The sequence below is a fragment of the Saccoglossus kowalevskii genome, chromosome 17, assembly GCF_978046115.1.
Source record: "Saccoglossus kowalevskii chromosome 17, keSacKowa6.1, whole genome shotgun sequence".
NCBI lineage: Eukaryota > Metazoa > Hemichordata > Enteropneusta > Harrimaniidae > Saccoglossus > Saccoglossus kowalevskii.
In genome coordinates, this window is record NC_140657.1 from 3067891 (window position 1) to 3199720 (window position 131830).

General features: G+C 34.8%; 6 protein-coding genes and 2 long non-coding RNA genes across 15 annotated transcripts; all 8 read right to left on the minus strand.

Annotated features, from left to right (window-relative positions):
• Nucleotides 1-10127: 10127 nt before the first annotated feature.
• Nucleotides 10128-13743, minus strand: LOC144362072 (uncharacterized). Its single transcript, XR_013422535.1, has 3 exons — nt 13676-13743; nt 10359-10418; nt 10128-10209 (listed from the first exon to the last, which is right to left on the minus strand). It is a non-coding gene; the product is annotated as an uncharacterized LOC144362072 (long non-coding RNA).
• Nucleotides 13744-15415: 1672 nt separating this feature from the next.
• Nucleotides 15416-19593, minus strand: LOC100376051 (uncharacterized). The gene is made up of 5 exons (XM_085492370.1): nt 19498-19593; nt 18263-18370; nt 17835-17972; nt 16933-17601; nt 15416-16828 (listed from the first exon to the last, which is right to left on the minus strand). The coding sequence occupies exons 1-5, from the start codon at nt 19591-19593 to the stop codon at nt 15416-15418; spliced, it is 2424 nt and encodes an 807-aa protein (XP_085348496.1).
• A 726-nt stretch (nt 19594-20319) lies between these two features.
• On the minus strand, nt 20320-25350 carry LOC144362071 (uncharacterized). 2 transcript variants are annotated; one of them, XM_085492100.1, is made up of 6 exons: nt 25065-25350; nt 24771-24934; nt 21556-21616; nt 21270-21365; nt 21095-21168; nt 20320-20885 (listed from the first exon to the last, which is right to left on the minus strand). In XM_085492100.1, the coding sequence occupies exons 2-6, from the start codon at nt 24814-24816 to the stop codon at nt 20764-20766; spliced, it is 399 nt and encodes a 132-aa protein (XP_085348226.1). In that variant the 5' UTR covers nt 24817-24934; nt 25065-25350; the 3' UTR covers nt 20320-20763. The 2 variants fall into 2 exon arrangements, with proteins under 2 accessions (XP_085348226.1, XP_085348227.1); XM_085492101.1 differs by having other exon boundaries at nt 20799-20885; nt 24771-25350.
• A 5376-nt stretch (nt 25351-30726) lies between these two features.
• LOC102804389 (uncharacterized) lies at nt 30727-34179 on the minus strand. 3 transcript variants are annotated; one of them, XM_006823058.3, is made up of 7 exons: nt 33440-34179; nt 32925-33011; nt 32692-32790; nt 32042-32137; nt 31817-31915; nt 31460-31560; nt 30727-31065 (listed from the first exon to the last, which is right to left on the minus strand). In XM_006823058.3, the coding sequence occupies exons 2-7, from the start codon at nt 32949-32951 to the stop codon at nt 31062-31064; spliced, it is 426 nt and encodes a 141-aa protein (XP_006823121.2). In that variant the 5' UTR covers nt 32952-33011; nt 33440-34179; the 3' UTR covers nt 30727-31061. The 3 variants fall into 3 exon arrangements, with proteins under 3 accessions (XP_006823121.2, XP_085348683.1, XP_085348682.1); XM_085492557.1 differs by having other exon boundaries at nt 30727-31560; XM_085492556.1 differs by having other exon boundaries at nt 30727-31915.
• Nucleotides 34180-37764: 3585 nt separating this feature from the next.
• LOC100367899 (dipeptidyl peptidase 2-like) lies at nt 37765-51592 on the minus strand. 2 transcript variants are annotated; one of them, XM_085492108.1, is made up of 11 exons: nt 51422-51592; nt 47727-47866; nt 45328-45491; nt 44359-44494; nt 43873-43960; nt 42747-42910; nt 42385-42445; nt 41842-41963; nt 39303-39459; nt 38564-38699; nt 37765-38022 (listed from the first exon to the last, which is right to left on the minus strand). In XM_085492108.1, the coding sequence occupies exons 1-11, from the start codon at nt 51585-51587 to the stop codon at nt 37935-37937; spliced, it is 1422 nt and encodes a 473-aa protein (XP_085348234.1). In that variant the 5' UTR covers nt 51588-51592; the 3' UTR covers nt 37765-37934. The 2 variants fall into 2 exon arrangements, with proteins under 2 accessions (XP_085348234.1, XP_085348236.1); XM_085492110.1 differs by lacking the exon at nt 51422-51592 and adding an exon at nt 50382-50446.
• Nucleotides 51593-62244: 10652 nt separating this feature from the next.
• Nucleotides 62245-75697, minus strand: LOC144353298 (dipeptidyl peptidase 2-like). Of its 4 annotated transcripts, XM_085492081.1 has the most exons (11): nt 75573-75697; nt 73449-73588; nt 72495-72658; nt 71614-71749; nt 70441-70528; nt 67940-68103; nt 67578-67638; nt 67062-67183; nt 65381-65581; nt 62906-62992; nt 62245-62634 (listed from the first exon to the last, which is right to left on the minus strand). In XM_085492081.1, exons 2-9 carry the CDS (start codon nt 73497-73499, stop codon nt 65516-65518), a joined length of 852 nt encoding a protein of 283 aa, XP_085348207.1. In that variant the 5' UTR covers nt 73500-73588; nt 75573-75697; the 3' UTR covers nt 62245-62634; nt 62906-62992; nt 65381-65515. The 4 variants fall into 4 exon arrangements, with proteins under 4 accessions (XP_085348207.1, XP_085348205.1, XP_085348204.1 ...); XM_085492079.1 differs by lacking the exon at nt 75573-75697 and having other exon boundaries at nt 65516-65581; nt 73449-73765; XM_085492078.1 differs by lacking the exon at nt 75573-75697 and having other exon boundaries at nt 73449-73765.
• A 22127-nt stretch (nt 75698-97824) lies between these two features.
• On the minus strand, nt 97825-100456 carry LOC144353297 (uncharacterized). The gene is made up of 6 exons (XR_014926755.1): nt 99865-100456; nt 99190-99242; nt 98849-98944; nt 98555-98650; nt 98284-98379; nt 97825-97962 (listed from the first exon to the last, which is right to left on the minus strand). It is a non-coding gene; the product is annotated as an uncharacterized LOC144353297 (long non-coding RNA).
• An 8769-nt stretch (nt 100457-109225) lies between these two features.
• On the minus strand, nt 109226-123518 carry LOC102804416 (dipeptidyl peptidase 2-like). Its single transcript, XM_085492524.1, has 11 exons — nt 123391-123518; nt 121260-121399; nt 120336-120499; nt 119471-119606; nt 118297-118384; nt 117402-117565; nt 117041-117101; nt 113404-113525; nt 111033-111189; nt 110383-110518; nt 109226-109866 (listed from the first exon to the last, which is right to left on the minus strand). The coding sequence occupies exons 2-11, from the start codon at nt 121308-121310 to the stop codon at nt 109776-109778; spliced, it is 1170 nt and encodes a 389-aa protein (XP_085348650.1). The 5' UTR covers nt 121311-121399; nt 123391-123518; the 3' UTR covers nt 109226-109775.
• Between the last annotated feature and the right edge of the window lie 8312 nt (nt 123519-131830).

Consider the following 131830-nt stretch of genomic DNA (forward strand, 5'->3'; position numbering starts at 1 on the left):
TGCTTACAGTGTCCACATTTCGGCGATGAATATTTTAAATTGGTACTTAAGACGCAAACAAATGTTTTATTTTTGTTAGTAAAAAAATACCGATAAAATATAAGCTCGCATAAATCTAGCACCGAAAACAATAGAATTTGCTGTTCGTAAAAAAACTGTAATAGCATTATTCTAAAACATAAAAGCACTCATTTCAACGTTAGAAATTTTGCTCTGTCACCAACAATTCCGTCCATGGTTATTGACGTACGTCAAACTCAAAATTTTTTTTGAAGCACCATAGATCGCGAGCATTCGCTCAGCGCAAAAGACTTTTCGTTGTTATTTCATGTTATTATATGTCTGTCGCAAAATTTTAGTGTAAGCAGAAACCATGTAAGATAATACGGTTACCACGTATGACGAGAATACCTCAAAATATGCACTCATGTCGTACGCGTCGGTCAATACGATCACAGTGATGCCTCCGTGCATACTTTGCGGTATTCTCGTGATAACAATAAATATAAACGACTAAAATTCGGAAAAATTCAAATATGTCATATGAACATGGGCCTTGTATTTCATTTAGAAAGCGACAGACATTTAATGAGACACAAGGTGTGTGTAATTGCACATCCCACTTTACTTATTTCTTGAATGAAATTGGTATGTTAGCCATCTATCAGAGAAGCAATACACAGGAAGAAGACTTTCTTGTTACAACATTAACTTTGAATACGTTTGGTTGTTGTTAAATCCAGTAGCCAGGCGAAAGGTGTACAATTTGCAAGAAAATTACATTTTGGTATTTATGAATAACGTTGTGATATCTAGACTGTGTAGTCGTTTTTTGCAAATTCGATACGTCATATTAGAATGTGTGCTTGTATTTCTTACTCGTTATGATAGTCTTTTATAGTGATTGAAGTATCGGAGAAAAAAATTGTAATAAATGACCGTAATGTTTCTTTGAATGTTTATCGAATAGCATGAATGAGTCATGTGTCAAAATATTTGACAAATGAAAAATGTCACAAATCGTAGTTATCCATATTCATCAACTAAACGCGTTTGACGAACGAACGAATTCTCCGACTCGGTATATCATTACACATATAGCGCCCTCTATGCGAGAAACTATAACTCCCGGCCGCAGTGATTGGCGTTTTTGTTTGTCCAAAATTTGTGTTAGCAGTATCCCTGAATTTTACTTATTATTATCCCTTGAATTTGAATTATAAAAAAATATTTATATTGTATGTCACTACACAGAAGTATGTGGCCCTTTTTTGTCGTATTTTTTTATTCAGGATATATAATAAGTATGGACCATGAGTCTTAGTTATTGTTAGAATAGTAGCCCGATAATGATTCACCAATCAAGCTTTAGATTTAGATGGCAGAGACGATCATCAAAAGCGTTGCATTCTACTACAGTATAGACTTTCATGAGATTGTTAGATGTATTATAAACATCTTAAATTTACTGAATACTTATGTTGAAAGTTATTCATATATCTACATGTACTGTGAATATTAAAACTACCGTACAAACAGAATACTTTGTCGTTAGTTTATGTATTCCTGTCAATAGTTCACAGTTTTGGATATTTACACCGAACAATACTGTATATACTAATCCTTATCACAGGCTTGTAACTTTAACTATCTACAAGAAAAACTATACACAGCAAGAAATTATTTCATTAACAATTCAATTAGCCAATTTAATATCGGGTCCGTTTCAACGCTATTGGTAGAATGAAGTTTGAAAACGTATACAATTTTCAATTTTGCCCAGTCATGAATGATGTAATGGCACCTAGTTAGTTTAGTTGATTTACTCAAATTATTATTTCTTACTTTCCGGTCTATATTATATTAAAGGAGCATATTTTTGGCCGGGATGCACCAGTTTTATTTCGTCAAAAAATACGTAAAAAAGCAAATTAAATAAACATGCGACAATGAACCATTCCAACTTGACAACATGTCACGGTCATTGGGTTTGTGACATACTAGCTAAGTGTCTCAATGCACACACTGTGCTAACTGATGACTCTGAGTTTCAAATTTATTTTAAACATACTGTTGCTGAATTAGGCGAAATAAAAATGATTTTCGATTATAAGCTAGGTAAACTTATTTGAACAAAAATTAAACAGACTACTTTGACGGTTACAGACAATACCTGTTAGGGTTAGTTGATAGTATTGTGTGACAAATTTGTATATATTTCTCATTCAAACGGTAGTTTAGGACTTTAATAGTAGTTTGCGAACCTAATCTATTTTAACTGTTTTGCAACAGTCCGCTATTATTATACTGTAATTTGAATATTTTGGATATTTGGTTGACCTATTAATTATATACTGTTTGTCAACATATGCTGTAGTGTTTGGTTCAATCACAGTCCCTCTATCCCCGGTCTGGAAACGGTTATTTTCTAAAGTGTGAATTACCCCCCAATGCTCGGACAGCCCGGGGTATGTCTTTCTGTGAAGAATAATATCTTGATAGTAGAGGATTCAATTGAAACGATCGATTCATTTTTTGCTGCATATTTTAGTTTTTACAAACAAGGAAGACCATATATTTTGATACTTTATATAGATTCTCAACACAGTACAACAACACTCAACACAAATCTTTAGCCGGTGAGTCGTTCTATAGTGGCATATTGACATTATTATTCGTGAATATCGCACTTAAACTGTTAAGGTACTCTGTCAGGAATCGCAACTAGGAACACTTGGATGGAAAAAATGTGGTTCAGTGATTAAGTAGACGTGCGTTTAGTATGAGCGTAAACGTTGAGGGGGATAGTTTGTGCCACCAACCCGATTTCAGTATGTTAATTATTCTTTATAAGAAAGTTTCCTCTCAGCTATATGTGTAGTGTTTAGTGTACATGTTCAAATATGTATAATTTCGACCTCGTGAGTACCCGCTTGACAACTTTACAAATTAATTGTAACAGAACTATAAACCGCGCTATGGATATGTGACCGGAAAAATGAAAACGTCATATTTCAATGACAAATTGACCGTACCTTTAGTTGTTTTGTCTGAGACGATGTGAGTGAATAATAAAATGTGGCTTAGGCTTTAATACCGCTGTTACTATAGAAACGTAAATTTACATAACTAGGCATTGCCTAAACTGCACTATCAATAATCGTTGATAATGTCAATGCAGAGTATGCTTGTTTACAAATATAGTTTAGATCAATTATTTGTAGCATAAATTGAATGTGACAAATTATTCAGCCTCAATTCATTCGGAATATACTAAATAATAATAATTAATACTACAAATGTGAAGAAATAAACATTTGAAACAACGCATTAAATTATAAAAAAGGAAATGTAAACACTCAAAAATATAAATAAATTTTAACAGAGATAACTTACGACCGTAAATATATTCGTTGTGAAAACAACGTTTACGAAAACCCTTTAACTAAAACTGTTTGACGAAAAATATATATATTATTGAATGACGCAGTATTGTAAAGGTATGGCGTAAGAGTATGGTTCCCTCTCATATTTTGGCGTTTGGTGGCGCAATTGTTCCCGAGTGGGGGTGGCGGAAACAGTCGACTGCGTCAGGACAGGGGGCGTTGCTAAAACACAAGAAATATATCATTTTCTCAAAATTGTCACTTCCGGTTTCGGCAAAATCCAAGATAAATTTGGGCTCCTAAAATGAGAAAAATAAGAAAAGGTCTTCAAGCTTGAACTTGGAAATATACTTTTTATATATTCTTCTACCACGTAAGAAAGTAAGAAACAAACAAACAAACAGAAAGAAAGAAAGAAAGAAAGAAAGAAAGAAAGAAAGAAAGAAAGAAAGAAAGAAAGAAAGAAAGAAAGAAAGAAAGAAAGAAAGAAAGAAAGAAAGAAAGAAAGAAAGAAAGAAAGAAAGTAAGAAATAAAGAAAGAAAGAAAGAAAAATCATGGCGACCAAGGTCACTTGACATTCAAAGATTTCAATTGCGATTTTTTAGCATATGAGATTTGCGATCCTGGTCTACCACACAGCATCTACCACGGTCTTCTCTCAGGTAATATTAAACTGGTCTTTAATGAATTGTTTCATGCAAGGCTTCTCTGTCTCCTGTAAATTAGAATGTGCAATGTTGTTGAATTAAAAAATGAATGCAAATCTCGTGGTTATACATATTCGCATAAATGAACCATATGTACTGTTTATATGCTTGAAATATATATCTGTTTTTATATTTAGTTTTAGACGAAAATATACACACACCAAATTTATTTTGTGTCTGGAACCCATTTACACAATGAAATACACCTGTATTTGGCTGAAAAAAGGACCACAACTGGGTTACCGTACTTTGGATACCCCAGTTGTGGCCGGTTTATTCAAAAACCCTAACTATTTGGGTAAAGTGAACAAAATGCTTGAATAAGCGAAAAAGTTATTGAAAAATCTTGAATACAATGTAACATATCAAGTTAATTGAATAAACAAAGTTTTTCTAAAATCCCTAACTCTTGACTAAAAGTAGCAAGTCAAGTTTGTTGAACAAATTACAAAGTTAACGTCACTGAGTGTGGGGCCAAATCATGCCACCAGACACACCTTGTGTCAGCCCCACACCAAAAAATAAAAATTAAATTATATGCAAAAATGAGAAGATACCTAACACTCAGGGATGACATAAGGGCTGTCCATGCTAGCCCAATCAGAATATAGGAAAACAACTATTGCCCATGCTAGTTGCTTGACTAAAATTGTGCATGTTGACGGGTGTACAGTTTAAATGCATCCGATTTCCACCTTTCCAGACTTCTGATTTGTGCATCAGACAAGCCAGAACTTGCTGCCTCTGATGCAGCTCCTCTACGGAAACTATGACCCTTATAATATTGGGGGCTTAAGCCCCCAAAATGTAGACCTGCATTGAATTTAAGCATAAAGTAATCACGTTTTATAGGCTGTTGATCAGGCATACAGAACAGCGGCCCAGGTTTTTGCTCCCTAACCGCAACAAAAGTAGAGATTGCTGCAATTGGACAGTAGGGGACACGTTGACAACCAATAATAACGACCTGAGGGGCATAGCCATGCTTGTATTTGGTGAAAGTTACTTTCAAAGAGCTATCTGCAGAGCACCCCTGGTGCAAAATGGCAATGTCGTGTAATTGCAAGATATGTGAAACATTATTATTGGTGGTAAAAGTTACCTCCCCAATGCGTGTACATGCATAGAACATGAACAGGAAGAAAGCTTTAAATAATCGATGGTTATAGCCTGAATTGACAATGTATGGCAAATAGTCAACAAGGGTGTGCAAAATGGAGCGTGATATAGGTAAACGCCTATCTATAGTCGGTGTTTGTTTTCGCATGGCTGATAACAATTTTTTGACAACAAAAGAATCTGTCGGATTCTTATACCCCTGTAGCTTATGTAAGTAACTAATTGCTGATGCAGTTGTGGTGATTGTATTTGCCGCAAACCCGTTCATGTGCATGTCTGTTAAAAACATGGCTATCAAAGCCTCGCTGACTGGCAAAGTTAAAATTCCTGATTGACACGGCGATGATGATGAGGTTGAGTTAGACCCAAAGTCAAATCAATTAGGCGCCTTAAAAAGGCTCTCCTCGGGGTGACAACAGTACAAGCAAAATTAAGCGTTCCGACCAAGGACTGGATTTCTTTAAGAGTTGCCTTTTTGCGTCCCAGAAACTGCTGAACTAGAAATATGCAACGTTGTATTTTTTCAAGTGGGAGACGAGCTTGCATCAAAACAGTGTCTAATTCAATACCCGCACAACACAAAACAGTAGCAGGGCCCTCCGTTTTCTCCTTAACTAATGGTACTCCCAAATCATTACATAGACTAAAAGTAGCAGCCCTCACCAAATTATATAATTGCCTGAACCGCGTCATCCACTCGTGCATAATTAACTGTAGTTAGCTCAGGTGGAATGCCATCAATAATGGAGTTACCTTGTGGCCAAGACAAATGATGAATTAGTCTAAATTCACCTGGTACCTTCTTAGGAACAACACCCAATGGTGAACAATGAAAATTATTAAAGGTTTTTTTCGGAAATGGTCCAGCAATCCTGCCTGCAGATAATTCTTTCTGCAATTTTTTGTCAACAACCCCTGGTTGCTCAACAGCTGATCTAAGATTAGGCGAATCAAACGTTATGTTATTCCCAGAAAATCCAATAGAAAAACCACAACTAAAACCATCAATAAGGTATTGAGACAGAATAGGGTCATAGCCAGATAACCTTAGTTGTAACTGCTCAATATTTATTGCGGTGGGTAATAGACATATAGGGAAAACTGGGGTTGATTGAGCTATATCCAACGCCAGGTCCATTTTGCAAATCCTGTTTGCGGGTTTTGCATTACAAACCTGGGTGTGATCCAGAGCACCAACAACATGTGTGAGGGTAGTTGCATCTGGAACATGGCTTTCCCCTCTGGTACTTGTAACATGCTCCTCTTGGAAAGAAGCGCTGGGAACGAAAGGACTGAAAACTGTTTGGGAAAGACTGGCGAGGAGATTGTTTTGCTCTCAAATACAACTCAATGTGCAACTGACCCCAAGGTAAGGCTGCCTGTTGAAGTAATTTGCGAAAATTCGTGTCATAGTACTTCCAATCTCCTCCTCCAGTTGCTATTTCCCTGACAGTATCCATGTATTTCATAAAACCAGGTGTATCAGAATTAAACTTAGCTGAATAAATTGCTATGAAAATTTGAAAAGCAGATGACCATTTTGCAATTAAGTCAATTTCAGTAGGAATCAGGCGGAAAGATGGACTGTCACTCTGAGAAGGGTTCATAACTGATAATGTATACTGATCCTTGTCAAATTTTGACAACAAACTACCCAAATCAACAAACTCATTACACCAAATTTTGTTTTTAACTTTGTCTGGCACCCAAGCGCCTAACGGAACAGTTACACTTGTAAAATGACTAACTTTCCCTCCTTCCACCTGCTCCTGTACCAAATATTGTGGACAGGAACCTGTTATTACGTTAACTGTATTCAGAACAGCATTTTCAACCACTGTTGTAGTAGCTGGGATGCTCGTACAAGTTGTTGGTGTTGCAATAACCGATTACCCATGTGTGTTAGCTTGACTTGTTTGCATCGAGTTTGGTAGGTTGGTAAATGTCTCAATACCCTTGAGTAATGCTGAAGTAGACTGTTGAATAAGTGCTGCTGTTTCTGCTAATGCTTGTGATGTGCTTGGTTGACTCACTGGTACACTAGGAGAAGGCTGTGCTGGCACATCCTGTGTTGATACTGGTGTTGCACCAACATCATATATGGCTGTTGTTTCCATGGGAACAGGTTGCTTGGTTTTCCCTCTCCTGGTTGCCATGGTACGCTTCCGTGGTGGTGACACAACTTTTTTCAGTGTGTTACGCTTTCGCGCAGGTGCCATGATCTATGATAAAGATACTAAGCAGCATTACTGTTACAAAACATACTCTATGAATCTGTGCAGAGATGCACATAAACAGATGATACTATTTAGTGAACCATTATTTTGAAGAAGGCAGAAACTAGAGCAAGATGTTGAATCAACTGCCTACTTGTACTGAGCTAGGATCAAGCAAAACATTTTAATATTAAAGCACTCATGAAATAGAAATAGGATCAAAAGTCTGCAACATTTACAATATCAGTCTGTAAAATATAAAATAAAAGCAGAAACTCCCACGTGTGATCAAGATAGGATCAAAATTCAGCAAAAATTTAAAATAAAAGCAGAAACTCCACACTCATGTAATAGAGATAGGATCAAAAGTCTGCAACCTTTACAATAAAAGCAGAAACTCCACACTCATGTAATAGAGATAGGATCAACAGTCTGCAAAATATAAAATAAAGCAGAAACTCCACACTCATGTAATAAAGATAGGATCAAAAGTCTGCAACATTTACAATATCAGTCTGTAAAATATAAAATAAAAGCAGAAACTCCCACGTGTGATCAAGATAGGATCAAAATTCAGCAAAAATTTAAAATAAAGCAGAAAACTCCACACTCATGTAATAGAGATAGAATCAAAAGTCTGCAACCTTTACAATAAAAGCAGAAACTCCACACTCATGTAATAGAGATAGGAACAAAAGTCTGCAAAATATAAAATAAAGCAGAAACTCCACACTCATGTAATAAAGATAGGATCAAAAGTCTGCAACATTTACAATATCAGTCTGTAAAATATAAAATAAAAGCAGAAACTCCCACGTGTGATCAAGATAGGATCAAAATTCAGCAAAAATTTAAAATAAAGCAGAAAACTCCACACTCATGTAATAGAGATAGAATCAAAAGTCTGCAACCTTTACAATAAAAGCAGAAACTCCACACTCATGTAATAGAGATAGGATCAAAAGTCTGCAACCTTTACAATAAAAGCAGAAACTCCACACTCATGTAATAGAGATAGGATCAAAAGTCTGCAAAATATAAATAAAGCAGAAACTCCACACTCATGTAATAGAGATAGGATCAAAAGTCTGCAAAATATAAATAAAGCAGAAACTCCACACTCATGTAATAGAGATAGGATCAACAGTCTGCAAAATATTAAATAAACAGAAATTCCACACTCATGTAATAGAGATAGGATCAACAGTCTGCGAAATTTTAAATAAAAACAAAAACAAAAATCACACTCAAGTAATAGAGATAGTATCCACAGTCCAATAAATAAAAATAAAAACAGAAATTCAACCCTTAATTGCAATAGAGATAAGATCAACAGTCTGCAAAATTTAAAATAAAAGCAGAAACTCATTCATGTAACAGTCTGCATTTAGCAACTACCTAACCACCACCAGTTAAACCTGTGCTGCCTTTAAAAACCTCTATGCCTGCAAGAGTGCCCCACGAACACTTCGATAATATCCATAATTACCCAATTTGTTCAAGTGAATGCCATCTGGTAACATTATAGTTAGAGAAGAATTCCATAAGCCAATATGCTTCCAAAACATGGCAAATGAAAGTTCCTCTAAGGCAGACTTTAACGCGTGATTTAAAATATCTACCCTAGCATTGTAAATATGAAACTTATGAAATGGTCTCATCCTGTGCATGACTTGACTGACAATTATTTGTTTTACCCTGAATTCCCTATGCATTTGATGAACGAGGTCTACCATTTTGCATGTGATTTGCAATGGCTCCACGCAAAAGTCACACAGATCATTGGACCCTAACTCTAAGACCATAATATCCGGCGAAACCCGGCTCACCACACCAAGGTCAAAGTTTACCAGCGACGATACCGTTCGTCCACCAACACCATGGAAATAAATAATCATTTGACTCAAATCGAAAGTTGGTGACACATTATATTGCTGTTGGTCCTCATGCACAAAAGTTTTGAGTCGCCTTACAAACGAGTGTCCTAAAATAAGAACCGTTGGTTTTTTTTTGGGTTTTTTTTTTTTTGCCGCACACATCCTTCACCTTACACGTAATAAAATGGCGGTCGAATTAAGCAAAAGAAACCGCCGCAGACTACAAATTCAAAACGCTTCTAGGAATGAAATTCAAATGATATACTACACCAAACCACCTTCATTCAAATCTTGGATGTATTAAGGTTGATAAATATACCAAGTGAAGCGGAGATCAATATAAAATGAATATTATTTCCACAATTTACCACACTAAGAAAGACCACTTACATTTCTGTTGTGACGCCTTGAAGATGGAGTGACGTCACACCTCGCGCAACAAGAAGTGACATCACATTACGCACATCAGCTCCGTTGATGGCGCACTATCGCTTGCGTTCCAGACACAAAGCCTATTGCTTCCGCAATACGTTATTTGTTACTGTACCTCTATAGAGTAACTCAACTTTACTTCTTGTTGCAGAGCTAGGCACTGGTAGTGTGGTTAACTACCCATGAATCCTTCAAATGTTAAAATACAAAGAATTAGTTGAGTATTAGTTGAGCCAAAGTTATTAAATAATACTGGAACACTGATTATTAGTGAACAGTTATACTAGTTCCAGCTCGCACGTAATAGTGTGTATATAATCTTGATCACAATATTCATTTCAGGCGTGAATGTCCAGCGAAAGCATTATTTTTGATTCGTTATTTTACCTCTATAGAATAATTTTCCTTTTTTTCTCGCAATTCACTAAGTCGATCTGCCATTTATCTACTGTAGTCTGGTACGCCTGTATCCTTTGAGAACGAACAGATACAAGTTATTTTGAACATTGGATGAGTCAAGCAAAGTGATCAAATATTACTGGGATATTGACAAATTATATGATTAAAAAGACACTTAGATGTTCGCTGGAAAGGAACATGCGTGCTTATTGTAACAGTACCTTTCTTGCTTGCGCCATCTTGTATTTAGTGATTTATGAAGGAGGAAGCCAAGCATAAATCTGCAAAAGAACAATATTGTCACACAATTAGCTGGCTGTTAGACGCAAAAGCCGTGCGCAAAATGAAGGTAAAAGAATTTGGTACTCGGATATATGTACGGCGGAGATACAGATCATTATCGACAATTTAAATTTAACTTTGGCAGAGAAATGTACCTAAATCTTTTAGTCGACACAAATATGCTCGTTTAAGGTGTTCAGATCACCCCCTAGCTGTATAAGTCGGCAGACACAGAGGAATCGCCAGAGAGTATAGAAATTGCGATCTATGTTTGTCTGAAATTACAGACGAGTTCCATTTTCTTCTAAAATGCCCAAAACTCAACACATTAAGGCAAACATTCCTTTCCCAGTCTCTCCAGGACACCTTGCAGGATTTTTACAAGATAATGGCATCAGACAACCCGACTGATATTAAAAGTGTTGCTTATTTTGTTTTCATGTATTTAAAATTAAAGAGAAATTGTAATTTAAGTCTTTATTCTTTATTTTCAAAGCTATGACAGTAATGTAATGATTTATTATTATTTGCGTACATGGGCCAGAGGCCTAAATACGAATAAAGAAAGCTATTATTATTATTATTATTATTATTATTATTATTATTATTATTATTATTATTATTATTATTATTATTATTATTATTATTATTATTATTATGGTATTGGAGAGTTGCTAGTTGCTTGTATGTTATCACACTTTTTTAACATGTCCTGAAATAAACGTTTCGTATTTGACCTTGTCAAAGATAATACAGATTGGAATATACACTGGTGCTGCTAACAAATAACTTCGTGATGGCCTTTTTGCAAGCATATGAGATTAGTTGTGCCACCTTCAAGGGTTCAATAACAATATCATGAAGCATTCAAAGCTAACAAGTTGAACACATTCAGAAAGTAAAGTGAAAACAAGTGGGAAGGCAATCATCCTTAAAGAAGGCAGGTCTCTGTATGGTCACATCATTGTAATGGCACAAAGATACGATCTCTCATCTCTTTGAACGAGTATCATAAGCCCTGTCCACACCAAACTATTGTGAAAGTCGACCAGCAATCTTTAACTACAACATTGCAGAATAATATGACAACTACAGAATAGATGTTGTGTTTTACGCATGTGAGTGAGAGATCAATGTGAAATGTTTTGACCATATTCAACAATAAAAAGTATTACTTTCATGGCGATGAATTGAGAAAGACAGAATAATCAAAAAGGCTGCAAGAGAGAGTTATGTTTGTGACTGTTATAAATATAACATAATAATATTGGGGCAGTGAGAAGTTGAAAGCTCTCCAATGTCAGCAGAAAGATGCAGGTGGTCGCCTAATTCTTCTTGCTGCTAGGGGGGGGGGATATCAGACTGTGGTAGACTGTTCAGAGAGCACATGTCTGCATTTCTATAACACGATAGACATAACAATGTTTCCAAAATGTGACATTGGATATTGGATATCTGTTAGTCTTTGCATAGACGCAAAAAGGTCACTTATTTGTCATACACTGGTTGCAATACTGTTAGTGCATTTGTAGGTCAAGGGAAGGCAAGTGCTCTGAAAGGAGTGCTGACATTGAATCAGGAAAGTTTCCCAACAACAAATGAACAAGCTAGAGGCAACACATGCCTTTTAATTTCAATGATCTCAAGTACCTCTTTTTCTGAGCCAACAATAAGTAAATAGAGAGTCAGCAGATTCTGCGATGAAAAGATTGCTGAGATGAAGATGCGAAATAAAGCAACTACCATACTGCATTATGGAGAAGATGTTTGGACCAGGTCCTAAAGATTTTAGTCCTGTTGGCCCTGTTAGAAGCTCGAGTGAGATGAACAATTGGCTGTATAGCTGGTAGTGCACTGTATGGATGATCGACCATCACCTTAGGCCATCCTGGATCTACACTCCCGCAACTTTCCAAGGAAGTGTGTACTGAAATGTGCACACTGTGAGAATCAAGACTCCATCTCAGACAACGAAGAAAACACCAATGAGAACGAGCTGGATTATTAGTCCGTCAGACAAATAATATAAGATATGTTTATTCTAGCACCTGAATGCATATTCAAACACAAATATTTTCGTTTTCATTCAAGTATTATTCATGGTGGACAGCTATGTGGGAATACAGGATAATTGGAACACTAATACACCGCTTTCGAGTAATTAATTTAGTTGAGGTATTGCCTCATGACAGAAACAATAATGTGCAAAATTAAATTTAGGAACAAGGCATATATTATGTGCTGATAATTATTTAAAAATAACAGAACTGACCGGTCACTGGTAGCATAGTGGTTGTCGCATCAGACTCATGATCGGTAGACCCAAGTTCAAATCTTACCTTAGGCTGAACATCAAAAGGTTCGACCCCCCTACCCCAGTGACATTCAATGTCTGGAACTGTCGCCTGCCACAAAAACATTTTTGTGAAAAAAATAACAGAATTCACGAGTGGCTTCACTCAAACTACACCATTCCACAACGTTCGGTACATCTTTCGCAATTAAAAAGTGGCGTACTGTAAACCCGTGCAACTACCGTTTCCTACGACACAGGTGTCAGTAAAATATGCAAATTTGAGTCTTTTTGAAATGCCCATAAAATCCTAATACAGCAAAAATCAGAAATATGTTCATAAATATTAGTTGACCCTGATTTAAATAATGACGTATTCTAAAACGTGCTGTTCTGATTGAAATAACAACACATAGTATATAGCTACACGCGTGTAAAACAATATATTCATTGTTATATATAACACAACTTAATAAAGATTACAAATACAGGCAAACGAGCACACTTGACTCACAACTTGGATCAAACTAGACTATCTTCATAACAGATTAAACTTGCGTGAGATGATATAAAGAAGGCGACGCACAGACACATAAACACAGGGTGCGTTTGAAACCCGGGGTTTGAAAAAGGCTTGCAGATTGGATGAACATACAAAATATATAACGATTTTTCTGATTGGATGTTCTACTATCGCGTTTTTATCGTACAGCCATTAATCCCAAATGTTTCGACACACAGTTCTTTATACCAATCCCGCCATGACATATAGGTTATTATAATACATTGTATTTTTAAAAATAATAATTTATAACGGCTATAATTTTATGACACGATACCCACAAACGAAATCAACAGATTCTGGTGCTTTTCTCAGTTATAACAAAGAGTCATAAACGGCCTGAATTTGTCCTAAAATTTTATCGATAACTTCTAAATATTGAACTGCTAAACAAGGCTTACCTGATTCGCGGTTTTGTCATACAGGACACCAATATTCTTTCGATGAACATACCCATAGCCAGTCTGATGGAGTTGCGTAATATAGCTGGCCGTTTTAGTAATTGCAACGTACGTCTTTGTTTTACGGAGTAAATTCCCCACATACCACCATAGTGGCATTCAGAAACCAGAAACAAAGTTGGCGTCTTAAGATACGGCGCAGTACATGAACAAGTTACTTTTCACATCTCTGTAGTAATCAGACGAAATCGACTTGTCAACTGTAACATGTACTGTATTGAACTATAGTCGTTAACTTTATGTGAGATTGACACCAACAGAAACTGGAATGTTTATTGTTTAGGAGCATTAATAACTATTGTCAGCAACGTAGGTATGCGATATTTATCTACAACATATTGTTTCTACTTAATGCGGCCTTACAAAGCAAAATTCAAGATATAATCTAAAAATCGTCATTTTGACCCCAAATTGCAACAAAAATAATGATTGTGTCAAAAGTTTGATATATTGTTCAAATAATACAGATACTGGAAATTATTTATTGCTAATTAGTTGCTGTGTATTGTGGTAGGGGAAATACGTCGGTCGGGAAAGACGATATCACGGAGAGACGTTCGATTGATGGTTGAAAGAACTCTGATTTATTCTGGAAATGGTCACGCATTATATAGCGCACATGAAAGGTGCCGCCAAAACAACACATTGCGCTGACCAGGTGTCAGGGATTAATTAAATCAATTAACAGGATTACAATAATTAAGATCAAACATAAAGAGAGTATAAAATAAGTATGAACATAAACATACAGAGTGACGCTGTCCACCCGACGGGAAAAATAAACAAAAACAGTTTCCCACATTTCTCCGGGCGGCCAAAGGTAATTCAAACGATATCGAAATAAATAGTATACTTGACGAGTTAAATTCTGATCAAATAATTATCAAGTAAACACATTCAAAATAATCAAGAAGGTAAACGATAATTATAAGCAAACACTCAAAGCTCAATACACAATAAATTGTTTCTAATTTAAAAAGATAAAAACGATGTGAGGTAATAATGTCGCATAGTTTCACGATGCGATAGGATCATTGTGCGAGATCTTGAATTCGTAGTCTGGTGATAGGAGCAGCAGTTCTACGCGAGCGCGATGCTATGTTATCAGCGACACGCTGTGGCGATGTTCCGAAATCGGCGATATTTTCCGGGCCGGCGAATCGATATGGTGTTCAGCGGTTGATAATTCTAGCGAATATAGTTTCGAAATAGAGCGACTAGTTCTGCCTGATTTAAGACGAACGTCCGCTGATTTAACTAATCCGTCGTTAGCAAAGTTGAGCTTTTCCATAACAATGTTGTTGGCATCGGATATTTCTTGGCGTATCTTTTGCCATTCTGTGATGAGGTGTTGTGGAATTGGTGAATCCCATGGTCGTTCTGCTTTCCATAATTGTTGGATGAAGGCCTTGGCGTGGATATGCACTGGTGACAAATGCCCTAATGGATCAAATATACTTGACGTGTACCGTACGATTTCACGTTTAGTTACAGTGTTGCCAAGGTGACGTTTATTGCTGATATTGTCCGAGTAGTGCAAAGTATCATGGGAAGTATTCCATCGTAATCCGAGTACGTTGACTAGCGTTGATTTGTCAGCAGCGTTGTCGTTATTCAATAAATTACGAAGTGTTGTGTTCTTTGTTGCCCATGATCGTAGATTAAAACCGGCGTTCTTCATTATTTCTTTAGAGTCGTGGTAGTACTTATTTGCGATGACTGTGCTTCGAGGTGTGTTTTAATAACCGCATTCAACATGAATGGCGAACTAGTTGAACCAAATACAACTGATTTAAACTGGTAAACTTCGAAGTCGCTTTCAGGATCATCGGCGTTTTGCAGCCAGAAGAACTTCGTATATTGGCGGTCTTCATCGGCAAGGTTGACATTCAAAAACGCTTTTTCAATGTCACTAGTCAGTCCAATTTGATGTGTCCGGAAACGAAGCAATATGTTTAGCATATCGTTGGTGATAGCAGGACCGGATTCTAAACAGTCATTGAGGCTGGGTTGATCACGGTATTTAGCGCTGCAGTTGTAAACTACTCTAACTGGAGTTGTTGACGACTGTTTTTCAACGGGGTGATGCGGGATAAAATGGCCACGTGAGATATCGTCATCAATTACCTTTTCAATAAATCCTCGGCGTAGTTGCTCTGTTATGACTGAATTGTAGACTTTCCGTAATTCGGGTTTAAGACGTTTTACCATTGCTCTTGTTCTGTTTTTCGCCAGTACATAATTTGTTGGTAGAATGTCACAATTTTCTTTCCATGGTAGGCCGGCTGTGTATTTATTACCATCTCGTTGAATTTTTGTGTCCCGATACTCTTCAAACGTTGTGGATTTCAACTTAGAATCTTCGTTGGCAGTTATTCCCATTGTCTCTAAGTCCCAGTGCTGTGATATGATGGATTGTTCATGGTCGATGTCAGCTAATGCTTTCATCATAGTTGTGTTCATTGTAGTCACGTTGTTTAAGTGAGAAGGACCAGATAGCAAGTAACCAAGTTTAGAGGATATCGCTGTGGGCCCCTCACCTCGAACGACGTGATTTTCAACAATTTGCCAATAATGGTCAGCTCCGAGAAGTAGGTCAATGTCAAAACAACCAGATTCGACTAAGGGCGCGATTTTCACTTTTTGCAGATATTTATGCAGTTGTAGTGTTGGCGCGACGACATTCTGTATTGGTGAACTGATCTTGGGTACTATTAAACATTGTAGTGCAATGTTACCAGAGTTGGTTTTTAGTGTTATCTCAGTTCTTTTGATAGCGCGTACATCTGATTTGTCACGTCCAAAGGCGCCAAGTGTGATGTGTTCTATGCTGCAATCTTCGCTGTTAATCTGAAGTTTGCGAGCAAGGTCTTCTGTGATGAAGGTTCGTTGTGCGCCTTCGTCGAGCAGTATATTTGCGGTTGCACTTGCGTTACTTGTAGATACAGTCGCTGTAGTTGCTTTAAGCAGGACTGGTCCGGAGGTTGGAGTCAATTTCACGTGTGTTACGTCTTCTTTTGTTGACTTGACTGCCCGCTCACTAGCTTTGGGGTGACTGGTAGATGATGAACCGCAAATCGATGTAGGGTGTTTCTTACTGCATATTCGACATGAAAATTTACTCCAACATTCATTACTGCGATGATTTGGTCCGAAACAATTGAGACAGAGTTTGTTTCGGAAGACAATGTCCTTACGTTGTTGGGGATCAGTAACTGTTGTACACTTGTTGGGTGTGTGATTTTCCTTAGAAAATACGCAGGCTGGTCTCCGTCTTGGCTTCGCATTGATGTGAAAATTGATGCGCTGGAAAGCGGTGTATCTTCACAGGTGTTGAACTGTTCAAACGTATTAGCGGCTTGGTTCGCATGAATTTCTCGCTGGAAGGATTCTCTAAGTTCTTGTATTGTCCATGCCTTGTTACCATGGTCCCTAGATATCTGTGTTTTCAAATTTGTTGGCAATTTTTCGAACACTATCGGCACAAGTAGATCACCGTAATTCTCTTCAGATTTCCCAAGTGATTTAAGACCGCGTATATGCTTTTCGAGCGAGTCATAAAAGGACCGGATACTGTCAGTATTGTTACGTGGGCTTGGTAGGTTCAAAAGGGCGCTCATATGGCATGATACAATTTTATGATTTTGACCATACCTGGATTCCAAGAGTTGGAGAGCTTCTTTGTAGTTCGCGTTGGTGAGTTGAAGACTGTCAATGGTACGATGAGCTTCATCGACGAGTTGGCTTTTCAAGTATTGAAATTTTTGCCCGTCTTCAAGCGATGGGTTCTTGTCAACAGTGGCGTTGAAAGCCTCGTAAAATGTCGTCCATTTCAAGAAATCTCCGTCGAATTTCGGTAGTTCGAGCTTGGGAAGATTTACTTGACGATGTATTCAGACGACGATGATGAATTTGACGATGTTTCTGTGGCGGCAGTTGGATTTGGTTGAGACGATATCTTCTCTGCTTTGTTCAAAACCCGCTGGTATCGATAGAGGCGGAGTTTTACTTGAATATAGTAATCGTCGGCTTCAGTGAATAGTCTTTCGTAGTTTTCTTCCTAGACGAGATCAAGTATTTGTTCGTCTAGGTCACGTACCAGTTTCATTCGCTCTTCAATGTATTCGATGGTTGACTGAAGCACTTCGATGTCAGTTTCTTCTAGTTTGTCTTTTTTCGATGTATCGTCCGCTTTCTGTAACTGTCTGGTTAGCTGCGCTTTGTTAGCACCTCGCTTCTTCGTAAGTTGTTGCAGATTCGTTCTTCAGTTGGTTCTGTCATCTTGACTTCTTGATATACTAGTGACAAAAACAGTTTCCCACATGTATCGATTTTCAAACTGTGGTTGTGAATTCAGGAGTTATGTTAGCGTGTTTTGTAAATTTGATCTAAAATCGTCATTTTAACCCCAAATAATTATTTTAATAGTTTCCACAGCCGTATGAACCATCGATTATAAATGGAGGTAGCATTTTTATTTTGTATTAACAAATAAGATTTTTGACTGGCGGATGTACTGGCGGATACTCTGACAGCCGGATACTCTGACTGCCGGATACTCTGACTGCCGGATGGCGACTGGCGGATGACTTCACTCCGGCCAATACTGATTCCTATTTCCCCGTAGTTAGCACACTATGATAAGAAACCAGCCATGATAACCAAGTATTATTGCCAGAACTTACAAGCGTATATACTGATGATACGATATTGCAATTACAAACACTTTGTATATCTTTTTTTAACTGCTTTCAGTGACAAGTACACGGCTTCCTAATGTTTGCATTTCATTGTATTTTGTGTAGATATTCAATTCATGCATTAGCTATGCAATAATAAAACAACTTAGTCAATATTGAAACAGCATAGCGCCATCTACGTCTCATAAATACATCAACACAAACTATTACTGTACGTACAGGTGACCAATGCCAGGAGAGGAAGGGGGCTTATCGACAAGAAATAGAGCATTGTACGGCCATTACTCACCGATAAGAAGGAAAGGGCATATTTTTTATTGATTGTGTTTTCTATACTCCTGTCATAGACGATACTTTTTTTTCGACCATTGCGCAAAGTTCGGGAATTGTAAATTCGGGACAGTCTATTTGAGTAGGCTTACATATGGCGTGACTGTGTATTATCTATAACATTAATGTGTCCAAAGTTTAAGTATTTTCGCTACATGCATTGCAATGTAGTTATACATTGTATATCTTATCATAAACAAAGATCTGACACAGTAATTGGGGTGGATTTGGATATGAAGAATTATTCGTTTTCTAGACTTTTTTCTTTACAATAACAGAAACATCTAGGGGTGCTCAAATTATGTGGTAGAAACAGTGAATTTAAAACAATTAAAATATTTAAACTAAAGCCGCTTTCCGAGTTCAGTGCGAAACGATATACGTCGTAAACTAAAGTATACCGTCAGAGAACTCAACAGGAACTACATACCTTCACGCCATAGATTGAACAAGTTCAAACATGTTTAACACCCGTTAAAATTACTAAACACAAGGATTTCTGCTCAAACAATGCCAGTGACATGCTAGAATTTCAGAAAATTAAAAAAATAATGACAAAAGTTATTCATAAATGACGTGATGATACCAGTTTAGTTTATTTTTTTATACTTCATTGTACCGCTGTGATTTTGGCAACTAGCCATTATACTAAAAGCAGAGAATGTATTCCGTCAGGAGTGTAAGCAACAAACACGTACACAATAGCACAAACAAATTGTTGAATACAATTACGGGCATGATTTTAGATGGCTTGCGCTTGTGGCCAACGTTGTGTAGCTCTTGGAACACAGCCATATCACTGGGTATATGCTTGTCCAACTTTGCCATCTATGTTTGGAACCCAAAATTCCCTGTTGTCCACTGTAAACCTAGTGTTATTATTGCCTAATTGTTTATATCACTACATACTAATAACAAGCTAAATATGTTATTATTATTATAATCAATACAAATGTTTTATTATTTTGTCGTGACCAATTCTAAATCGTGACTGGTGCAGCAAACAGTGTCTTGACAACTCAACACGTCAATCAGCTCAGTGTTAATAATTTTCAAATTAATACACCGTAATCAAGATCATGCGTGATGGAGACTAACCATATAGACGGCAGAACAGTACTGCAAATTCCAAACTCGACTAACAATATGCGGTTTGGTGACGTCAAAGCACACTGACATCTGTCAAACAATGTTGTTAGTTGAAGCCCTTCCAATGGCTGACTTCTAAATAGACTTCGTCTCGTCCAAATTGATTCTTGCTCTAACATACAATACTAAGTAGGCGTGGCTTATTAGCCAATATGGAGAAACCATTTATCGTCGCCTGTCAATCGTATTTCCGTCAACTCGGTTGGGTGGGATTAATCTAGGTTTATTTCATTCACGTCAAATACCTCAAAAGGGCGGGAAATTCAGTCACCTTATAAAAGTAAACATGTACTAACTGATCGGTGATCATGCCCGTAGATGTTATATATCATTTTCAAACTGACTGGAACAAATTAAACAAATGTAATGACAACAGAAATGCGTTCATTGGAGAAATATTCCAAATTATGTTGGCCAAAATATGATTTAATATTATTGAATTAAATAAAAAAATAAGACCATGGTGTAAAGAATTGAACAATGGCCGTACAATGCTCTATTTCCTGTCGATATCATATATTTAAAAAAAATACTTGTTTATTCTATGTGCACATTGTAAACCGTTATACTAGTGATATCCTCCGATGGCCGCCTTGAATCATGAATTATGTGATTTAAAACATCATTGATAACAAGTACCAGAAGATGGTCCATTATTATTTCCTAGCATGTATGTTATCACACACAATTTTGATAATGACAAACATTAAGATCAATCACTTTAAAATTGCTTTAATATATGTCTTCTACATTGGGCCTTGGATATCAACTAATATCGACAGAAGAAAAAGTCCATTCCGTATTATATGTTGCCAAAAAAATAGTTGCTACATTATCCTAACCCTCACCCTAAAATGACGCTACTGTAAAACACACACTAGCAATAATAATTGGACATTTAAATTCTTCGGCAGATATGATGATGGCAGTGTTCACATTTTTTTGGCAACTGTATACAATGAATCGGCTCTCTGTGAATAAAAAAATATACATGTGTACAGGTAGGGTTCTTATTTTGTTGATTTTTACCTGTGATATAGAGGTTGAGTATTGAGTCTGGTGGTATGGTAAAAATAATATCACGATTCTGTGCATTATGTATATGATTATTGTTTGTAAATTTGCGATTCTGTTGTTATTAAATAATATCACATATCATATAATATCATATCATTTCTACCTGGATATATTTCTCTCATAATACTACATTGCTTGCTCTGCCAATTGAAGAACAATGCTTGATTGTGAGGTTTCCTTAAATCAAAACAAGTATGGAAGGGTGTCAGTATTTCATACAGTGTACATTTATTGTAACAATTACATTACTGTATCAAAAAATTAATAACATTATATACCTGTACTGCTTTTGAGACCTCTTCCGATTGGAATCTTTCACGAGCCAGGGCGAACTCTTGTAATTTATACTGAACAGCACTGGGACATCTGGTTTCCTGCAAAACATAGAAAATGGTGACTTAGTAGATGTGTATATTGTGTGTGATGTTACATAGTAAGTTTATAGTATGTTCATATAATAACGAATTTGGCAAAACTACTTACACTTAACAACGCTAATTCTGGGATAGAACTTATTTGACATAACGTGATTATGTGTTGACACTGAATTTGTAGCGCACTTACCATGGTGTTGTGTGTACCCATGATAGGTGTAATCTCACAGTAACTTGCTTCCACGCCCATGCTATAAATAGAATATATGCAACGAATAAAACAACAACTGTTCATTTTAAGTGATTATTATGAATATCTGATTTTTTATACATCTACATTTCAAGGGTCAATTAGTAAAGAAATTAATGATATGGGCATAATATGTACTTTGAGTCCAAGTGACTCTTCCCAGTGTGTTATTCACCTCCTTGATTTAGTGACCATTTCACACCACTTGACCACTTTGAGTTGGTCTTGGCGAGTACACCACGATAGACGCAGTCGAGAGTCCAGTCCTGGAGAGTCCAGTCCTAGAGAGTCTTGGGCTAGTTTTGGGCCAGCCTTGCGATAGTCTTGGGAATTTTTCCCCAGGGCGCTGTGTCTTATAGAGTGCACGACTGACCGACTAAGACGACAGTTGAAACGTATTTTGTTGTGTGCGTCTATTTGACTGTAAGGCTTAAGAGACTTCCCCGATCCCGTACCTCGAGGGGACGCGATATAGAGACGAGACGAGATTTTCCCCTGACACGTGTGGAGAACCCGAGAGGAGAAGAATTACCCCCTGATAATAGTATTGGCTGTACTGAATGACACACTGCGTAATATGCCCAGCCAAACCCGAATGCTGAAAAATGTGGTATATTATATTCCATCATCAAGCTTAAATATTAAAAAGCCATCAATGAACATCATATTATTTTAATATATACCTACAAGAGATGTGAACCTACGAGATGGCAATGGAATGCTTGAAGAAATGGATATAATCCCAATCTGGATTTGAATATGTTGACATTTGGTGCTGTACGAATGTCATTTGGTAGATGATTCCATAGTGAAGGAGTTGAATGAGAGAATGATTGTTTGCCATATGATTTAAGTCTGGTTTTTGGTACCTCAGTAATTGCTTGTTGCTAGAGCGAAGAGTTCTACCAGGATTACTTTGTTGTATGAGATCCGAAATGTATGGTGGTGTCAACTGTAAAGTTTTGTGAGTAATGAGGTGTATTTTGAATTAGATTCTGTAAGTGACTGGAAGCCAGTGCAAAAGTTGGAGTATTGGTGTTATATGATCAAGCCTTTTTGTGCGAGTAATAAGACGAGCAGCAATATTCTGTACTCTTTGTAACAGATTTAGTTGTGCAGCTGGTAAGTCATACAGCAGAGCATTGCAGTAGTTCAGTCTAGGTGAATGAATTAGCTTGTGGCAAGTTTCTGTAGATAAGTACTGTCTTAATTTGTACTATACATCTAATGTTGAATTAAATAATAAAGTGCTGATAATAAGTTTTTTATTGTTTTAATTGGGGAGTGTCACAGTATAAGACTTGCTGGGTAGACAAGACAATATTACTAGAAATGAAATACACAAACATCAAATTAGCTTAAATACCTCTCAAAATAATTACAAGAAATAAAACATAGCAAAAAACAATAAATAAATTAACTAAAATTGGGGATTGCTTAGAGAAGTCCGTAGAGTCAGTAGATCGTAAGCAGCTTTTGTTATGTTAATCACAAGCACACGACAAGGCATACCATTCCTTTCCATCATTCCATGCACACTTCTATTTGCAGAATTTGAAATAATATTACAAAAACAGAGAATATTATTAAATATAAATCAAAGGTTTCGTGCAGCTGTGACTGACTCAATGACTGTGAAATTAACATGAATACTGCTGACAGGACTAGGAGAATGGTCAAATTTGAATCAAATGAGCAGAACTTCCGTTTTTCCATTATTGAGCTGCAGCTTGTTCAGTGTCACCCACATTTGATGTGATGTAGACAATGTTTCATTTGTGTAACTTCAGTTGAAGTGTAGGCTCTGGTTAATTATTATTGGTTAATAATTATTAATAATTATAATTATTAATAATTATTGGTTAATAATTACGGTTAATTATTATTGGTATATTGGTAAAATTCAAGAATGATCTGACCAAGTGGAACTATGTATAGTGAGTTAATAGTGGTCCGAGCACTGACCCTTGGGGTACGTCACAGTGAAGACGAGTTCCATATTAGTAGTGCTCATTCATGGTGCAGGGCATTGCAGGGCCAAAAGTGGATAGACGGTCAAAAAGAATAGTGTGGTATATAGTGTCAAAAGCGGCTGATAAATCGAAACGGAAAAGAGGGATGACATAGTGCATTAAGTGATGTTAAAATACCATTGTGAACTATGAAAAGTGCTGTTTCTGTGACGTGGAACTGTCTATAAGCAGACATTTTCAAGTATTTTTGAAATAGAAAGAAGGATTTAAAATTGGTCTGTAATTCCTGAAAATATCAGGCTCAAGCGCAGGTTTCTTCATTAGAGGTGTCACTATAGCAGATTTGAAGGAAGTTGAAACAGTTTTATTGAAAAGCGAGAGTTTGGTAATGGTGGAGATTAGAGGAAAAATTGTGCTTTGAAACTTCTTGATAAGATGTGTTGGAATTTAGTCTAGACAAGAAGGTGCTTTTTTGACTATGTTATGGATTTTATCTGACGAGGGGGGGGGGGGCTGGAAAAATGGGATGGTTGATGAATTGATATTTGACATAGTGGCGAGTAGCAGGTTAATCTCAGAAGTATCGGCATTCAGGTTGTTACACATATTGTCATTTTTTTTGAAATGGTTGCTGGAGGTTTCATTAAGCTGAATAACAGTGGAATTAGTTGACAGTTGTGAATTATTACGAGTGAGACTGGATACAAACTCAAACACATCCTTCTAATCATTAAATTTATCTTCCAGATAAGTAGTATTTAGTGGTGTAATATTTAGTTTTGGTATCATGAATGAGACTGTTGACAATTCTGCACCTTTAAATAAATTTGTCTGTGGATTTTAATTTTGTTTGAGCGCCAGTCAAGTACTCTTTCAGCTGCTGCATTTCAGGAGAATACCAATTAGCGTCTTGGTGTATAGTAATGAGATGTATTTTGAGTGGTGCATGTTTATCCAGTAGCTCTGTGATACATGAAATATAACGTGAAACGTCCAGAAAATTGCTTTGATGTTACTGTACCTAATTGTGCTTTGAAAATAAAATGAGGTTTTGGTGAAACAAGCTGCACACGAATAGGAAAAATTATTTGAAATGTAGAGATTGTCTACGTTTAATAAACGCACAATGGAGTCTGTATTAGTGAATACAAAATCAAGGATGTTACCCATTACTTGACTTACCCCTCCGTGGCCGCCATTTTGTCTGTTGAGCGTAGAATGACGTCATGTTTCTTGGCTGGTCTTATGACATGCGCAATAAACACACTAACACGTCCAATGTTCACTTTATAGTCGACATCAAAGTGTCTGAACTAATCCATTTATAGTTTTTCATGATAACATTCCTGATTATGAAAACATAAAAAACTGAAGAAGGTACAATATTTCGAACTCAAATCGTTATAGAAATTGACCGAACGGCAAAACAGTAGGTCGTAAATGACCAATTATTTGGTAGTCTCTATGAAAACGTACGCAGAATTGTCATACACAGTCCGTTTCCTGAAAGAACAACATTTTCCCACTAATACAGCACTAGCGCACAAGGTTTTGGCGACAAATTACTCCACGTCTCACTCTGTCCCCAGTATGGTCCAATCGCGTTAGTAATGACAAAAAACGATCATATAAGAATAGGTAATTCTCCCGTAGATGATCAAGTTCAATGAATTAAGTAACACGTATTAACTGCCAAAATGTGTCGCTACACAGACCAAATAAGAAAGCGTCCTGTAAATCTGGTCCACCTGTAGATATGGGGTTGGGTAAAATGAAGATTTCTACGTGTAGGGCGGAGCTAATGCAAAACAATCGATATTCAATCAGCAGAAATGTGGAAAAGGTCAGGGTCGAAACCTATTGATACGCTGATAAGTGTGTTATAATTGGCACAAAGCCAAAGTAACGTGAGTCATTTAGATGTAGTAGCTTTGAGAACGAGATGTGGTCATGTGATCTGCGAAATTTGGTCACTGTAGGTTAAAAGTCACAACAAATAATAGTTATTGTAAATAACAATACCACTGTTGTTTCTGAATAAATACATGCCAGCTGTACTATGCGGTGTCATACGAGCCTGGTCTATTCTATATGTGACTAGGAAAGGTGGTTACGTAAAACGTCATCTCTCATTGCGTCATATCTAAGCTAATTTATTCTAAACATAAATTAATTGTGTGGCAAGTACTTACAGATAATGTCTTCCCAAAGCAAGGTTAGTTAACCGATGAAGGACACAACAGCGTATTTACACTCGTTGTATACGTTGTATGGGTCCTCATATCGAACATGGTATGATGCAATGACTGTTATGATGGTATGTGTGACAACGTAAATATGCCTTGATATTTAGCAGTTTCTAAAGTAAACTTAGAACTGTTATAAATGTAGCATCAAGAAAGAGAGCACAGTCGGAGCACAAACAATGACTTTCAAACTAAACAAAGATTTACATTTTACTAACAATATCCTCTTTAGTGTGAAACATTAGTTAATCTTACAATTTTAATAGCAAAAATACCTAGTCTACAATAAACTATTTAGTGTATTTTCAGCAAGATGTCCTGATGAAATATGAAATTAACTCCCAAACCCGTGCTTTAGATACTTTTTAACATTATCATACCAAATTTGGTTGTTTCAAATAGTGTATAGTTGTGCATAATTTGTTCAACTCCATCATATAAATGATGTTTATTGTGTAAACAATAAATGATCACAAAAATCGCCACCATAAATTTATTTGAAAGAAAACTAAACTACCTAAATTTCAACTGAAAACATTTCTACGAGTTTAGTAACATAAGGGAATACTCACATAATTGGTGTCATTGTGAACATTATTCTTTTTCGCGTACTTTCTGTATGCTCTATGCGAGCTGAAATAAACAATATTACTGTGTGATCAGCGTGCATCCAATTGCGAACTCTTCCACAGTCTCATTGTAAACTCATTATACAATCACGGTGTGGTCGTCGTGTATACACTGCGCACATCCATCTTTGTAAACATTTGTGAAAAAGAATGGCTGACTTTAAAAAGTGCATATGCAAAGCAGAATATATGTAATATATTTATCAATTTCATTAACATAGATTATACATGGATATGATTCTGTTTTTAATACTACATCATTCTATTCTGTATATCTCAATTTCATTTCCACATGGAATAAGTCTGAAACACTATAAAACAAGTCTTCACAGCCAATAAACACATTGTATTTGCACAAGCATTTTATCTAATGATCAATTGCAATGTGCAAGAATCTGATCACAACTTTATAATTTTTTATATCTGTAAGAACACATTTTCTAGTGTTTCTAACACGTACATTTATTATTATTTTCATTTTTAGAGTAGAAAATGCTTCGGATCCAAATTAGGTGATTAAACCTCGCCGGCAAGAAGTCAAGCACTTTAATAGATGAATTTAACAGTTGTAATAACTATAAACCGCAATTTATAATCTACTCTTTTTAGATATGCATTCATCTGTGACGAAATAATGCCATTATCACTCACATGTGCATTTTCCATTTTAAGAGATGTGTTTCTTAGACAGCATGCAAGATATTCGAATACTTGTTAATGGCTTATAAGGCACATACGTTTTACGAGCACGTTGTGCATGTTTCCCTCAGTAGAGAATCTCATGTCACATGCCACTTTATGCTTAAGGCTTATTATTTGACTACTGTCCAAGCGTACTACATGTCGATGTCATCGCACAACCCACACAATATATTCCAACTTGATTTGAAATCAACAACATCGATGAATCTCAGTTTGTTGTCAGGTAATTCTAGATCCTAACCAAGATCACTAAAGGAATATTTTTAGCTTAAAAGCTCTGACTAAAAATCTCTTTCTGGTTGCCATACACCTGAATTACAATTTGCTCAGATCAGCATTAATATTAAGCCTTGTCTGCAATGACAGTGAGTAAAATCAAGACAGCCTTTAACACTTTATTATTTATATTTGACATATGGAACTTTGATCCTTAGCTTACAAAATTGTTCCATTGCAAGGTTTAGTTATAAACTGCATATGTTTTTTTATTTCTATTGGGAATCTTATCACCTGGGTATTCAAACTATACTCTCTCCACTATTAAGGGCGCTAGTCACAAGCTTTGGTTATTTAATTTCGATGGAGGCGATTATATGGTCATAATAATAGTTATCAATACGCATAAATCATAGGCAGGCACACGCAACCGGTGCTATATAAAAGTCATCAGACAAGGAATGTGACTTATACTCAGATGCCAATTTTGGTCATGGGATTGTTATGCATAGCTAAAAGGCTTGAACTTCACAAGGACAACAAGACAATTACTCATTAATTTTGCCTTGGTGCTCTTCAATATTCCCTATATTAATGTTAGCCTACAAAATGTATGACCTGTATATCTTAGGCATTATTAATTATCATATTCACAGAAATCTACTGTGAAACAAACTGGTAATTTTTGGCATTACAAATATTTTATGTATAACACATACATGACCACAGATATCTTAGTAACCACTCGTCCGATTTTTATGAAAATTGATTGATAGGGGCTCTGTTGTAACTCATGGAATTGATCAGTTTCCTTTAACTGCTTAATAAAAATTAATACAATGTGATGCAGGATTATTTTATAAAATGTATTCATCTTTTGCAAACAGCTCTGTACTACAGAGTGGTATATTGAATGGACGGACTTCCAAGTCAGTAATAGTGTTTCTATCTATATCAACATTATATTTAGTGCGCGCAACAGTTGTTTTTATAATGCAATATATCCACATGTGCTTTGCAATGTTTCTTTTTCATTTTATTTTTTATTCAAATTTATTGGCGAATTTCAACTACAACAAATAAACATTTGTACAGAATAAAACAATATTTTACACTAGTTTTCATACTCAGGTTTAAAGGTTACATGCAAGCACATGGATGTGTGTAAATGTTACGAATTATTTATCAGAAAGGGCAAATATACTTCTCCTAACATCAATATAATACTTTCAAAGTCTGTTTGGGAAATATACGGACGCAAACCGTCACAACACGACGCCCTCAATCGACAAAAACTGGTAGCATGCGCAGACCAAGCTCCGAACCCAAATAATAAAAATTAATTACACGTTTAGATTAATAAAGTCGTCTTTTTATTCTGAAAACATCAACATGCAGTGGACATTCTAACCACTGCTTGTAATTTATTGCGTTACTGCCATTCACTCAAAATGTGATAGACTTTTCCAGAAATCTCAAATTAATAGTCAATTGACTGGCCAGATGTAACAGGTATACACGTCTGAAACAGTAGTCTCCATACCCTGACGGCGTATTATATTGTATCTGGGTATTGTGCACCTTCATTAACATTACAATAATGGCGTTAACATGTATTATAATTCAATATATATAACCCGCACCCACACCGGCAGAATACAATGTGGGTATAGGGATTTGAATAGCTTATCGGTAACAACGAACAGTAGCATAGTTGCTAGGTTTCAAGCATAATTGTTGGTCAACAAACCACATTACGAATCGTCACCCACAATTGACCTCTATAAACACTCCATAAATAGTAAGAACTACATATTATCTGAAATATATTAAAATCACTGGCAAACAAAGAGATACGTTTTAGCCCCCAAACCAAGTAAGTCAGTGTCAGAGTGAAATTTAGGAAAGAAAAACTACGAAAAGTGTAATTAAAAAATGACGCGGTGAACCAGAATAAATCTTTTAATGTCTCATTCTTTGGTTGTTTGCCATTATGTTTATATTGTCTTGCTGGTTATGGCTAGACAGTCATGCCTATTCTAATGAAATGCTCAGTTTTACTGAACCACCCCTATTCGATCTCTATCAAATACCAGGGGAATGGCTTACACATGCACGAACATGTACTCAGATATTGCGGTCATGACAGGGGTCAACAGGTAGTAAGATTTGTGTCACCTGACCTAGAAGACTTGTCCATGTCTCTGGTCTGTGTCAGTCCCATTTCCTGAATCAATGCTCACTGCCATGGTGTCGCTGCTGACCTATGGCTGGCGATATTGTCTCATCAACGAATTGAAAACTTCATATCAGTAAAAGCCAATCAGCAGATCTGTTCTATCTTAATAGTACATTCAATACGATTGGTTGCTGAAACGATGGTATTCACTGTGGTTAAGAATCGTCCGTGAACAGCAACGCATTGTAAAACATTGACCTTTGTACTAAAGTCTGTCAATCACGTATATTTGCAGAGGCGTCGTTGTTACAGTCATCTCGATTGGCTGAAACGCTGATATTCAATATAAATAACATGATTCCAGAAGCCAATAACTAACATTATATCAGAAGGCAGTAGTCTAGATTTAATATGTGCCCAGTCAACGGCGTCATAATAAGGCGGGAAATTAAGAAAAAAAAAATATTATAAGCATGGCAGTGAATACGCAAATATTATAATCTGGATATTTTATCACCGGACATTATCCTACATGGACTACGAATTTTTAGAAATCGATAATTACGACGCTTTATTACTGTTGTTTATTGGTAATGGAAACTACGTACTACAGAATGCTTAGTTAATTTTTTAGACAAAGTCACAAATACAATTTAAAAAAAAACACCAACCCACTAGCTGTTTGAATTACAAATTATAGCAAGTAGCCATTAGTTTAAGTCGTACTATAGGGACCACATGAGGGCGCTGTTCATACTCGGATGCGATGACGTCATACAGGGTGAGTTGACGTCACAATTGGAACCGTGCATAGATTAGCATAAATAATGACGTCACAATGGGAATTCGTGCATAAATTAGCATAAATGAGCGACCATGGCCGTAAAGGGTTAATTCCAATGAGGATGACGTCACAATGGGATATTGTAAATACATTTGCATACATAAAATGAATGTGAATACGAGATCGTGTCGAGGTCATCGTGAATACATTTGCATAAATTACCATCATTTTTTTTTTTAATTTTTTTTTTTTTAATTATTTTTTTTTAATTGAATGTTTTTTTAATTTTTAATTGGACGGGCGTGGACGTCACGCAAAATTTTTCAGAATATATCGTAGAGGGCGCTCACACACACGCACACACGCTAATCAATACACGTCATTTTGAAAACTAACGGAGTTTATTACACAAAGAAGGGTAAAACTACTAATGAATAAATAATCAAAAAGAATGGATTAAAAACTGGGTAATTGAAATATAGAGTATATATAAAGTATACATTTTGTTTTTGTTTTGTTTTTGTTTTGTTTTTTGTTTGAGTAAATAATAAAAAAGAATGGATTAAAAACAGAGTAATATAAGAATAAAAAAAGACATTTTGAATATATAAAGTATACATTTTCAAATGCGGATAAGTATTCGATTATAATAAAAAATAAGAAAAAACGAGTAACATCGAAAAGTCAATACACACTTTTTTTTCTAATCAGAATCGCTCATCTGTGATAAAAAAAAAAGAGAAATAATATGAAATCGATAATTATATAAAGAGGGTATAAGTTATATAAAAAGTCAAATATATCACTTTTTATCAAAAATGAGAAGAAAATTAGTGTACTTTTTATTAAATAAACAGTTTAATAAAGGTGGACTAGAACCATACAGGTGAAAAAAATAAGCTTGGCTATCAAAAACAGAATTTCCTACAAAAATCTATGTGGCATATTTTGGGAGTTGTGATAATTTCCTCTGCCTCAATCACATTAGCTCACACACTAGACTAATTATAATATAACAAGAAATTGGGCAAAAATACGCATTAATTACACATATTACACTTTATTGAAGAGATTCACTACATCACATATGCTAGTCCTTATATATGTACACATACATTTCAGATTGAATATTTATCAGTAGTGTGTTATCTTGCATTCTCTGGCAGCTTTGGTCATTGGTGGCAGTGTTTGGTGAATGAACCTCATATTCATCTTCCTGTAAATAGAAAAAAACACATGCATGTAATTACAGTGCAATAACTTTACTATTGTATACATGGTTATAATATGATAATAAGATACAATGTATAGGCTGTATATAATTGTATTGGTGCATTTGTTTATCATCTGGATATTGTAAGAAATATGTTCGTTTCAGCTTTCATTTGTATCATATCATAGAACAATGCATGGCATGTTTGAATGTCAGTACAATACCTGTGATGTAATTTAATGTTGTTAAGTGCTCCTACCTCAAAATATGTTCTGCAATTATGAGCAGCTACAGTTCTTCTGTGGTAGATATTAAATAAGTCGATTCTTTGCTGATCAATGTTGGGTCGTTCTGTTTCCTTGAAATTAGAGGGGTAACGTTTGTTTTTCAGTGATTCAAACAGTGTTTATTATGTCACCGAAATGTAATTTAGGAACACATTAATGAATTCATATTGATACCTATTTCAATGACAAATACATACTTGTGATGCGTTTGCAGTGCCTCTTTCTTGAAATATTTCGCGAGCAAGGCAGAACTGCTGCTGCATATATTGACCAGTGTTAGGGCTTCTTGTTTCCTGCAAAAAGTGTAAAAGCGAAAGAGGGTCACATTCGAGAACATTGTAGAATTCCAAGATTATTATGACATGTCTAGATTGCATATGATAAGACTCATGCAACACACACCTACAGCACTATATTTAGATTCAAATGTTCAATGAATGAATACTCTAGAAGTTAACATATATATTTCCCGCCAATTCAAGACAGGTGTTCTAGTGTTGCCAATTGCATAAATTAAGAAATGCATATGATTAACCTGCAATTATACACCAGTGGTTTGGCAGTTAAATAATGTATAGAAACATGTGGACTATTGTTAGAAAGTCATTTCCTGAAACGTCTCGCTATTTTGAATAGTTACTTAGGACAATGATTACCAAATATTTTCAATGAGACATAATTTTTCGGTTATATTTCTGCTTTGGTGCACTTTCTTAACGTCTTAATATTGTGAGAAATTTCTCTGTTTCAGCTTTCATTTGTATCATATCATAGCACAATGCATTGCATCTTTGAAAGTCAGTACAGGATACCTGTGATGTAATCTAATGTTGTTAAGTGCTCCTACCTCAGAAGATGTTCTGGTATCATGATGAGTTACAGTTCTTCTATGGTATATATTAAATAAGGTCCTTCTTTGCTGATCGGGGATAGGTTGTTCTGTTTCCTTGAAACAGAAATTTGAATTGATAGCATGCGTTTTTCAGTGATTCAAACAGTGTTTATTATGTTACCCGAGAGGTAAATATGGAACACATTATAATGATATTTATTTCAATGACAAGTAAATACTTGGGATACCTGTGTGGTTGCTCCTGTGTTAAACATCTTGCGAGCAAGATAGAATTGTTACTGCATATATCGACCAGTGCTAAAGCTTCTTGTTCCCTGCAAAAATTGTAAAAGATCAAGAAAAGAGTCAAATCCAAGGACATAAAGCAACATACAAACAACTTATAAACTCATTTAATAAAGTACAAGGTCAAATCAAGAAAGTAAAGTTTTGTGTTTATCAAAAGCTAGACATGTTTATTCTGTATTAGAGATTACGCATGCAACCCACCCACAAAGCTATACTGAAATTCCGATTTTAAATCAAGAAATAAATAAGCAATGTATCATTAAAATATGTATACATTACCGCCGAACATATATTTTCAAAAACAAATAGTGGATGGTTTTAATTCAGATTTTATAGTTTCTTTAATTGTAGCATTTTCAACGAATATAAGAATGATTCTGTCTTTAAAAAAAACATTGATATTTATTCGGTGTGATATATTTCAGGCTCGTTAACATTTCATGTAAATACTTACGGTCAGGTTAGATTTTCTGATGTTAAAAGATATAATAATTCGTTCAATTAAAGAGTTATTCGATATTCTGTTTTCAAAAGTCTAGTAAATCCAAGTTATATCCAATATGGCGGACTGTATTTATCACGTGATTTTTTGTATACTGCCACCTACGGTGAAAAATGCACTCTACAACCAGGAATCCATTCTTTGACTGTATGGATTCAATCAAGTTATACTAGATAACCAGAATTCCCAGCTGATGAACATGTCTTTGTCATAGTTATCCATTGTCTTCGCTCTAGTATGCTATTAAAAAGAACAACGGGTTCAGTACAGTTCATAATCTGTTATGGTAATAAGTTATCCACAGTCACTGCAATCATGGTAATATTTGTAACGGAAGCTGGTCAATTCGTAAAAAGTAGTTAAACTCGTAGAACAAATGAAAATATCTCGGCTCGTAGACATACAACGCTTTTCATTAACGATATCCATCACGACGTAAGCCACCATCCGTCAGTCTCTAACCAGTAAAGGAGTTGGACAACAAATGAGTGCCAAATCGTTCAACGGTGTCTTCCATATAGATCCTCGCTGCTTTATATAATAATTCAGTCAGTCGATAATTCCTGCTGCGGGAAAAAAAAGTACCGATCTCAGTTTCTAAATTACACCAGAACGGTACTTTCTGAGATAGATAGGTTTTTATTCCGTAGCACAGTTCGCACTGTTTCTAGTGGGTGGTATGCGTGGTCAGGTGGTCTGTGTTGGCATTTAGCCATACGAGATAAATAAATCGAACAATAGGTTCAACGATCAATTGTTTGTACTTTGGCTGAATTGTCGGGGAGTGTAGGCTTGGTTATAAGTGGTGCGTCATACTGCACCACAAGAATGTATTTAGACATTTATTTTCTTATATCTTAATTCTAGTGTCCTTAAAAACTTAAAGATTATGATACTCTTATCAAACCACTTCCCCGGCCTTTAGTACCAGTGATCAACGCTGATTAAGCTCCTTACAGTCTTTGTTTTCTAGATGTGAGAATATTATATTACAACACGAAGATGCGTTCAATTTCAAGTTAAAGGAAGTCATATTCCATCTCGTTGATTTAAATTTGTATTATAGAAGCCCTTGCTAATGACGGAACCACTCGCCTGACTCTTATTTACACTAACCAGAATGCAATATATTGCTCTGTACAAATGAGCAGTATTGTTTACAGTGACGCAAATGTTGTGACATGTTTCTGCTTTATATTATATTCAGCCACATAACTTGGGTTATTTACTCTTGAGTTGTTTGTTGTCAGGGAGAACCGTTAGTGTTGTATTTGTACGCCGTTTCAGCTTTGTGATTAATTAGATAATTTTGTTTGTATATTGGGAAATTATTTAGGGGATCAAATTAAATATAGTAATGTTTACTCCTCCGTAAATCACTTGTCGAAGCACAAACTATAAACGTTACCCAGGGCAAACTAACAACATTGTGTATTATTCGTTTTTGGCACAATGCCATGAGAAAACGCACCACTTATTAAATCCGCTCAACTGATGTGTATGAGTGCCTTGTGTAGGTTTGGACTAATCTAACAAAATTGGTTCCACCTTTCTCGAATAAAAGTCCAGAGGCCATCTCCATATAATGTCTACTGATAGCAAAATGTGTGTGCGTTGCTTCTTTACTCCATGAGTAACTAGCTCGATTGAAAAATATTCAATTAGAACATGCGCATATGCAAGGTATAATGGTAGTTGGGAGAATATGGACTATACAATACACTATGTTCAACAATTTGTTTCACAATTCCAGCGGTAATTGTCTTGGAAATTAACCATTTTGTACCTGGGCACGACTAATCAGCAACGGAGTGTGTTCATCGTGTGCGCCCTCTTTCGAAAATATTGTTTAAATATCTTATTGGATAACTGTAGTGCGTAGTAAACTGTGCTTCAACATAAAACTGTTACAGCTGTTCAAATACACCACACAATTCGACTGACTTACATGTAACATATAAGAGTGTGTAACAGTGCATTGTTAATTGAGAGTTGTATATACTACATACAGATTATACCATATTTCGTCAACTGAACATGAGTAAATTGGTCAACCTAGGATAACCCAGGTAGATGGAGACAACTACAGCACAACATACTACCAGACATGACTTAGACGTGTTTTTTGATCAATAAATAGATACGTTATTCGCTGAATAAAATAAAGTAAAAAAGGAAAACAGCCACCATGCCAAACATATCTGGTTAATATACACGTATTAGCAGACTGTAAACCAATGTAAAACTAAATTATGGGTGCCAAAAATTATGATAATAACAAATAATGCCACGTTTATATCCTATATATCAAGCTTTATAATATTCAGAACTAACCTAAATTCAAAATTTTAAATAGATCTACAATGTTTTGTTGCAGGGATGTATTATTATATTTCTATAAATATATGTATAGTGAATATATTGTTCCAACTCAGAGAACATGGTGGGTAAAAAATTGCATTTAAAAAGCAAAATATGAAACTCATGTCGATTGTATATAGTAAGATGTTCGTATAGTGTAAGATGTTCGAGAGTGTGGGAGGCGTTATCTCAGAGAAGATAGAATGTTGCGCAAGATGTGTGGAAAGTCCAAAAGTAGTTTCGAGAAGAGAGAAGAAATATTTGTCGCTCGAAAGTTGTTCATAGTATAGAAAAAGAATAGAAAAATGTTCGAGTTAGCGTAATGAAGTACAATTGTGAGTATTTTAAATTAACAAGAAATTTAAGATTAGCATTTTAAACAGAAAACCACCGGGCTTGTGTAGCTCCTGTATCTGAAATCATAATCTTAAAGCAATTTGATGCACATTATATAAGTTTATGATACAAGAAATATATTATACAAAGACAAAGATTGCACCCTCTCTGGTTCCATTGTAACTAGTTCACAATACTTGATTTTGAATGGCAAATAAACATGGCTACAACAAACAAAACCAATCAGCCTCAATGTGAAAGGAAAAAACTAGTCTCTGTGCTTGTCTAGTAAGAGGGAGAGAATTGATTTCTCATATTGGTATTCCCAAGGACGTCAACTTTTTCCAGACAACCAAGATACGTACCATTAAAATTAAAGTTTGGGCTAAAATTGTGATGGCCCGACCCATGTGTTTATCCAATATTGGTAACAGTTGAATAGTGTAAAAATAAACTTGGATAATATGTCTGAATAGTAAAATTTACTATGCCAAAAACGTTTTATTGAAAGCATGGCCACAATATTTGTTATCAATATTGAATACCATATCTGCAAAGATTGAAAGAAACACCGCTGGAATGATAATGAAAATATGAATAGAGAATTGTCAATTTGCAAGATAGAATAAAGAACAAGACCATATTCTAAAGTAAATTATTGCATTTATTTCCATACATATGAAAGCAAATCTACATGTACATGTAAATATAGAAACATAAAGCAACAGAAATGTTTCACGTCCATTTCCCAGAAAACAAATTAATAATTAACAGTTTTCAGAAGCTAAAAACTTTTTTACCACACTTCTTAGTAGTTGACTTACATTCTTGTAATACTGTTAATATGTTTTTGATATAATCATGAAGCAATCATGAATCATGAATCATGAAGCAATCGAAATGAACATTTTTTGTATTCAATAGAGTATGATGTATCCTGCACTGTAAATCTGTCATGGACAATGAAATGGTGATTAGATTTACATTGACATGTCAATCAATACATTTTATTTTATACATTTTAATTGATTTTATACGTGTAATAATTTTGCATATCTACATACTACGTAATACAAATCATCTTAGTCTCATTGGTCTATGCAAGCAGATTGACCCTCAACATGGTGACCGACTAATAAAAACTACGTCTCTGAATGGATAAATCGGATTCCTTGCACTACAATATCAGATTAAACCAGTATATTAATTTCCATTTGTTCAAAGAATGTGGCTGAGTCACTCGTGGGTTGTTTTTTATTTACACTGTTAGGATATCACAAAATTACTTTTGGTTTAGGGCACATGCACCTGTTAACATCTATGTAGATAGCCGGGTCTGAAGAATATACTGGAGATGCTTTGTTTGTTAGTTAATTCGACACTATTCACAATTTTAATGGGGATTTATAAGAAATATAGTTAATTTCACCCCCAAAAATGATATAGAAACTCCAACTTCAAACTATTGTGAACATACTCATACCATAGTGGTTGTTGCATCAAACACATGATAAGGTAGAACTGAGTTCACATTCTACCTTTGACTGAACATAAAAAAGGAGTCACAAAGTCAATGAGAATTCTAAATCCACTTGAGTTTCATTTATTAACAAATGCAACTTTGAGGGGAAATCTTCTTTAAGGTCTGCAGATCCTTGTGTTCAACTATGGCTATATAGAGGTCTAAACTATGATGGATTCCTTACTATGTTGACATATGTGCTTAATTTTAGTGCAGCATAAACTATTATTAGAACTGCTCAATCCATTTCTGTATGTATTTTACTTCTTCTTGTCGTGCATTTAGTACAGATTGAGGATCTAAAGGATTAGCTCCTCTGAAAGAAATAGGAAAACAAAATATATAATACTATTAATTATAATTAGGGAAATAGGGAAAGCCATCTAACAATATGTGCAATAATAATTTGTTGACCATTCTATATGAGATCATGTACATTCAATATTGCATGATGTGCATTTCACATCAATACTTAATAATGTATATCATGTAATGTAAAGAAACATGTAATGGCATAGTATCGGATAAAACATTATTTGGTTTTATTAACAGCAATTTCATTCATGAAATTCTGTTAGTATATTACATGCAAATCAAAATAGTTGCCTAAATTATATTTATAAACAAGATCTGGCATAATCTCTGAACTGTATATAAGCAGACATTCTAATATTGGTATTGGATGAACGAATTCAATATGAAAATCAACATTTTAAGATAATAATTAGCCTGTATATTTTAATGAGCACATAACTACTATGTTTTGGGGGATAAACATATGTGTGAACGACCTGACACACCTGTCATCTGTGCAACAGACACAATCAATCATATCAATAGCCATAAAAGGTTAATACCTCAGATCTAAATGATGGGCACCACCATCAATTAGAACAGCAATCAATGAGTCAGATAGTGAAGACAGTACACCACCTCTCCTCCAGGGATCCAAACTACCATTAGCAAACACAATATTACTTGCAGTTAGTATATCTACAGAAAGAGAAAATATATACAGACAGAATAGATGATAAAACATACATTACATGTACAGCAATCTGAGGTACATAATGTAAGTGTAATTTCACAAACATAAAATCAGTCAATCATGTGGCTGTAAATCAACATTAATTTGATTGAAACATGGTGCTATCTGACTGCAAACATTATGGTAGTGTTACCATTACCCATAATATAATTAAATATTATAATGACTTTAAGGTTACACTGCTGTTAAGCAAGTATTCAATATTGGGACAGAACCTGATTACATAAGTTGTCAAGGTAATGTAATTTGTTGTGACTGTGTAAAAGTTGATCGATCAGTTAATATACTATTTGAGGCATAAAAAACAATCAATTTTCAAATAGCTGATATAGAGGATGATTTAAAACAAGACACTGATATATATCTTAAATAATTTGCCCAATCATTTTGTTATCTATGGTATGACCTTTCCTTAAAGGTGGACATTTTACTAAACATTACATGACATATATGATATATCTTAATTAATTAATATTTCTCCAAACGTGGATATTCAACCAATCATTATATCATTGATATACATGGTATAATATTTCATAAACAATTACCTTTTCCCCAAAGGTGGACATTTAACCAATCATTCCGTGGTACAATATTCCATTTCTTTTCACAGTATTCATCTCTCATTTTTAAAGTGAATGGCAAATCAGGAAACATATCAGTTTTCCCATTACTGCCAGCAGGCATCATGCTCTCTGTACACGCCTAGAAACAAAGTATCAGTATATTACAATTATGATGTCTGTAACATTTTTTTACAAAACATTTTAAATTTTCAGTGAAAGTTGTTCAAACCTTCATGAGCTACCCTGATCGAAACTTGACAAATTTGGTATGTCATTATTTTCTCCACAACAACAATAGTCATGTAGTTTCAGATTATGCTTTGGATGAAAATGTATGAAGTACTCACAGCTCAAGGTTCACCTGTATGCAGTTTTAACAAGAGAAAAAGATTAAATCATCCTATACATTCTGCACAAGGATCAAGTGTTTGTAGTGTATCACTCGCCTGTATCTAATTATTATTTTTACCACCAAAGTGTATTTTCTGATCAACACCGCACCAATGACTGTGATAAGACGTGTAGTAAACAAATCTCAAATTAGTGAAATAGCACTTGCTTCCAGATAAACAAAATACTGCTTGTCATGTAAGATTTAATAACTATTCACAAATTCTTAAATAATCTGGGGCATAAAGTCAAGGTGTTGCAGAATAACTTGATGCCTAGTGATTCATGTTGAAATTTATGGCACAAATATGGTTAGAGAAATTCCCTCTCAAAAATAAAGACATATCCTAAACATTATAATATTGGTACATGTATATGATTTTATCATGATCTTCATAAAAACTGCTTTACTCTTCTTTTTTGATTTGTATAGAACATAGATGCATGATCATGACACACAATTATTAACTATGCAAATTAAAATGTTCTGACTAATTCGGTATATTTTTTACATATTACCACAACATTTAACTTGTATTTAGCTAGAACACGACAGGCGCCAATCAGGTGGTCATCAGTAATCGTAACGTGTCCATGCCATATTTTTACTTGCTTCATCTGGTAACAATGGGCCATTCCAGTTTATATCTGCACCCCCCTGTTGATGAGCTTGTGTGTTTACTTCATACAGGGTATAATTTCCATGGGTGTATAAGTCATACAAAGTTTTATTTCCAAATCACCATTCACCATACAGTAATGGAAATCCAAAACTATAGTTCCTACTTATGGTGTTGATGAGTTCCATTGTGCCACCATACAGAGTAGGATTTCCAAATATAACTCTCATCATAGGCTAATTTACCAAGTTCAAAATTTTATATTTGATAATGGAAATCCAAACTAGTCCTGTTTCACGGTGTTGATGAGCTCATTCGGCCCACCATCCTTATCTAATTTCAGTAATAACTATTTCATACTAGCCCAATTTGTTTACCATATACAGTCAGAATTCCAAGTTTTTTTAGTCATACTGTTGGAAATCCAACCTCATCAACCGGTATGTGGCAAGATAAACTAGGCCATATTTTATTTAGTAGCCATAACTGCCTGGATTTCCAGGAATTTTTTTTCCCTACTCGTCTGGATTTCCAGATTCTGTTTCTTCATATACAGTTGGAATTCCGGGGTATTTTCCCCATCATACAGTGCTGGAAATCTGACCACATCAACAGGGGGTGCAGATATAAACTGGAATGGCCCAATGCCAGGTTAATACTGTATAATAGAGCTTAATTCACACCTTGTCATCAGGGAAATCACATACCATGCTATCAGATCCTAATCTACACCCTGTACTCATCTCATAATCCCATGAAATGCTATCAGAGTCTACTTCAAAACCTGTAGTCACCTGGTAATCCCTTGCCATGCTATCATAGCCCACTCCCCACCTTGTGCTCAACTGGAAATCCCATGCCAAACTATCAGAACCTACTCCCACCCTGTACTCACCTGATAAACCCATGCTATGCTATCATAACCTACTCCATACTCTGTACTCATCTCGTAATCCCATCAAATGCGATCAGAATCTACTCCCACCCTGTACTCACCTGGTAAACCCATGCTATGCTATCATAGCCCACTCCACACCCAGTGATAACCTAGAAATCCCATGCCAAACTATGAGAACCTACTCCCACCCTGTGCTCACCTAGTAATCACATACCATGCTATGCTATCATAACCTACTCCACACACTGAACTCACCTGGTAATCCCATAAAATGCTATCAGAGTCTACTTCACAACCTGTACTCTGCTGGTATTACCATGGCATACTATCAGAGCCTACTCAACAACCTGTACTCTCCCTGGTAATACCATGCCAAACTATCAGAACCTATTCCACACCCTGTACTCCCCTGGTAATCCCATGTTATGCTATCAAAACCTACTCCACACTATGTACTCATCTCGTAATCCCATAAAATGCTATCAGAATCTACTTCACAACATGTACTCTCCTGGTAATACCATGCCAAACTATCAAAACCTACTCCACACCCTGTACTCCCCTGGTAATCCCATGCCATGTAATCAAAATCTAATCTTCATCCTGTACTCACCTGGTAATCCCATGCCATGCTATCAGGGCCTACTCCACACCCAGTAGGATCAGCACATTCTACAAATTCGGTGTCAACATCAAAACATTTTAAGGAACCTTTAGTGCCATTGTAATACAGACCTATATAACAGAGGAACACATTGAACAGACAATAAATATATTGCAAATCCGCAAGACTTAAATTCCATCACATTTGACCACTGTATAGCTATATTCTGACTCGGCCACAATATGCTATACAGCAGACATGTTCATAAAAATTCATGTAGTTATCAGATTGTTTGATTTATTAACAAGTTGAGTGTCAATCATACGTTTGTGCATTTGAAATGAAGTAAACGATTTTACTGCTGTCTTTGATAGAATCGCACTGAGCTGAATGTTGTCAATATATTTACTTTAATACAGTATAAGTCTTGTAAGATGAAAAGTATAATGAATTTCAAGCTGGTGTGTGTGTGTGGAGGGGGGGGGGGGTTTATATCAATAAAGATGGCCGAGTATCTCACAGAAAAGACACTCAATATACTGTGACTTATACCTGCTGCCTGGACAAGTCCTACAAGTGGGTCAGAACTATTCATTATGTAACTGCAAGCAACCTGAAATAAAATAAAATACATGTTAATAGTATAGCCTTCCCATTATATAACATAGGTACATTTACACTTATAGACAAAAGGTAGATGTCTCCTCATTATTCTTATTGCCTTTTCTCATTGGTTGAGGCCAGTGTATTAAAATGTCATCAAAGGATATATGAAATATCAGAGACTAGCTAAAACACCAATCAGTGACCATAGTCATCAAATCACATGATCCAAGATATCAAACAATGAGTTTTTCTTTTCACTTATTTTTCACTTATTATTCTTACCAGTGTCTATAAATAGGAATTCTTACCTTGACTGGGTAGGCTGGAACAGGAACCAAAAAAGTAGTGGGATATGGGTAATCAAACATAGCTAGATTTGTGAGGGAGTTGCGTATCCATCCATTTACATGGTTCAATCTGTCCTTTGTCATTGGTTTACACAGACGCAGTATCTTGGTCAGTTTCTGTAAACCTGACAAACACAAAGATTTAATAGTGTTTATTAAGGATGAATTTAGTGGTCTTAAACCAATCAGATTAAAATAAAATCCTGGTTTGCGCTTTTTTAAAAATGTTTTTTTTTTGTATGTATTTATTTCCCTTTTTTCATATATAATATTTGACTTTAGTTGAATTTATATGCTGGTAGATTTTTTAGGTTGGTAATTGCAAAGTAACAATAATACAATATCCACCAGTATATAAATAATAAATTAAAACAAAATAAATTAATTGAAAGATAAGAATTAAATGCATATAATTGAAAAAAAAAATCAGATTTTTTAATCCTAACATGTTTTACATACGATGGTGCTATCATGAGATCATTATATACAACAATTTATTTAGCTCAAAAGTTTTGATAAGTTATTTTTCCAAAGTCAGTTGTTTTTAGAACACACCTTAAGCCAAATTTGTAACAGAAATGCATGATGGAGTTTATGGTAGTGAGAAGTGAGTTGAAATATTGGTGCAGTTTTCACCTGGTTTTTGGTGTTCTTGTAATGCCTGGAAATGTTTGGATTTCATACATTTAGCGATTTATTGCACGGAACCTACTCTAGCTAACCACATTGCAAGCATTTCTGTCACCATGGCAATTAAATTTAATAAATGGTGATTAAATAAATATTTAGTTTGCCATTTAGCGACTTAAAGAAAATCATACTGGCAACAAAACTTTCTGTGATATTAAAGAGACTATAAAGCACTTCTACCCACAATTCAACACATTTTGTTATCTGCCATATTTTACAACATATGTGTTTGTTTAAACATACAAGACTATAACATAATTAATATGCTGACATCACTAAAGTTGAATATCAGTGTGATGCAAATGGTATATTATGATTTATTCAACACCATGTGACCATCTTTCAGCCAATCAGCATGACGGTTTTGAATATGAGAGATGAAAACAAGTCAGTATACCGGAAGGACCAGAGTTAACTAGATCTTCAATTCTTTGGAATCCTTGTTTTACACCAGATGGACACTGCTTATCTGCAAGAGAAAAATCCTGGAAAATAGAAAGAATAAGATTCTGCTCAGTTTTTATTAGTGTGATTCACCTTCTAACAGAGCAAATTTTTGTTGTGACCAATGTCATACAAATTTGGAAACATACATGTAAGACAACACTGTCTAGTATTTTATAATTCATGCATTAAAAACTTCTGACAACAAATATTTATTTGATAGTGATTATTGATTATTAAATTTATTATCAGTCTGTTGTTACAGCTGGGGACTGATATCTCTGATTTCAGATAGGTACGTCCTAATTTCTTGCTATAACCTTCATCATCAATGACTGTTCTTCTTAACCATCAGACTATATGGCTATTCATGCTGTAAAAATCTTATGGCTCTCCTCACTGCTAGAAACAGACACCCATGTAATTATTGCCTACTCACCTTTGTAACATCTTGGAAGAAAAAGTCTCTAGAAGACTGGTTGGATACAAGGTAGATAGGTGCACTGGAAGCAATGGCACCATTAACAAGATTAGGATATTTAAATCTCATATACGCACTTAACATGCCACCATAACTGTAGAGTAGAATATAAAACATTGCCTCGTTGAGAAATTGAGCCTTTCATAATGAATTGGTATCTTATTGTATGCAGTATATATTCAGAGACTTTAAAACGACATCTTTTTCTAAGATCACTGTTTATAATTAGTATAACTGATTGTCCCTCACATTTCTAAAACACTTTAAATAAATAAATAAATAAATAAATAAATAAATGAATGAATGAATGAATGAATGAATGAATGAATGAATGAATGAATAAATGAATAAATAAATAAATAAATAAATAAATAAATAAATAAATAAATAAATAAATAAATAAATAAATAAATGAATGAATGAATGAATGAATGAATGAATGAATGAATAAATAAATAAATGAGTAAGTATTCAAGTTGGCTATGTTATAAAAGGTTATCCTTGGGGGAAACATATGGACATTTTCACCGCCTGGCTACCATAACAGTAAAAACAAAGTCTGAAAACTCACAGAAAACTGAACTTTGGGACAGTTGTTGTGACTCTACAAGATTACCCCCTACGTGTGCAACATATATAAATTCTGTTGCTCAGGATTACTTCAAAGTTGAGTTTGTGCCATTTCCTTAACTTTTGCATCGCCAGCTCTTTGACTGGCGTTCTACAGCAGCTCGCGCAGAGCCAATGGAAATACATGGTACAGTGGTGCGCGTCTTAGCAACATAGAACATTCTGTATAGACAGCTCCACCCCAGGGACACTTTAGGTGTCACAGACGACATTTCAGATATCTTCAGTTCGTGGGTAAAACATACACAGTTCTACAAACATATGAAACTATAATATTTTTACTAAACTATTATATACCTGCCTCCAAATGCAATAACCGGACACTTTGCTGCATTTAATTTAATTTTTAGATAATGTATCAGCACAGCATAGTCAGCCATGGCTTGTTCAATAGATAAGAATCCAATGTTACCCAATATAAAGGATGAGTCTCCAAACGGCAAAGATTTACCATAGTATCTCTAGAAAACACATATACATAAAATGTCATCTCTATTATGTTCGAATTGTACATTGACTGTTATATTTCAACACCATATTAAACACTGATATGTATGCCAACATCATATTGAACACTGACTTATATTTCAACACCATATTAAACACTGACTTATATTTCAACACCATAATAAACACTGACTTATATTTCAACACCATATTAAACACTGACTTATATTTCAACACCATAATAAACACTGACTTATATTTCAACACCATATTAAACACTGACTTATATGCCAACACCATATTAAACACTGACTTATATGCCAACACCATATTAAACACTGACTTATATGCCAACACCATATTAAACACTGACTTATATTTCAACACCATATTAAACACTGACTTATATGCCAACACCATATTAAACACTGACTTATATTTCAACACCATATTAAACACTGAATTATATGCCAACACCATATTAAACACTGACTTTAATGGTAATACCATATTAAACACTGACTTATATGCCAACACCGTATTAAACACTGACTTATATGCCAACACCATATTAAACACTGACTTATATTTAAACACCATATTAAACAGTGACTTATATGTCAACACCATATTAAACAGTGACTTATATGCCAACACCATATTAAACACTGACTAATATGCCAACACCATATTAAACACTGACTTATATGCCAACACCATATTAAACACTGACCTAAATGTTAACACCATATTAAACACTGACTTATATGCCAACACCATATTAAACACTGACTTATATGCCAACACCATATTAAACACTGACTTATATTTCAACACCATAATAAACACTGACTTATATTTCAACACCATATTAAACACTGACTTATATTTCAACACCATAATAAACACTGACTTATATTTCAACACCATATTAAACACTGACTTATATGTCAACACCATATTAAACACTGACTTATATGCCAACACCATATTAAACTCCACTGACTTATATGTCAACACCATATTAAACACTGATTTATATTTCAACACCATATTAAACACTGACTTATATGCTAACACCATATTAAACACTGACTTATATGCTAACACCATATTAAACACTGACGTATATGCCAACACCATATTAAACACTGACTTTAATGTTAACACCATATTAAACACTGACTTATATGCCAACACCGTATTAAACACTGACTTATATGCCAACACCATATTAAACACTGACTTATATTTCAACATCATATTAAACACTGACTTATATGCCAACACCATATTAAAAACTGACTTATATGCCAACACCATATTAAACACTGACTTATATTTAAACACCATATTAAACAGTGACTTATATGTCAACACCATATTAAACACTGACTTATATGCCAACACCATATTAAACACTGACTTATATGCCAACACCATATTAAACACTGACTTATATGCCAACACCATATTAAACACTGACCTAAATGTTAACACCATATTAAACACTGACTTATATGCCAACACCATATTAAACACTGACTTATATGCCAACACCATATTAAACACTGACTTATATTTAAACACCATATTAATAAACACTGACTTATATGCCAACACCATATTAAACACTGACTTATATGTCAACACCATATTAAACACTGACTTATATGCCAACACCATATTAAACACTGACTTATATGCCAACACCATATTAAACACTGACCTAAATGTTAACACCATATTAAACACTGACTTATATGCCAACACCATATTAAACACTGACTTATATGTCAACACCATATTAAACACTGACTTATATGCCAACACCATATTAAACACTGACTTATATGCCAACACCATATTAAACACTGACTTATATGCCAACACCATATTAAACACTGACTTATATGCCAACACCATATTAAACACTGACTTATATGCCAACACCATATTAAACACTGACTTATATGTCAACACCATAGTAAACACTGACTTATATGCCAACACCATATTAAACACTGACTTATATGTCAACACCATATTAAACACTGACCTAAATGTTAACACTATATTAAACACTGACTTATATGCCAACACCATATTAAACACTGACTTATATGTAAACACCATATTAAACACTGACTTATATGCCAACACCATATTAAACACTGACTTATATGTCAACACCATATTAAACACTGATTTGCTATGCATGTTACAACTTATATCAATTCATTGCTTACATGTTCTGCAAAGATCAGTAATGCCTTGAACTGTGGTGCGATATCAAACATAAGCCCGGTGTTGTCAGCAAATGCTGTGATTGGTCCTTCATTTCCAGTGTAGAAAAATATGGGTCCCACTCCAGGTGACCAGTATGTATCTGTAATATCATAAAAGAAAGACATTTCAACTCTTAAGTTGTTTATTTGATAATAATGTCTATTCAAAAGCAATATGATGACAAACATAATGAAGTTATGAAGACATTTGCAACTCCACATTCACTTGCACGATGTGTCAGAAGGCTACATTATAAGCCATGTACAGTGAATGACAACACAAGAGATCACCAGGTTTGATGTACAAAGCAGCCAGTAATGGTCATGCAACTATTAACCAACAATGCAGTAAGTTTGGGGCGAGTGAGACAACTTTATTTATTGACATATGTGAATTTTGCTCTATCCTCATGGGTGAACATTCGTACATTTTCACTGCCTGGCAACCATCATGGTGAAAACAAAGGCCGAAAACTGTACTTTGGGATAGATGTTGAGAAGTACTGAGCAGTATAACAAGATTACCCCTATATTTGCATATATACATTTGGTTGCTCAGGATTACTTCAAAGTTGAGTTTGTGTTGTGTTAGTGTTGACTTTAGCCTTTTTCACCAGACCTTCAATCAGCATTCTACAGCATATCTTGCGCAGAGCCCATGGAAATACATGGTACAGTGGTGAAAGCCTTAGCAATATTGAATATTCTGTTACGTAGTCCACACACAAGGATATGAACTTTTAAAGAATTGTGAAATGTAAAACTGCATAGTTTCAAAGAAAAAAACATTTAGTAACACTGTCAGTATAGTATTCGCACAACATGTAATTATATTCACAAAACACATCCATTGCATGAGGGTTTCACATTTATAGTTTTCACATCCCCCTCTATTCAGTACACAGATTTTTTTAAACAAGAGAACAGGGGCACAGCGCCCTCATGCCATGGCCATGCGCCCCCTTTACCCATGGGAGCAGATCCTCTGGCAACCATAAAATTCTGATTGACCAGGGATCACATGTGTTCACAGTCTTCAACTGTGACCTGTCTGATAGTAATTTTGTCCTCAAGGAAGCCATAGAATGCTCCATTTTAACTTAGAATTATCAAAAACTCCACACCCTGGTAGGGAGAACCCTATCTCCTCCACTTGGTGGCAACGCTGAATTGTAGTGCTCTCTCTTGCAGTTTTTTTCTAGAAAAACCCTTGCTGATCACATAGATAGATTGCCCATTCATCATGTATGTATTGCCCATTCATCACAGTGGCGATCGGTCTACAAGATGATTTTAAAATTTTTTTGGTGTAAAATTATTAAATGAGAAATAAGTCTCAAAATAAGTCTTAAATATTTGTCCAGACATTTATTCTCTCAATTTAACAACTTGTAATTGTGGGAATTAATCAAACGAGAGCTGTCTACACCAAAATAAGTCTAAAATATTGTCCGCACACTTATTCTCTCAATTTAACAACTTGTAATGGTGTAAAATAATTAAACGAGAGCTGTCTACACAAAAATAAGTCTAAAATATTTGTCCGCACATTTATTCTCTGAATTTAACAACCTGTACATGTAATTGTGGGAATTAATCAAATGTGAGTTGTTTACACCAAACTAAGTATTAAATATTTGTTGAGACATTTATTCTCTCAATTTAACAACTTGTAATGGTGTAAAATAATTAAACGAGAGTTGTCTACACCAAAATAAATCTCAAATATTTGTCCACACATTTATTGTCACAATTTAACCACTTGTTAATAGTGGAAATTACTTAAACGCGACTTGTTCAATCAGTTGACATCAATGCAACTTACCCGCAGACAGAGTATCATTATTGAGCAATTATAAACAGGAACGTGTCTTGGCATTAGGGTTAGGGTCGGGTCAGGTATGGGCAACAGAATTATTAACAGGAACGTGTCTTGGCATTAGGGTTAGGGTCGGATCAGGTATGAGCAACGCAAATGGCAAACACCCAATTGGCAACATGTACACTAACAGGTTATGGCATGCATATAGTTTACACAAGTAAAAACTTAAAATTGGCAATTTTTTGGACAATTGTAACTCAATAATAAAAATATGTTGTATTTCTATATATATACACACTACTAGTATATAGTCTTATCAAATGCAAACACATCCAGTTAATCAATTGTGGTCTTGTGGTTCAGTTGTCTCCACAGTGATCAGGAGGACCCGGGTTCAATTCCCATGCCTGCCAGTCTTTTCTCGCAAACACTAATTTGCAATAAAGCTAAATATGAAAACAAATCATTCATTTGCATGACTACCCATATGGTTCAGTGGATATGTACAATGTATGCAATGTGAGAGATCGCTGGTTCGAATCCAGTACGGTTAGTACGATTTTTGAATGCTAGTGAAAACATTGCTCCTATAAGTAGGACTTAAATCCTATCACTTGTGTGAAGACACTCATGGTACAGTGGACAAGACAGTGCGCTGAGAACTCAAAGATTGCAAGTTCAAATCACGGAAAGGACACTCATACAAGACAAGACATGAAAGACGTTAAAAACATAAACAGCAACTTCTGTATATCAAGAACTCAAGTCAGAAAAACAGAACACAAGAATACTACCTCACATGGAAGTCGTCGAAGTACGAACACAGTTGACAGCTGCAGGTAACGTGCAACAACAGAAGTCCCTTCTTTTGTATTGACCCCACTAAGGATTGCTAATCCCCCTTTCTAACTCTTCCCCCAAAAATAATATATCACCCCTTTTAAAATGTATTGACCCACAAATTAATGAATATTCATGAGCACAGAAACTGGTACATCATGAATTAATTAGCATAATTTAAAAAAAAATGCATAAAGTGTAGGTACGTCTTCTGGAGTCTTGCCAATGTGTGTGTTCGGCAAAAGTGAGAGTGTGGAACAGTTAACTTAAAAACAACTATAGTGCATTATTGTATTGCACTTGTGATTAGAATTACTGCTGGCAATAAGATCAAGACGGATAAATCTCCAGTCAGGCTTGAAATGCCTGGTAACATTTTGTTTTCTTCAATAACAGTTTTGAATATGAAAGTTTACTAAATAATATTTTCAGATGAAGTTGAATGTTATTCTCTATTGATTAATGGTGAAACGAAGAATGCAAGTATCACTACATATCATTTATGACAGCAGAAATTCATTCTCTCGAATGCAGATCGTCTCATTTATGTCTGTGGTTTGTGAAGGTGTGTGGTAACTGAAGTACGCCCTCAATGTTGAAGCTCTCTGAAATAAACGTTGATGTTGAATTTAGACACAGTTCAACAATTGACTGAATTTGGTTTAGACAAGGACACTGACATCCATTATATTACCAAGCGATATTGATTTGCCTGAAATATTCCCGTGAAATATTTTCTGCATTTTACCAACAAATAGGTTTAAATTTCAACTAAGTCTGATAAAGTGTTAGTAGGTTTATGGAAATGTGCCGACAATAAGATGGTGATATCTTCTGCATTCAAGTGATCACATCTACACTAACCACACTAACACTTTCAACATCCTGTCTTGTTACAGCTCGAGTAGGGGGAGGTGTCTCCAACACACGTGCCACTAAAAGTGCATCGATGATTTCACTGTATTATAATTCACAGTTGAAAAATAAAACTCACCGTTTATCAAATATCGTTGTTTAAAAGTCTGATTACGATTGCTCGCATAGTTGAAGTGGTCAATATACTGGTCGTGATATCTTTCTTCGTAAATTGACTTGCTCGTGACGAGAGTTAACAACAAAATGACGGTGAAAATGTAAACACTGCTCGAAACAGCCGCCATCTTGTATAGTGACTGAAAGTAGTGTGATATTATGTGTTATGTATTTCATTTGAGTTTTTTGTTGTTTATGTTTAAGAAAATAAAATAATAGACAAATCTGAAATATGTCAACAATATCAACAAAAGCAAAGCCAGTCACTGTTTCACGCTTTTGTTTTATTTAATTAATACTGTCCGATCGGCCAAATCTATGCAGTAATAAAAACAAATACTAGCATACAACGTAACGCTGGTGGCGTTCTGCATTAAACAGAACTTTGTTTACAACTATTGATATATGTGAAAGCAACAAACTGAGTGATGCGAAGACGGCGACCGTGCCGCAAATTCCAAACAAGACGAAACAACCCGAGTAGTCCAGTGGGAATATACACATTGATTACATCGCAATGGAAACGAGACGAGAAGCGAGGTAGACTCCTGATTTTACTTGTAATTTATGCCGTTCAGAAAAAATCTTGGTCGAACGCAACTCTTGTCAAGTGGCGGATTTAGAGAGGGTGCCCCTTATGTATGTCCTACAATGCAATACGGCATTTACGTCTTTGTAAGTTTGTAAAGTTATATTAGAAGGCAGAAAATGTATTTGTGGAAACGTTGAGTGCAATGTCGTAAAATGTTCACTGCATTGTATACTTAGTTTGCAAAGCGGTTTGAAAATACAAAACAAGTCATCTGCAATCTCGATAATGTTACAATATGAAACAAGAAAGGTAATTAAGTTAAAGGCTCGAAAAGTAGTTTGAGACGCTAGAAAGTTTAACTGAAAATTCACGAATGTTGCCCAAGCAAGTCGGAAAAGTTGATATGGGAGACAGGAAAGCTGAGCAAATAGTTCACATGGCAGTTTGAAATGAAAAAAAAATCCGCTGCAAAGCAAAAAAAATGTGTATATGAAAGTTTATACTAGTGATGAGCCTCTGTAAGATCTCGTCTGATATTGCAATTGACAACTGTGATTACAGTGCTTGTGAAGTTCTAACTTTATATTTAATAAATACACGGTGACTGGGGGAAGGGGGGGGGGGCTGAATAAGAAGACCCGAATCACCTGACGTATTTGGACTGTATTATCTACTATTATTGGTTCATTCATCCATAATAATCCATTTAAAGTCTATTCTGAGTTTCTTTATGTCACAGTGACAACTCATCACGTGATAAACACGTTTGGTTGTCAATGGTAACAATAAATTGATTTAGAATCTAATGTTATTTTAATCCCATCCGATAACATCTGCTGCTCATATCGCCTCATTTTCTGTTTTGAAAACATACACCAACATATTCATGTAGTTGCAGTCATAACCATGTCCTCCGTTTTTAAACTTAACTAATTTGTTCGCAGTAGGCATCCTTCTGAGGTTAATGGCATGAGCATCAATATCACACAAACTCCTGGAAAGCAATCATATTTCAATTATTTCAGTTGCGACCCTACATGAAGAAGTTATTACGAGGATACCTCAAAGTATGCACTCACAGCTGCGAATTGGTCGACACTCTCGCTACACTGTCTTCGTGCATACTTTGCGGTATCTTCGTAACAACCTCATAGTAACTCATGATGTTGCTTGGTCAATGAAATATGGTAACAAAATTATATAGAGTTTTATATTGCACATGTCCAAAGGTATTACACTCCATGCTAAACATGTTCAATTTTCCAAAAAATGTCACTATCTGGCGATTATTTTATTTCAAGATTTTAAAGACGAAATGTGTCTGTATTGTCGCATATGAAAACTATGATAAATTGTGACAACATGCACATTGTTTGGCAGTTCCTCCTAAAAATAACAGTGAATTGAAATTATCCACAAACTGTTTTATTTTATGTACAGATTGTGACATGACATATTGTCACTGTCATATACACTCAAATATGCGTACATGTAACAAACACATGAGTAGCATTTCTCCTAATCATCTGGTGATGGTGGTAATAATTATGTATACATTTAGAGTCAGAATATTTTACATAGCGAAATCTACAAACAAGTTATGATTCAGTTGTCACCAGTCTGAGATACCCCTGAAAGTATATAAAAATATTCCCTTGGCTATATGAATAATCACAGTGGTGATTGCTGCCAAAATTGTATTAAACTCTGCGGGCGCACTCCATTTTGCATGATTGCGCAAGAGAACGTAGTGAGCTCGCGGTAACACGATACATCCCACAATGCAACTTTACGAGGTATACAGTTCAGTTCTCACACTGGTAGACGGTTAGAGCACGGTTACTAAAATCGAATAAAAATGAAAAGAATGTGGTTCGTTTCCTAACCGTCTTTTTAGTAACGGCAGAGTCAGAGCGGAGACCACGAGATATTAGCGACGGTTAGAGTTGGGTCGAGACATGCCGGTTCAGTGCGGCTCGGCAATCTGCGTTGATGTACAATTAGGCCTTGGAACGTGCAACACTGGGTGTGTGTTATATTATAAATGATGAAAACAACATGCAGTGACTTGTGTAATTATTGTTGGGCAGTTAAAATATCACCTATGTGATTACCAAACGGTACTCTCGAAGCCAAACAACTACCCCAAATTCAAAAAAAATGCAAATGCAAACAAAAAAATGCAAAAGCAAAAAGTAGTTCTCGAACTACTTTATTCATTTGCATTTTTTGTTTGTTTATTTAAGAAGTTAAAACATGTTTGAAAACCGTTAAAATCACTCACAAACAACAGGTAAACTTTGCCCCAAACCAAGTCAGCCTAAAGTTTCAAAAAATACATATAAAAGTATTGTTATCAAAACTTGTTGACACTACTGTATTGTTATCTGACCAATATTTTTGTACATCGTAATATTAATAATCTATGTTTGTTTTGATGCTATACTTATTATATTGTAATGAAACCTTTATTTTACTACACCACTGTGTCCATTTTAACCAGACGTTGTTTACATAAAACAGTGTCATATTCGTGTATGAACATGTAATAGAGACGTTAGTAATGATGTAAAAGTCAAAGGTTTTGCGTTTATAGTTCACTGGCAGGCAACCACATCTTAGCTTAGAGTCGTCACAGAACATGATTGTTTTACATAATGTTTTCTGCCGCTTTCAACAGGCCCCTATCGCGCGTCTACAACTAGCTATGTCGCTGTATTGTGGTTGTACTGCGGGGGTGTGTTTGAGTCACCTTTCATAACGTCAAAATGGCGGTGACTGGCTAAATGACATAGTTCGGTTATTTTTTTATTACTGGGCATTATCTTACATGATCAACCATTATAAAATTGATTAATATTTTAGTGTTACTCTTAATCTGAGCTAAGGAGGCTCAACGTCGACGATTTGCTCCTTAACTAAAATGCGGCATATGGGTTCTATACCCTTCAAAATTAAAGGAACTCGTTAGGCAATGAATGTAACAGTGTAAGGCCTGCTTATTGCAATTGAGAGGGCCACCCACAGAACTCACACTGGTCAGAGGGTTCTCTCATTGTTAGAATGGGGCGGACAAGACAATAGTACTGGAAATGAAATACACATACACCAAAATATCGAGTTAAAGCTCTTGGCTTTAATACATGTCAAAATAATTACAAGAACAAAGCACACAATAATACAATTAATAAATTCACTAAAATAGAGGATTGCTTAGGGAAGTGTGCATTGGTGATAACTCACAGTTCCAGGATGTATAATGGATTGCAGTCTATGACAATGATATATCAGTATTTTAAGGTGTTTTGAATAAATTACGCCAGCCTAATCGTCATAAAGTGGCAGTGTATGCTAAATAGTAAAGATAATTACGTTGTTATTAGGACGACATGGTTTCCAATAAAGTTTTATACAACATGATCAGTTCATATATTGTTTTTGAAATAAATTACAAAGATGAAATGAGTTTATTCACATTCTGATGCTTACATGTAAAGAAGAATATGGCAGTATTCAACGAAAATGCACATAGAAAGCAGTTAAACAACATTTTGATATAGCTGTAACGAAATTGTTGTGATGCGATGTGAAATATAATAATACATAACTATAAAATGTTGAAAGACATGAAGTTATAATATATATAATATAGTTATATATATATATATATATATATATATATATATATATATATATATATATATATATATATATATATATATATATATATATATATATATATATATTAATGTAGAGTTGCTGGCAAAGCTAAAAAATACTGTATACAAACACTTGTGTATCTATTTTGGGTTTGGTCATTCATTTGTTGTGTATAAATAAATTTGTTGTCCAATAACTATGGCTGGAATATTGTATTGATGAGGAAATGGATTTAACTATTGTTTGCTATTATGGCTTTCCTAATTTTCATAAACAATATTCAACCTTGGTGACAGTGCATAACACCCAAAACTGATGCAAAAGTGTTTGCATTAAATTACAGCTAAAGTTGCAGTTTTGTAGCACATTTATCAATGAACAGTGTAGAAGACACATTGAGCTACAAGTGAGTCTTCACCACACAATATAAGCAATACACGAATACAAAACATGTTTAAATTCTCGCTTCAGCAAACTGGAAAAAAAGCTAAACAATCTTGAGCTAAACTTGGACAATTCTAGACACCATTTCCACACACTATTAAAGATATTCTATATTCCGCTCATCTCAAGAATTTTACATTAATGAATTGCCCAACACTACTTTCACTTGTATGACTTAAAACATTTGTTGTATGTGTTAAAATCTGTTGGCAGCTTCATGAGTTGGTGGCAGTATTTGATTGGCAGGTTAAACATCTATCTGTGAATAGAAAAACAAATACTTATTCAACACTCAATAATTTGGAGCTGCTAAGTAAATATGTATACTATTCTAAGCATATTTATACTCATAATTCAGGTGGGGTCAATACTGTAGTATATCATTACATTATATTATAATATAATATAATATAATATAATATACAAGTGTCATCTTAAGGGACAATGCATTGCACAAATGTCGGTGTGAACACGAGTACAATTTACCAAATGTATAATACAATGTTTTAATGTATCTACCTGAATGGATGTTGTTGCTTCCTTTAGTGTCTTATTGTTTGCACTAATGAGGCTATCAAGAAAGTCTTTCCTTTGCTGATCTGGGTTAGGTTGTTCAGTTTCCTTGAAACGGTAGAGAAGAAATATGGCAGAATTTAGGAATATGTGGAAATACAATATAATACAATTCACAGTGCACTGGTAAGCTTAGAAACAATTACCATCTAGCTTACCGCTGTACTTTAAAAAAATTATAAAATATAACCAGTCACTATCACACCCTGCAAACTGTATTTGAATCTAGCGTCTTCAGATGTTCTGCCATGGAAACTAAGTTTCAAAGTGTTATATTTTTTTCGAGAAGTAGTTAATTGTGCATGATCAAAACAAATACCTAGTATTAGGTTGAGACTATCTTTTTAGAAGCAATACAGATGCAAATCGAGTCTAAACCTGAAATAAGTAAGTATTGTTTGCTTTACTATTGCCAACTTATTTTACATTTTAGCTTGTACATTTTAACCAGTGGAAAATAATCGATTATTTCTATTGCTGATTTGAAGTTGTATTTAGTGTTTATCATCTCTTAGAACAATGCATTGCGAGTTTTAAACTCAATACAGAATATCAGGCATAGAATACAATGTTATAATGAGTTTCTACCTGAATGCATGTTCCTACATCTTGGTGTGTCGTACTGCGTCTACTATTGAACAAGTCCCTTCTTTGCTGCTCAAAGTCAGCTTGTTTCGTTTCCTTGAAATAGAGGGAACAAATATGGCATATTTTTAGAAATATGTTAAATCAATAAGAGAAATTATTTGATTGCACAGTTCAATTATGACATCAGCTACAAACCTGAATCGATATTCTAAGCATTTTCCCCACGCTGGATAAATCTACTGCAGTCTGAATTAAAATAAAAATAAAAAAAAAAAAAATGCCACAAGACAAGGTCACAATACACTACAGGGCATGGTACAATGATGAGTTCGAGAAAACGACTCAGCTTACATTTGTATTTAGTAACGATCCACTTTAGCAAAATATAATACACAAACAAAACTGACTTGCACAAGCAATGAACTAACCCTGTAAACTATATTTAAATTTACATTCAGATATATCGATAATGTGTTTAGGACGTGTATCACAAGTGACGATTGCTATGTGGCATAATGTTTTAACTTCTTAACAGCTCACTTTGATAAGTTTTGACTTATTCCATTGAACACCTCATGTTCGATTAGTAGGTGTGACAGACTGTAAATGAATATGGGATATACTGTATCGGTGTTTCAACTTATTCATATTCAAGCCACAAAAACAGAGAAAGATTTCGTCACTACATATTAGGTTATGTATAAGTGTGCACAGTTATAAAACACGTTTTATCAAATGAAAATAGTGGATGACTTTACTAATTGTTAGCCATTTTCGTTAATAACAGTCATAATATGCCAAGTGTATATATATATATATATATATATATATATATATATATATATATATATATATATATATATATATATATACACTAAACACAGTGATTCCTCAATTCATTCATGCTTATAATATTTAATATAATACGCAGTCGTTAACAAAATCTTGCTTACCTGGGAATTTACAGATGTAAAATGTTCTTATTTTGTCTAGTTTTGCAAACAAAATGTACAAAGAATAGTAAGACAACCAACCAAAATGGCGCCAAAATGTACCAAGAGCACTGAACTCACGCGAGACATGTGCAATAAATCCAGCTCGAGTGCATGAATTGTACTCCCTATGTTACAAGTTAGCACAAATTCAGATTAAAATTCACAACGTAAGTGTGTTGGTTCAGGTTATATCAGACAACATGATATCCCAAGTGAGATGGTTTTCTTTATGGTTAACCATGGTTTCCTTTACAACACGTTCCACGATCTGAAATGATAAGTTTGAAACTTTGTTAAGCATGTACAGTTAGTTAGTCAATCAAAAACGACTGGCAATCGGTAGTGACACTCCCTATTGTAACGAAGCCAAGACAAATTGAAATGCTGTTCATTATTGCTCTCCAACAGATTTGTTGATTAACATTGGATAAAAACGATGAAAAATTAATCTTTTTCTGACCAATCTGTTACCATGATTTCCGACGTGATATAAAAACTATCCTGCGAAGAGTGGGCATTATAACGAGAACGACGAAGTAGCAATCTACAAATAATCCTTACGAGAAAAGGTTTTTCTCATGCGAACTATGAGAAGTTTACGGACTGTACCTTGGCCGAACAGGACTGTAGACAGGACTTATACAGTTGTTGCGTATTGATCTAAGTTATCCGCCCAAGCTATTATTTCATAAACGACTCACCAATAAATTCTCAGGAACCCCGGGCGACGAGTGGAACAAAGGGGTCAATGGACGAGGTGTTCTGGAACACGTCCAAGTATTATGTCCTACTCATGCTCACACCACGTGGTCTTACTTATATCTTAGTTCTAGTTTATGATACATAGACTCTTAGTTATAACTCTTAGTTATATATGTATATTGGTATAATGCAGATGATTTTTATCACAGAAAATGAAACGTGGTTATACAGAAGGATGACAGCTGAGAACACTGAGAACTAATAAATAGTATTATCAAAAGCTCGGTTTATGTATAATTATCTATGATTTACACCAAATGAAATTGGTATATGAGGACATTTTGAACCGTATGAATAGACATTCTATTATATAGGAAAAAATAGCTAAATCACACGCCCGTAGATCTATTATTAGAATCAAGTGATTTCTAATTGATTAACACAAATTCTACTCATACGGCTTTGCAATATAATCTTGCCCCAAATATTGCCATTATTGATAGAATCTCACTTATTGCGTATTTATATGTTCGTAATGTGTCTGTAATAAATAATATTGGCAATTACTTAGAAATGGTCTATAAAATAATATTTAACCACAAGTAGCTAAATCAGCTGCCATAACGAAAGAAATACAAAGTTGTCTCATAGTTCTAAGTGTTTTGCACATATTATAGAAAAAAATGATTAAACTTCACGCGTGTGCAGTTATTTTATCAGAGTTTAAAACGAGTCGGAAAAAAACAAAAACACAAATATATAAAATAATCTCCAGGATTCTACTATAAAATGTTTTACAATGAAAATTAATGGCAAACGGATGTATTCTCATATATCATATACTACTAGTATGTTAACTTGGAAAGCAACATTATTTTTTTGAAATTGTTTTTTTTTTAAATAATGCCAGCTCTCAGACATATTTACTCTGTTTTACTTGTAAATTACGAAAAAGATAACCAGACGTATTAACGTATTAAATAAATGCTAACTTTGACATGCGTTTTTGTTTTATTAGTATGACACAGAACAGAAGTAAAATATATGCAAATTGAACCGCAGACATTTGTCATTTGTCAAAATAAACAGCATTTACCGAGTTTGACTCCATTTAAAAAAAAACAAGTATTTATTAAAGTATGCAAATTAGCTAATTCATATGCATATTTTTAAATATTTCTCAAAACCAGTAAACATGTACAGTTTCAATTCATTTATGTAAACTGCTATGAACATGCTAAAACCAATTAATTATGCAAATCAGCTAATTAACATGCGCGGATCGATTCAGTCAAGTAATCATTGATTCAAACCAACTGAATAGAAACAAAGCTTGAAGAACGTAGTAAGTGCAATACAACTTCTAATCACCAAGCAAAGAAAGCTTAGAAAGAACTCCCATTTGCTGAGAGTATTGGAGACACATTACAAATAATTCGAAATTACTTGTACTTGATTGAGATAGTGATGGCAAAGCTGAAAACTAATAATGCAAATCAGAAAATTAATAAGAACAGATTTGAATGTAAAACTAATGAGGTATGCGCAATGTAACAGACCATCTATGTACCAAGTTTTATTGAAATGTGATTGGAACCAAAAAAAATTATGAATTATTATGCTAATTAGGGAATTAATATAAACAGATTTTAACCCAAAACTAATCAGGTTTGTACATTGTCCTAGAGCATCTTTGTACTAAGTTTCATTGAAATAATTAGTACTTTAGATATCAGTGTGATAGCTCAAAAGTGGTTAATTATGCAAATTAGGTAATTAATAAGCACAATTATTTACCCTGCAACTAATCAGGTCTCTGGATAGTCCTAAAGGATCTATATACCAAGTTTCATTAAAATGTAATGCTTACTACTTGAAACATCAAAAGCTGAAAATTAATTAATGATGCAAATTAGGTGATTAATTTGCACTGATATTACCCTAAAAACTATCAGGTCTGTGCAGTGTCCTATGACATCTATGTACCAAGTTTCATTAAAATGTGATGATTAGTACTTGAGATATCAGTGGAAAAACAAAAATTGACTAATCATTATGCAAATTAGGTAATTAGTAATTAGGTAATTTTTACCAAAAACTGATCAACACCTAGCATTAGTTTAGAGCATCTATGTACCAAGTTTCATCAAAATCCAATGAGCGGTTGTTTAGATATCAGTGGAACAGTTATAAAACAGCTAAAAATTAGCTAATTATCATGTAAATTAGGTAATTAATATGTACGGATTTTTTACCAAAAACTAATTAAATCTGCGCACAAGTTCAGAGCATCTATATACCAAGTTTCATCAAAATCCAATGAGTGGTTCTTTAGATATCAGTGGAACAGCTAAAATCAGCTAATTATCATGCAAATTAGGTAATTAATATGCATGTTTTTTTACCAAAACCTAATCAAATCTGCGCATTGGCCCAGAGCATCTATGCACCAAGTTTCATTGAAAACTGATGTACGGTTCTTGAGATATCAATGGAACAGACGGACACACATACACACACACACATACAGACACACTAACTGCAAAGCCTCACTCCCATTTTGTGCTTCGCACATGGGAGTCAAAAATACTTGAGCAAAATGCTCATATACTTGCAATGTTAGAAGAAAAATAATTTCTCGTCGGAAAAAAAAAGTGAAACATATCATGCAACTGTATATATAAAGTATATTTAAGTCAACAAGTTTTCGGTGTCATCTGTTTTTTTTTGTATATTTGTATGTGCTAAGCAAACTTTTACTGTGAATTTTCAACATCTATCAATGCCATGGAAAATGGTCTTATTGGCCAAACAGCTCATTAGGTTTAAATAAAGTGTTATTATTATTGTTTCTGAAATGTACATGCTGAATTCAGATATTTCACAAATGTTTATTCGCATCTACATTTTTATTAGCTAATGTATATGTACAGATTAGTTCCAAATTAGGATTAGACATTCAACTAATTCTACGCTTTGGGGTACCAATTTTCTAATAGTTTGAGATGCAGTGAAATTGATTATGCATATTACATCATTTACATGGATGGCGTTTCATGTTATAATTGCTGTGTAACAAGTTTAATTTCAAACCGTTCAGTGATGGGGGATAATATTATAACTATATTTGACACAGACAAACATGCAGACTTGCATGGGTCCCAACAATGATGTCCAATTATTGTCAAAGTGATGGATGAACTTATGTAATGTATGTCTTCATAAGTACTTATTTTACAACGGATCATGTCATTCCAGTTTTGTATATGTGACTAACAATAAAAACAAACGTTAAGGAGAAAAAATGCGTTTAATTTCATATGACAGTAAAAGTCGGACAGCCTTAGAATTAGTAAAAATATCCTCTCACAAAAAACATATATCAATATTATACAGCTGTGTTGATATGATATTATATATTCATTTTGAAGAATAATTATTTACAAAAAAAAAGTAGTTGTACATATTGAATTCCAACAACAGTACAATATGGTAATTGTGGAGTCCTTATGACACAACCTGTATCTCATTACAAATCATTGCGTGATATATCTGTCAAAAGCATGTAAACGTAAAACTTTAGTTAACAGTCAATGGAATTGTTCAATTCATTTCTGTATGTATTGTATTTCTTCCTCTCGAGCTGCAACCACAGATGGTGGATCTAAAGAATTAAATCCTCTGCAAAAAAAGGAAATTTTAAGAAACATGGTTTATTATATAGTCATTTAGTTATATTCAGTGACACATATATTATGTTTGTATTGCATGGAATTCAACATTGTTAGCTGCATTATAAATATAAACACAATCTAGCATAAATTTAACTACACATGAATAGACATATAGATCCACTATATAAAATGCCTGCAAATTTTTACTGTACAAATAATTTATTTGCATTTTTTTTTGCAACAGGCACTTTATATTGATAAACATCAAATGTTTATACCTCTGATCCGAGTGATCCACCGTCAATAAGAATAACAACCAATGAGTCAGACATCAGTAAACGCAATATTACTTGCTGTTAATACACCTACAGAGAGAGAAAATGAATACAGACAGAATAGATGAACAAACATACGTTACATGTACAGCAATCTGAGGTTAGTAGAATTCCACAAAACATAAATTGAGTCAGTCATGTGGCTATATACCAACCAACACAGACTAGTTTCTTTAAATTGTGGTGCTATCTGAGCGCAAACATTATGATTATCATTACCCATAATATAATTAGATATTATAATGATTTGAAGGTTACATTGCTGTTAAGTATTAATATTGGGTACATAAGTTGCCAATGTGCATTACTTTTGTTACTAGTAGTAGATTAATCAGTAAATATACTAGCTGAGGCATAAAAATAATAAATTTTCAGCTGATATAAAGCACAGTTTAAAACAAGACACGGATATATCTTAAATAATTTAACCAATCATTTTGATATCTATGGTATGATATATATTTAATTATTACGTTTTCCCCCCAAAGGTCTAAATTTTACTAATCATTATGTGACATATACGGCATATTTTAAATAATTAATATTTTCCAAAAAGTGGACAGTTATCCAATCATTACGATATATATAGTACCGTATTACCCCGGGCACGCGCCCAGGGGCCTGAACGTACAAAATCGGGAAAAATTGGGGGTGGGCGCTTACCCGAGGACCACCCCAAAAAAGATTTTAAAAAGTTGTTTTTGTGATCGTATGATAAGGTCAAATAAAGGAATGCTTTCGTACACTTTGTACACGTACTTATTTCTTGATTTATGCGAGGTTTCAATAAACGTGAGCACTCGGTCAAGATCTGTGGGAACACTAAGACACATGGTCGAATTTCAGGAATAAAACTTGTTTTATGTCAGCGAATGAAGTTGTATTACTCACTGAAATTGACTACAAACTATGGTAAATATTGTAATCAATGCACGGTTACATTTTTAGTAACCGTGATCAGTGCAAGTCGAAACGGCCGGGAAAAAACTACCGCTTGTAATCCAAGAAGGCGATGACCTCATTAGCATAATTTTGTTCACGCACGTATTGATACATCGCATCGTAAAAACACAAACAAAGCGGCCCTTTTCAGGGCCACCACACACTCCAAAAAGAGAACTACCGTAACAAACACACTATTTAAATAAATCAGACGCGTTCGTTTTTGACAAATACACCTTTGTTGTTGACCTAATTCTTGGCTAAAAATTACCCTGGGCGTTTAACCGAGGATGTCCCCAACATGTAACTTATGTGAAAACAGGGGGGTGGGCGCTTGCCCAGGGAGGGGCGCATGCCCGGGGTAATACGGTATAACATACCTTAAATATTTACCTTTCCCCCAAAGGTTCATATTAACAGTAAGTTACAACCAGGTGCATGCAAGACACAACAAATAGAGGACAAATATCTGCACTGAAGTTCCTGGCACATACAGCTCAGCACTAACGACAATGTAGGATGATCCATTGTAAAGTTGTTCAGCTGTGGTGAGTAACCAAGCTCTCATTTCCTCAGTAATTTACCCCATCTTCTGAACAATTGATGCCGAAACCTAGGACTCTACTTGGTTACTTTAATTTAAATTGTTAAAATGTCTATGTCACATCTTAAACCGATGAGATCCAGATACACCACTTTATTGAATAAGGACAATTCTTAGGCAAAACCACTGTTGAAACAACACACCAATGATGATCAATTGGAGAAAAGTAATTGGAAAGTAAATGTTTTATCCACAAAGCTGAAGACATACAAAGATAAATGTGATTCAGCCTGTGAAAGACTATCTGTAGCAGTTAAGGAAAGTCAATTCCAGGCAGATATCGCTAGTTTTTTAAGCAGAGTCTGCAAAGGCAATTGACATTGTTTCTGATGTTAAAGACTGTATTGCTAACTTGACTGCTCCTGAGAGAAAGCTTAAAGAAAGAAAATGTACTCTGCAGCCTGGTTAGACACACAGATCGAAAAGTTGATAGAACTCCAAAGAAAAACTCAAGTCAAAACTCAACAACTGCTAGAGGCTTAAGCAGGCACCTTGTCAAGAAAAGTCAGAACATGTTAAACTCTCAAAGTTAGAAATAACATCATTTTATGGTGAGACTCTGAAATGAAAAGAATTCAAAACTATCTATTGAACATTTCCACTCAAATTATCTCAAAAGTAGGGAAAAGATACTATATCTGGTATAGCTATTTCCAATGAAAATTATGAGATACAATTACTTAATGTAATATTTGACAATGTCCAAACAGTTGTTAATGTGCACTATGTGGCATTGATGGACCAACCTACTAGAACAAACCTCACAGGGAAGTTATGTTACACATGTATGATTTAGAAGATCTGAGTCAAGATATATCACAGGACATATTCGTCTCCATAATAACATCTAAATTACCAACAGAGGTCCTTACCCAACTTGAGATGCAAAACATAAATGGTCAGTCAGAAAGCTTAGGGAGTTACTTGAGAATTAGAGTCACAGCTTGTGAGTCTGCTGAAGGTCAAGCTTCTTCAACTCCAATTACTAAGACAATATCCACACCCACCTAGTACAAAGATGGTAACTTCAGCAGAGATACTGGTTGTAGGTTCACACATTTCCTCCAATAATTCTGCGGTTAAACCAAAGAAAGTGTGTTGTTACTGCAATCTTGATCCTTGGAGTGATGAATGTCCACATTACCCATCCATTGGAAAAAAAACGAAAAATGAAAGGTAGCTTTTTCATATGTCTAAAAAAGGTCATTTGTAAAATGACTGTCTAGTGAAAATACCATGCTATCATTGTAATAGAAAGGGAAATCATCACAGAAGCTTCTGCCCCAAGAAATTCCCCAAAACCAGCAGGTCCTGCTACTCAAGCTAATGTTCTGATGACTTTAGGTGAATATGTATTGATGCAAACTTCATCCATCTTAATTCATAAGCTAGACTTTGATAACCAACGTAGTTATATTAATGATTGGCACAAGTACTTAATTTGAAAACTAATTCAGTTGACAACATCCCATGACAACATCACATTTGGATCAGATAGACCTATAATAATCCAGTCGCCAAGTTCAACTTTAGAGATATTATTGGCAACTTTCTTACTGTGATGTGATACCTAAGATTGAGTTACTAATTGAATTTGCTTTTATGACAGAAGATAGAAATTAATTCAGGCCTTTATCTTCATGGATCCAGATTAGGTTAGAATTCAACTGAAAATTGGTGGAATGATCCGATTTGGTTGACAGCTTCAGAGGACATGTGGCCCACATGAAACTATCCTTAACTATCAAAGGCCAACAACTTAGACAATATTGACTCAAGAGAAGAAGGCATCCAAATACTCTATGAAGTGGGACTGATTTCTAGTGAGCAGATGACAATTTCTAGCCCATTCAGTCTTAATGAGAGAACATTTTCAACATAAAATGCTGAGGCTCACTGCATGGGTATTACAATTCACTAAGAAACTTAAGGTGAAAAGCGAACTTAGAGACCTTTAACGCAAGGTGAATTGGATGACGCAAAACTTTTGTTGGAGCGTCACATTCAACAAACTCACTTCTGGGATGTTCTACAAGCCATCAGGGAACAAAAGAAGAACAACTTAAAGCCACAATTGGGTCTGCAACTTGACAAAGATGGACGTTTGCAGAATTCTGAACAGTCTGAAGGTGCTGGATTTCTAAAAGGCCTTTATTACACATACTTAGTGATATCACACTACCATCAGAGATTACTTTATTCTGGTGTATTGCAAACCTTATCCAGGATACATGTATGTCATGAATATTGGATATTGTGTGCTCAAGCAGAAGTCAGAAAGGCTCTTCACAGTATATCACAGACATAAAGGTGGACAGGTCCATTTAAGATGCCATCAATACCTCCACTACCTAGGAAGAGAGTCTCTATATGAGAGCCTACTCTACACTCTGTACTCACCTGGTAATCCCATGCCATGCTATCAGAGCCTACTCCACAGCCTGTACTCTCCTGGTAATACCATGCCATGCTATCAGGGCCTACTCCACACCCTGTACTCCCCTGGTAATCCCATGCCATGTAATCAAAATCTAATCTTCATCCTGTACTCACCTGGTAATACCATGCCATGCTATCAGGGCCTACTCCACACCCTGTAGGATCAGCACATTCTACAAATTCCATGTCAACATCAAAACATTTCAGGGAACCTTTAGTGCCATTGTAATGCAGACCTATATAACAGACGAATACATTAAACAGACAATTTTTAGATATAATGAAAACCTGCAAAGACTTAAATTCCATCACATTTGACCACTGTATAGCTATATTCTGACTTGGCCACAATATGCTATACAGCAGACATGTTCATAAAATTCATGTAGTTATCAGATTGTTTGATTTATTAACAAGTTGAGTGTCAATCATACGTTTGTGCATTTGAAATGAAGTCAACGATTTTACTGCTGACTATAATAGAATCCCACTTAGCTGAATGTTGTCAATATATTTACTTTAATATAATTATTGTAAGCTGAAAAATATAACAAATTTCAAACTGGTTGGGGTTATATGTAGATGGCAGAGTATCCCACATAAAAGACACTTAAGATCTGCAACTTATACCTGCTGCCTGGACAAGTCCTACAAGTGGGTCAGAACTATTCATTATGTAACTGCAAGCAACCTGAAATAAATTAAAATACATGTTAATAGTATAGCCTTACCATTATATAACATAGGTACATTTACACTTATAGACAAAAGGTAGATGTCTCCTCATTATTCTTATTGCCTTTTCTCATTGGTTGAGGCCATGGTATTAAAATGTCATCAAAGGATATATGAAATATCTGAGACTAGCTAAAACACCAATCAGTGACCATAGTCATCAAATCACATGATCCAAGATATCAAACAATGAGTTTTTCTTTTTACTTATTTTTCACTTATTATTCTTACCATTGTCTATAAATAGGAATTCTTACCTTGACTGGGTAGGCTGGAACAGGAACCAAAAAAGTAGTGGGATATGGGTAATCAAACATAGCTAGATTTGTGAGTGAGTTGCGTATCCATCCATTCACATGGTTCAATCTGTTCTTTGTCATTGGTTTACACAGACGCAGTATCTTGGTCAGTTTCTGTAAACCTGCCAAACACAAAGATTTAATAGAGTATATTAAAGATGAATTTAGTGGTCTTAAACCAATCGGATTAAAATAAAATCCTAGTTTGCGCTTTTTTAAAATGTTTTTTTTTTGTATGTGTTTAATTCCTTCTTTCATATATATTATTTGACTTTAGTTGAATTTATATGCTGGTAGATTTTTTAGGTTGGTAATTGCAAAGTAACAATAATACAATATCCACCAGTATATAAATAATAAATTAAAACAAAATAAATTAATTGAAAGACGAGAATTAAATGCATATAATTGAAAAAAAAATCAGATTTTTTAATCCTAATTAGCATAACATGTTTTATATACGATGGTGCTATCTTGAGATCATTAAATACAAAACTTGATTTAGCTCAAAAGTTTAGATAAGTTAGATTTCCAAAGTCAGTTGTTTTTAGAACACACCTTAAGCCAAATTTGTAACAGAAATGCATGATGGAGTTTATGGTAGTGAGAAGTGAGTTGAAATATTGGTGCAGTTTTCACCTGGTTTTTGGTACTCTTATAATGCCTGGAAATGTCTGGATTTCATACATTTAGCAATTTATTGCGCAAAACCTACTCTAGCTATCTACATTGAGAGCATTTCTTTCACCATGGCAATTAAATTTAATAAATGGTGATTAAATAAATATTTAGTTTGCCATTTAACGACTTAAAGAAAATCATACTGGCAACAAAACTTTCTGTAATATTAAAGTGTAACTGAATTGGGACAATTGACTTTTTTTGTGTGCAAAATTTATTTATAAAAACATTATGAAAAAAAATCAAGTGAAAAATGTACATAAATTAAGTAAACGATCAATAATAATGTTCTGGATAAGGACACGCCCACGTTCAGTTTCTTGGTCGACTCAGAGCGAGGCTCCAACGAGAGTACCTAATTAGCATACAAGGGTACTTTGTGACGTCACGGGGGGAACTTGTCATCGTCTCACAATGGCCGCTATACGTATGCAGTGCTCGGAAAGCGACACGGAATCTATGTTATCGTCTGACGAGAGTTATGAAATCGAAGAGTATGATGACAATGAGAGATGTCACGATTTTGTTTTAGAGTGCCAGGGACAAATTGGCCCATACAGGTTTGAACCTGCAAGAAAAGTACGCGATGTTGGTGATCGTGTACCTTCCCAAAATGACCGTGACACAGAGTTTGAACATCGTGACCGGCTTGGTTTCCAGTTTCTGTCTTTTGTTCATCCAAATTCTAAACACATATCAGTGTGCAATTTTCAGTTTCTTGATCTTCTGAAGAAATCATGTAAAGACACAAAGTACGTGAACGGTGAATGCGTCCAGTGCTTACATTTTCCAATCGCCATTTTGTGTTTTGTTGTTGTTGTTCCACGATCGATCTAGTTATTTCGACTCTGGCATAATAACATGAATACATTCTAAACTTTTCAAGCAAATTAATATTCATATTCTACATGGAAAATATTATTCTTCTGGTTATTTACACAGTTATTCCCGAAACCCAAATAATTCATAACGAATCCAGATGGTGGATCAACAAATGATTCGGGCGTAAAATGGACACTGCAAATAACGGTATATGGAGAAGGTCCATCCCAATGTTTCCTGGTGTTCTTGACGGCTTTGGTCCACTGATGTCATAAATTCGAATCTTTTGGGAACCCATAAAGACTTACGCGATCGCCGTGTGTGTTACTACACCCGCCAACAACACAGCGTTTCCCCATGAAAACGATCGTGGTAACTCGTTGTATATGATGGTAACTCGTAAGAATTCTCGATCGTGGTAACTCGTTGTATATGTTTACGAAACGCGTGCGTATGGAAAATGATAAACAATCCTGTCTGCTAGCTAGCTCATGCTTTATGCTCCCGTTGGTGGCGCCATTTCGGTTACATTCGTAATGCCGAAAAAACTCGAAGGTGATGGGAGAGGGGGGCGTGGCGCGATTTCGGAATATCATTGACTGTTTACCCAATTTATATACCCTTTTCACTTGATTTTTTTTCATAATGTTGTTTATAAATAAATTTTGCACACAAAAAAAGTCAATTGTCCCAATTCAGTTACACTTTAAAGAGACTATAAAGCACTTCTACCCACAATTCAACACATTTTGTTATCTGCCATATTTCATATTTTACAACATATGTGTTTGTTTAAACACACAAGACTATAACATAATTCATATGCTGACATCACTAAAGTTGAATATCAGTGTGATGCAAATGGTATATTATGATTTATTCAACACCATGTGACCATCTTTCAGCCAATCAGCATGACGGTTTTGAATATGAGAGATGAAAACAAGTCAGTATACCGGAAGGACCAGAGTTAACTAGATCTTCAATTCTTTGGAATCCTTGTTTTACACCAGATGGACACTGCTTATTGGCAAGAGAAAAATCCTGGAAAATAAAACGGATAAGATAACTAAATACTGCTCAGTTTATATTAGTGTGATTCACCTTCTAACAGAACAAATTTTAGTTGTGACTAATGTCGTACAAATTTGGAAACATACATACATGTTAGACAACACTGTCTTGTATTTTATAATTCATGCATTAAGAATTTCTGACAACAAATATTTATTAACATGCTTGGAACGCACCACACATAAATAGGTTTAATTTTATTCACTTACATGAAAGTGATGCAAGACATATAGCTGCATTGTGACATTGATCAGTCCAATGCTGCCATTTCAACAAACATGAAAATAAACCCATAAATGACCTTTTCACATGTCAATGTTTTTAGTTTAAGAACAAACATGAAAGCAAAAACACAAAGATAGGTGAGAGATGTTCCAATGCAATGAACTTTGTGGGTCTTAGCCAAGTGTCTCTCACAAGTTTTTTGCTCATTTTTTGCTCAGAAAAAAAAAAACTTTTTTCCACAGTCAAATTACACATCTTGTTTTGTTATGTGCATAAGCATTGTTTTCATTTCATGTTAATATGTGTCAATTGCCCAAATACTACCCAATGCCTACTTTGTCTATTTCCCGGAAGACGATAGGAAAAAAAAAACGGTTAAGTACATGTTGTCGAAGCTTACGTAACCGCTGACTAAATATGAGTAATAATATAATGTAATCTGGAAAGTCAGTCATCAACAGTCTTTTAACCAGCCAACTGTCTACAAATCATTGCACACAAACACTTCACATTTTAGACAGGAACAAATCTTCATTTGACAGGAAAAATTTCTAGAAATCTATCAAATTTTAATTAAAAAATACCTGTAAATTACAAAATAACCATGAATAATAATAAAAAATGATTATCAGTCTGTGGTTACAGACTGGGAAATGATATCATTGATTTTAGATAAGTACATCCTAATTTCTTGCTATAACCTTCATCATCAATGACTGTTCTCCTTATACTCTATATGGCTATTCATTTGCTGTAAAAATCTTATGGTTAACAAAAAAAGCTCTCCTCATTGCTAGAAACAGACACCCATGTAATTATTGCCTACTCACCTTTGTAACATCTTGGAAGAAGAAGTCTCTAGAAGACTGGTTGGATACAAGGTAGATAGGTGCACTGGAAGCAATGGCACCATTAACAAGATTAGGATATTTAAATCTCATATATGCACTTAACATGCCACCATAACTGTAGGGTTGAATATAAAACATTGTCTCATTGAGAAGATTGAGCCTTTCATAATGAATTGGTATTTATTGCATGCAGTATATATTCAGAGACCTTAGAACAAGATCTCTTTATAACTAGTATAACTGATTGTAACTCATATTTCTAAAACACTCTAAATAAATAAATAAATAAAACAAATAAACAAACAAATAAACAAACAAACAAACAAGCACACAAACAAACAAACAAATAAATAAATAAATAAATAAATAAATAAATAAATAAATAAATAAATAAATAAATAAATAAATAAATAAATAAATAAATAAATAAATAAGTATTCAAGTTGGCTATGTGATAAAAAAGGTTATCCTTGGGGGTCATATGGGTATTTTCCCCGTCTGGCTACCATCACAGTGAAAACAAAGTCTGAAAACTCACAGAAAACAGTACTTTGGAACAGTTGTTGAGACTCATGCACAACATAAATTCTGTTGCCCAGGATTACTTCAAAGTTGAGTTTGTGCCATTTCCTTGACGTTTGTCTTTTTCGCCGGCTGTTCGACTGGCATTGCACAGCAGTTTGCGCAGAGCCCATAGAAATACATGGTACAGTGGTGCCCGTCTTAGCAACATAGAACATTCTGTGAGGTAGCTCCACCCGAGGATACTTTAGGTGTCACAGACGACATTTCAGATATCTTCAGTTCGTGGGTAAAACAAACACATGAAACTATAATATTTTTAATAAACTATTATATACCTGCCTCCAAATGCAATAACCGGACACTTTGCTGCATTTAATTTAATTTTTAGATAATGTATCAGCACAGCGTAGTCAGCCATGGCTTGTTCAATAGATAAGAATCCAATGTTACCCAATATAAAGGATGAGTCTCCAAACGGCAAAGATTTACCATAGTATCTCTAGAAAACACATATACATAAAATGTTATTCCTATTATGTTCCAATTGTACATTGACTGTTATATTTCAACACCATATTAAACACTGACTTATATGTCAACATCATATTAAACACTGACTTGTATGCCAACACCATATTAAACACTGACTTATATTTCAACACCATATTAAACAGTGACTTATATGTAACCCCCATATTAAACACTGACTTATATTTTAAGACCATATTAAACACTGACTTATATGTCAACACCATATTAAACACTGACTTATATTTCAACACCATATTAAACACTGACTTGTATTTCAACACCATATTAAACACTGACTTATATGTCAACACCATATTAAACACTGACTTATATGTCAACACCATATTAAACACTGACTTATATGTCAACACCATATTAAACACTGACTTATATTTCAACACCATATTAAACACTGACTTATATTTCAACACCATATTAAACACTGACTTGTATTTCAACACCATATTAAACACTGACTTATATGTCAACACCATATTAAACACTGACTTATATTTCAACATCATATTAAACACTGACTTGTATTTCAACACCATATTAAACACTGACTTATATGTCAACACCATATTAAACACTGACTTATATGTCAACACCATATTAAACACTGACTTATATTTCAACACCATATTAAACACTGACTTGTATTTCAACACCATATTAAACACTGACTTATATGTCAACACCATATTAAATACTGATTTGCTGTGTATGTTACAATTATATATCAATTCATTGCTTACATGTTCTGCAAAGATCAGTAATGCCTTGAACTGTGGTGCGATATCAAACATAAGCCCGGTGTTGTCAGCAAATGCTGTGATTGGTCCTTCATTTCCAGTGTAGAAAAATATGGGTCCGACTCCAGGTGACCAGTATGTATCTGTAATATCATAAATTAAAGACATTTGAACTCTTAAGTTTTTTTTTGATAATAATGTCTATTCAAAAGTAATATAATGACAAACATAATGAAGTTATGAAGACATTTGCAACTCCACATTCACTTGCACGATGTGTCAGAAGGCTACATTATAAGCCATGTACAGTGAATGACAACACAAGAGATCACCAGGTTTGATGTACAAAGTAGCCAGTAATGGTCATGCAACTGTTAACCAACAATGCAGTAAGTTGGGGGCGAGTGAGACAACTTTATTTATTGACATATGTGAATTTTGCTCTATCCTCATGGGTGAACATTCGTACATTTTCACTGCCTGGCAACCATCATGGTGAAAACAAAGGCCGAAAACTGTACTTTGGGATAGATGTTGAGAAGTTCTGAGCAGTATAACAAGATTACCCCTATATTTGCATATATACATTTGGTTGCTCAGGATTACTTCAAAGTTGACTTTGTGTTGTGTTAGTGTTGACTTTATCCTTTTTCACCAGCTCTTCAATCAGCATTCTACAGCATATCTTGCGCAGAGCCCATGGAAATACAGTAGTGCAAGCTTTAGCAACATTGAATATTCTGTGACGTATTCCGCCCTCAAGGATATGAACTTTTAAAGAATTGTGAAATGTAAAACTGCATAGTTTCAAAGAAAAAAACATTTAGAAACACTGTCAGTATAGTATTCGCACAACATGTAATTATATTCACAAAGCACATCCATTGCATGAGGGTTGCACATTTATAGTGTTCACATCCCCCAATGATAACGTACACAGATTTTTTTAAACAAGGGAACAGGGGCACAGCGCCCTCATGCCATGGCCATGGCCATGCCCCCCCCCCCACCCATGGGAGCAGATCCTCTGGCAACCATAAAATTCTGACTGACCAGGGATAACATGTGTTCACAGTCTTCAACTGTGACCTGTCTGATAGTAATTTTGGCCCCAAGGAAGCCATAGAAGGCTCCACTTTAACTTAGAATTATCAAAAACTCCACACCCTGGTAGGGAGAACACTATCTCCTCCACTTGGTGGCGACACTGAATTGTAGTGCTCCCTCTTGCAGTTTTTTCTAGAAAAACCCTTGCTGATCACATAGATAGATTGCCCATTCATTGCCCATTCATCATGCATGATCGCATATTTTTACCATCACAGTGGCGATCGATCTACAAAATAATTTTTTCTTTTTTTTTAAACGGTCTAATACAATAAATGGGCGATGTGATGAGTGTGTGTGTTGGGCAAAAGTGAGAGTGTGGAACAGTTAACTTAAAAACAACTATAGTGCATTATTGTATTGCACTTGTGATTGGAATAACTGCTGGCAATAAGATCAAGACGGGTAATTCTCCAGTCAGGCTTGAAAGTTTACTAAATAATATGTTCGGATGAAGTTGAATCTTATTCTCTATTGATTAATGGTGGAACGAAGAATGCAAGTATCACTGCATATCATTTATGACAGCAGAAATTCATTCTCTCGAATGCAGATCGTCTCATTTATGTGTGTGGTTTGTGAAGGTGTGTGGTAACTGAAGTACGCCCTCAATGTTGAAGCTCTCTGAAATAAACGTTGATGTTGAATTTAGACACAGTTCAACAATTGATTGACTTTGGTTTAGACAATGACACTGACATCCATTATATTACCAAGCGATGTTACTGTTTGATTTGCCTGAAATATTCCCGTGAAATATTGTCCGCATTTTACCAACAAATGGGTTTAAATTTCAACTTAATCTGATACAGTGTTAGTAGGTTTATGGAAATGTGCCGACAATAAGATGGTGATATCTCCTGCATTCAAGTGATCACATCTACACTACCCACACTAACAATTTCAACATCCTGTCTTGTTACAGCTTTAGTAGGGGGGCGGTGTCTCCAACACACGTGCCACTAAAAGTGCATCGATGATATCACTGTATATAATTCACAGTTGAAAAATAAAACTCACCGTTTATCAAATACCGTTGTTTAAAAGTCTGATTACGATTGATCGCATAGTTAAAGTGGTCAATATACTGGTCGTGATATCTTTCTTCGTAAATTGACTTGCTCGTGACGAGAGTTAACAACAAATTGACGGCGAAAATGTAAACACTGCTCAACACAGCCGCCATCTTGTATAGTGACTGAAAGTAGTGTAATATTATGCGTTATGTATTTCATTTGAGTTGTTAGTTGTTTATGTTTAATAAAATAAAATTATAAAAAAAATCTGAAATATGTCAACAATATCAACAAAAGCAAGGCCAGTCACTGTTTCACGTTTTTGTTTTATTTAATTAATACTGTCCGATCGGCCAAATCTTTGCAGTAATAAAAACAAACACTAGCATACAACGCAACGCTGGTGGCGTTCTGCATTAAACAGAACTTTGTTTACAACTATTGATATTTGTGAAAGGAACAGACTGAGTGATGCGAAGACGGCGACCGTGCCGCAAATTCCAATCAAGACGAAACAACCCGAGTAGTCCAGTGGGAATATACACATTGATTACATCGCAATGGAAACGAGACGAGAAGAGAGGTAGACTCCTGATTTTACGTGTAATTTATGCTGTTCAGATAAAATCTTGGTCGAACGCGTAACTCTTGTTAAGTGGCGGATTTAGAGAGGGCGCCCCTTTCTCACGGTCTTTATCACGTGATAAACACGTTTGGTTGTCAATGGTAACAATAAAATTGATTCGAATCTAATGTTATTTTAATCCCGTCTGACAACATCTGCTGCTCATATCGCCTCATTTTCTGTTTTGAAAACATACACCAACATATTCATGCAGTTGCAGTCATAACCATGTCCTCCGATTTTAAACTTAACTAATTTGTTCGCAGTAGGCATCCTTCTGAGGTTAATGGCATGAGCATCAATATTACACAAACTCCAGGAAAGCAATCATATTTCAATTATTTGAATTGTTAAATAATTTATATTTCGCTTCTATTGAAGTTGGTAATTATTAGAAAAATAAAAGAAAATCTGAAAAAAATTACCATAATGCCGTGCAAAAAACGAAATCAAAGACGAATCAAGCTAACTTAAGCGGAACTCCAAAATAAAAACGACACGTTGTACTACTTCCTTTATTCTAATGAGGCTATAAATGCACATAGTCTCACAAAAGTTCCCATGGTTTTCTCGTCCACCCCTGATTTATTTCAAAGGTCACGTAACCGTTCAGTTGCGATTTGCTAAATTACATCATGGCCCAACTATTTAAATGTTTACGCACATAGATTCCCATACAACGCTGGGTCCATTATCACTAATCATATAAACGGGACATTACAGCAACTGTCTGTCTGTCTGTCTGTCTGTCTGTCTGTCTGTCTGTCTGTCTGTCTGTCTGTCTATCTGTCTGTCTGACTGCCTGCCTGTCTGTCTGTCTGTCTGCCTGTCTGTCTGTTTGTGTGTCTGTCGGTCTATCTGTCTGCCAAGAAAACTATACTTCTATATAAACGAGGTAAAGGAGCGCAGCACCGATCGCCATTTTGTATGTACACCGCGCCGAGGACAACACATTTTCAATTTTGATTTTGTCAATCATTTGTATACTCACCCTGCTCGCTCGTATATAGTTGTCATTGTCGGTATACTGCCCTCAGCGTTACTTGTTAATATTATACACAGAGACACAAGCAGCTCGTGGGCACCGGCCCGAGGATGAATCGTAGTAGCGCAGCGACAAAAGCCTGGAAACGAGTATAGCTACATTGTTATTCACATATCAAAACAATTTTAATTTTTGTATAGATATGTAAAATTATTTATTGCACTTATGAAGGAAATAAAAATACGGGTCGCTTTGGGGAAAATCAAGGTACAGAGTGAAGCGTAACTAACAAGTCTTGTTTGTTTTAGGGTGATAAATTATTTTGCTGTGGCAAGGAAATTATGTGGCTCCTCAATTTCAGCTAGACAAAGTCCAGTCTATTCAAAATGCAGCAGCCAGACCCGTAAATTGTAAACAAAAATCTGACCACATTACATCTAAACTTTATGATTTGCATTGCATTCGTGAAAGAATAATTTGTTTAGTATTGTTAACTGTCTATAAAATTTTAAATAATTCTGCACTAATTCATTTATGTGTCTTGATTGACCGTTATGAACTGGGTCATAGTGGCCTCAGGTCATCTAACACTGATCTTTTGTTATTGAAAAAACAAGATTCAAAATGTACTACACAAACATATGGTTGGCGTTATTTTAGCAATTATCCCACTTTTGTAGAATGAACTTCCACTCTCCATTCGTCAGTCAATCAATATCATTATTTTTAAGAGAAGTCTGAAAACTCATTTGTTTAGAAGACAGTTCTTCATTTAAATCCAATTTTAATGGTAATGTTATTTTTAAAGTATTTTGAAAACTTTTTTTTTTCTTTTTGATAACACTGTTAATTTTTGTCTTAATGTGATTTGTATTCATGTTTTGTACAGGGATGTGTGACGCAGTGAATATGGTTTAGGAAAACTTTTATTAAAATTATTATTATTATTATTATTATTACATATGTATTGCAGTATATTTTGACTCGTCCCTGAAATTAAAATTGGTATTTCCACACCTCATATACAAATGATCTGAGAGCAAACAACGTAGTCCCTTCAGGAGTACCGTTTTTTCGAAACATAGCAGAAATAAACAATGTTTAAGAGTACATGAACAACAGTGATGGTACTCTTTGGCAGTCACTAATTTTGACAAAAACTAATTTCCATATCACCCATGCAATAATGTTTTCGGTATTTTAACGGTCGATATGCAAATGAACATGGTATTTCCATTGGCTACCGAACTATTTTTATTTTGTAAACACATTTTCGTCTGCTATTTTTGTCCAGTTCAAATTGGTCAGCAATGTTTTTGGCATGTTAGGTGTACATCTCATGGAATACTACGATTTGGAAAATTTAATGTATGTTGACCACCTGGGAACTGAGTTTTATAAACCTCGAAGGGCTCTCGGAAGATCCACCCGCCGTAAAATCAGCGATTACTATGGAGCCGCAATCATCATGATCAACATCGAGATACCAGGATGTTTCTGCTGGCGACGTTGCGTCGTTACTCAGTTCCAACTAAAGATTACCAACGCCAAATGAGCAACATTTTAACCGGCAACCAAGACTCAGTCAATCCACGACCAGCAAGCAATATCACACACGATGTTGTAGCGTGCAGCTCAGCGACGACCGCTGTCGACGTAAGTCATCCCGTCCGTGGAGTACCGCAGTTGCACGGCATGTTTGTTCAAGTTCTGTCGTGGTCCCAACTAAAAGTCCACGAGTTATTTATTCGGACTGCGACTCAGATTAGACGTCTGATTATTTCAATTTCAAACAAACAGTGACAAGTGTTTACCAGGCGTGTTCTACACTGACACGCGTTGCTAGGGCGTAACACTATACATTTTGTATTTGAACATATTAATATGAAATAATCAAATATGGAACATATGTAATAATAACAGAACCCTACACCCTGCCCGTGGCTTTCGTTGCGTATGGAAGTTATTTTCACTCGAGATGCTTCGCTTCGCTTGTGAAAGTACGGCCGCAGGATACACCGCACCACTCGTGAAAATAACTTCCATACGCAAGGAAAGCCACGGGCAGCAGGGTGCGGAGTTCTGTTATATTATGTTTTCTAGTATGTCCTTTTGATCTGCTGTTTTACAGTCCTAATGCCGGATCTTACCCAAAGACCTGAGGATAAAAGGAAAGATGACACAAAACGGTAACCATACACACACATATTCAAAATATACTGACTTTCAATCTTTAATATTATGAGTCGCGTACTGTCTGAGTGCTTAATTTCCAGTATCCTCGTAATAACCTTGTTATTATACACCTTTTTCTCCCAAGGATACATCATGGGAAAAATACAAAAAAGCTTAGAACAGATTGCTTACGCGCGGAATCGTTCCATATTTGGAAATACCCAGTGCAATACCGCAGAATTACGGCACGCTGTAACTTATGACGTTACGGTGACAGATGTATAATAATAATTGTTGTTATTCGTTTTGAAGTTCTCATATCGCAGAAATAATAAAACAACGGTATCATCGTACGATTTGCTTTTCTCTGTGTATTTTTCCCTTTTCTTTACGTTGGCTTGATAAATGCCGTGCTAAACATGTTCAAGTTTCAAAAAAAGTGTCGCTATCTGGCGATTATTTTATTTTAAGATTTTAAAGACGAAATGTGTCGATATTGTCGTATATGAAAACTGCAAATAAATTGTCATTCACATTATTTTTATTTCCAGGCAAACTGAAATGACTCGATGTAATAATAGAAGCCTGCGTCGAACACACATACATTTGGATTGAAATGGAGGAAGTCAGTGATTACAATAATAAAACGCATTTGTTTGGATTGAAATGACTCATCTTATTGGTTATATTGACGGTCACATCTTTCGATGACATTCTTACATTACAAAAGAGATCAACGGATAGAGATGAAAAATTTCTTGTTTTAATATCATGAACTGCAAGATATTTTTTTTTATTTTACTTATAATTAATAAATTTACAAAACAAAACAATTAATAAATAGCTATTTAAAAATACATTTTGATGGGAAACAGACTAGACTAGCTCTGCATGAGCTAATTTCTGTTTCCCAGCCATAGATTAATATTATTATTATTTATCAATATTTATTAGTTATTATTTATTGTTGTATTGTTATTCTTTTATGTAATCTATGGCAAATAAACATTATTATTATTATTAATAATACAAAAATAGAGTTGTAAAAACAACCAAAATAAGTTACATCTATAATTAAACATTTACTCTCACCCAAACACCAAGTGCGAGAGTTCCAATAAAGAAATTCAATCCAAACCTTAGCTAGTCAGTGGGCTAACTTTAAAATAAAATTATTTTCGATTAAGATTTCATTTTCATCTTTACATTTCTGATAAAGTTAGAGGAGTTAAATTTGTTTATAGACTCATATATAACAAGTATTTTCTTATTCATTAAAATGAGGTGATTCAATAGAGTCCCTTACTCTGAGATTCATTAAAATGAGATGATTCAATAGAGTCCCTTACTCTGAGATTCATTAAAATGAGGTGATTCAATAGAGTCCCTTACTCTGAGATTCATTAAAATGAGGTGATTCAATAGAGTCCCTTACTCTGAGATTCATTAAAATGAGGTGATTCAATAGAGTCCCTTACTCTGAGATTCATTAAAATGAGATGATTCAATAGAGTCCCTTACTCTGAGATTCATTAAAATGAGGTGATTCAATAGAGTCCCTTACTCTGAGATTCATTAAAATGAGGTGATTCAATAGAGTCCCTTACTCTGAGATTCATTAAAATGAGGTGATTCAATAGAGTCCCTTACTCTGAGATTCATTAAAATGAGGTGATTCAATAGAGTCCCTTACTCTGAGATTCATTAAAATGAGGTGATTCAATAGAGTCCCTTACTCTGAGATTCATTAAAATGAGGTGATTCAATAGAGTCCCTTACTCTGAGATTCATTAAAATGAGGTGATTCAATAGAGTCCCTTACTCTGAGATTCATTAAAATGAGGTGATTCAATAGAGTCCCTTACTCTGAGATTCATTAAAATGAGATGATTCAATAGAGTCCCTTACTCTGAGATTCATTAAAATGAGGTGATTCAATAGAGTCCCTTACTCTGAGATTCATTAAAATGAGGTGATTCAATAGAGTCCCTTACTCTGAGATTCATTAAAATGAGATGATTCAATAGAGTCCCTTACTCTGAGATTCATTAAAATGAGATGATTCAATAGAGTCCCTTACTCTGAGATTCATTAAAATGAGATGATTCAATAGAGTCCCTTCCTCTGAGATTCATTAAAATGAGGTGATTCAATAGAGTCCCTTACTCTGAGATTCATTAAAATGAGATGATTCAATAGAGTCCCTTACTCTAAGATTCATTAAAATGAGATGATTCAATAGAGTCCCTTACTCTGAGATTCATTAAAATGAGGTGATTCAATAGAGTCCCTTACTCTAAGATTCATTAAAATGAGGTGATTCAATAGAGTCCCTTACTCTGAGATTCATTAAAATGAGATGATTCAATAGAGTCCCTTACTCTGAGATTCATTAAAATGAGATGATTCAATAGAGTCCCTTACTCTGAGATTCATTAAAATGAGATGATTCAATAGAGTCCCTTACTCTGAGATTCATTAAAATGAGATGATTCAATAGAGTCCCTTACTCTGAGATTCATTAAAATGAGGTGATTCAATAGAGTCCCTTACTCTGAGATTCATTAAAATGAGATGATTCAATAGAGTCCCTTACTCTGAGATTCATTAAAATGAGATGATTCAATAGAGTCCCTTACTCTGAGATTCATTAAAATGAGGTGATTCAATAGAGTCCCTTACTCTGAGATTCATTAAAATGAGGTGATTCAATAGAGTCCCTTACTCTGAGATTCATTAAAATGAGATGATTCAATAGAGTCCCTTACTCTGAGATTCATTAAAATGAGGTGATTCAATAGAGTCCCTTACTCTGAGATTCATTAAAATGAGGTGATTCAATAGAGTCCCTTACTCTGAGATTCATTAAAATGAGATGATTCAATAGAGTCCCTTACTCTGAGATTCATTAAAATGAGGTGATTCAATAGAGTCCCTTACTCTGAGATTCATTAAAATGAGGTGATTCAATAGAGTCCCTTACTCTGAGATTCATTAAAATGAGATGATTCAATAGAGTCCCTTACTCTGAGATTCATTAAAATGAGGTGATTCAATAGAGTCCCTTACTCTGAGATTCATTAAAATGAGATGATTCAATAGAGTCCCTTACTCTGAGATTCATTAAAATGAGGTGATTCAATAGAGTCCCTTACTCTGAGATTCATTAAAATGAGGTGATTCAATAGAGTCCCTTACTCTGAGATTCATTAAAATGAGATGATTCAATAGAGTCCCTTACTCTGAGATTCATTAAAATGAGGTGATTCAATAGAGTCCCTTACTCTGAGATTCATTAAAATGAGGTGATTCAATAGAGTCCCTTACTCTGAGATTCATTAAAATGAGGTGATTCAATAGAGTCCCTTACTCTGAGATTCATTAAAATGAGGTGATTCAATAGAGTCCCTTACTCTGAGATTCATTAAAATGAGGTGATTCAATAGAGTCCCTTACTCTGAGATTCATTAAAATGAGGTGATTCAATAGAGTCCCTTACTCTGAGATTCATTAAAATGAGGTGATTCAATAGAGTCCCTTACTCTGAGATTCATTAAAATGAGATGATTCAATAGAGTCCCTTACTCTGAGATTCATTAAAATGAGATGATTCAATAGAGTCCCTTACTCTGAGATTCATTAAAATGAGGTGATTCAATAGAGTCCCTTACTCTGAGATTCATTAAAATGAGGTGATTCAATAGAGTCCCTTACTCTGAGATTCATTAAAATGAGATGATTCAATAGAGTCCCTTACTCTGAGATTCATTAAAATGAGATGATTCAATAGAGTCCCTTACTCTGAGATTCATTAAAATGAGGTGATTCAATAGAGTCCCTTACTCTGAGATTCATTAAAATGAGATGATTCAATAGAGTCCATTACTCTGAGATTCATTAAAATGAGGTGATTCAATAGAGTCCCTTACTCTGAGATTCATTAAAATGAGATGATTCAATAGAGTCCCTTACTCTGAGATTCATTAAAATGAGATGATTCAATAGAGTCCCTTACTCTGAGATTCATTAAAATGAGATGATTCAATAGAGTCCCTTACTCTGAGATTCATTAAAATGAGGTGATTCAATAGAGTCCCTTACTCTGAGATTCATTAAAATGAGATGATTCAATAGAGTCCATTACTCTGAGATTCATTAAAATGAGATGATTCAATAGAGTCCCTTACTCTGAGATTCATTAAAATGAGATGATTCAATAGAGTCCCTTACTCTGAGATTCATTAAAATGAGGTGATTCAATAGAGTCCCTTACTCTGAGATTCATTAAAATGAGATGATTCAATAGAGTCCCTTACTCTGAGATTCATTAAAATGAGATGATTCAATAGAGTCCCTTACTCTGAGATTCATTAAAATGAGGTGATTCAATAGAGTCCCTTACTCTGAGATTCATTAAAATGAGATGATTCAATAGAGTCCCTTACTCTGAGATTCATTAAAATGAGGTGATTCAATAGAGTCCCTTACTCTGAGATTCATTAAAATGAGGTGATTCAATAGAGTCCCTTACTCTGAGATTCATTAAAATGAGGTGATTCAATAGAGTCCCTTACTCTGAGATTCATTAAAATGAGGTGATTCAATAGAGTCCCTTACTCTGAGATTCATTAAAATGAGATGATTCAATAGAGTCCCTTACTCTGAGATTCATTAAAATGAGGTGATTCAATAGAGTCCCTTACTCTGAGATTCATTAAAATGAGGTGATTCAATAGAGTCCCTTACTCTGAGATTCATTAAAATGAGATGATTCAATAGAGTCCCTTACTCTGAGATTCATTAAAATGAGGTGATTCAATAGAGTCCCTTACTCTGAGATTCATTAAAATGAGATGATTCAATAGAGTCCCTTACTCTGAGATTCATTAAAATGAGGTGATTCAATAGAGTCCCTTACTCTGAGATTCATTAAAATGAGGTGATTCAATAGAGTCCCTTACTCTGAGATTCATTAAAATGAGATGATTCAATAGAGTCCCTTACTCTGAGATTCATTAAAATGAGGTGATTCAATAGAGTCCCTTACTCTGAGATTCATTAAAATGAGGTGATTCAATAGAGTCCCTTACTCTGAGATTCATTAAAATGAGGTGATTCAATAGAGTCCCTTACTCTGAGATTCATTAAAATGAGGTGATTCAATAGAGTCCCTTACTCTGAGATTCATTAAAATGAGGTGATTCAATAGAGTCCCTTACTCTGAGATTCATTAAAATGAGGTGATTCAATAGAGTCCCTTACTCTGAGATTCATTAAAATGAGGTGATTCAATAGAGTCCCTTACTCTGAGATTCATTAAAATGAGATGATTCAATAGAGTCCCTTACTCTGAGATTCATTAAAATGAGATGATTCAATAGAGTCCCTTACTCTGAGATTCATTAAAATGAGGTGATTCAATAGAGTCCCTTACTCTGAGATTCATTAAAATGAGGTGATTCAATAGAGTCCCTTACTCTGAGATTCATTAAAATGAGATGATTCAATAGAGTCCCTTACTCTGAGATTCATTAAAATGAGATGATTCAATAGAGTCCCTTACTCTGAGATTCATTAAAATGAGGTGATTCAATAGAGTCCCTTACTCTGAGATTCATTAAAATGAGATGATTCAATAGAGTCCATTACTCTGAGATTCATTAAAATGAGGTGATTCAATAGAGTCCCTTACTCTGAGATTCATTAAAATGAGATGATTCAATAGAGTCCCTTACTCTGAGATTCATTAAAATGAGATGATTCAATAGAGTCCCTTACTCTGAGATTCATTAAAATGAGATGATTCAATAGAGTCCCTTACTCTGAGATTCATTAAAATGAGGTGATTCAATAGAGTCCCTTACTCTGAGATTCATTAAAATGAGATGATTCAATAGAGTCCATTACTCTGAGATTCATTAAAATGAGATGATTCAATAGAGTCCCTTACTCTGAGATTCATTAAAATGAGATGATTCAATAGAGTCCCTTACTCTGAGATTCATTAAAATGAGGTGATTCAATAGAGTCCCTTACTCTGAGATTCATTAAAATGAGATGATTCAATAGAGTCCCTTACTCTGAGATTCATTAAAATGAGATGATTCAATAGAGTCCCTTACTCTGAGATTCATTAAAATGAGGTGATTCAATAGAGTCCCTTACTCTGAGATTCATTAAAATGAGATGATTCAATAGAGTCCCTTACTCTGAGATTCATTAAAATGAGGTGATTCAATAGAGTCCCTTACTCTGAGATTCATTAAAATGAGGTGATTCAATAGAGTCCCTTACTCTGAGATTCATTAAAATGAGGTGATTCAATAGAGTCCCTTACTCTGAGATTCATTAAAATGAGATGATTCAATAGAGTCCCTTACTCTGAGATTCATTAAAATGAGGTGATTCAATAGAGTCCCTTACTCTGAGATTCATTAAAATGAGGTGATTCAATAGAGTCCCTTACTCTGAGATTCATTAAAATGAGGTGATTCAATAGAGTCCCTTACTCTGAGATTCATTAAAATGAGGTGATTCAATAGAGTCCCTTACTCTGAGATTCATTAAAATGAGATGATTCAATAGAGTCCCTTACTCTGAGATTCATTAAAATGAGGTGATTCAATAGAGTCCCTTACTCTGAGATTCATTAAAATGAGGTGATTCAATAGAGTCCCTTACTCTGAGATTCATTAAAATGAGGTGATTCAATAGAGTCCCTTACTCTGAGATTCATTAAAATGAGGTGATTCAATAGAGTCCCTTACTCTGAGATTCATTAAAATGAGGTGATTCAATAGAGTCCCTTACTCTGAGATTCATTAAAATGAGGTGATTCAATAGAGTCCCTTACTCTGAGATTCATTAAAATGAGGTGATTCAATAGAGTCCCTTACTCTGAGATTCATTAAAATGAGGTGATTCAATAGAGTCCCTTACTCTGAGATTCATTAAAATGAGGTGATTCAATAGAGTCCCTTACTCTGAGATTCATTAAAATGAGGTGATTCAATAGAGTCCCTTACTCTGAGATTCATTAAAATGAGGTGATTCAATAGAGTCCCTTACTCTGAGATTCATTAAAATGAGATGATTCAATAGAGTCCCTTACTCTAAGATTCATTAAAATGAGGTGATTCAATAGAGTCCCTTACTCTGAGATTCATTAAAATGAGGTGATTCAATAGAGTCCCTTACTCTGAGATTCATTAAAATGAGGTGATTCAATAGAGTCCCTTAGTCTGAGATTCATTAAAATGAGATGATTCAATAGAGTCCCTTACTCTGAGATTCATTAAAATGAGGTGATTCAATAGAGTCCCTTACTCTGAGATTCATTAAAATGAGGTGATTCAATAGAGTCCCTTACTCTGAGATTCATTAAAATGAGATGATTCAATAGAGTCCCTTACTCTGAGATTCATTAAAATGAGGTGATTCAATAGAGTCCCTTACTCTGAGATTCATTAAAATGAGGTGATTCAATAGAGTCCCTTACTCTGAGATTCATTAAAATGAGGTGATTCAATAGAGTCCCTTACTCTGAGATTCATTAAAATGAGATGATTCAATAGAGTCCCTTACTCTGAGATTCATTAAAATGAGGTGATTCAATAGAGTCCCTTACTCTGAGATTCATTAAAATGAGGTGATTCAATAGAGTCCCTTACTCTGAGATTCATTAAAATGAGATGATTCAATAGAGTCCCTTACTCTGAGATTCATTAAAATGAGGTGATTCAATAGAGTCCCTTACTCTGAGATTCATTAAAATGAGGTGATTCAATAGAGTCCCTTACTCTGAGATTCATTAAAATGAGGTGATTCAATAGAGTCCCTTACTCTGAGATTCATTAAAATGAGGTGATTCAATAGAGTCCCTTACTCTGAGATTCATTAAAATGAGGTGATTCAATAGAGTCCCTTACTCTGAGATTCATTAAAATGAGATGATTCAATAGAGTCCCTTACTCTGAGATTCATTAAAATGAGATGATTCAATAGAGTCCCTTACTCTGAGATTCATTAAAATGAGATGATTCAATAGAGTCCCTTACTCTGAGATTCATTAAAATGAGGTGATTCAATAGAGTCCCTTACTCTGAGATTCATTAAAATGAGGTGATTCAATAGAGTCCCTTACTCTGAGATTCATTAAAATGAGATGATTCAATAGAGTCCCTTACTCTGAAATTCCAAAGAATATATTCTCCGATGTACGGCTGTTTTATATAGTTTTAAAATTCTACCAATTTTGAATTAATTTCCTAAAATAATTTGTACTTTTGCATTCCCAGAATAGGTACTCTATTCTTTCCTCTTGTTTACAATATTTACATTCAATGTCATTTCTAAGTTTGTTCTAGAAAGATAACAATTTGTGGCAAGAATGCGAAGTAAAATTTTTAACTGGAAATTTCTATTTTTTCTTCCATTGTATTTCTGTACGGTAGTTTTCAAATTTTTCTTCAACCAAAATACAAGCGATTGGCCGCAATGGTGAAATGCATAGCAAAATATGACATTCAGGGATAACAAATCACTTCAATTTGTCAACACATTGGGATACGATGCCAGAAAAGTTGTAAAATAAAAATAAAAAAAAAAGATTCCTAATTTCTGCGCACTTCGACTTCATGAATTCAGGTCTCATACCACTAATTAGAACTCAATAGACGACAATGTTTAGCATTTGGGCGAATTTCTTAAAGATCAAAATATTGTTTTAATTTGTGGAAACCACATGTATGTTATAGAATCCAGGACAGTAAAACACATGTTGGCCAGCTCAAACTCCTACGAAATGGATGTAAACAAAACACATAGATTTGTCTTTCCACCTTCAATATTCTCAGAAAAGCAGCTAGTTTGGAAGTGTCTAATTAAGGGTTGCCAACATCCACAGGTCACCAGAACTTGTCAATAAACAAAGCTACACACACAGGTTCAACAGATGACGTAATTGGAGTATGCTCTTATACATCCAGTTTCACATAAAACAAGGTGAAAGAAAAACCACTGGCTAGCAACAACCACGCACGAACGCTCATAAGCTAATGGGTGGCGTGAGACTTCGAGGCATGTACAATGTCACAGTTCTTTGAAGTCACGCCCGCTACGGAGGAAGCACGTCTGTAACGTCAACATGAAGTAGTGGAGCATTTTAAGCATTGTTGGTGAAATAAACAACTCTGTGGTTGTGTTATATTCATGTTTATAACGTAAAATACAATTTCATAAGTGTGACAACTAATCAATATTTAAATATGCAAATGTATCTAGTACAGGAATGTGTATTATACATGAATGGCGGTGCATCGTATGTCATTTAATGGGTTCATTGAACACGAATGATTCGTTAAAACGACTCGGTGATGTACAAACACAGTGAGACCACGACAGGATCTCTCAGTTTTGTTTCAAAAAGGTAGCGAACAGTCGGATAGTTTAGCGCAAGAGGTTGTGTTGCCCGATATCTTGACGGATTTTTTTTCAGTTGTAAACGGGTACTGTCAGTGAGTCGACAGTAATCAAAGTACATTGCGCTGTTCAGGTCGAGATGAATCAAACTAATAACATACTACAAAGTAATACAATGAACACGGAATATTTCGCGGGCTCGAATATTGCTTGACACAGCCCGTACCACTTGGCCTGTACTGTACAGTGCGCCCGGGACACTGCCGTTCCAGCGAATAGATCCGTCGGTCAGACAATCAGACTGATTCACTTGCCCGTTTTTCATATGCTGGAATTTCCACTAATTATGAATAACTCACCTGGGCACAGATCTAGAAGCAGTACCTACACACGAATTGGTGACGTCATAAAATACATGACCTTCAATCGGGGTCGTTTCCTCGGTATATACGAATTGGTATATACAAATTACAATAAAGATACTTAAGACATTACACATAAGGTAAAACAAATCACGTGACAATATAATGATAATAACGGTAATAAATCCTACTAGCTTAACAGTTGAAGAGAACGCTCATATAGTCAGTCGGGTGACGCCGAGGGTCACGAACTGTGTTGCAAAATGGCCGTGTGGTTGAAACTGGGTCATGGCGTGACGCGTGAGGAAGACATCATTAAACACTCAAAATCACAATAAAACGGGGAAGTGGTTGCATATTACGGCGTAGCTAACATGGGAAATAAAAAAACGCCCAATACAAACGACATGGGTTCGAATCACACTAGATACACACTCACCAGAACCGAAGCAATCAGAAACCAGCAATCGTTTTGGCTTTTCCGTTCAACTCATCGGAACACTGGAGTAGTGAGAAAAATGAACACCACTTAACGACCAACGTCGTGGCGTGGTACACAAGCGTGCCATCAAAATAAAACAAAATTAGCTTGAAAAGACAGTGGGTTCGAGTCCCGCTCAGAGCTACCGTAAAAACGTAAATCAAATAAACTGAAATCTCTCAAACCGTAAACAAGTAAACAAAGAACGTCGCAAAAAAATAATAAACCTTACAAAACTCCACCATACAAAACTGAATGAATAAAATAACTAACGTCTTAAACTGGACGACGCGCAATTTGTTCAACAGTTTCCAGATTGTGACAAGAGATAAACAAGACCCAAGTCAAGGTAAGTTTTGTTAAAGTGTCGATGGCGTTCCCTATATTACGAAAACAATTCAGGCAACAGACGAATATCTTCTGTGGTGTTGTTGAATTTATACCGTGTCTGCGGAATTGTTGATTGAGGGTTCGAAGCCAGCAGTTAACATTTTGTTAGAAAGTTTCACAATTAAATCAAATATCCAATGATACCAGTATATTTATTTCATTATTTTAACAACTTGCAACACGAGTTCTTACACCTAAATAAGTATCAAATATTTGTCGACACATTTATTCTCTCAACCTTGTAGAGGTGGAAATTAATTAAACAACAGGTATTTACTCACAAATATAATGGTCAATATTTGTCCATACATTCATTCTGTCAATTTAAGAACTTGTAATTGTTGGAATTAATCAAATGAGAGTTGTCTACACCAAAATAAGTTTCAAATACTTGTCCATACATTTATTCTCTCAATTTAACAACTTGTAATGGTGTAAAATAATTAAACGAGAGTTGTCTACACCAAAATAAGTCTAAAATATTTGTCCGCACATTTATTCTCTCAATTTAACAACTTGTAATGGTGTAAAATAATTAAACGAGAGCTGTCTACACCAAAATAAGTCTAAAATATTTGTCCGCATATTTATTCTCTCAATTTAACAACTTGTAATGGTGTAAAATAATTAAACGAGAGCTGTCTACACCAAAATAAGTCTAAAATATTTGTCCATACATTTATTCTCTCAATTTAACAACATGTAATTGTGGGAATTAATCAAACGAGAGATGTCTACACAAAAATAAGTCTAAAATATTTGTCCGCACATTTATTCTTTCAATTTAACAACCTGTAATTGTGGGAATTAATCAAACGTGAGTTGTTTACATCAAACTAAGTATTTAATATTTGTTGAGACATTTATTCTCTCAATTTAACAACTTGTAATGGTGTAAAATAATTAAACGAGAGTTGTCTACACCAAAATTAATCTCAAATATTTGTCCACACATTTATTGTCACAATTTAACCACTTGTTAATAGTGGAAATTACTTAAATGCGACTTGTTTAATCAGTTGACATCAATGCACCTTACCCGCAGACAGTGCACAACAGAGTATCATTATTGAGCAATTATAAACAAAAACGTGTCTTGGCATTAGGGTTAGGGTCGGGTCAGGTATGGGCAACGGAATTATTAACAGGAATGTGTCTTGACATTAGGGTTAGGGTCGGGTCAGGTCAGGTATGGGCAACGCAAATGGCAAACACCCAATTGGCAAGATGTACACTAACGGGTTATGGCATGCATATAGTTTACACAAGTAAAAACACAAAATTGGCAATTTTTTGGACAATTGTAACTCAATAATAGAAATATGTTGTATTTCTATATATATACACACTATATAGTCTTATCAAATGCAAACACATCCAGTCAATCGAATGTGGTCTTGTGGGTCAGTTCTCTGCATAGTGATCAGGAGGACCTGGGTTCAATTCCCTTGCCTGCCCATCTTTTTCTCGCAAACGCCATTTGGCAATAAAGCTAAATATGACAACAAATTATTTAATTTGCATGACTACCCACATAGCTCAGTTGATTTGTACTATGTCAGCAATGTGAGCGATCGCTGGTTCGAATCCAGTATGTTTAGATTTTTGAATGCTAGTGAAGACAGTGCTCCTATGAATAGGACTTAAATCCTAACTCCTGTGTGAAGACACTCGTGGTACAGAGGACAAGACAGTGCGCTGGGAACTCAAAGATCGCAAGTTCGAATCACGGATTGGACACTCCTACAAAAGACATGAAAGACGTTAAAAACATAAACAACGGATTCAAAAACTCAAGTCAAACAGAACACAAGAATACTACCCCACATGGAAGCCAGTCGAAGTCGTCGAAGAACGAACACAGTTGACAGCTGTTGACGTGCAACAACAGACACGAGGAGCATGGCTGCTCTCCAAATGGGTCCCTTCTTTTGTATTGACCCCCTAAGGATTGCTAATCCCCCTTTCTAACTCTTCCCCCAAAAATAATATATCGCCCCTTTTAAAATGTATTGACCCACAAATTAATGAATATTCATGAGCACAGAAACTGCTACGTCATGAATAAATTAGCATAATTTTAAAAAAAAAATTGCATAAAGTGTAGGTACTCCTTCTGGAGCTCTGCCCTCACCTGTACTGTGTTGCTTTATGTCACCTCTCTGTACACCTATTTTATCGTATGCCGATCTGAAATCCGGTCTGCGGGTTTCGCGTTCTGAGAAAATAAAAAAAAATGGCGATCTTGTATGTGCGCCCTAGGTAACTGAAAACTCGTAATTCGGCGTAAATTAAATGGATAATTGCACCAATACTGTTTGAGAAGAAAAAATATTAAAACAATTGGTATACTATCTCACTTTTGGTAGAATATGTATAAATTTTCTACAAAATTGTGTAATACGTTCATTACATGCAAAATAATTACGAAAAACTATTGAAAACTTCGAAATATACTGTAATGTAGGCCCCTATGGCGTTAAAAACCCCTACGGACGCTTAACAATTGTTGTTTTACAAGAGGTCATCTCCTCCGTCATCGCGAGTGTCGCTTTTACCATCACCGCCACCACTATCAACATCACCAATATCTGTAAACACCAACGTATAGTATTTACTTTACCTATTTTCATAATTTTAAATATTTGGGGCTCCTCCTAGTAAACCTTCGTTCTGCCGGTTTGAAGGTACATGAACTCTGATTGTGTTCTTATGTTGTTTCTGAAATAAAAATTATACGGGAATTAAATGAATTACCTGCCATGCATAATAAGATTTGTATATGATTTGTATAGGCCCTAGCTCAATAAATGTTATCGCTATGGAAAAATAGGATCTAAAAAGAGTCCAAGTACAAGGCACTTTACCCCACTTAAATTTCCCAAAATAAAAAATATATATTTGTAAAGTATCGCACAGTTTTACATGCATTCAGTCATGCGTTAATTTCGTTCAAGGCCAAAAAACAATATGTCCTTATTTTTTTAATACAATTTGCCTTATAAAATATAGCGTAAACGTATGGATGTTGTACACGTATGCATGAGTCGTGGACATTCTCGCAAATCTTAATACTTAATTGCAAGGTTTTACATTAACTATAAATTAATGTATTATAATTAGATTACACGTATATTATATACAAGGAGGCCGAACTCTCGGCAAAGTAAATGTAGCAAGAGAAAATGGCATTACGAAAAAGAAGGCGACAACAATTTCAAGCAACATAAGTACCCCGAAAGAAATCGTCGAGCCAAATACAATGATTCTAGTTGTTATGTGTTCGGTAATGATATAAGCGCAATATTCAGTGTCAGAATTACAATGACTGGTATCATTATTCATGCATTGTGATTGATCGATCTGTTCAAGGAAATCAAATAACATTCATCTGTGGTGTAAGATCATGTAACGGAGACAACCAAAATTATAAAAAACAAAAGGGATTTAATGACGACGCCAATAACAAAGATGAACAGTCTAATGGCTACAGTATAAACAGTTCTAGTGATTGTGACCCTGTTATGGATGACCATTTTAATAACAGACCAGATAGTGTAAGCAAAATGAGTGTAAACAATATTAGCAAACGCGATACTAATGTAAACAGTTTAAATGAAAGAATTTGTGATAACCTTGAACTTACAAATACTGTTAGTGTCTGTACAGGTTCTAATATTGATAATCTTGAAAGTAAAAACACTGTTAATAAATCTATTGGTTCTATTGAATAATATTGAAAATAACGCAAATGATAACACTCTTGTTAATAAATCAGAAATGCTTTAGAATTGCGTTAAAGAAAATAACTACGGTTCTAATATGAGTGAAATAGGCAACAATGACGACAGCGATAGTGATATCGGTTTCATATCACATACATATATTAATCGTCATAAGAAAGTGCACATTATTTCGGACAGCGAGTCAAATAGCTCTGACGATGAAGCATAATAATAACTACGAGTTGTGGTAAGCCATCCAACATCAGTTAGCAATAATAATTAAAGTGATTCAAAGTGTCATCAGATGATAATTGTTCAATAAATAGTAGAAATAATGATTTCAATAAAAATGTCACTTCTAGTTCCACTCTATCTAAGCGAAAACTCTTGGCAAAATATTATTGCCGAAAGGTTGGAAAAATCAAATAGATTTGCGTATTTAAAATGGAAAATAATTAGTGAATCAAAAAATGAAAACAGACAGACAAAGAATGGAGGACAAAGCTTACTGATATTGTATGAAGGCCAAATCAAGTCAAGTCCACCTAATTAGAAAATCAAATGGTTTATTCAGGAGTTATCTTTAGTTCGTGGTTATCTTGTGTGTTTTAACGAATCCGGTGTGCGATTTTGGCATGATATGTGTGAACAAAATACCGTTTTTTGGGACGTAACGGGTGGATGTGTACTTCCAAATGACAACAATAAACGATATTTATATTATAAATAACTTGTTTCTCATCCAAATCCAAAAAAAAACTGCTTTGCTAGTCGCAAGTTTGTTATAGGCTGCTCATGGTGTACCGATCATAAAAAGATGGTCGGAGGCATCGATAGTTATGAGGCATGGGTTTTTCCTATTATGTCATTTCTCGTATGTCATGACTCGTATTCGGACAGAAAAAAATGCCGTTTCTGGGTGGAATTGGGAGTCCTTGGATGAAATAGTAGCTCCTCGGCGCTTGGCGAATACCGGGCCGGAAACCGCTGGTTAGATTTTGATAACCTAATTTAGGGTGTTTTATGAATTTGATCTGAAAATCGTCAATTTTACCCCAAATTACAACTAAAATAATGATTGTGTCTGAAATATTTTCCAAATAATATAGATACTGGAGATTATTTATTACCAGTTACTTGGTGTGTATCGGTTTTCAAACTGTGGTTCAGATCGCCTTAACTCGAAAGGAATGTTAGCGTTTTTATATGAATTCGATCTAAAAATCATCGTTTTGACCCAAAATAATTATTTTAACAGTTTTTACAGCCCTATGAACCATCGATTAAAAATGAAGGTAGCATTTTTATTTTTGTATGAACATATATGATTTTTGACTGGCGGATACTCTGACTGTCGGATGGCGCCTGGCGGATGATTTCACTCCGGTCAAAACAGTTCCCTATTTCCCCGTAGTTGACACACTATGATAAGAAACCAGCCATAATAAGCAAGTATAATTTCCAGAACTTACAAGCGTATATACTAATGATACGCAGTTACAAACACGTTGTATATCCCGTTTTTTCAATTGCTTTCCGTGGCAAGTACACGGCTTCCTAATATTTGCATTTCAATGTATTTTGAGTAGATATTCAATTCATGCATTGGCTATGCGATAATGAACAGCTTAGTCAATATTGAAACAGAATAGCGCCATCTACGTCTCATAAATACATCAACACAAACTATTGCTGGACGTGCAGGTGACCAATGCAAGGAGACGGGGAGGGGCTGTCGAGTACACGGCAAGTACACGGCTTCCTAATATTTGCATTTCAATGTATTTTGAGTAGATATTCAATTCATGCATTGGCTGTGCGATAATGAAACAACTTAGTCAATATTGAAACAGAGTAGCGCCATCTACGTCTCATAAATACATCAACGGGGGGGGGCTGTCGACAGGAAATAGAGCATTGTGCGGCCCTTACTCGCCGATAAAAAGGAAAAGGAATTTGTTTATTGGTTGCGTTTTCTTTACTCCTGTCATAGACGATACCTTTTTTTCGACCATGACACAAAGTTCGGGAATTGTAAATCATTCGAGACACTCTACTTGAGTAGGCTTACATATGGCGTGACTGTGCATTATCTATAACATTATTGTGTGTTCAAAGTTTAAGTATTTTCGCTACATGCATTGCAATGTAGGTATTCATTGTATATCTTATCGTAAACAAAGATCTAATTGGTGTGGATTTGGGCAAGAAGTATTATTCGTTTCTAGATTCTTTCCCTTACAATAACAGAAACATCTGGTGTTGTTCAAATTTTTTGATCGAAATTGAAAAAAGTAAATTGAAAATATAATAAGTAATACTTAAACTAGAACGACTTTAAGTGAATAATCGCAAGTTCACTACGTCATGATAAACGATGTAAACTAATGCATACCGCCAGCGAACACAACAGGAACTACATACCTTCACGCCATAGATTGGACAAGTTCAAACATGCTTAACACCCGTTAAAATTTCTGAACACAGGGAATGAAAACTTTGCCCAAACAATGCCAGTGACACGATATATTTTCAGAAAAGTATAAAATTAATATAAAATGGTGTGATGATACCAGTTTAGTTTGTTATTTATACTTTATTGTACCGCGGGGACACAGTGAGTTTGGCAAACAGCCATTATACTAAAAGCAGAGTATGTATTCCGTCAGGAGTGTAAGCAAGAACACGTACACAACAGCACAAACCAAACTGTCGAATATAAGTACTGGTACGATGTTATATGGCTTGTGCTTGTGGTCAACGTTTTGTAGCTCTTGGCACACACAGCCATATCACTGGGTGTATAGCTAACTTGCTCGACTATAAGAGCCGTTTGCCTTGTCCGACATGGCCATGTTTGGAATCTAAGCTTCTTTCAATTCAATTCTGAATCGTGACTGGTGCAGCACACAATGTCATGACAACTCAACACGTCTATCAGCTCAGTGTTACTAATTTTCAAATTAATACACCGTAATCAAAGCCATGATGCGTGATGGATACTAACCATATCGACGGCAGAACAGTGCTGCAAATCCAATTCCATATCCTGACTAACAATATCAGGTTTGGTGACGTCAAAGCACACTGACATCTGTCAAACAATGTTGTTTAGACAACGATGAGTTGAAGCCCTTCCAATGGCTGACTTTTAAATCAACTTCGTCTCGCCCAAATTTATTCTTACTGTAACCTACAATACTAAGTAGGCGTGGGTTTTTAGCCTATATGGAGGAACCGTTTATCGTCGTCTGTCAATCGTATTTCCGTCAACTCCATTGGGTGAATTGGTTATTCAATGTGATTAACATTGGTTGATGATTTCATTCACATAAAAAACCTCAAACGAGGCGGGAAATTCAGACACCTTATTGTAAAGTAAACATGTGTCGACTGATCGGTTATCATGCCAAGTCGTAGCTATGATAAATCATTTTTACACTTACTAGAATAAATTAAACCAATATAATGACAACAAAAAAACGTTCATTAGAAAAACATTCCAAATTTTGTTGGCTAGAATGTGATTCCACAATATTGAAATAAATAAAAACTAAAACCATGGTGTAAAAGATTGAATGTATTTCACTAAACTCGGCATAGAAAAATAACAAACTATATCATATTTAAAACATTACCTGTTTATTCTATATGCACATTATGAAGCGTTATGCTAGTGATATATACATAGTTAGAACATAACAAATAATAATAGGAAACTGTAATACATCAGCTCTAAAACAATTCAGTACACATCTTAAATTCAGTATTCATATATCGGATGCTATTATTATGTACAAAATTTTATTACATTATTAAAAAGTCACATTTCGTGCACTGATGGCCGCCTTGAATCAAGAAATCGATAGAATACTGGTCTAACTAAATTATGTAATTTAAAACATGTGACAATCATTGATACCAGACTTATCATTGACAGCAATCACCTTAACATTTTTTTATGTGTTCTACAAGTTGTACGTAACGACAGAAGAAAAAGTTAAAGAAACTTATCATGAAATATGATTTGTTAGCTAGATGAACACTATTACATACTATCAACAAACTGCCTAAAAGTATTCACTACATCACTCAATCCTGACCCTAACCTTTTCCGCAATAAAACACACTCTGAGTCCCAGAATAAATAAACAGCTATATCAATTCTTCGGCAGATCTGCTGATGGCAGTGTTCACATTTTTTGGCAGGAGTACAAAATGAATCTATTTTCTGTGAATAAAAAATATACATGTGCAAATCTAGAGTTATTATTTTGATTGATACTTAGCTGTATATTATAAAGGATGAGTGTTGAGTCTGGTAACATGGTAACAATATTTTCACAGTTCATTGATCATATAATATCATATTATATCATATCATCTGATTTTCTGTCACGATGTTATACTACATTGGCTCTACGAACAATTGAAGATCAATGTGAGATTGTGAGATTTTTTCAAATCAACATAGGGTTAATAAGAAGTCAGTATTTCAAACAGAGTAAATATACTTAAAAAAAAGCATAAAATGATTACAACAAGTATATACCTGTAGTGCTGTCCAGATCTATTCCGATTAGGATTTTTCACTAGCAAGGGTGAATTCTTGTATTTTATACTGAACAGCACTGGGATCTCTGGACTCCTGCAAAACATATGGAATGGTGACTTGGTCGATGTGGCTATTAACGTGTGATTAACGATTTGGGCAAAATAACACTCACATACCAACGATTTCAGTATTTAATATAGTGTGCATTTATAGAAACAACTGTGTGAAAACGACATTAATATGTCAAATGTTTACAACAATTATATACCTGTAGGGGTTTCGAGACCTCTTCCGATTGAAACTTTTCACGAGCAAGGGCGAATTCTTGTAATTTGTACTGGTAAGCACTGGGACACCCGGATTCCTGAAAAGCATATGGAATGGTGACTTGGTAGATGTGGATATTGTGTGCATTGTTACAAAGTGATTCTATATTATATGCAAAGAATAACGAATTTGGCAAAATTACACTCACATACCAATGTCTGTATTTCATATACTGTGCATTTATCAACAAATCTGTGTGCAAATTACTGTATCAATTAATTATAACATTATATACCTGTGCTGCTTTAGAAACCTCTTTCGATCGAAACATGTCACGAGCAAGGGCGAATTCTTGTAATTTGTATTGTTCATCACTAGGACATCTGGATTCCTGAAAAGCACATGGAATGGTGACTTGGTATATGGGGGTATTGTGTGCATTGTTACAAAGTGATACTATATTATGTGCAAAGAATAACGATCTTGGCAAAACTGCCTACACATACCAACGCTATTTGTGGGACAGAATAGTTCGTTTTTTTTTCTCCTAACAAAGAACGTCTAACTCATTGTGGGAGGTTGGTGAAGTACACCCAGCATGACTATTTGTTGAATATGAATTTGTAGTACACTTACCATGGTGCTGTGTTCACAAACAACAGAAGGATATGATGCTATAACTAGGATACCTGCAACACACAAAACAATAACTGCTCATTTTAACTTATTATAATAAATATATAATAGTATTATTTATACATACATAGTTAAAAACATGCGTATATAATTTATGGGTCAGTGTGTAAAGAAATAACAACCTCAGAATATACAGATAAAAATATACAAATGAAATAGGAATGAAATAGGAATGAATTTGATATATAAACAAATGTGTAAATAAAAAAATAAATATGTGTATAATTTGAATTATAAATATATATATATATATAGGTTATTTCATCCATTTGCTTATTGCTAAACTGTATCGGACAACTCAAGAGATATCACTCTAGGCATAACAGTTGAGGAGTAAACATTTCAGTTAAAAGTTCCCTTCTCCAGTGAGTTATTCTCCTCATGGATTTGGTGACCAGATCACACTACTTAAGAATTGGACTCTCGGCTAACAGTAATGTATGTACGTAATCACATTTTAGTAACATGCCAAGCAAAATTGTCGTGGGTGAAATCATATATGGTGAAATTGACGTGATTTTTAGATGACCACGTTTAATAACAGTAATGTTCGTAAAATTGTGTATATACTCTTATCTTATGCTTCTAACTATAGATGATAGAACGAAAACTTACCTTTCAAATGCAATTTTCGAATTGAAAAATGCGCATGCGTGATGTCATGATCTCGAAGGCTGCAACTGCGAGAGCGAGAGCGAGAATCCTCCTGGGTTGGTCATATGGTATCAAAGTTATGCGCAATCGACGCACTAACAACATACAACATTATGGGCTGCCAATCAAGTTATAGCCGACATCAAAGTATCGAATTCAGAACTAATCCATTTATAGTTTCCCATGGTAAAATTTCTCGTTATGAAAACACGAATAACACAAAAAGGTAAAATAGTCAACGTAAATCCTTATAGAAATTGACCGATAGACAGTGTCATAGTTTGTTTGCTGAAAGAACAACAGTTGTTATATCCATTTCCACTAATATGGCAGAAGTGAATCAGGCTTTGGATAGATTGAATAGGACTATGTACGGCGACAAATTACTCCACATTTAACTCAGTATGGTCCAATCGCGTAAGTAATGAAAAAAACGATCACATAAGGATAGGTAATAATCTCATAGCTGATAAAGTCCAATGAAGTAGGCGAAAAGGCTACATAAAGTGTACAATCAGGTATGTTTCACGTATTAGCTGCTACATACGTCGCCACACACCAAATAAGAACTGTCCTGTAACAACGTCCTGTAACTAACTTGTGACGTTATCGTAGGGCGGGGCTAATGAAGACAACAATCGGTAATCAATCACTACGTAGAAATAGTCAGAAAACGTCAGTCAGTACGTAGAAAAACTAATTGTGTTTATAGTATGGCACAAAGCCAAAACGGTAAGCCCAACCAGTAACCAATAACGTGAGTCAATTTAGATAATGGCTTTGAGAACGAGGTGTGCGTGGTCATGTGATCTGCGAAATCTGGTCACTGTAATTGACAAGAGTTCCAATATATAATAGTTATTGAAATGACAATAGCACTGTTGTTTTCGTATAAATATGTGTTAATACATGTCAGCTGTATCATGTGATGTCATAAGAGCCCGGTTTGGTATAATTGGCTAAGACAAGGTGGTTTTGTAAAACATCATATTCCATTGTGTCTTATCTAAGCTAATTTATTCTAGACATATTCCCACGTTTCGTGGTTCAATGTACAGGACCTTGTGCATATATATTTATTGTTGGAGCACTAGTTATAGTCATAGTTTACTTTGTTCAGCTTGGTAAACTTGTGTACTTACAGATAACGTCTTCATTAACGCAAAGATCCCTCAACGTATGTAGGGTAGCGTAATTTACACTCGTTGTGTACGTCGCATGCATATCGAACATGACATGGTACAAATGACTATTAAATTTTTAGGTGTGACAACATAGTATTAATGGGTGGTAGTTCTTCCCAGATGCTATAAATATAATTGTATAATAGATCAGAGTTTTCATCATCCAAATCAAATATACTAGTCAATTTTATATACGAACCATCAAGAAAGAGAGCACAATTGAAGCAATTGACTCCCAATCTAAACAAATACGACTATTTAGTGTATTTTCAGTCAGTTGCCTAGCTGCATTATGAAATTGACCTCCAAACCCTTGCTTTGTTTTGGCTATTTTTAAAAATATCAGACCAAAGTTAAATTGGCCTTTTGGCAAATTTGTCCGTTCAAATATTGTATAGTTGTGCATCACACTTTCCATTCCATCACATGATATAGTAAATAATAACAGATCATAAAAATGGCCCATGGAAAAGAGATAATGCGATCTGCCTAAAGTTAAACTAAGAGAAGTTCTGCGTTTTTAATAACATAAGTCAATACATATTTGGTGTCATGTCTACATTGCCAACGAAATCTCTAGCTGCCCATCGAAATTAAATAACCCTCAATAGTGGAGGCAAATGTAGTTTAAGTATAGCAGTGATAAGATTCCAATTTAAAAAAAAACACGCAGTTTATAACTACACATCCCACATAGAGGTAATTAAACTCCAATGGAACAATTTAGTCATGGTTCAATATGTCAAACAAACATGATAGGTGCACAATGCAAAAACAGTTCACGGTGTATGATATGTCAGTTTATGTTACAAGCATGTCCCACGACATGGCATCCAGATGAAAGAGAATGTCAGCTCAAATATTACTGTGGTGATCTTGATTGGATCCAGCATTCGCTGACAACAAACTGCTCTGTGATTCAACATCGGTGTTGTAGATTTCAAATCAAGTTGCAAATAATATTGTGTGGGTTTTCCGATGACATCGACCTGTAGTACGCTTAGACAGTAGTCAGCCAATAAGTCCTAAGCATAAAGTGGCATGTAATATCAGACTCTCTACTGAGGAGAAAATTCCTAACATACTAATAAAACTTCACAGTAGGATGACCTCTTAGATGTGAGTGGTGGTGCACCTCCTAATATACGTTTGTTTGCAAGAGCATTGTAAATGTTCATTCCTCGAACAAAAAAATGTTGGGCCATCTTGCGTTGTGACTTTTCAATGTTGAGCAGAAACCCAAGTGAAACCCTGCACTAGCTTTTTACTTGATTGATGAAGTAAAAGTCAGTCGTTCGTGAAAGGATAACCAGGAATGTCTCATACTAGTGGAGTTGAATTAATCCTGCATGATATACGTTTGTGAACACCAATTGTGCCATACAGAGCCAGAGGGAATTTTTACATTGATACGAGCATGACAAGGTTTTCGCCTCATGGGAGGCTGGGATTCTCTCCCCAACTTATCAACACATACATGCAGGGATTTGTGCAGTGCACAGAAGCAGAGTTTCTATTTTATTGTTTTGGTAAATACAGACAGATTTCATTTTGGCATCAAACATTAATGATGCCCGGAAAAGTGTGAGAGATTATTATGATCTGTACTACAAGGTATTTTTTGTTTTCATGTGAAAAGTTGTGTACATCTAACTTGAAGACGAGTAAGTGATCATCTTGTAGACAAGGACTGCTTGCAATCAATTATGACCAGGGGAACATTAACAACAATATCATATAGATCACTCTAACAAAAAAGCTGCCTCAATCTACAGGTGTCTTTCCATTTAAATTTACTTGGCATTATGACCATGAAGTAAGACTTTAGAGTGTTTCAGACTTATTCCATAAAATATTGAGAAATTCAGAATCAGTTGCATTGCGCAATGCACATAATTTAACATAAATTAATTTAAATAAATACAAAAGATGTATTGTACGCTATGACATTTGCTCATGGATAATGCAGTTCACACCATGTTACAGTGAAATAATCATTTTCAATATCTACAGAATGTCCACCAGAAACCGTTATCGCTCAGTTGATTTCGTTTTTTGTAATCGCCTTATTCGGTCAGAATTATATCAACGGTTTACAATATAGCAATGCAATACCAGTTTACAAGTTATGTGCGGTTATTCGTGGCTAATAAAATGTAAGTTTACACTATGCATACAAATGCAATTGTAACTCGTTTAAAATTAGCATTAATATAAATTACAAGCTTATTACGTGCATATAAACACGCAAATAGATACTAGTGCCCAAGACAAAGAATCCTAATTGACAATTATGCACATATTTTCCCTCAAAAAGAAAAAAAATGAATAAAATAGCCTCTGAAGTACATGTCCTTGCTGTGACTTGATAGTTGTGGAAGCCTAATCTCTGATGCGACAGACAATCACAATCCAATGGGTTTACAGAATTACAGACGAGCGACATAAAGGGTGGGTCACATGACCAACACCCGTATAAGAAAAAATAAAATTATACAGTTTGATTTGTTCAACAAACAAACATATCAAAGTCTTCGATATACAGTTTGAACTTGTACATTTTTAAAACAGAATGTAGTTAGTCGACTACATTCAGTTGAATTAAAATAGAATCATATTATCCATTATCTATAATGTAATGTAAGTAAATTATTTAGCCAAAAAGGGAAAAATACTTAGAGTAACATGCACATTCAATAGAATATATTCAAAGTCTGTTTGGCACACCACGACAATGTGCCCTCATTCGACAAGAGCTAGTAGCATGCGTAGACCGAGCTCAAGCCCCATATAATAGCATTTAATTACACGTGCACGTGTAGACTAGTATATTCGCATTTTGTCTGAAGACAGAAACATGAAGTGGACATTCCAATCACTGGCTGTGATGTATTGCTTTACTGCCATTCACTCAAAATGTGATAGACTTTTCCAGAAATTTCAAATCAATAGTCAGTTGACTGACCAGATGTAACAGGTATACACGTCGGAAACGGTAGTCTCCATACCCTGAAGGCGTATTATATTGTAGACCGGGTATTGTGCACTTTCATTAACATTACAACAATGTCGTTGACATGTATTATCATACACTATGTATGACCCTCACCAGCATAATACAATGTTGGTATAGATATTTGAATAGCTTATCGGTAACAACGAACAACAGCATAGTTGCAGCATAGATGGTCAACAAACCACAGTACGAATCGTCACCCACAATTCACCTCTATATACATTCTATAAGCAGGACAAGCTACACATTTGAATCTGTTAAAATCACTGGCAAACAAAGGGATACTTTTTTGCCCCCAAATCAAGTAAGTCAGTGTCAGAGTGCAAACTACGAAAAGTGTTATTAATAAATGACGTTGTGAACCAGAATGAATATATTAATGTCTATTATGTTTATATTGCCTTGCTGGTTACGGCTGGATAGTCATGTTTATTTTATTGAAATGCTCAGTTTTACTGACCCACCCCTATTCGATCTTTATCAGATACTTCTGACTTAACACAGGTAGACAATAAACAAGGGAATGGCTTATACATGTACGAACATGTACTCAGATACTACGGTAATGACAGGGGTCGTGTAGTATTCGGCAGGTAGTAAGATTTGAGTCACCTGATCAAGAAGACTGGTCTATGTGTCTAGTTTTTTGAACACGCTCTTTTCCCGAATCAATGCCAACTACCATGATATCGCTGCTGACCTATGGCTAGCAATATTGTCTCATAAACGAATTGAAAACTTCATATCAGTAAAAGCAAATCAGGAGATGTCTTAATAGTACATTCAATATGAGTGGGCGCGGCTTTCTCGACCCCAATTGAACTTTGTACAGTACCTAGAGTCTGTCAATTACGTATATTTGAAGTGCCGTCGTTGTTACAGCCACCTCGATTGGCTGAAACGCTGATATTCAATATGAATAACATGATTTCACAAGCCAATAAGAAATATGATACCAGAATGCAGTAGTCTAGATTTAATATGTGCCCAGTCAACGGCGTCATAATAAGGCGGGAATTTAAATAAAATCCCTATTGTTAGCTTGGCAGTGAATAACCGAATAGTATTTTAACCCCGGAAATTATCTTACAAGGTCTACGAATTTTTACAAATTGATAATTTCGACGCTTTATTACTACTGTTTACTGGTAATGGGAACTACGTAGTACAGAATGCTGAATTTCGTCAAGGGACCAGTTTGCATAAACTAGAGTAATGACACTATTATTTGTGCTGTTATTTATAATGAATAATATAACCAATATGAATGTTATATAATATGTTATTTTAGATAACATCACGAAATGAACAATTCTGAGAGAGGTCCCCCTGCAGTGCCCATATGTATAATACATCAATCAGACTTGCGGTTTTTAGGAAGGAGTGAAAAATATTACTTTTTACAAAAAATGACAAAAATATTCAAAAAAATTAGAAAATTGAATATATCATCATGAAATGAACAAATCTAAGTAAGGTCTACACAATGAACATATACACCAAGTATCAAAGCAATTAAAAAGAGAAGAAGAACAAGTAAAAAGTTTGACAATTTCTTTTGACTCAATCACCTTAGCTCACACACTTGACTAATTATATTGTAACAAGAAACATGGGCAGACTGCTTGACTCATTGAAAGGAAGTAAGAAATGTAAAAATAAACAACATATGTATATACAGAATGAATTATTTTTTATTGATCAATGTTTACTATTATTGACTTTTCTCGTTTCTGTGTTTTAATCGAATCGTTTATGTACTCGTATTTTTCGTGGCGTTAAAAATAAATTTAACCACGCCGCACATTTACATGTATCTACGTATTTTTCGAGGTGTTAACAAAGAAATATTTAATCACGCTAAACATTTATACACTACGCAACTATTTTTCTTACTCACATCGTATGTTTTTTTGTGACGTTAAAAAAAATACTCAACCATGTCATAAATATATACTCCATGTCAATATTTCATTCTTGTTTACTTCTTTTGTGCAATAAACTCCATTAGTTTTCAAAATGACGTGTATTTATTAACGTGTGTGTGTGTGAGCGCCCTCTACGATACATTCTGAAAATCTTTCGTCCACGCCTGTCCAATTAAAAAAATAATTAAAACATCCAATTAAATAATAATAATAAAAAAAATGATGGTAATTTATGCAAATGTATTCACGATGACCTCGACACGACCTCGTATTCACATCAATTTTATGTATGCAAATGTATTTACAATATCCCATTGTGACGTCATCCTCATTCAATGAACCCCTTTACGGCCATGTCCTCATTTATGATAATTTATGCACGAAATGCTATTGTGACGTCATCAGTTATGCTAATCTTGCTCCCACCTCGGATACACTATGGGGACGTCCATGAGGGCGCTGTTCATAGTTGATCGGTCATCTCATGAACAGCGCCCTCATGGTCGTCCCTATAGTGTGTCCTAAACTACTTCGGTTCAATCTTTTCTCCAATAAACCTCTGGAAAAATAATAACCCAAATATATCATCGGCTTTTCGTAGTTTTGACAATAGTGAATGCTGGCAGAATTCTATTCTTCGAGCCCCCCAAAAAGTTCAAAATTTTGCACTCTTATTTCTCGAAAAATGTTTCGATGACTCCATACTTCTAAACGTATATATATATTCATATAAACAGCGATATCTTGATGATATGACACTACAAAAATGAGGCACGGGGAATAAGATATAAACTTCCAATTAGGCTTAAACATCACTAAACAGAACATATTTGACAATGGGTTTAAAATGGCGATTTTAAACATTGAACATGTACGCTTAAATCTTTGACTTTGGTACAACGGTAACACACACTGATTACATACGCACATTATTGATTCTTCAAATATTTGCAAATTAAATATGCCTTTTTTAAAAAGTAAAAATTGGGGTTGAATTTACATTTCTCATCATACACTATGTATGTTACACAATAGGTTGTTCATATACAAACATACAATGGGGAAAATAATAGTATTAAAAACTGTAGTGTATTTTTGGCATCAATCAAGTATTAAGCATGCATATGCTACTCGATTGTACATATTCTGCAAGCCATCGACATTCAATTGGGGAAGATTTGAACGCATTTTCAGATCTTGTGACTTTCTTGTATTGTCCACCGTGAAAATGGTTTTAAGATGCGAGCACGAACAGTTCGTAGAGTTCATTATTATTGCTGAAGGTTGTGTGTCATCTGTTCATAAAAGTTAGTGTCAGAAAAGAAAACCTTGCGCAGACAACTTGCATATGAAGTGTTGGTGATAGTATCTTAAAATGGTTCCAGTTCTGTGTTAATGCTTAACACAGTGACCAAAGCAACCAAATAAATAGTGCATTCGAAAACAGTTGTGGACTTGTGAATTTAAAAACACATACAGTTATCATCAGGTATTTTAATCTCTTGACATCTGACATTAACAAAGTATACTAAATTAGAAATAAAAAAGTAGGCATACAAATAATATCAAATGAAAATAGTTGAGATAACAGATACCAACACAGAAATCAAAAGTAATAAAGGGCCAATCCTTGGAAACAGCACTTCAAAGACAGGTTGAAAGAGTGCACAAAGGACAAGCAAATGCCATTCAATTCAATTCAAGAACCTAGCTATAGATCACAAAACAAAACTTGTTGCATTTGTTTTCTTAATAAATTTAAGAAATAAAATTCAATTTAACTTAATAATCCTGCAGACGCTTCATCTTGCCAATACAATATCTTACATGCCACCTGCAGTACTCAACAAATTCCATAGATTTGATATTTAAAGCTGATATTAAATCAACAAACTTGGATGTTCACTAAAATCATTGTATTGCTATAAAACAATATTTATTTATTTTGATGAGAAATAAATGGTGTATGGGGAAAATAATATACTACATAATCTATTAGGTATTCACATTTTAGTTAGGTTGGTGCTTGTAGGTTTGAGAATGTGAAATTTTACATTGCATAATTTGGATACAACACTTATTATGAGCTTATTACTTTTAATATAGGTGCGTTAGGTTTGGATTGAAATGAGACTCAGTATACCTATTCACCAAGTATAATTGGAATGTCAGAAAATTCTCTTACGCAAATAATGCAATTATTATGCACGACTGTCAATCTGTCAATGGTGCTTGTAATACGTGTAGAAAAGCTAAATATGTTTTATTTCTGTTAAGTGGTTCTTGATCTATCATTTAGTTGTCAAATTTATGCAAATTAGGGAATTAATATGTACGGATTCAACTCTAAACTAATCAGGTCATGGATTTTCTTCGCAACATCTATGCATTGGGGCTCATTGAAATTAGTGAGCTGGTTCTTAAAAATCAATGAAAAAAGCTGTATGGATCTTAGTTGGATATTGATAACTCGGACAAATATGGGTTATGTCTAGATCATCGAGCAAACACTGTACGCACAGCCATCGAACCTCATATAAGGGAAGTGTGTAATGCTAAAACAATCCTAATTATTCATAGGACAACTCGGCAACATACATAACATGACAGGCATGGTGCCAGATCAAAATCGTAGAGAATGCCTTAACACTGTATGATAAATTAGACATAAATTAAATACAAAATTATTGGTGCTTAACAAATTTACTCTAAATGTATGTACCAAAGACAAATATTGAAACCTGTCTACTTCCCAAGGAACGAGCTCACATTATTTGATTCCGAATGGCAAGTAAACTGAAGACATGGCTACAGCAAATTACCTTACTCAGCTAAGTACATTACTAAAATTGTAAACTTGTCTTTTTTTATATTGGTTCTTCCCAGGATGTTGATGTTTGTCAAGTGACCGACGGACGTGCCATCAAAATCTGCAGTAAGAGCTGGAACTTCGGTGATTATAATCATATTTTTATCCTAATAGTGGTGACAGTTGGATAGTGATGATAGTGAAGTTGGAAAATTAGAAAAGTCGTCTCGAAAGTCACAAGAAAGCATGCCAAACAACTTTGTCTTCAAAAATGCAAATATTGTATGAAAAATCTCAGTTCTAGAAACAGAAACATAGCTGGAATTATATGAATTAAAAATTGTTATTGTAAATTTGCATGACAGTATAAAAAACAAGATCATAATTTAAAGTGAAGTATTGCATTTATTTCCATAAATATGAAAGCAAAGCTACATGCATTATAGTTATAGTATTATGTATGTGAATAGATATACGAGATAAGCAGAATATCAAATTCCTGGCCCTATAATATCAAATTTATTAAATCAGTATTTGCATTTGTTCAGAAACTGGTTCATGATACATTATCTGTTTACACTCTTAAATCATTAAATTACTCATGGTTTAATGTACCTGTTCAAATTTATGTGGAAAGTTAATTTGTTCTGAAGAATATACCCCCTGGAGATGAAATAATTCAATGCAATTTACAATTTATATCGAAGTTTTTTAATATGTAGTTACTTTCATCAAAAACTATAAATCAAGTTATTCATTTTGGCCATGATATAAAATAGTGTCCCTATCAACTAATCTCAACTCAACTCAGCAATGGCAGTGACCACAAATAATTTGTTTTAAAAAACTTAATTGTAACAACAATATGAAGAGTATTAAACCGTGTATTATTCCATATTTCGTAATTATTTGGTGTTGCATAACAACATAAACTGTTATTGGAATTGTTCAATCCACTTCTGTATGTATTTTACTTCTTCCTGTCGAGCATGAATCACAGATCGAGGATCTAAAGGATTGGCTTCTCTAAAAGAAGAAAGAAAATAGCAACAAAAATGGATTATTAATTATAATTATTAACTATAATTCCCAAATAAGGAAAGCCATAAAACATGATGTGCTTTAACAATCTGTTATACAATCACTATGAAATCACGAAGATTCAACATTGCATGGTGTGAATTTCACACCAATACTTTATGATATCAGGTAATAAAGTAATAGGTTTTTATAACAGCAATTTCATTCATGAAATATAAATTCTGTCAGTATATTGCATGCAAATCAACAAACTTCCCTGAATTATATCTTTAACAAAATCTGGCATCATCATTGAAATATATAGAACATTCTACTATTGATATTGTATGAACAGTATCAATTTGAAAAACAACAATTTAAAAATATAAATAGCCTGGTAATTGTTACTGTACAGATTTCTGCCATGTTTTTCTGGGGGGTTGGGGTAAACATACAGGTGACAAAACTTATAGGCATTCTTGCAACATACACTTTATATCAATAGCCATACACGTTTTATACCTCAGATCTAAGTGATGGGCACCACCATCAATTAGAATAGCAATCAATGAGTCAGATAGTGAAGACAGTACACCACCTCTCCTCCAGGGATCCAAACTACCATTAGCAAACACAATATTACTTGCAGTTAATATATCTACAGAAAGAGAAAATGTATACAGACAGAATAGATGATAAAACATACATTACATGTACTGCAAACTGAGGTAAGTTATGTGGCTGTAAATCAACATTAATTTGATCGAAATGATATAATTAGATATAATAATGATTTGAAGGTTACACTGCTGTTACTCAATATTGGGACAGAACCCAATTGCATAAGTTGTCAAGGTAATTCAATTCGTTGTGACTGTGCATTACTTTTTGTAACTAAAAGTGGATCGATGAGTTAATATACTATATTAATAAAAACAAAGAATTTTCAAATTTAAAACTAGACACTAATATATATCTTAAATAATTTGACCAATCATTTTGTTATCTGTGGTATAACATATCTTAAATTATTAACCTTTCTCTAAAAGTGGAAATTTAACTAAGTATTAGTTGACATTTGTGGTATATCTTAATTAATTAATATTTCCCCAAACGTGGATATTTAACAAATCATTATGATATACATGATATGATATTTCTTAAATAATTACCTTTTCCCCAAAGGTGGACATTTAACCAATCATTCCGTGGTACAATATTCCATTTCTTTTCACAGTATTCATCTCTCATTTTTAAAGTGAATGGCAAATCAGGAAACATATCAGTTTTCCCATTACTGCCAGCAGGCATCATGCTCTCTGTACACGCCTAGAAACAAAGTATCAGTATTAAAATTATGATGTCTGTAACATTTTTATGAAAACCCTTCAAATTTTCAGTGAAAGTTTTCACCCCTTCATGAGCTACCATGATCGAAACTTGACATATTTTTGGTATGTCATTATTTTCTCCACAACAACAATATTCATGCAGTTTCAGATTCTGCTTTTGATGTTTCAAAACACAACAAATGTAGAAGAACTCACAGCTCAAGATTTATCTGTATGCAGTTTTAACAAGAGTAAAAGATTGAATCATCCTATACATTCTGCACAGGGATCAAGAGTTTGGAGTGTATCACTCACCTGTACCTGTAAGAATATTATTTTTACAGTAAAAACTGAGATAATAGGTTAAGTAAATGAATTTCAAATGAGTGAAATGGCAATTGCTCCCTGATTAAGAAAATACTGCTTGTCATGTAAGATTTGATAATTATTCACAAATTCTTAAATGATCTGGGGCATAATATCAAGGTGTCACAATATAAGTTGACGCCTGGTGATTCATGTTGAAATTTATGGCACAATTATGGTTAGAGGAATCCTCCCTCAAAAATAAAAACATATCCTAAACATTATAATATTGGTAAATGTGTATGATTTTATCTGATCTTCATAAAAACTGACTTGCTCTTCTTTTTTGATTTGTATAGAACACAGATGTCATATCATGACACACAATTAGTAACTATGCAAATTAAAATGCCCTAACTAATTTGGTACATTTTTTACATAATACCACATATTTAACTTGTATTTAGCTAGAATACGACATGCACTAATCTGGTGGTCATCAGTAATCGTAGCATATCCATCCATTTTTACTTCCTTCACATACTGTGCTATCAGAGTCTACTCAACAACCTGTACACTCCTGGTAATACCCTGCCATGCTACCAGAGGCTACTCCACAACCCATACTCTCCTGGTAATACCCTGCCATGCTATCAGAGGCTACTCCACAACCCATACTCTCCTGGTAATCGCATGCCATGCTATCAGAACCTACTCCACACCCTCTACTCTCCTGGTAATACCATGCCATGCTATCAGGGCCTACTCCACACCCTCTACTCTCCTGGTAATACCATGCCATGCTATCAGGGCCTACTCCACACCCTGTACTCACCTTGTAATCCCATGCCATGCTATCAGAACCTACTCCACACCCTCTACTCTCCTGGTAATACCATGCCATGCTATCAGAACCTACTCCACACCCTGTACTCTCCTGGTAATACCATGCCATGCTATCAGGGCCTACTCCACACCCTCTAATCTCCTGGTAATACCATGCCATGCTATCAGAGCCTACTCCACACCCTGTACTCTCCTGGTAATACCATGCCATGCTATCAGGGCCTACTCCACAACCCATACTCTCCTGGTAATACCATGCCATGCTATCAGAGCCTACTCCACACCCTGTACTCTCCTGGTAATACCATGCCATGCTATCAGGGCCTACTCCACACCCTCTACTCTCCTGGTAATACCCTGCCATGCTATCAGAGCCTACTCCACAACCCATACTCTCCTGGTAATACCATGCCATGCTATCAGGGCCTACTCCACACCCTCTACTCTCCTGGTAATACCATGCCATGCTATCAGAGCCTACTCCACACCCTGTACTCTCCTGGTAATACCATGCCATGCTATCAGAGCCTACTCCACACCCTCTACTCTCCTGGTAATACCATGCCATGCTATCAGGGCCTACTCCACACCCTCTACTCTCCTGGTAATACCCTGCCATGCTATCAGAGCCTACTCCACAACCCATACTCTCCTGGTAATCGCATGCCATGCTATCAGGGCCTACTCCACACCCTCTACTCTCCTGGTAATACCATGCCATGCTATCAGGGTCTACTCCACACCCTCTACTCTCCTGGTAATACCATGCCATGCTATCATAGCCTACTCCACACCCTCTACTCACCTGGTAATCCCATGCCATGCTATCAGGGCCTACTCCACACCCTCTACTCTCCTGGTAATACCATGCCATGCTATCATAGCCTACTCCACACCCTCTACTCACCTGGTAATCCCATGCCATGCTATCAGGGCCTACTCCACACCCTCTACTCTCCTGGTAATACCATGCCATGCTATCATAGCCTACTCCACACCCTCTACTCACCTGGTAATCCCATGCCATGCTATCAGGGCCTACTCCACACCCTGTACTCACCTGGTAATCCCATGCCATGCTATCAGGGCCTACTCCACATCCTGTAGGGTCAGCACATTCTACAAATTCAGTGTCAACATCAAAACATTTTAAGGAACCTTTAGTGCCATTGTAATACAGACCTATATAACAGAGGAACACATTGAACAAGTATGCAAATAGTGTACAAAAAATATACTTTTGTATACAAGAAGTATTCCATATTTGAAACACTTTTGTATACAAAAATTGTACAAAGCTCAATTCATAAAAAGGGCAATTATTTAACAAACTGAAATTCAACTTCATTGGGTGTTTCATTTGCCCAAGTGTATGGTCTTATTACACAACAGCATGTATTTATATTTATCTATACTTACATTTAGAGATCAATTGTTTATGCTTACCCGACTGACTATGGTACATTCATTTACATCATATATTGTATCTGTTTACCATATATGTCAGCCAAAGATGTACAACAAACAGGTTGTGGTGAGAGTAATACTGATTTATTTCATTGTGTTTTGCTCAACTGAAAATGCCAAAACTGGATATATAATGGGAAATTAAATTTTAATTTAGTTAAATTGATCAAGAACAAGTCATGAATGACACTGTCTTCGCTAGTTGTCATTCTAAAGTTGCATGGACATAAATTGGCAAACATGATTTCTATGGCATTTTCAAGTTTATAGCACTCTCCATCCAGGTCAGCATTATTCTCAGCAAGAAAACCAGATAGCACCAAACTAGTACAACAGGTAAAATGACAAGGAAGTATACAAATCAGATCTGCAAATATGTAGAGTCAGTGTTGTGTCTGTTTGGATAAATTAGTTTGTGGCCCTGGATTAGTTTCAATATCTCTAATAAGGACAAGATTACTTCTCATATGACAATGATACAAATAAAGTGCAAAAATCCAGAAAAATATTATCAAGTTTTTATTATCATACATTAATATTAACAAATCATGTGAAATTTTATGTACAGATTTATGCTTTGGTTGACAGAACTTCTCAAAGTAAAAAAAGAGGACCTGCGAAACTTTATACAATTGTCAGACACGCAGCGAATAGTACCAGTATGTTTTTGTAATACATGCAGTTCCAGTGGCTTTGCTTTCTGAGAAAAAAATTCTGGCTCTGCACCTAAAAAAAAAATAAAATAAATAAAATTTAGTCCAAAGTAGGCAGAGGTTGTAGCATATGTGCTCCCATTGGCTGTTAGATTTAATTAAAAAAGATATTTGAGTCTTTTTAGTACGAAAAATATTACTTATAAATTTATACCAGCCAGAAAGAAATTGCACTGTACTATTTTAAACATGTTCTACCAAAGTCTAGGATGAACTAATTCACCAGTCTGTTTCCACTCTACAAAGTTGTCAAATTAATACTCACGGGATTCTGCAAAAATAAAATATTAAGAATGTGCAAAAAGCCAGAGTACTTGTGTTTTCAATGTCATTAAAATCTGACCACGGCCGAAAAATTTCACTTGAGCTGAACCAAATGGATGCCAAGCTATCAAAAGAAATAAAAAAATACTATTGAGAAAAATACAAAAAAATAATACATTTAATATAAAAGCAGATAGAAGTGCATAAAAAACTAATCAGCAGAGGTAGTGATCATGTAAGCTAAGTGTATGTCAAATTTTCTTTGAACTGGATTGCAGTGTTCATCCTAGAAAATTGTCTCAGATTGGCTGCTAATTTGCATATAAATTTGCATACTAATTAACATATTGTAGTTGTATTAAAATAATATAGAAAATAATATCCAGAGTTTTGAAAAAAAATTATGACTATTAAGTCAACATCATTAAAATTGAGGATTACGTGAATTTGACACCCTCCCTAATATTGTTTCACATATCCTTAATGCACAATGTCAACAATAAAAAACATGGTCGCCGTTAAATCCATCTCAATCGAGGTCTGTAATTTATTTTCCTCCTCATAATGGAGATAAATTATGATAGCTAAACATTGAAATTGCCACCCTGACTTCAGTACCGAAATAAATGGTGAGATAAACTTTCGATTTACACGTTTCATAACCAGTTCTTGAACTAATAGCAGGACTGTTTTTCTGGCAAAGTGTGACACTGTGCGATCGCTAGTTTCTCAGTAAAGTCAGGACACAGGAATAGATAAATCAAAGTTCATAATAAATACTATAAGTACAGTTTCTTACCTTTAATCTATATAAGCCTTGTGCAAAGAACGATACAGTCCCGGAATACAATATCCTCAGACGAAAACGACACCGATTTCCTCAACAGTTGGACTGGCGCATGCGCAATACGTTATGCTAGTTCTCTAGCGAGATGTCTTTAAACCTCGGATTTTTCCGGCAAATTTCGGCACTTGTACTAGTAAAATGTTGAAAATCACAGAAAAACACAATAAAACTTTGGCGAATCAAAAAAATACTTGGCGTGCATATGTATGGCATTGAGAATTACATTTGCACCAACTTGGAAAAACATTGGACAGAGCATATCAAAGTTATGAGGTAAAAGACAGACGGACAGACGAACAGACGGACGGGCGGAACCCGATATATAAGCCTTCGGCAGACTTCGTCTACGAATGCTAAAAAGTTCATAAAAATTGGCAATAAGTCATGTTAGAATCCAAAACAGGATAATTTTTAATATAAGCAAATTAGGCAAACAACTCTCTTGGGAAATGTGTTATACACTCTTCTTATAATGACTGAATTATTTCAGTAAACTGTAGTAAAAATATAATTTTACTGATATCCAAAAATATAGTTTAAATTAGTATTCCTGTAATTAATCTATTAAAAATGTTTTTATTCATGTACTCTCTTATGAATTTAATTGAATATTAAATCCATATTTTTGTACAGTTTATGTATATATATATATTGTATTATTGGGCCTAGTTAAGTTTATTCAGATTCTAAGTCCAATTTTTGTACATTTTATGTATACATAAATAGTACAAATATTTGTAAAGAAGCCAAGTCAATAATTTGTACAATTAATGTATACATACATTTTTTTGGTTACTCTTAAATTATTTCTTAGTCATGATATTGTACATTTTATGTATATATGTAAATTATACAATATTTAGGCATTGAGTCCTATGCAAAAAGTCTGTACATTTCTAGTATACAACAAATATACATTAATGAATTTGTATGAAGTGTGTAAACAAATAATGTTTTCTTGTATGTTTGAATTTTGTATACAAATAATGTACACAATTTCAAAAAAGTATACTTTTTGTACAGAATATGTATACAATTAATATACTATTGGGCCGTACAATTTGGTGAGGGTAGTTACCAGGTTAGTTGATTTATTAACGAGTTGAGTGGCAATCGTTTGTTTGTGCATTTGAAATAAGGTAAGAATAAGAATATAAGAATAATATAAGAAGAATAAGAATTTCACATGACCTTTTCTATTTTGAATGATGAATTATTGATGGAGAAGTTTATTTTACATCGCATGAATCACACTTAGCTAAACGTTGTCAGTATATTTACTTTAATATAAGTCTTGTAAGTTAAACAATATAATGAATTTCAAACTGGTGTGGGGGGATAGGGTATATCAATAAAGATGGCCGAGTATCTCACATAAAAGGCACTTAATATACTGTGATTTATACCTGCTGCCTGGACAAGTCCTACAAGTGGGTCAGAACTATTCATTATGTAACTGCAAGCAACCTGAAATAAAATAAAATACATGTTAATAGTATAGCCTTACCATTATATAACATAGGTACATTTACACTTATAGACCAAAGGTAGATGTCTCCTCATTATTTTATTGCCTTTTCTCATTGGTTGAGGCCAATGTATTAAAATGTCATCAAAGGATATATGAAATATCTGAGACTAGCTAAAATACCTATCAGTGACCATAGTCATTAAATCACATGATCCAAGATATCAAACAATGAGTTTTTCTTTTTACTTATTTTTCACTTATTATTCTTACCATTGTCTATAAATAGGAATTCTTACCTTGACTGGGTAGGCTGGAACAGGAACCAAAAAAGTAGTGGGATATGGGTAATCAAACATAGCTAGATTTGTGAGTGAGTTGCGTATCCATCCATTCACATGGTTCAATCTGTTCTTTGTCATTGGTTTACACAGACGCAGTATCTTGGTCAGTTTCTGTAAACCTGCCAAACACAAAGATTTAATAGAGTATATTAAGGATGAATTTAGTGGTCTTAAACCAATCGGATTAAAATAAAATCCTAGTTTGCGCTTTTTTAAAAATGTTTTTTTTTTTGTATGTATTTAATTCCTTTTTTCATATATATTATTTGACTTTAGTTGAATTTATATGCTGGTAGATTTTTTTAGGTTGGTAATTGCAAAGTAACAATAATACAATATCCACCAGTATATAAATAATAAATTAAAACAAAATAAATTAATTGAAAGACGAGAATTAAATGCATATAATTTTTGGTACTCTTATAATGCCTGGAAATGTCTGGATTTCATACATTTAGCAATTTATTGCGCAAAACCTACTCTAGCTATCTACATTGAGAGCATTTCTTTCACCATGGCAATTAAATTTAATAAATGGTGATTAAATAAATATTTAGTTTGCCATTTAACGACTTAAAGAAAATCATACTGGCAACAAAACTTTCTGTAATATTAAAGAGACTATAAAGCACTTCTACCCACAATTCAACACATTTTGTTATCTGCCATATTTCATATTTTACAACATATGTGTTTGTTTAAACACACAAGACTATAACATAATTCATATGCTGTTGAATATCAGTGTGATGCAAATGGTATATTATGATTTATTCAACACCATGTGACCATCTTTCAGCCAATCAGCATGACGGTTTTGAATATGAGAGATGAAAACAAGTCAGTATACCGGAAGGACCAGCGTTAACTAGATCTTCAATTCTTTGGAATCCTTGTTTTACACCAGATGGACACTGCTTATTGGCAAGAGAAAAATCCTGGAAAATAAAACGGATAAGATAACTAAATACTGCTCAGTTTATATTAGTGTGATTCACCTTCTAACAGAACAAATTTTAGTTGTGACTAATGTCGTACAAATTTGGAAACATACATACATGTTAGACAACACTGTCTTGTATTTTATAATTCATGCATTAAGAATTTCTGACAACAGATATTTATTAACATGCTTGGAACGCACCACACATAAATAGGTTTAATTTTATTCACTTACATGAAAGTGATGCAAGACATATAGCTGCATTGTGACATTGATCAGTCCAATGCTGCCATTTCAACAAACATGAAAATAAATCCATAAATGACCTTTTCACATGTCAATGTTTTTAGTTTAAGAACAAACATGAAAGCAAAAACACAAAGATAGGTGAGAGATGTTCCAATGCAATGAACTTTGTGGGTCTTAGCCAAGTGTCTCTCACAAGTTTTTTGCTCATTTTTTGCTCAGAAAAAAAAAACTTTTTTCCACAGTCAAATTACACATCTTGTTTTGTTATGTGCATAAGCATTGTTTTCATTTCATGTTAATATGTGTCAATTGCCCAAATACTACCCAATGCCTACTTTGTCTATTTCCCGGAAGACGATAGGAAAAAAAAAAAACGGTTAAGTACATGTTGTCAAAGCTTACGTAACCGCTGACTAAATATGAGTAATAATATAATGTAATCTGGAAAGTCAGTCATCAACAGTCTTTTAACCAGCCAACTGTTTACAAATCATTGCACACAGACACTTCACATTTTGGAAAGGAACAAATCTTCATTTGACAGGAAAAATTTCTAGAAATCTATCAAATTTTAATTAAAAAATACCTGTAAATTACAAAATAACCATGAATAATAATAAAAAATGGTTATCAGTCTGTGGTTACAGACTGGGAAATGATATCATTGATTTTAGATAGGTACGTCCTAATTTCTTGCTATAACCTTCATCATCAATGACTGTTCTCCTTATACTCTATATGGCTATTCATTTGCTGTAAAAATCTTATGGTTAACAAAAAAAGCTCTCCTCATTGCTAGAAACAGACACCCATGTAATTATTGCCTACTCACCTTTGTAACATCTTGGAAGAAAAAGTCTCTAGAAGACTGGTTGGATACAAGGTAGATAGGTGCACTGGAAGCAATGGCACCATTAACAAGATTAGGATATTTAAATCTCATATATGCACTTAACATGCCACCATAACTGTAGGGTTGAATATAAAACATTGCCTCATTGAGAAGATTGAGCCTTTCATAATGAATTGGTATTTATTGCATGCAGTATATATTCAGAGACCTTAGAACAAGATCTCTTTATAACTAGTATAACTGATTGTACCTCATATTTCTAAAACACTCTAAATAAATAAATAAATAAAACAAATAAACAAACAAACAAACAAACAAACAAGCAAACAAACAAATAAATAAATAAATAAATAAATAAATAAATAAATAAATAAATAAATAAATAAATAAATAAATAAATAAATAAATAAATAAATAAGTATTCAAGTTGGCTATGTGATAAAAAAGGTTATCCTTGGGGGTCATATGGGTATTTTCCCCGTCTGGCTACCATCACAGTGAAAACAAAGTCTGAAAACTCACAGAAAACAGTACTTAGGAACAGTTGTTGAGACTCATGCACAACATAAATTCTGTTGCTCAGGATTACTTCAAAGTTGAGTTTGTGCCATTTCCTTGACGTTTGTCTTTTTCGCCGGCTGTTCGACTGGCATTGCAAAGCAGTTTGCGCAGAGCCCATAGAAATACATGGTACAGTGGTGCCCATCTTAGCAACATAGAACATTCTGTGAGGTAGCTCCACCCGAGGATACTTTAGGTGTCACAGATGACATTTCAGATATCTTCAGTTCGTGGGTAAAACAAACACATGAAACTATAATATTTTTAATAAACTATTATATACCTGCCTCCAAATGCAATAACCGGACACTTTGCTGCATTTAATTTAATTTTTAGATAATGTATCAGCACAGCGTAGTCAGCCATGGCTTGTTCAATAGATAAGAATCCAATGTTACCCAATATAAAGGATGAGTCTCCAAACGGCAAAGATTTACCATAGTATCTCTAGAAAACACATATACATAAAATGTTATTCCTATTATGTTCGAATTGTACATTGACTGTTATATTTCAACACCATATTAAACACTGACTTATATGTCAACATCATATTAAACACTGACTTGTATGCCAACACCATATTAAACACTGACTTATATTTCAACACCATATTAAACAGTGACTTATATGTCAACCCCATATTAAACACTGACTTGTATTTCAACACCATATTAAACACTGACTTATATGTCAACACCATATTAAACACTGACTTATATTTCAACACCATATTAAACACTGACTTGTATTTCAACACCATATTAAACACTGACTTATATGTCAACACCATATTAAACACTGACTTATATGTCAACACCATATTAAACACTGACTTATATGTCAACACCATATTAAACACTGACTTGTATTTCAACACCATATTAAACACTGACTTATATGTCAACACCATATTAAACACTGACTTATATTTCAACACCATATTAAACACTGACTTGTATTTCAACACCATATTAAACACTGACTTATATGTCAACACCATATTAAACACTGACTTATATGTCAACACCATATTAAACACTGACTTATATGTCAACACCATATTAAACACTGACTTATATTTCAACACCATATTAAACACTGACTTGTATTTCAACACCATATTAAACACTGACTTATATGTCAACACCATATTAAATACTGATTTGCTGTGTATGTTACAATTATATATCAATTCATTGCTTACATGTTCTGCAAAGATCAGTAATGCCTTGAACTGTGGTGCGATATCAAACATAAGCCCTGTGTTGTCAGCAAATGCTGTGATTGGTCCTTCATTTCCAGTGTAGAAAAATATGGGTCCGACTCCAGGTGACCAGTATGTATCTGTAATATCATAAATTAAAGACATTTGAACTCTTAAGTTTTTTATTTGATAATAATGTCTATTCAAAAGTAATATAATGACAAACATAATGAAGTTATGAAGACATTTGCAACTCCACATCCACTTGCACGATGTGTCAGAAGGCTACATTATAAGCCATGTAGAGTGTATCGCAACACAAGAGATCACCAGGTTTGATGTACAAAGCAGCCAGTAATGGTCATGCAACTATTAACCAACAATGCAGTAAGTTGGGGGCGAGTGACACAACTTTATTTATTGACATATGTGAATTTTGCTCTATCCTCATGAGCGAACATTCGGACATTTTCACTGCCTGGCAACCATCACTGTGAAAACAAAGGCCGAAAACTGTACTTCAGGATAGATGTTGAGAAGTTCTGAGCAGTATAACAAGATTACACCTATATTTGCATATATACATTTGGTTGCTCAGGATTACTTCAAAGTTGAGTTTGTGTTGTGTTAGTGTTGACTATATCCTTTTTCACCAGCTCTTCAATCAGCATTCTACAGCATATCTTGCGCAGAGCCCATGGAAATACATGGTACAGTGGTGCAAGCCTTAGCAACATTGAATATTCTGTGACGTATTCCGCCCTCAAGGATATGAACTTTTAAAGAATTGTGAAATGTAAAACTGCATAGTTTCAAAGAAAAAAACATTTAGAAACACTGTCAGTATAGTATTCGCACAACATGTAATTATATTCACAAAGCACATCCATTGCATGAGGGTTGCACATTTATAGTTTTCACATCCCCCTCTATTCAGTACACAGATTTTTTTAAACGAGAGAACAGGGGCACAGCGCCCTCATGCCATGGCCATGGGCATGCCCCCCCCCCCCCACCCATGGGAGCAGATCCTCTGGCAACCATAAAATTCTGATTGCCCAGGAATCACATGTGTTCACAGTCTTCAACTGTGACCTGTCTGATAGTAATTTTGGCCGCAAGGAAGCCATAGAATGCTCTATTTTAACTTAGAATTATCAAAAACTCTACACCCTGGTAGGGAGAACACTATCTCCTCCACTTGGTGGCGACACTGAATTGTAGTGCTCCCTCTTGCAGTTTTTTCTAGAAAAACCCTTGCTGATCACATAGATAGATTGCCCATTCATTGCCCATTCATCATGCATGATCGCATATTTTTACCATCACAGTGGCGATCGATCTACAAGATAATTTTTTATTTTTTTTAAACGGTCTAATACAATAAATGGGCGATGTGATGAGTGTGTGTGTTGGGCAAAAGTGAGAGTGTGGAACAGTTAACTTAAAAACAACTATAGTGCATTATTGTATTGCACTTGTGATTGGAATAACTGCTGGCAATAAGATCAAGACGGGTAATTCTCCAGTCAGGCTTGAAAGTTTACTAAATAATATGTTCGGATGAAGTTGAATCTTATTCTCTATTGATTAATGGTGGAACGAAGAATGCAAGTATCACTGCATATCATTTATGACAGCAGAAATTCATTCTCTCGAATGCAGATCGTCTCATTTATGTGTGTGGTTTGTGAAGGTGTGTGGTAACTGAAGTACGCCCTCAATGTTGAAGCTCTCTGAAATAAACGTTGATGTTGAATTTAGACACAGTTCAACAATTGATTGACTTTGGTTTAGACAATGACACTGACATCCATTATATTACCAAGCGATGTTACTGTTTGATTTGCCTGAAATATTCCCGTGAAATATTGTCCGCATTTTACCAACAAATGGGTTTAAATTTCAACTTAATCTGATACAGTGTGAGTAGGTTTATGGAAATGTGCCGACAATAAGATGGTGATATCTCCTGCATTCAAGTGATCACATCTACACTACCCACACTAACAATTTCAACATCCTGTCTTGTTACAGCTTTAGTAGGGGGCGGTGTCTCCAACACACGTGCCACTAAAAGTGCATCGATGATATCACTGTATATAATTCACAGTTGAAAAATAAAACTCACCGTTTATCAAATACCGTTGTTTAAAAGTCTGATTACGATTGCTCGCATAGTTAAAGTGGTCAATATACTGGTCGTGATATCTTTCTTCGTAAATTGACTTGCTCGTGACGAGAGTTAACAACAAATTGACGGCGAAAATGTAAACACTGCTCAAAACAGCCGCCATCTTGTATAGTGACTGAAAGTAGTGTAATATTATGCGTTATGTATTTCATTTGAGTTGTTTGTTGTTTATGTTTAATAAAATAAAATTATAAAAAAAATCTGAAATATGTCAACAATATCAACAAAAGCAAGGCCAGTCACTGTTTCACGTTTTTGTTTTATTTAATTAATACTGTCCGATCGGCCAAATCTTTGCAGTAATAAAAACAAACACTAGCATACAACGCAACGCTGGTGGCGTTCTGCATTAAACAGAACTTTGTTTACAACTGTATTGATATTTGTGAAAGGAACAAACTGAGTGATGCGAAGACGGCGACCGTGCCGCAAATTCCAAACAAGACGAAACAACCCGAGTAGTCCAGTGGGAATATACACATTGATTACATCGCAATGGAAACGAGACGAGAAGAGAGGTAGACTCCTGATTTTACGTGTAATTTATGCTGTTCAAATAAAATCTTGGTCGAACGCGTAACTCTTGTTAAGTGGCGGATTTAGAGAGGGCGCCCCTTTTTCACGGTCTTTATCACGTGATAAACACGTTTGGTTGTCAATGGTAACAATAAAATTGATTCGAATCTAATGTTATTTTAATCCCGTCTGACAACATCTGCTGCTCATATCGCCTCATTTTCTGTTTTGAAAACATACACCAACATATTCATGTAGTTGCAGTCATAACCATGTCCTCCGATTTTAAACTTAACTAATTTGTTCGCAGTAGGCATCCTTCTGAGGTTAATGGCATGAGCATCAATATTACACAAACTCCAGGAAAGCAATCATATTTCAATTATTTGAATTGTTAAATAATTTATATTTCGCTTCTATTGAAGTTGGTAATTATTAGAAAAATAAAAGAAAATCTGAAAAAAATTACCATAATGCCGTGCAAAAAACGAAATCAAAGACGAATCAAGCTAACTTAAGCGGAACTCCAAAATAAAAACGACACGTTGTACTACTTCCTTTATTCTAATGAGGCTATAAATGCACATAGTCTCACAAAAGTTCCCATGGTTTTCTCGTCCACCCCTGATTTATTTCAAAGGTCACGTAACCGTTCAGTTGCGATTTGCTAAATTACATCATGGCCCAACTATTTAAATGTTTACGCACATAGATTCCCATACAACGCTGGGTCCATTATCACTAATCATATAAACGGGACATTACAGCAACTGTCTGTCTGTCTGTCTGTCTGTCTGTCTGTCTGTCTGTCTGTCTGTCTGTCTGTCTGTCTGTCTGTCTGTCTGTCTGACTGCCTGCCTGTCTGTCTGTCTGTCTGCCTGTCTGTCTGTCTGTCTGTCTGTCTGACTGCCTGCCTGTCTGTCTGTCTGTCTGCCTGTCTGTCTGTTTGTGTGTCTGTCGGTCTATCTGTCTGCCAAGAAAACTATACTTCTATATAAACGAGGTAAAGGAGCGCAGCACCGATCGCCATTTTGTATGTACACCGCGCCGAGGACAACACATTTTCAATTTTGATTTTGTCAATCATTTGTATACTCACCCTGCCCGCTCGTATATAGTTGTCATTGTCGGTATACTGCGCTCAGCGTTACTTGTTAATATTATACACAGAGACACAAGCAGCTCGTGGGCACCGGCCCGAGGATGAATCGTAGTAGCGCAGCGACAAAAGCCTGGAAACGAGTATAGCTACATTGTTATTCACATATCAAAACAATTTTATTTTTTGTATAGATATGTAAAATTATTTATTGCACTTATGAAGGAAATAAAAATACGGGTCGCTTTGGGGAAAATCAAGGTACAGAGTGAAATTATGTGGCTCCTCAATTTCAGCTAGACAAAGTCCAGTCTATTCAAAATGCAGCAGCCAGACCCGTAAATTGTAAACAAAAATCTGACCACATTACATCTAAACTTTATGATTTGCATTGCATTCGTGAAAGAATAATTTGTTTAGTATTGTTAACTGTCTATAAAATTTTAAATAATTCTGCACTAATTCATTTATGTGTCTTGGTTGACCGTTATGAACTGGGTCATAGTGGCCTCAGGTCATCTAACACTGATCTTTTGTTATTGAAAAGACAAGATTCAAAATGTACTACACAAACATATGGTTGGCGTTATTTTAGCAATTATCCCACTTTTGTAGAATGAACTTCCACTCTCCATTCGTCAGTCAATCAATATCATTGTTTATAAGAGAAGTCCGAAAACTCATTTGTTTAGAAGACAGTTCTTCATTTAAATCCAATTTTAATGGTAATGTTATTTTTAAAGTATTTCGAAAACTTTTTTTTTCTTTTTGATAACACTGTTAATTTTTGTCTTAATGTGATTTGTATTCATGTTTTGTACAGGGGTGTGTGACGCAGTGAATATGGTTTAGGAAAACTTTTATTAAAATTATTATTATTATTATTACATATGTATTGCAGTTTATTTTGACTCGTCCCTGAAATTAAAATTGGTATTTCCACACCTCATATGCAAATGATCTGAGAGCAAACAACGTAGTCCGTTCAGGAGTACCGTTTTTTCGAAACATAGCAGAAATAAACAATGTTTAAGAGTACATGAACAACAGTGATGGTACTCTTTGGCAGTCACTAATTTTGACAAAAACAAATTTACATATCACCCATGCAATAATGTTTTCGGTATTTTAACGGTCGATATGCAAATGAACATGGTATTTCCATTGGCTACCGAACTATTTTTATTTTGTAAACACATTTTCGTCTGCTATTTTTGTCCAGTTCAAATTGTTCAGCAATGTTTTTGGCATGTTAGGTGTACATCACATGGAATACTACGATTGGGAGAACTTAATGTGTGTTGACCACCTGGAAACTGAGTTTTATAAACCTTGAAGGGCTCTCAGAAGATCCACCAGCAGTAAAATCAGCGATTACTATGCAGCCGCAACCATCAGCATCGAGATACCAGGTTTCTGCTGGCGACGTTGCGTCGTTACTCAGTTCCAACTAAAGATTACCAACGCCAAATGAGCAACATTTTAACCGGCAACCAAGACTCAGTCAATCCACGACCAGCAAGCAATATCACACACGATGTTGTAGCGTGCAGCTCAGCGACGACCGCTGTCGACGAAAGTCATCCCGTCAGTGGAGTACCGCAGTTGCACGGCATGTTTGTTCAAGTTCTGTCGTGGTCCCAACTAAAAGTCCACGAGTTATTTATTCGGACTGCGACTCAGATTAGACGTCTGATTATTTCAATTTCAAACAAACAGTGACAAGTGTTTACCAGGCGTGTTCTACACTGACACGCGTTGCTAGGGCGTAACACTATACATTTTGTATTTGAACATATTAATGGGCAATGGGTTTCCGACCTAAATTCCATCCCGGTTTGTTGCACGTTCTTTCTTTAATATGAAATAATCAAATATGGAACATATGTAATAATAACAGAACCCTACACCCTGCCCGTGGCTTTCGTTGCGTATGGAAGTTATTTTCACTCGAGATGCTTCGCTTCGCTTGTGAAAATACGGCCGCAGGATACACCGCACCACTCGTGAAAATAACTTCCATACGCAAGGAAAGCCACGGGCAGCAGGGTGCGGAGTTCTGTTATATTATGTTTTCTAGTATGTTCTTTCGATCTGCTGTTTTACAGTCCTAATGCCGGATCTTACCCAAAGACCTGAGGATAAAAGGAAAGATGACACAAAACGATAACCATACACACACATATTCAAAATATACTGACTTTTAATCTTTAATATTATGAGTCGCGTACTGTCTGAGTGCTTAATTTCCAGTATCCTCGTAATAACCTTGTTATTATACACCTTTTTCTCCCAAGGATACATCATGGGAAAAATACAAAAAAACTTAGAACAGATTGCTTACGCGCGGAATCGTTCCATATTTGGAAATACCCAGTGCAATACCGCAGAATTACGGCACGCTGTAACTTATGACGTTACGGTGACAGATGTATAATAATAATTGTTGTTATTCGTTTTGAAGTTCTCATATCGCAGAAATATTAAAACAACGGTATCATCGTACGATTTGCTTTTCTCTGTGTATTTTTCCCTTTTCTTTACGTTGGCTTGATAAATGCCGTGCTAAACATGTTCAAGTTTCAAAAAAAGTGTCGCTATCTGGCGATTATTTTATTTTAAGATTTTAAAGACGAAATGTGTCGATATTGTCGTATATGAAAACTGCAAATAAATTGTCATTCACATTATTTTTATTTCCAGGCAAACTGAAATGACTCGATGTAATAATAGAAGCCTGCGTCGAACACACATACATTTGGATTGAAATGGAGGAAGTCAGTGATTACAATAATAAAACGCATTTGTTTGGATTGAAATGACTCATCTTATTGGTTATATTGACGGTCACGTCTTTCGATGACATTCTTACATTACAAAAGAGATCAACGGATAGAGATGAAAAATTTCTTGTTTTAATATCATGAACTGCAAGATATTTTTTTTTTATTTTACTTATAATTAATGAATTTACAAAACAAAACAATTAATAAATAGCTATTTAAAAATACATTTTGATGGGAAACAGACTAGACTAGCTCTGCATGAGCTAATTTCTGTTTCCCAGCCATAGATTAATATTATTATTATTTATCAATATTTATTAGTTATTATTTATTGTTGTATTGTTATTCTTTTATGTAATCTATGGCAAATAAACATTATTATTATTATTAATAATACAAAAATAGAGTTGTAAAAACAACCAAAATAAGTTACATCTATAATTAAACATTTACTCTCACCCAAACACCAAGTGCGAGAGTTCCAATAAAGAAATTAAATCCAAATCTTAGCTAGTCAGTGGGCTAACTTTAAAATAAAATTATTTTCGATTAAGATTTCATTTTCATCTTTACATTTCTGATAAAGTTAGAGGAGTTAAATTTGTTTATAGACTCATATATAACAAGTATTTTCTTATTCATTAAAATGAGGTGATTCAATAGAGTCCCTTACTCTGAGATTCATTAAAATGAGATGATTCAATAGAGTCCCTTACTCTGAGATTCATTAAAATGAGGTGATTCAATAGAGTCCCTTACTCTGAGATTCATTAAAATGAGATGATTCAATAGAGTCCCTTACTCTGAGATTCATTAAAATGAGGTGATTCAATAGAGTCCCTTACTCTGAGATTCATTAAAATGAGGTGATTCAATAGAGTCCCTTACTCTGAGATTCATTAAAATGAGATGATTCAATAGAGTCCCTTACTCTGAGATTCATTAAAATGAGGTGATTCAATAGAGTCCCTTACTCTGAGATTCATTAAAATGAGGTGATTCAATAGAGTCCCTTACTCTGAGATTCATTAAAATGAGGTGATTCAATAGAGTCCCTTACTCTGAGATTCATTAAAATGAGATGATTCAATAGAGTCCCTTACTCTGAGATTCATTAAAATGAGGTGATTCAATAGAGTCCCTTACTCTGAGATTCATTAAAATGAGGTGATTCAATAGAGTCCCTTACTCTGAGATTCATTAAAATGAGGTGATTCAATAGAGTCCCTTACTCTGAGATTCATTAAAATGAGGTGATTCAATAGAGTCCCTTACTCTGAGATTCATTAAAATGAGGTGATTCAATAGAGTCCCTTACTCTGAGATTCATTAAAATGAGATGATTCAATAGAGTCCCTTACTCTGAGATTCATTAAAATGAGGTGATTCAATAGAGTCCCTTACTCTGAGATTCATTAAAATGAGATGATTCAATAGAGTCCCTTACTCTGAGATTCATTAAAATGAGGTGATTCAATAGAGTCCCTTACTCTGAGATTCATTAAAATGAGATGATTCAATAGAGTCCCTTACTCTGAGATTCATTAAAATGAGATGATTCAATAGAGTCCCTTACTCTGAGATTCATTAAAATGAGGTGATTCAATAGAGTCCCTTACTCTGAGATTCATTAAAATGAGATGATTCAATAGAGTCCCTTACTCTGAGATTCATTAAAATGAGGTGATTCAATAGAGTCCCTTACTCTGAGATTCATTAAAATGAGGTGATTCAATAGAGTCCCTTACTCTGAGATTCATTAAAATGAGGTGATTCAATAGAGTCCCTTACTCTGAGATTCATTAAAATGAGATGATTCAATAGAGTCCCTTACTCTGAGATTCATTAAAATGAGATGATTCAATAGAGTCCCTTACTCTGAGATTCATTAAAATGAGATGATTCAATAGAGTCCCTTACTCTGAGATTCATTAAAATGAGATGATTCAATAGAGTCCCTTACTCTGAGATTCATTAAAATGAGGTGATTCAATAGAGTCCCTTACTCTGAGATTCATTAAAATGAGGTGATTCAATAGAGTCCCTTACTCTGAGATTCATTAAAATGAGGTGATTCAATAGAGTCCCTTACTCTGAGATTCATTAAAATGAGGTGATTCAATAGAGTCCCTTACTCTGAGATTCATTAAAATGAGGTGATTCAATAGAGTCCCTTACTCTGAGATTCATTAAAATGAGATGATTCAATAGAGTCCCTTACTCTGAGATTCATTAAAATGAGGTGATTCAATAGAGTCCCTTACTCTGAGATTCATTAAAATGAGGTGATTCAATAGAGTCCCTTACTCTGAGATTCATTAAAATGAGGTGATTCAATAGAGTCCCTTACTCTGAGATTCATTAAAATGAGGTGATTCAATAGAGTCCCTTACTCTGAGATTCATTAAAATGAGATGATTCAATAGAGTCCCTTACTCTGAGATTCATTAAAATGAGATGATTCAATAGAGTCCCTTACTCTGAGATTCATTAAAATGAGATGATTCAATAGAGTCCCTTACTCTGAGATTCATTAAAATGAGGTGATTCAATAGAGTCCCTTACTCTGAGATTCATTAAAATGAGGTGATTCAATAGAGTCCCTTACTCTGAGATTCATTAAAATGAGGTGATTCAATAGAGTCCCTTACTCTGAGATTCATTAAAATGAGGTGATTCAATAGAGTCCCTTACTCTGAGATTCATTAAAATGAGGTGATTCAATAGAGTCCCTTACTCTGAGATTCATTAAAATGAGGTGATTCAATAGAGTCCCTTACTCTGAGATTCATTAAAATGAGGTGATTCAATAGAGTCCCTTACTCTGAGATTCATTAAAATGAGGTGATTCAATAGAGTCCCTTACTCTGAGATTCATTAAAATGAGGTGATTCAATAGAGTCCCTTACTCTGAGATTCATTAAAATGAGATGATTCAATAGAGTCCCTTACTCTGAGATTCATTAAAATGAGGTGATTCAATAGAGTCCCTTACTCTGAGATTCATTAAAATGAGATGATTCAATAGAGTCCCTTACTCTGAGATTCATTAAAATGAGGTGATTCAATAGAGTCCCTTACTCTGAGATTCATTAAAATGAGATGATTCAATAGAGTCCCTTACTCTGAGATTCATTAAAATGAGGTGATTCAATAGAGTCCCTTACTCTGAGATTCATTAAAATGAGATGATTCAATAGAGTCCCTTACTCTGAGATTCATTAAAATGAGGTGATTCAATAGAGTCCCTTACTCTGAGATTCATTAAAATGAGATGATTCAATAGAGTCCCTTACTCTGAGATTCATTAAAATGAGATGATTCAATAGAGTCCCTTACTCTGAGATTCATTAAAATGAGGTGATTCAATAGAGTCCCTTACTCTGAGATTCATTAAAATGAGATGATTCAATAGAGTCCCTTACTCTGAGATTCATTAAAATGAGGTGATTCAATAGAGTCCCTTACTCTGAGATTCATTAAAATGAGGTGATTCAATAGAGTCCCTTACTCTGAGATTCATTAAAATGAGGTGATTCAATAGAGTCCCTTACTCTGAGATTCATTAAAATGAGATGATTCAATAGAGTCCCTTACTCTGAGATTCATTAAAATGAGATGATTCAATAGAGTCCCTTACTCTGAGATTCATTAAAATGAGATGATTCAATAGAGTCCCTTACTCTGAGATTCATTAAAATGAGATGATTCAATAGAGTCCCTTACTCTGAGATTCATTAAAATGAGGTGATTCAATAGAGTCCCTTACTCTGAGATTCATTAAAATGAGGTGATTCAATAGAGTCCCTTACTCTGAGATTCATTAAAATGAGGTGATTCAATAGAGTCCCTTACTCTGAGATTCATTAAAATGAGGTGATTCAATAGAGTCCCTTACTCTGAGATTCATTAAAATGAGGTGATTCAATAGAGTCCCTTACTCTGAGATTCATTAAAATGAGGTGATTCAATAGAG

Bases quoted from the DNA above. Each gene is read 5' to 3' on its own strand.
- LOC144353298 (XM_085492079.1), bottom strand. From the start codon at position 73,613: ATGTCTTTAATTTATGATATTACAGATACATACTGGTCACCTGGAGTC. The intron at 72,659-73,448 runs GTAAGCAATGAA...TGTGTTTTCTAG, and splicing joins TACTGATCTTTGCAGAACAT to AGATACTATGGTAAATCTTT. The intron at 67,639-67,939 runs GTAAGAATTCCT...AATTTATTTCAG, and splicing joins TTCCAGCCTACCCAGTCAAG to GTTGCTTGCAGTTACATAAT.
- LOC100376051 (XM_085492370.1), bottom strand. From the start codon at position 19,593: ATGGCAAAGTTGGACAAGCATATACCCAGTGATATGGCTGTGTTCCAA. The intron at 18,371-19,497 runs GTAATTGTATTC...TTCTTATCATAG, and splicing joins AGCCATCTAAAATCATGCCC to TGTGCTAACTACGGGGAAAT. The intron at 16,829-16,932 runs GTAAGGACATTG...ATATGCAGTAAG, and splicing joins AGTTACTGATCCCCAACAAC to AAACACCCTACATCGATTTG.
- LOC100367899 (XM_085492108.1), bottom strand. From the start codon at position 51,587: ATGGCGGCTGTTTCGAGCAGTGTTTACATTTTCACCGTCATTTTGTTG. The intron at 39,460-41,841 runs GTGAGTACAGGA...CTTTGTTTCTAG, and splicing joins GCATGGCATGGGATTACCAG to GCGTGTACAGAGAGCATGAT. The intron at 38,023-38,563 runs GTATTAACCTTT...TATTTCTTTCAG, and splicing joins GCCCATCATTTAGATCTGAG to AGGAGCTAATCCTTTAGATC.
- LOC144362071 (XM_085492100.1), bottom strand. From the start codon at position 24,816: ATGACGTCATTCTACGCTCAACAGACAAAATGGCGGCCACGGAGGG. The intron at 21,169-21,269 runs GTATATAATGTT...TTTTGATTTAAG, and splicing joins AGGTCTCAAAAGCAGTACAG to GAAACCTCACAATCAAGCAT. The intron at 20,886-21,094 runs GTAGAAATGATA...TTTTATTCACAG, and splicing joins TATGAGAGAAATATATCCAG to AGAGCCGATTCATTGTATAC.
- LOC102804389 (XM_085492556.1), bottom strand. From the start codon at position 32,951: ATGTTTAACACAGGAGCAACCACACAG. The intron at 32,791-32,924 runs GTATCCCAAGTA...TTCTGTTTCAAG, and splicing joins ACACAGGAGCAACCACACAG to GAAACAGAACAACCTATCCC. The intron at 32,138-32,691 runs GTAGGAGCACTT...CACTTTTTGCAG, and splicing joins ATACCAGAACATCTTCTGAG to GAAACAAGAAGCCCTAACAC.
- LOC102804416 (XM_085492524.1), bottom strand. From the start codon at position 121,310: ATGTTTGATATCGCACCACAGTTCAAGGCATTACTGATCTTTGCAGAA. The intron at 113,526-117,040 runs GTATAAATCACA...TCTGTTATATAG, and splicing joins AGGACTTGTCCAGGCAGCAG to GTCTGTATTACAATGGCACT. The intron at 109,867-110,382 runs GTATAAAACGTG...TTCTTCTTTTAG, and splicing joins GCCCATCACTTAGATCTGAG to AGAAGCCAATCCTTTAGATC.